General features: G+C 41.3%; 3 protein-coding genes and 2 pseudogenes across 11 annotated transcripts; 2 read left to right on the top strand and 3 right to left on the bottom strand.

Annotated features, from left to right (window-relative positions):
* Window positions 1–3,702: 3,702 nt before the first annotated feature.
* On the bottom strand, window positions 3,703–10,662 carry SRSF3 (serine and arginine rich splicing factor 3). Its single transcript, XM_019985779.2, has 6 exons — window positions 10,508–10,662; window positions 8,604–8,811; window positions 7,186–7,320; window positions 4,998–5,036; window positions 4,705–4,791; window positions 3,703–4,527 (listed from the first exon to the last, which is right to left on the bottom strand). Exons 2-6 carry the CDS (start codon window positions 8,807–8,809, stop codon window positions 4,500–4,502), a joined length of 495 nt encoding a protein of 164 aa, XP_019841338.1. The 5' UTR covers window positions 8,810–8,811; window positions 10,508–10,662; the 3' UTR covers window positions 3,703–4,499.
* On the top strand, window positions 10,623–20,147 carry LOC109576560 (protein transport protein Sec61 subunit beta pseudogene; annotated as a pseudogene).
* A 24,505-nt stretch (window positions 20,148–44,652) lies between these two features.
* LOC109576870 (large ribosomal subunit protein eL27-like) lies at window positions 44,653–45,087 on the bottom strand (annotated as a pseudogene).
* A 9,499-nt stretch (window positions 45,088–54,586) lies between these two features.
* STK38 (serine/threonine kinase 38) lies at window positions 54,587–96,176 on the top strand. Of its 5 annotated transcripts, none has more exons than XM_070777875.1 (15): window positions 54,589–54,886; window positions 57,386–57,820; window positions 59,347–59,479; window positions 72,149–72,200; window positions 73,105–73,227; window positions 74,773–74,856; window positions 78,424–78,547; window positions 80,857–81,011; window positions 84,338–84,440; window positions 85,512–85,573; window positions 91,155–91,272; window positions 92,272–92,395; window positions 92,607–92,702; window positions 93,633–93,727; window positions 94,166–96,176. In XM_070777875.1, exons 2-15 carry the CDS (start codon window positions 57,814–57,816, stop codon window positions 94,294–94,296), a joined length of 1,407 nt encoding a protein of 468 aa, XP_070633976.1. In that variant the 5' UTR covers window positions 54,589–54,886; window positions 57,386–57,813; the 3' UTR covers window positions 94,297–96,176. The 5 variants fall into 5 exon arrangements, with proteins under 5 accessions (XP_070633980.1, XP_070633976.1, XP_070633975.1 ...); XM_070777874.1 differs by having other exon boundaries at window positions 59,344–59,479; XM_070777879.1 differs by lacking the exon at window positions 92,607–92,702 and having other exon boundaries at window positions 54,587–54,886; window positions 59,344–59,479.
* A 4,197-nt stretch (window positions 96,177–100,373) lies between these two features.
* On the bottom strand, window positions 100,374–138,842 carry KCTD20 (potassium channel tetramerization domain containing 20). Of its 5 annotated transcripts, XM_070777880.1 has the most exons (10): window positions 136,421–136,561; window positions 118,010–118,063; window positions 116,707–116,934; window positions 114,968–115,173; window positions 111,067–111,340; window positions 108,648–108,750; window positions 108,165–108,285; window positions 106,700–106,897; window positions 105,203–105,313; window positions 100,374–103,904 (listed from the first exon to the last, which is right to left on the bottom strand). In XM_070777880.1, the coding sequence occupies exons 4-10, from the start codon at window positions 115,125–115,127 to the stop codon at window positions 103,612–103,614; spliced, it is 1,260 nt and encodes a 419-aa protein (XP_070633981.1). In that variant the 5' UTR covers window positions 115,128–115,173; window positions 116,707–116,934; window positions 118,010–118,063; window positions 136,421–136,561; the 3' UTR covers window positions 100,374–103,611. The 5 variants fall into 5 exon arrangements, with proteins under 5 accessions (XP_070633981.1, XP_019841491.1, XP_070633982.1 ...); XM_019985932.2 differs by lacking the exon at window positions 116,707–116,934; XM_070777881.1 differs by lacking the exons at window positions 116,707–116,934; window positions 136,421–136,561 and adding an exon at window positions 134,794–134,812.
* Between the last annotated feature and the right edge of the window lie 5,337 nt (window positions 138,843–144,179).

Here is a 144,179-nt window from a genome sequence, read left to right as displayed (position 1 = left end):
CTTCCACCATCCTCAGAGCTTTCTTAACCCTTTCCAAACTATCATTGTTCATCTACTCCTATTTTCAAAAGTGGGCAGCTTCTATGCATTGCCAACTGAAGACAACCAGGATTATCAGTTAAGTCAACTTCTTATCCCCACTAAAATTTTCATTAGAGCAGTAACACTCCCAACTTTTTAGCCTTTCCACCAGTACTAAAGCTACATAAGCTATCCTACATTACTTATTTAGCAATAGGGCTGAAACAAAATAAAAAATTAGATGGAAATTGGTCCAAGTTCAGTAAAACATGCACTCCACTGCTCCTGTCTTCTAACTTGTACTTTACGATTAAAGTTGTTTATACTCATTTCTTCACCTCAGATTCTTTACATTCACTTGTTTTCCACTACTGCTACGTAAGGGGCTTTTCAAAGCACCTGAAATGTTTGCCACCTCACTCAAGATCCAAGAGCCTCTCAGGACATTTAAAATCCCTACAACCAACATCTTAAATCATTCTAATCTACAAGAGAACTTATTACTATTTAGTTCAAGGTTTCAACATCCCAACATTGGACAAAAGTCAAGTATTACCTATGCTGTTTTGAGTCAGAGCTGGTGTTATTCCTTATCACCGCACCCCATTCCCCATTAAATGCCTGTCAGTCTGCCATGTGGGGAAAGTGTGACACAAAAAGGATTAAATGACAAATCAACACTCCATTTTGTATTTATTTACAAGATACTTTTGTTGAAAGTTAACATGGATGGTTTTTCCTAAACTAAAATTTTCTCATTACAAAAGAAATTCGGTTGCAGAGAGCCAGCTGGATTGAGTTAAAAGAAAGTGCCAGCTGCTTAAATTTAAAAGTATGTAGAAATTGTTTCCTGAGGGAGTTCTCTCAAAACTTAGAATGTTTTTTATGTTGGTCATTTCCATTTCCCTTTCCAAATGACCGATACAAACAGCAACCCTACAGCATTCACTAAGTAATTTTCTTCAGCAACTTTCCCCCTTTGCTCCAATTTGAGGTTTGGGGACTTAACAAAAAAAAAAAAAGGCCACTAAAAGGATACTAACTTGCCCCAAATAAAATCTGTGAGTTATATACTGAAACAAAAATGCCAATTCATAAATGAACTTCAAAAAGAGGGGGGAAGTCACCTACAGCCTACTTTTTCTGGAAGGTATAATTTTGCTCTGGAAATAAAGTGAAATATTCTCCATCTCATCTAGTCCCCAAACGATGACTAGCACAAGAAGGTAAGTATCAATGTTTCCAGAAATTTTCACTTCAAGACTAAGTACATATATGTACTAATAGATAAGGCACTAAATGGTCACAATGCTTTATGTAAGTCAGAGAACCAAGGAAAAACTAAAAAAAAAAAAAAAAAAGGTAACATTCTGCACAAGTACTTCATGTGTTAATCTGGGAAACATTTTGGCTGTTGTCTTGTGTTCCATCCAGGTAGTTAAAAGAACCGGGATACAAAATTATGAAAATACCATATTATGAATTTCTGCAGTCTCAATTAAACATTAAGTTGCATAACAAAATTAAGCAGTTAACTAGGTTTATCAAGACAAATTTTCAGTATCTCTTCTCAGAACCTTACAACTATTCTGTGTACAGCTGAATTCTTTTGAAGCAGCCAATTTAATAAAGTAAAATGAAGAGAATTTGTGTGGATATATAAAATTAAATCCAACAGCATCAGACTGTTTTGATAAAAATATACTCCAACCCAGTTTTTCTTCAGCTACTTTAATTATAAAGTCTTTCATGTTCTCAAAAAGAAAAGAAAACCAGAAGGCAACAGTCTAGTACAAAAATATACAACTGGAAGACATTGCCACCAACCAGATCTCACAACTAAATCATGTTGGGGATTCTGAAAATAAAAGCACATTGATACAAAGTACTAACCAGTGGTTCTTATATAACCCAGGGATGGAAAAATCAATCAGTAGGCCTGGAAAATACCATTCCTAATAAAGCACTGCAGAAATATGAAGCACGACGCTTCAATAAAAAGCAACCAGGACTTTCCATCCAAATACGGGTGAGTTTAACTAAAAAGGTGGTGATGCCATCTACTCATCACATTATCTTTTATGGAACTGTAAAAAAACATAGAAATAGTTGGTAAAAGGTATCTATATCTCTAAACTTCTCTTTCTGCTTAAGACATGGAGGTCAGATGTAACCCACAATAAATTGAGAACCACAGAATTAACTATTTCTGCAAAAATAAAAACTATACTCTTAGATATGTTCCTTAAATTATCACCAAGTGTTAACAGTGACCTCTAGTGAACACCTGTCATCATTACATCACAAGTCAAAGTCTGTGACTGCTTTCAGTATAATATTCAACTGAGAATCCAAGACACTGGCCAATAGGACTTGTAATTTCAGAAATTAGTTAACTACAGAGAACTTTTTCAAAGCCACAATGTAAATGTAAAATACAAAGTTTTAATAATTTCTGCCTTCCATATTTTTTAACAAGCCATAGAACTGTGCTAAGGCTTCTGGTTAAAGTGATTGTAAATTTGGATCCTAAGGATAAATCTGAGTTAACTTTATATTGGGTCTGTATTGGCCACTTTGTAGCTATAATTGTTCCTTTTTACAGAAGCCCAATTTAAGACTCTGCAAGTTGCATACTGTCAAAAACATCCATGTTCATTGTAAGAGCAGTGTAATAGTGATATACCACATTACTTCCAAGAATCAGTACCTATCTTGCCTTGCTTGATCCCAACAGTTTTTAAGCTCATTATGAAAGCCAGAAGGCCCAAAGCCTGAGCTCTCAGTAAATAAGGAGGCAGTTTTACAAATGTCTTCTGCCAAAAAGGATCATACTGAACTCCACTGACATCAGTTTTCCCCTGTGATAACCAGGACTCTTCTCCCTTGATACTTTTGTGAAAGGTTAAGAAGGACCACTGGAAATAAACTTGTTTAGGATGAATTTCTCATAAAACATCCTTATAGATTAACACAATGACTTGTCTTTCATGTTAAAGAAAAGTCAGTACAGCACAATCCAAAACTATCTTTAAATAGCACATTTAAGGAAACTAAGCCACAAGACTGTTGCATTATGATTTAATCTAATTGCACAGAAGTTTGAAATTACAACTCCTCTAGATATCTAAGAGGAAGATTATGCATGCCTCCATATTTCAATTCTGCACTGTTACATTTGAACCATGTAGTGAATTTCACATAATGATGGATCAATTTAGAATTCCCATGCAACACCTCAAATTATATAAAATGGAAGCAATTTTTAAAGCTCTGTGGAACATTTTCATGCTAGTGATAGAAGCTTTTTTTTTTTTTAACTGGCAACTTTGGATTATATATGTATCAGGTGGCTATACTTTAAAATGTTGGTCACTGAATATCATGGACTTTAAACTGGCTTCTGCTCCTAAAGACATATCACTTAGGTAGACACCAGAAAGTCCCTTCACTTCAAAAGCCTCAAATGTATTTCCTAAAAAATAAGATTTGTGTAACCAACTGCCTTCTGTGGGACAAGAACTATGGTAATAGTGGGTTCAACTATTACAATTATGCTTATATTTTATTTTCAAAAGCACTTTACAAGAAAATATAAGTATGGCTTCCAATAGGAATGTTACACCTGGACTTGGTACCAAGCTCAGATTTTAGTTTTGCAAGGAAAAACAGGCTTTCAGGTTAAACAACAATTTGTAACCAAAACTTTAATCCCAAGGATTCTCACAAAACATATTACAAATGACAGCATGAAAAAAGAATCTTGCACAGTAACTCAATTCAGCTCTACAATGTACCCTTAAACTGGCAGGACATTTGTTATCTTGAGTAGTCTCATATTTCCAAATAAAGAACGTTACAAAGAGCTATGTATTCATATATAGCAATCACAGAATGAACTTACAACCTAAAGCAAAGGTAAACTAACTTCCTTGAAACTTCTTAGACTCTACACCAACTGGACAACCTTTTGTCCAGTGTGAAGACTAGTGGGATTTTTTAAACCTCTAATCTAGTTTAAGGGTGCAGCTTTAATTTTTCCAGCTGGCTTTTGAGTTCACAGCAGCTTTAAAAAACTGCTTACTACAGCTGCATACCATATCCCAGGTATGTTGAAAAAAAAAATCTTCCAATTTTTGCCAGTTTTTATTTCCATCATGTTAAACATCGACTGGGCAGGAGTTAAGAGATTTATTATCAGCCTATGCAAGACTAAAATTCAAAGCAAATTAAATTTTGCTTAAGGGAACATTGTAAAGTAACAATTCTTGATATTACATGCCTCATATGATCCATTTCAAACCATAGAGAATTACACCTTTGTGTCACTGTTCCAACAGACAAACAAATGTGAACAGCTAAAACATTTTAAAAATGCACCAAGCTTATGAAGTCTCAAACAAAACTTGAATTTTCTGTACATACTCCTGTCAAATGAAGTTATTTCCTGTACATCACTCCTCTTGCAAACTGGTCTTCTATTTCCTTTCATTTGACCTAGATCGGCTGAAAAACAGAAACAAAAGTTACATCTGGTAACTCAGTTACAGGCAAAACTTCATCAAAAGATTTTTACAGTAAAGTTATAAAACATTTTGTCCTAGTAGCTTAAAAGACCTATTTCTGTTTTTAGTATATTATGTATGTAAGCTCTTAAATGGCTCAGGTCATTAAAGATCTTACCTACGAGACCTAGAGAAAGATCGGGACGGCTTGTGATTTCTCTCCCGGGACAGTGATCTCTCTCTTCTCCTATCTCTAGAAAGGGACCTAAAATAAGAGGAGAAAGAAAAACGGAGCCATTCAGGATTACACACAACAATGTCTAAGTTTTTGAAAGCTAAAAGTTCTATATGTTACTTGATTCATTACTAAAGTCAGTGTCTATTGCCATTAACTGAGTCATCTGGAAAACAGCTTAGAAATTTCACAAACACTCCCATTTCTGAGAATGTGGCCCCCCAAAGATACTTTACCTGCTCCGGCTGCGGGAGAAGCTTCTCCGTCTTGGAGATCTAAAAGCAGAAAACAGAAAAATTAGGCTAATTGTCAATTAGCATTTATGGCGTGAGGCATTTCCCAACTTTTCAATCTCACTGTTGGGCCCAGTGAATGTGCCGAAGAACTGGCACCCATCGTCCAAAAATAAAAATTTTTTAAAGGAAAACAAAACAAAAAAAGGGCACAGAAGGATTAAGGAACCAAAAGCTCAAGTGAAAAGCAGGTATTCCAATCATGGATTCACTTTAACAAAGAATGCTTCACAGCAGATCTGTCCAATGCAAAACTTCATGTCAAACTAACTTCACTACCCAAACACCACACCAAAATGTAGTCCCACAAGTAGTTCCAAAAACAGTACCATAAACCAGTATTTGGAACCCATGCAAACCTGTAAGTCCATGACAAGACTTAGGTACCAGGTGGATAGTGTAATTTTGTGAAAACGCGCTAGGTGTAAATATTGATGCCATTAAGTGCTACATTAGAACTGCATTTGTGATCGTCACATTTAAGAGTGTGTTTAGACTTATCAAAATTACCTTAGCTTGGCCCACTTCACCCCCAAAATTTAAAAATTTTGAAAACTGTTAGTAAAACCATTTAAAGGTGATAGGATTCAACAAATTTTTGCTAGAAAGGAAAGCTAAATCTGTTAGAGTTATTAAAATTTTTAGTTTGGCATCTCACACATGCAAATAAGTTTCACTTGAAGGTCTAGTTACATTATGAGTTCCCTATCACCCTTAAAAGTTTTATTCAAGCAATATATATGTACGTTACCATTCAATTATGCACAGCCAGCCTTTGATCCAGAAAAAAGAATTACTTTAAGCCGCTTACTCCTTATTTTAACCAGCAGTAAACTGTATAAGCAGGAAAAACTTACTAGTTTTTGGGTTTCAACAAGCTAGAAATGGTGAGGTGAGGCTGCCGGACTGACGGCCAGGAAGAATTTGCTGAAAAGGTTTTGCCAGATGTTGCGTTGGATTTAGTTGGTTGGCGAAGGGGGTGTTGTGGATTTTTCCTGCTTTTTTGTTAGCCGAAGGCTGCTGCTGTAGTTGTTGTGAAGACATTTGGTAAATAAACAGCTGAGCTGATTGGCCAGGAATGTGTGGGCGGTCGAGGTGGCTGCTGCCGATTTGGTTAAGGTTGGAGAGAAGGCTGAGAGAAAACAGCATGCTCGGGAACCAAAGGGCGGTGCAACCTGACGACTGGCCATGCCTGGGTCATGTGAAACGACACCAGCCAAGCTGAATGGGGCGCGCTGGTCACATGACGCTGAAAGGGCTAGTTGACTGGCTAATGCAGACTCAGAGGGTGGTGAGAAGAGACATGATGGTGACTCTGTAACGGGGTTCATTTTTATTAATAGATGGACCAAAAAGCACAAAAAAAAATGAAAAACAAGCCATCAGTACAACCATCTATTAGCTAACAAATACTCTTTATTATGATGGGCAACAGTGTGTTGTTTTGTTTTTCAAAACAGCAAAAGGGGCAAGATTTTGAACTCCTATCTCCTAGGACTTCACTCACCTGTAAGAGGTAAATTCAGTCCTATAGAAACTATTTTGGAGGTCTGAGGAGATGTGGAGTTAGCATCCAGACAATACTGCCTGGTCCAAGAATGATGCCATTTTCAATTATAAAAAAAACCTGCATTCTCTCCTATTTGGGTTTGAAGAACAGATGACTGGGATTACTTTAGCCCCCTTTATTGGTCAGTGACTTTAGTTTCAGAATGATTTCTACTTTACCAGTTTTAACAATAAAACAGCTGCCTGTTTGATAAATATTACAATCGTGCTAACAGTAGAAAACACATTTTTGTGAAGAGCTAGAGTTGAATGTAATGTTTGTCATTATGGAGTCAAGAAATGGAAAAAGGCCTAAACTGAAGTATAAGGGAAGACTTGGAAAGATGCAACTAGAAGATGAACTAGAAGACAGATCCAAGATAGAAGTTACTGACTACCAACATGAACAGTGACCTAAAGACAAAAGCCAACACTCAGCACAACTCACATATCCCAAACTACACCCAACAAACGCTTCGTAAAAACCTGATTCTTCAAAGTTAAAACCCACCAACAAACTTTAAGAGAGATACCTGTTCCTATTAGCTACACCAATACCTCTAAACACGCTCTCTCTAAGTACCTGCGTCGAGGTGGAGGACTCCTCCTCCGATAATCATCTCGAGGGCGACGACCCCAAGAAGGAGGTGGGCCACGATTACGACTTCTCTTTTCACCATTCGATAGTTCCACTCTTACTCGGCAGCCACAGAGTGTTCTAGGAGGGAAAGAAACAGTGAATTTAAAACAGCCAAACTAATTTTCTAGGAGATGTGCATTAAAAGCAAGGAAAAAACAAACACAAAGCCCCCTTTTATAGCTAGCTTCTTTGCAAAGAATCCAACTGTATGTCTGCAGAATCCTTAATACCAAAGCACGTTTTAGTTCCTTATCTTTTTTCTAGTAAAGAAAACCAACTTCCTTGTGTTTTATTGCTGTTAAGTCAGTCTGATCATTGGGCTCAATGTTAACAGTTACAATTTAAGTGTGAAAACCTAGATTCATCCTCCAAGGTAGTTAGTTCATTTGTACATCCTGTTTTGACTTCTTCCTTGGGAAGATGCAGCAACTGTTTACCAATCATAAATACTCCATTTGTTGGTCTCTCTCCTCCCCATCCCCTCTAAGCAAACATCAGTAAACAGGACAGAAGCATCCTGGACATTTTACATTTTCCTTTCCCTTCAATCATCACACAACAGTTTAAACATAAGAAACTGTAGCTGAGAACAATTAAAAAAAAAAAAAAAACCTTTATAGTCCACCTACTCATTGATCCACAATCACTAAGTTTAGATAAGCCACCATATGTGGACAGTGATTGGGAAGAGGTGGGGCCCTGGAAAAATGTTTCCGTAATCTGCTTAGATAAATGACCTTTTACATATCTTTATAGTCAACTCACAGATCCTTTAATTTTTGGATCTTAATTCTGTTCCTTGGTTTCATGAAACCCAAGTTTTCAAATGCCAAGAAGAAAGGCAACACCTGTTCACTGTTAAGACTCAGGTGTTAACTTACCAGCCAGCTAACAGAATATTGTAACGCAAAGGGAAACATTGTTATATGATCCACACTTCCTAAACAAATATTTCCAACAGGTATCAAAAAAAGATAATAGTACAATAAACCCATATAACCATATCCACTTACAATCTGTGGCCATTAAGAGGGATGATTGAGCCACAATTCTTTTAGACAAAATTCAAAGGTGACAACATGATTGATGCTTTGTGGTGGATTTAGATTAAAATGTTTCAACCACATGAAGCCACACACCCAAGCTGACCATTAAAATTATTTTCTCCAATGGCCAACTGAATAAAAAAACTTCCTAGGTATCTTCACAAATTGTTCATTTTGATTGCCAAAAAAAAGGTTTTATGTAAATTTCCAATAACATCAATTTCAGATAGCAAAGAAGCCATCTAAAAGTCACATATCCTAGAGATTTTGAATATTAAAACACAATAAACTATCATTAATTAATCAACAAATTACCTCCCATCTAGCTCTCGGACAGCATCAGCTGCGTCTCGGGGATCTTCAAATTCAACAAAAGCAAAGCCGGGAGGGTTTCTAGCAACCCACACACTTCGGAGTGGTCCATAATAGCCAAAAGCTCGTTCCAATTCAGTCTTGTTACCATTGTTTCCAAGATTACCTACATAAACTTTACAGTCCAATGGACAGGAATCACGATGCATTTCTGCAATAAAAAAAAAAATAATCCACAGTGAAAAATAGATTCAGGAAAGAATGCAATACTAAAACCCCAAAAACTAGGACTATCCCAATGGTTACCGGTAACTGCACAGAAGCCAGAACAAATTGTGAAAGAAGAGGGGGAAAAAAGCCTCCTTGAAAAGCGGGGGGAGGCGGGGCGGCGGGGAAGGTAACACACCAGAGGAGTGTTTACCAAAGTAGAAACTAAGGATTTTACCTATTTCAATTAATTTCACCTAGAAGAGTAGGATCACCTACTCAGAAGCAAATTCAAAAACATCAAACAACTCGCTGAAGACAATCACCAAGAAAACTGATACTAATGTGCCTTCACAGGTCAAGTTAACCAGCATCACTCCTCACAATGCAAGACAAATCTGTTTTTAAAAAATGTACCTTACTCTATTCTCAACAGCCCAAAAGTGTCAAGCCAAATATCCAGCAACAGGTACATAAACAAAATGTACTATCCAAATTATTCCGGAATCAAGTACCCATAAATGCTACAAATGTGTCAGAGCATACAGTTATAGATATCAGACACGAAATAGTGCACATATTACGATTCCAAGGATGTGAATTATCCAAAAAGGGCAAATCCAGAAACATTTTAGTAGGTACCAGGGGCTTGGGAGAGAGGACAGGGCAAAAGGTGAATGGATGCTTCGGTATACAGGTCACTTCGTTGGGTATAAAAGACGTTCCAACTAGTGAGGTGATAGCTGTACAACAATGTGAACATACTAAATACCTCTGAATTGGGCACTTTAAAATGAAGCTTATGTTAATTTCACCTCAGGAAAAAAAGCACTTGTTGCATAAAATTTAAGCCACCCAGGGGGCTTACATTTTTACAAACTTTAGATACTTATAGTCACTTAAGCAATGTCTAATCAACTTATAGGCCAGTTATCAACTGCATAAAAAAGCAGTCTGCCCATGAACTCAGCTCAAGAGCTTTACCATTCTTTTCTCACTCTGGGTTTATCCAATTAAAAAAAAAAACCAGTCCAGACACATCCTAATTGCGTGACCCCACCCTGCAACCAGTTCTGAGACCAAACCATTGCTGGGGAATGTGTTTTTTCCCTTTTCCAGAAACTTTACAGTGACCAGTTTCAGGCCCACGCATCAATAGGAAAAGTCACAAGAACAATTCAGCTCAAGGAAGGTCGGTTAAAAAAAAAAAAAGTTATTGGGTCCCGACTTTAAAAGTGAACTCAAGTTAAAAAAAATAAATAAATAAAAATGAAAATGAGCATCGAAATCAATCATTATGGTTCTAAAGGCTCAGTTTTGATTAGTGACCTGAAGGGAAAAAACGATGAGAAGCTACCCAAGGAAACGTGCTACCGAAAAAAAAAAAAAAGGCGCCATAAATTGAAAAGCCGCGGCCTAAAGTACAACCGACTACTGAGTCCCCCTTCGCCTCGACCCGGATAATCTCCCTTCCCGGCTCACGGCCTCTCCGTTCCCAGTGTAGGATTAAAAACATCTCCACTTTGAGGGCTGGGTATACCTCCGAGGGGCCAAAAGCCCCCGCCACAGCCCCTAGCTGAACGTCACAAAATGGCGGCACCGTCTCTTTGTCTCAGCCTACCGCCGCCATTGGCCTATCCCCACTTCGGCCCCTTTAGGACCCATTTCCCACCTCATTCTTTTAGTAGTCGTTCGCTTACCGAGATCTTGGGTTAGAAATGCGGAGGTTCAAATCCACAGAACCTAGGTTAGGTCTTCCCGGTCCACCTCCCGCCCGGCGTCCCCGGATGCTCTCGCACACCCGGCGTCCACGAAATGGCGGACCACCGCCGTCTCCTCGCCCTTATTTATATGACACACCAAAGTCACATGACTGGATGGGCTCGCCCAATGAGAGGCGGAGAACGCCGTGACGTAATGGCTACAAACGCTGCGAGAATCGCGGTTGCTGGGAGCGCGCTCAGGTCTTGGCGCCTTGTCTGTAGAGGCGGCTGAGGGGTGTCTCAGGTCCGGAGTTCCTTCAGGTGTAATTCCCTAGCTGCTGACTTCCAAGTTATCCTCAGTCCCGTCTCCCTCACCTCTAAATAGGCGGGGGTTTAAGAACACCTCGGCTGTTACTCTCACTGATAAAACGTTTTGCTCCTAATAAGATTAAAGTATTAAATACTTATTAAAGTATTCACTAATTACTTCATCCTCGTAAGCGGTTAGGGTGGAACTAAGACCATCACGTTTAGGAAAGTACTTCGGAATTGCTCCCAAGGTCAATGAGGCTTTGTGATCAAGCTGCCACCAGACTGTACCAACCGGGGTCCCACAGTTAGAGAAAAGCCCAAGCCTAGAAAGTCTGGAACTCTGGCTGGTATCTCACGTCTCACGCAAACTGCAGGATTTGACCGAGACGATGGTGCATTATCACGGACTCTTGAAAAGTTTAATAGCAACGCAAACGCAAATGAGACTGCGTTCCAGGCCATCTGGAAACTACCACATCTAGCAAATGAAAGTGGAAGTTCCTGAAGAAGATTGAACCTTTCTCCTAGCAAAGGCTGCTGTATTGGCCTGAGGGCAGGGCTGGGGTCCGTGGGTCACTCATACCTTCCTCTGTTTTCTACTTCCCCTAAAAAAAAAAAAAAAAACCCACGAGCCACAAGGTTAACTATTGGGAGAGAAATATAGCGACTGTGGCTTCCCAGGTGGCGCTAGTGGTAAAGAACGCGCCTGCTAATGCAGGAGATAAAAGAGAGGTGGGTTCGATCCCTGCGGGAGGGAAGATGCCCTGGAGGAGGACTTGGCAACCCAGGCAACTCCAGTGTTCTTGCCTGGGAAATCCCATGGACGGAGGATTCTTGCGGGTTACAGCCCAGAGTGGAACTGTAGCGACTTAGCACACGTGTCAGAAAAATCACCAAAAGCCCCTTCCTCACAATAGTGAGTTCAGTTAGGAAGTTTGCCTGGTGTTCCCTACCCGCTTTCACTGGAGTCTGTGTTGTTCAGTCGTGTCCGACTCTCTTGCTACCTCATGGAGCTCAGCAGGCTCCTCTGTCCATGGGATTTTCCAGGCAAGAATACTGGAGTGGGTTGCCATTTCCTCCTCCAAGGGATTTTCCCGACCTAAGGATCCACGCAGGTGTCCCGCATTGCAAGCAGATTCAGTGGGGTCTGACTTATGCTAAATCTGCTCTCAAGAGAAGCACTAACAACTTGTATTTTCCCACCGTTACCTGAAAGATATACCAATTATTGTTTTGTTTCTCTCAGGCGTTCTCTTACTGTGGCTCTGAGAGGTTTATCCATAGTGGGGGGAAAATACAAAGATTTAATAGCCCTGAGCCTTAGTTTTTACATCTGTAAAATGGGGCTTCCATACCAGCAAGGGAAGAGTTGCTGCTGCTGCTGCTGCTAACTCGCTTCAGTCGTATCCGACTCTGTGCGACCCCAGAGACGGCAGCCCACCAGGCCCCGCCTTCCCTGGGATTCTCCAGGCAAGAACACTGGAGTGGGTTGCCATTTCCTCCTCCAATACATGAAAGTGAAAAGTGAAAGTGAAGTCGCTCAGTCGTGTCCAACTTTTAGCGATTCCATGGACTGCAGCCCACCAGGCTCCTCCGTTCATGGGATTTTCCAGGCAAGAGTACTGGAGTGGGGGAAGAGTAGGGAAGGAGAAATGCAGTGGTCGAGGCAGACCCTGAGCTGGCCTTACCTTGGGTGTTTACCAGGTGAGGGATTCTAGCAAAACCTTTCTGTTTCTTACTTTTCTTTCCTTCTCTTATTGTTTTTCTTTTCTGGCTCACATAAATTTGCTTTGATTTGCTCCCCTCCTCCAAGGTAAATTTTTCTCCTCTTTTTATTTCCTTCTATTAAACCAAACCTTTTTAAAAAATTTTTTTATATTTTTTTCTTTTTGGCTGCACCCAGCAGCATGTGAGAACTTCATTACCCGGCTAGGGATTGAACCCAGGCCCTCTGCGGCGGAAACATAGAGGTTTAACCACTGGGCCGCAGCGGAAGTCCCAAAGCAGAGCCTTTTTTAAGTCAGACTATCCTGGATTTGGACCATAGCACTGCTGCTACTTAAAGTGTCTGCAGAAGAGTCCCTTACCCTCACTCAAGATTGCTTTCCTCTCCATAAAATGGAGTAATTATATCAATGCAGGGTTGTTTCGTCCTGTCTCCCCTCAGAAGAACTTCAGCTTTGGTCTCCTGTGGTCACTCCTGCATCCCCAGGGCCAGGAAACAAGCCTGATACACAGCAGGTGATCAAAACATACTTGGTTAAGTATTTAAAATAAATGATGTATGTCAATCAGCTGGCACAATCTTTGTTCAAAAAAATTGTTTTTTTTCACGTCTCATATCCCATTCTTTCCCACCATTTCCCCTATTTTTGTTGTTACTATGTGTGTGTGTAATGCTAGTCTAGCATGCATCTTTCAGTGGAGCACTCTTAATCCCTCCCACTGTATTTTCAAATACCTTCTGAACCTCCTCTTCTCATCATCCACACAGACTTTCCATCTTCTGGTAACCACAGCCCAGTGAATTATCCATTTAAATTATAGACTATTTTAATGTTTCTTTAAATTTATTCAACCACCAGCCACTCTTGTGTAGACCCTAGAATCATAGGAAGCTTCAAGGAAACATATCAGAAATTCTTGAATGGGGATCATGAGTTGTAGCAAACAAGTATCTTTTGACTTTCTCTGAGGAAGGATTCTCACAGTAGACCATGTTATTGACTAAAGTGTGGCTGGATCCTATACCCTATTTTTTTAGGGGTAGAGGCATGAGCACCCCTAGTTAATTAAATCATCCCCATTCTTAGTAGCCTCCTTGCCTTACCCCAATTAGTTCAGGAATGGATGAGTAATCCAATCAGACCTGTCAGCTAATGGGACTTGTAATTTGCAAAATTACAGTAATTTTAGAACTTTTAATAGCCACAATCTAAATGTAGAATGTAAGACTTTAGCAGTTTTCACATTCCATATTTTTTACAAGTCATGAAATTGTGCTTGGGCTCCTGGTTAAAGTGATTGCAAATTTGAACTCTAAGGATAACTTCCTGGGGTTATCTTTATATTATCAGGTTCTGTATTAGCTGCATTCTAGCCATAATCTATTATCCTTTATACAGAAACCGTTTCAATTTAAGACCCTGTGAGTTGTATACTGCCCCAAATGCCCACATAAATTTATAAGAGCAGTGTAGTTATTGATGTACAGTGTTGCTGTACATGAACTAGCTATCTTGTCAGCACTGCCACTAAGCCAACCAGAGAGAGAGGTATGTTCCTTTTCTCTGACTAGCAGGGTCTTGAGCCTGGCAGCCATCCTCTTTCTAGAAGGGAGGAAGCAGCCTGCAATAGATCCCCAACCAAAAGAGAGGGAGAGATGAGAAATGGGGACTAGACTCTTGTTTAAGAAACACTGAACCCAATTCCATTTTTGAGATTTCCAGTTGTGTGAACATACATGTTCCCTACCTCTGCCTCTCATTCTAAGTCACTTTCAGTTTTTTTTTTTCCTGTTACTTGCAAACAGAAGGATTCCAAATACAGAAATTACTCTGACACAGACTTCTCATTACCCTGTCTATAACCATGACTGTAAGCTATCTTGCAATTCTAAAATTTGCCTGCTACCAATTTGCTGCTGCTGCTGCTGCTAAGTCACTTGAGTCGCGTCCAACTCTGTGCGATCCCATAGATGGCTCCCCTGTCCCTGGGATTCTCCAGGCAAGAACACTGGAGTGGGTTGCCACTTCCTTCTCCAATACATTAAAGTGAAAAGTGAAAGTGAAGTTGCTCAGTCGTGTCCGACTCCTAGCAACCCCATGGACTGCAGCCTACCAGGCTCCTCCGTCCATGGGATTTGCCAGGCAATAGTACTGGAGTGGGTTGCCATTGCTTTCTCTGACCAATTTGCTAAGTGCTTTAAAAAAAATTTTTTTTAATTGAAGTATACTTCATTTACAATGTCATGTCAGTTTCAGGTGTACAGTAGAGCGATTAATATATATATATATATATCATATATATATTCTTTTTCAGATTCTTTCCCCTTATAGTTTATTACAAACTATTGAGTAGAGGGAATTCCCTGACAGTCCAGCAGTTAGGACTCAATGCTTTCATTGCTGTGGCCTGGATTCAAATCCTAATGGGGATCTCCTGCAAGTCCCTGCTAAGGCCAAAAAATAAAATTAAAAAAAAATTTTTTTTTAAGTATTGAGTATAGTTCTCTATGGTATACAGTAGGTTAAGTACCTTTTTTTTTTTTTTTTTTGAACACCAAGAGCCATTTATTAATAGGCTGGAAATATAATCTAATCAAAAGACAATGACAATTATAGACATGTAAGAATAAATGTATCAAAAACAGTAAAGAATATATTGTGCAGAAAATTACAAGATTTTAATGAAAAACAAGATATGTAGAAATGGAGATACATATTAGGTTCCTGGACAGAAAAAAAAATCTAATAAATACCACTCAGTCCTCATAAAACCAGTACATAAATTACATGAGTGAAGTGAATGAAGTCGCTCAGTCGTATCCGACCCCTTGAGACCCCGTGGACTGCAACCCACCAGGCTCCTCCATCCATGGGATTCTCCAGGCACGAATACTGGAGTGGATTGCCATTTCCTTCTCCACCTTTTTTTTTTTAATTAAAAAAATTATTGGGCTTCCTTGATGGTCCGGTGGTTAAGAATTCACCCTGCAATGCAGGGGATACCGATTCGATTGCTGGTCCCGGAAGATCCCACCTGCCTAGGGGCACCGAAGCCTGAGCACCACAACTACTGAAACCAGCGCCACCTAGAGTCTGTGCTCCGCAATAAGAGAACCCACCTCAATGAGAAGCTCAACTAGAGAATACCGCCCCCACCCCGGTCACGGGAAGTTCCCCTGGAGAAGGAAATGGCAACCCACTCCAGTATTCTTGCCTGGAAAATCCCATGGACGGAGGAGCCCGGTAGGCTACAGTCCGTGGGGTCGCAAAGAGTCAGACATGACTGAGCCACTTCACCACAACTAGAGAAAGCCTGCATGCAGACTCAGGGCAGCCAAAAATAAAATTTTTTTTAAAAGAAAAAAAAAATTACTGATGATCAGGCATTATTAGCATTATGTATAACAAATAGAACTTTTCAATAATGTGATTGATTTCAAGTATCCACGAACAAAAATCTGTTAAGAGTGTAGACCATAACAATAGTTTATTAACTGCTTGATGTAGTCAGTGTCCTCACAGGATGCAGATGGCATACCAAACAAAGGGTTAACTGAAGAGGTAATTATTTACAGAGGTTTGAGTTCAAGAAATCCACAGGGCAGTGGGGAACTCCCAGAGGCAACTCTTCTAAGCCCAATGGGGCAAGGAAGGGAGCAGGGTTACCAGAACCAGACAAACGCTGTAGCTATGAAGAGAGGCCCTTCGGTATAGGAAATGTGGCAGCCCAGTTCAGGCAGGGGTGGGGGTGGCCAGAAATGAAATAACCGAATTCTTTCTCTTTCTATACTCCCATCTTTTAATAGTGCCTTCTATTGCCCAAGGCTATCTGGAAATCTGAGGACAAGAGAGCTGAGTGATGCAAGCCCAGATCAACCTCCAAGGGCACAGAGGAGGACAGAGAAGACTGGAAACTGATCTAGGGTTATAGTGTCCAATACAACCACCACTAGGCTCATGCTTATTTGAGTCCGAATTGACATGTACTATAAATGTAAACATACTTTAAAAATACTTCCTGGATTTCAAAACCTTGGTATTCAAAAAGAAGGTGAAGATCTTATTAGTTTTTATACTGATTACATGTTGAAGTGATGATGTTTTTATGTATTGGGTTAAATCAACTATATTATTACAATAAAATTCATCTGTTTCTTTATACATTTTGACTGTGGCTACTAGAACACTTAAAATTAAGTGTGTGGCTCACATTGTATCTGTTGGATTGTATTGATCTACATGGACAAGTGGAAAATAACCCCACATGACAACAAATAATCATTTAAAAACTCAATTTAATTCTATGTCCTGGACAACTATATGAAAATAGTGTTTCTGCAAATCACATAGTTTAAAATTTTTTAAACCTAATTGCCTTGATCCTTTGACATATGGCCCTTCTATGTATTTTTATATTATTCCCTGAACCAGTTTTGTTTTTTTTTAGGTTACATCACACAGCATGTGGGATCTTAGTTGCTTGACTAGGGATTGAACCTGTACCCCCTGTATCTGAAGTGCAGATTCTTAACCACTGGACCACCAGGGAAGTCCCTGAAACAGTTCTTTGGCTCATATTGCATATTTAACACTCACTCATTCAGTCAAGAAGTGTTTGTTAGGTACCTTCTATTTTCCAAACACTGAGATGAATTTAGAGGGATAAGTCAAAACCCAAAACAGAGTCCTAGGCTCCCATCATGGGGCTGAGTTCCAAGATATAGGGGAATTAGAAAAAGAATCACATAACTGGTTGTGAAATTACTTATGTAGAAAATGGTCTGGAGAGAGAAATGGTGTCTTAAGACCATATCATAGGAAAGATTGGCCTGATTAGGTAAACCAAAGGAGGCTTCCTGGAGGAAGTGATGATTTAGCAGAAGCAGGAGATGTCTGGCAAAGTTTGTGAGAAGAAAGAAAGTTCCTGGAAGAGGGTACTGAATATATAAAGTTACTGTAGCAAGTTAGAAGAATTAAAGAAAAACAGGCCAGTGTGGTTGAAACACAAAGTGAGAAAGAGATTTGAAATTTTATGAATATGTAAAATGTTCATGTTATACTTGTATTTATTTGTATATCAAGTATTTCAGTTCAGTTCAGTTCAGTTCAGTCACTCAGTCGTGTCCGACTCTCTGTGACCCCATGAATCGCAACACACCAGGCCTCCCTATCCATTACCAACTCCCGGAGTTCACTCAGACTCACGTCCATCGAGTCAGTGATGCCATCCAACCATCTCATCCTCTGTCATCCCCTTCTCCTCCTGCCCCCAATCCCTCTCAGCATCAGGGTCTTTTCCAATGAGTCAACTCTTCGCATAAGGTGGCCAAAGTACTGGAATTTCAGCTGTAGCATCATTCCTTCCAAAGAAATCCCAGGGCTGATCTTCTTCACAATGGACTGGTTGGATCTCCTTGCAGTCCAAGGGACTCTCAAGAGTCTTCTCCAACACCACAGTTCAAAAGCATCAATTCTTCAGTGCTCAGCTTTCTTCACAGCCCAACTCTCACATCCATACATGACCACTGGAAAAACCATAGCCTTGACTAGATGGACCTTTGTTGGCAAAGTAATGTCTCTGCTTTTCAATATGCTATCTAGGTTGGTCATAGTATTTACCAAGCTACTAACTGCTTTCAGTGAAGCAAATCTAAATCTATCACTTTCAGTCAATAAACATTAATTGAATACTTATTATATTTCTCTCTGGAAGGCTTAGAGCTGCTACAGTGGTATGTTAGAAGTATGGAAAGTTCACCCAGGAGATTTTCCGCCCTCCACCGTGTGGAAGATTCCAGGTAACAGTTGGACTATTTATTTATTTGGCTGCAAGATCTTACTTCCCCAACCTGTGATCAAACAAACCCCTTGCCCCCTGCAGTTTGAAGTATGGAGTCCTAACCACTGGACTGCCAGGAAATTCCCTGGACATTTTATTTTCTGAGGAGGGTTCTTGTGCCTGGAAAAGAATAGTGATTGATTCTGGAGTTCTTTTTTTTTTTTTTTTTTGGAGTTCTGATTAATGTTAAATTTGACAAAGTTTCCAATTCTTTTTATTTATTTATTTAATTTGCCTACACCAAGTCTTAGTTTGGGTATGTGGGGTCTTTAGTTGCATGTGGGATCTAGTTCCCTGAGCAGGGAATGAACCCTAGATGGCTCCACTGGGAACTCAAAGTCTTAGCCACTGGACCACCAGAGAAGTCCCCAAAGTTTCAAATTCTTAAATCTGTTTCTTTCCGTATAGTTAAGCTAAACTTTGAATCATTGTTATTTTATTTTCTAAGAAACTAATTTTAAAAATAAGATCAATAATTCCCACCATCCTTAGATAAATCTTTAATAGACTCAAGGGACTTCCCTGTGATCCAGTGGTTAGGACCCACACTTCCAATGCCTGGGGACGAGGATCTGATTCCTGGTTGGGTAACTAACATCCTACATGCTGCATGGAGGGGCCAAAAAAAATCAGAAGTTAAACAGAATTTTCCTAAACAGTTAACATTATCTATGCACTTGACTGATTTAATTCCTTTAAATGTATCAAGTAACACTTGTATATTTAGTACATTTAATCCTCTGAACTATTTCAAAGGTCTCTCATAGCAGACTTAAAATTCTAACAAGCAAAATATCCCCTATTCATGGATTAAATGACTTAATAGTGTTAAAATGGCAATAATACCCAAAGCAAGCTACAGATTCAGTGCAATCCCTACCAAAATTCCTGAAGGGGAGGGTGGTCTTGTGAGACTGAGCTTTGTATCTGTGAAATCTCATTCCGTCTCCTGATAAACAGTTGATGTGGGATCTGAACACTGACTAAATGTTTGATGACATTAAAGAAAGATGATTAAATGATTTTTTAAGTCCTTACCTTTTTAGAGATAAATGCTGAGAGGCTCACATATGAAATGATATGTTCTGGGTTTGCTTCAAAGTAACATGGGGGCACTTCCCCGGTGGTCCAGTGGCTAAGACTCTGCACTCCCACGGCAGGGGTCCCAGGTTCAATCCTTGGTTGGGAAACCGGACTCCAGAGTTTGCAGACCTCAACTAATGTCGCAGCTGAAGATTCCATATGCCACAACTAAGACCCAGCACAATCAAACAAATAAATAAAAATAAACTTAAAAAAAAAAACCCACATGGGCTCCTCTGCAGTTCACTTCAGTTCCCTACCACCCTCCCATCTTCAACGTGCCTGGCCTGACCCGCTGTGGGCTAACTAACGTGGGCTCCTCAGGGCACTCTCTCAGCAAAGCAAAGCCCCGTCTGGAAGAGGAAGAATGCCAGCTGTGGAACAAAGCGCACAGGCCGTACGACCTCAGCGGGCACTGGGGGGATGTGGCAATTCTACACAGAGGATTCACCAGGGCTCAGAGAGGGCCCTGTTCCAATATCAGTTATGAGGCTTCCGTTCATCGTTTCTATATTTATGTTGCACATTTGGGGCAAGTACACTTGTTCATGGATTCCGCTACATCCATCTGTCTGTCATCTGAAGAAGAAAGGAAAAAATCCCAACATATCTTGGACCAAAAGCATAGTGATTTTCTGTTCATGAGGAAGAAATTTTCTGTAAGCTTATTGTTTTACAGGGAACTTAACAAGAATTAAAGAATCAATTTTTTTTATGGCTAATAAACTTTTTAATTCATTAACACACACACACACACACACACACACACACACACACACGGGGATGGGGGCTGTCAATTGAGTCTCCAGTCCTCAGCTGATAAAACAAGACTGAGCTCAGAATTGTTGAAGCTGGGTAATGAGTACACGGAATTTGTTATGCTCTATCTACTTTTGTTATGTGTTTGACATTTTCCCATAATTAAGAAGTCAGAAAGAAAAAAAGGAAAAGCAAAGGAGAAAGGCCACAAGAGGAGATCGAGAAAGAGACTAAGCTTGCTGGTGATGATATCATAATAGTGTAGCATTTTACAGAACATTTATGGAACATTTACATTCAGTATCCAGAAGAGACCTGATAGATCCTTGATTTTTCCTAAACCTCTTCCCAGCCACAAGATCCCTTCCTGTCTTGAGACGGAAGCCAGCCTGACACATGGAAGGTGACAAATGTTCACCAAACATGAGTATGAAAGGACTTTCTGGTGGTTAAGTTCGTTAAGAGTCCACCTTCCAATGCAGGGGACGCGAATTTGATCCCTGGTTGGGAAACTAACATCCCACATGCCCTGGAGCAACTAAGCCTGAGTGCTGCAACTAGAGAAGCCCGCAAGACCCAGCACAGCCAAAAAGGGGGGGAAAAAAGAGAGTGAAGCTCTCATTACCAGCCCTCCCCACACTTCCCAGAGACTCTGCTGCCATCTTTCCAGCCTTGATCTTAGAGCAAAGAGCAGTTGTGGTCCTCGTCTCTTTTCACCCTTCTCTTCTAGCATATCTTTTATTTTAATTATTTTTATTTTTGTTGAAGTATAGTTGATGTACATTCCCTAGTATGTCTTGATTGCTTGCCACATATTTCAGAATTTAAATTATACCCAGATAAAGCTTTATTTTATTTATTTATCCACAATAAACTGTGGAAAATTCTGAAAGAGATGGGAATACCAGACCACTTGACCTGCCTCTTGAGAAACCTGTATGCAGGTCAGGAAGCAACAGTTAGAACTGGACACAGAACAACAGACTGATTCCAAATAGGAAAAGGAGTATATTGTCACCCTGCTTATTTAACTTTTATGCAGAGTACATCATGAGAAACGCTGGGCTTGAAGAAGCACAAGCTGGAATCAAGATTGCCAGGAGAAATATCAATAACCTCAGATATGCAGATAACACCACCCTTATGGCAGAAGAGGAACTAAAAAGCCTTTTGATGAAAGTGAAAGAGGAGAGTGAAAAAGTTGGCTTAAAGCTCAATATTCAGAAAACGAAGATCATGGCATCTGGTCCCATCACTTCATGGCAAGTAGATGGGGAAACAGTGGAAACAGTGTCAGACTTTATTTTTTGGAGCTCCAAAATCACTGCAGATTGTGATTGCAGCCATGAAATTAAAAGACGCTTCCTCCTTGGAAGGAAAGTTATGACCAACCTAGATAGCATATTCAAAAGCAGAGACATTACTTTGCCAACAAAGGTCCATCTAGTCAAGGCTATGGTTTTTCCTGTGGTCATGTATGGATGTGAGAGTTGGACTGTGAAGAAAGTGAACGCCAAAGAATTGATGCTTTTGAACTGTGGTGTTGGAGAAGACTCTTGAGAGTCCCTTGGACTGCAAGGAGATCCAACCAGTCCATTCTGAAGGAGATCAGCCCTGGGTGTTCTTTGGAAGGAATGATGCTAAAGCTGAAACTCCAGTCCTTTGGCCACCTGATGCAAAGAGTTGACTCATTGGAAAAGACTCTGATGCTGGGAGGGATTGGGGGCAGGAGGAGAAGGGGACGACAGAGGATGAGATGGCTGGATGGCATCACTGACTCGATGGACGTGAGTTTGAGAGAACTCCGGGAGTTGGTGATGGACAGGGAGGCCTGGCGTGCTGCAATTCATGGGGTTGCAAAGAGTCGGACACGACTGAGCGACTGAACTGAACTGAAAGCTTTATTCTACAGGCAAAATTCTGTAGCTTGCTTCATGAGCTTTCATTGTTTTTGTTTTCAAGTTTAAGGGGCAGGGCCAGCGAATCAGGTTATAACCTGTTCTTTTATAAACTATTAATAAAACCTGTTCATTTCAGTTTGTAATTTGTAACTATTCAGGTTATACTTCCTCCCATTCACCATGTTGTATCCTCCTTATGTTTAGTCCTCTTAAAGTGTGTTACAGAATCAAACAGATTGGGAAACATTGAATCAATAAATAGAAATTTTCTGTGTAAGGAAACCGAGAAGGCTGATGGCCACTTAGTGGATTTTAAGAGGATTCAGAGCTATTCTTAACACCGCCCCCCCAAAAGGACCCCCACATAAACCCACACAGGTTATAGAACAATGCAGGGAGGATTTATTTTTCAAATATATGAGTATTATATATATATGTATGTATGTATATGTATGTCCATACACACACACACATATATATAGACACAGAGAAAAAAGCAGAAAAGTTTACATACAGAATAATAGCATTTAACCTATCATATAGCATAGGGAACTCTGCTCAATGGTATGTGGCAGGCTGGATGGGAGGGGAGTTTGGGGGAAGATGTATACATGTATATGTATAACTGAGTCCCTTTGCTATCTTCCTGAAACTGTCACAACATTGTTAATAAGCTATACTCCAATATAAAATAAAAAGCTAAAAAAAGAGAAAGAAAAAAGAATAATTAGCATTTACTTCTAGGTAAGATGAAGATTTCTCTTTTTTTGGCCATTTCTTATAATTACATCTAATGAAAATTCTTTTTACTGAAATAAAGAGCTGAAATAATGAGGGTTTAAAACTTTCTTTTTAAATTGATCCATGATTATTTTCCTTTTCACACTGCCCATGGGGTTCTAGAGGCAAGAATACTGGAGTGGTTTGCCATTCCCTCCCCCAGTGGACCACATGTTGTCAGAATTCATCACTATGACATGTCCATCTCGGTGGCCCTGCATGGCATGGCTTATAGCTTCAATGAGTTACTCAAGCCCTTTGCTATGACAAGGCTATGATCTATGTGCTGGAGAACTCTTGAGAGTCCCTTGGACTGCAAGGAGATCAAACCAGTCAATCCTAAAGGAAATCAACCCTGAATATTCATTGGAAGGACTGATGCTGAAGCTGAAGCTCTAATACTTTGGTCATCAAATGCGAAGAGTCAACTCATTGGAAAAACCCCTGATGCTGGGAAAGATTGATGGCAAAAGGAGAAGCGGGCAGCAGAGAATGAGCTGGTTAGAAAGCATCACCAACTCAATGGATGTGAATTTGAGCAAACTCTGAGAAAAGGACAGGGGAGCCTGGCATGCTGCAGTCCATGGGCTCGCAAAGGGTCAGACATGACATAGTGGCTGAACAATAGCAAATTATTTTCTGATAACCATCAGTTGATCATCTGAATTCCCCTAGTCTGGGGATGTGTCACGTGACAACTGAAGTTAGCTGAGAGCATTTGTGTTATTCTATTTCCCCGATACCACACCCGCCTGCAATATCTTTCTCTATATGCAGTAACTGCTCCCATAGCACACACAGTAATTATCACCCTGTGGTTTTCTCTGGAATTTACTTGATTTACAAAATGTAACTGTAGCACTTAAATGGAAACTGGGATACAGAGAGGTTAAGTAAGTTGCCCAAGGTCACACAGCTTGTAAAGAACAGAGGTGGGATTCAAACCCCAGATCTGACTCTGAAGCCTAGCGATAACTTGAGGAGTGAAAAGCAGCCAAGCTCATGAATTGTGACCATTTGGAAAAACTGCCTTGATGTCTCTGGGTGTGTGTTTGTTTCTTCAGTCCCCCACGTTCCTCCGGGAACCCCAGGGAACAACACGTCACGTGAACAGTGGTCTTCCTGGCTGCACCCAGCCCCCAGAGTCAGCTCTGTTCCTGAACTCCGGTTCAGATTTCAGCTCCACCCTCTCCCCGCCTCGCTGGTGCCTCAGTGTATTACCTTATTTGGCTCTCAGGCCCACAGAGAAGTCTGGAAAAGGATCCAGGCCAGAATAGGATTGCTTGTACAGTGAGGGGGTGAGAAGTCTTTAGTGACCTTGGCTCGCGCTCTGAAAGTCACAAATTTAGGGAAGTAAGTTTAGTCTCAAAAACAGCTACAAGAAGCAACTGAAGAGGGCAGAGTGGAGGTGCCGATGTCACAATTTTTCACGTGTGCTTATGTCTGTCTTTGTCTTTATTGTGCTCTCTTATGGCTGTCTTTCTTTCTTTCCTCTTTCCTGAGTTTCCAGAGTTTGTACCCCAATGCAAGGAAACTCAAGCCCAGAAAGTATAAAAAGTTTTAGGTAGCTGGTGCCATAGATATCATAGTTTAGCATATGCTTATATGGCTTATGAACAACGTTTAAAACCCAGTTCAGAGAGTCTCTCTTTCTCGTCTAATTTTTGAAACTCTCTCAGGTAGATATTCTATCTTCATTTTATGCTTAAAAAAAATTTTTTTTTTATTTATTTGGTTGTGCTGGAGCTTAGGATCTCTAGTTGGAGCATGCAAACTTTTAGTCTGGTCTAGTTCCCTGACCAGGGATTGAACCCGGGCTCCATGCATTGGGAGCATGGAGTCTTAGCCACTGAACCACCAGAGAAGTCCCTCCATTGGACTTTTTATGTTTTGTTGCTGTTGTTTGGTTGGTTTTGGTTTTTTTGTTTGTTTTTGGCCGTGGTGCTCGGCTTGCAGGATCTTAGTTCCCTGACCAGGGATTGAACTCAGGCCACGGCAGTGAAAGCTCAGAGTCCTAATCACTGGATTCCCAGGGAATTCCCAGTATTATCTCCATTTTATTGATAAGAAAACTGAGTCACAAGAGTCTAAGTCACTTGTCCAGAGCATTTGTGTAATTCTATTTCCCCGACACCACACCCGCCTGCAATATCTTTCTCTATATGTAGTAACTGCTCCTATAGCACACACAGTAATTATCACCCTGTGGTTTTCTCTGGAATTTACTTGATTTACAAAATGTCTAAGTCATTTTGTAATGACTTAGTTCAGAATGTAATGACGGAGTTCAGAATGACCAAAGCCAGGCTTGTGCCTACAGTCAGGATAGTAACCGTAGGCCCATGCTACTACTGAGACATCCCAGGCTTCTGGGGCCTTTGCCTTACTTGACCTGTTATTACATTTCAGCCTGTTGAGCCCTTACCCCTGCCTTTCTGTCTTCTCCCTTCCAGATTTGCAAGTTCCCCACTTTCTGGCTCAGTGCCCAGCAGAGTGCTTCTTCCTCCACTGCTCACTAATTCAAGGAGCCCTTAGGATTCCCTCCTGGTCTCTTCCTGACTCATGTATGTCTCTGTCCATGAGGAACCCTCCTGACTTTCAGGAATTAGGCTCATTGCTTTATCTTTGGTGGAGTGATTATTCTTCTATGCCCGAACCATACATCCAATACACATGCTTCTTTCTCAAGTCTCCCTTGTACTTCAGACCTCCAGTTCACTATCTTTCCATCCTGTACCCCACATCTGACTCTCACTGCTTCCCAGACACCCTTGACTGACCAGGAGTCTCACAGCTTTCATATTGGCCCTGCCTACCTCCTAGTCATCTTGTCTTTCCTTTCCAGAAACAAGCTGTGTACCTCTGTGTTCAGCCTCCTTTGTCTGGTATGTCCTAGCTTCGGTTTTTCAAACTTTTGATCCCAAGCCTAAGAAATACATGTGACATCATAACCCAGTATCCATGCATACATGACCCCAAGGGTAGGCAGAATCTAGGCTGTCTCAACAGTGGCTGACAACACCACGTTCATGTTCAAATTAGAATATAAGTGCCAGGTCACACCAGTGAGCACTCCAATCCAGTTTGTGTCCACACCCAGGCGGGCTGTTAAACACACTTAACCATAGTTCAGCCTGAACCCTAGATGATGAAGACAATCGTGGGAGGGTGAAAAGGGGAGACTGGGTGCTGTGATGGGAAGAAGACAGGGGTGTGGTGGGAGCGTCTCAGAGCAGCAGGTATTTACCAAAGGACACTGATGTTTTTGAATATTTTAGCAACTGCTACCGCTACCTTGGAAGGAAAGTTACAACCAACCTAGACAGCATATTGAAAAGCAGAGACATTACTTTGCCAACAAAGGTCCGTCTAGTCAAGGCTATGGTTTTTCCAGTGGTCATGTATGGATGTGAGAGTTGGACTGGGAAGAAAGCTGAGCGCCGAAGAATTGATGCTTTTGAACTGTGGTGTTGGAGAAGACTCTTGAGAGTCCCTTGGACTGCAAGGAGATCCAACCAGTCCATCCTAAAGGAGATTAGTCCTGGGTGTTCATTGGAATGACTGATGCTAAAGCTGAAACTCCAATACTTTGGCTACCTCACGCGGAGAGTTGACTCATTGGAAAAGACTCTGATGCTGGGAGGGATTGGGGGCAGGAGGAGAAGGGGACGACAGAGGATGAGATGGCTGGATGGCATCACTGACTCGATGGACGTGAGTTTGAGTGAACTCCGGGAGTTGGTGATGGACAGGGAGGCCTGGCGTGCTGCAATTCATGGGGTCGCAAAGAGTCGGACACAACTGAGCGACTGAACTGAACTGAACTGAACCTCTGTTTCAGAGCCTTCCAGCCGAACGTCACTCCATCCACTGCTTAGTTTCAGTGTCCCTTACTGACTCCACCATCCAAACCTGCTCTTCTGCCACTTGGGGAAAAAAAAAAAAAAAGCCTCATCCTTGCTTGGAAAAGAGCCCAGGAGGTCAGCCCTAATTAATTCTCATTTCTGAAAGAAAAGCAGTCTGCTCAAACAGAAGTCGGTGAAGGGTGTTTCATGGCAAAAGAAAGTGTTCCAGGCCTGTTGGGCCCAGTGTTTAGCTTCTGCCTCGCATCAGCAGGTACTGAGCAGGGCAACACACCAGTGAGACCCTATTGGTAATGACCCTGTTGCAGGGGAGGGAGTTAATGGTGGGGAGATGGGATGTTTCTCAATAACTCTGAGCACGGAACTAGGAAGCAGGCAGCCTTTCAGGCAGACTGTGACAAATCCTCAAAGAACCTTGGCAACCAACCAAGACTTTTATTTTAGAAGCAAACTCTTATCAGGGTTCTTGATTGTTGACTGAGATTGAGACCTTAAGCAATTTCCTTAAACTCTTTTGAATCTCATAGTCATATGTTTCATATTGCGAAATGGGAAAATAAGAATGACCTACTTGATCAAAAAGGTATGGAAGGAAAAAAAAAAAAGGCATGGAAGGATGAAAATAACTCTTTGTTTTGAAAACTGGCAATTACAGGGAAGGAGTTAAACATTTAATCTCTTTCTAATGGGAACTATATTTAGGATAGCTACATAATCTTAGTTTATGAAAGTTCTGTTTTACTGAAGAATGCCAGCTAATTAAAGTAGAAATAATAAATCAACATTTTTGTAAGCTCTAATGCATTTAATTCAAGCAAGTATTGTCAACTACTGTTAAAAATCATTAGGTAGGGAGTTACGTGGCTGCGCAGTGGTTAGGGCTCCACCCTTTCACTATCGAGGGCCCGAGTTCAATCCCTGGTTGAGGAACTAAGATCCTATAAGCCACACAACCGAAAAAAAAATTATTAGGTAACCCCTGCCCCTTTGAATGGCTAAAATTAAAAAGCCTATCCGTACTATATGTTGGTAAGAATATGAAAGAAGAATTCTACAGACAGGAAGCAGGCTGATAAAATGATTCAGCTGCAAACAGTTGCATCTTCATGAAAAAGGAAGGATGACTCAGAAAATAGAGCTTCAAATCCAGAGAAAAGAACTGAGAGCCATAAGGAATTATTCCCAGGCCTTAAAACCCAATGGAAGGACACCTCCCATGGTCCAGTGGCTAAGACTTCTCGATCCCAATGCGGAGAGGCCCTGGTTCTATCCCTTGTAGAGGAGCTAGATCCCAGATGGCGCAACTAAGAATTCAGGTGCCTCAATGCAACTGAAGATCCTGCGTGTTGCAACTTGCAATGCAGCCCAATAAATAAATACATAAACAAAGTAACAAAGTGAAACAAAGCAAAAAAAACACAAAAACTCAATGGAGTTTACAAGACTGGAGTTCAAAATTTCTTGGGAGATTTCTTTCCTTTTTCCTATTTTTTTTTCTTTTTTGTTGCTTCACAGGGCTTGTGGGATCTTAGTTCCCCGACCAGGGGTTGCACCTGGGCCCTCGGCAGTGGACGTGCAGAGTCTCAATCACTGGACTGCCAGGAAAGTCTCCCACCATTGTCTCTTGGGAGCCGGAGACTTACTTTCTAGTTTCATGGGCCCACAGATAGGGAAGAATTCTGTCCCAGGCTGAGTTACATCCAGAGTCTCCCCTATATCTAACTTAGATGATTTTAATGAGATTTAGGACTTTGAATGGAGAAGGCAATGGCACCCCACTCCAGTACTCTTGCCTAAAAAATCCCATGGACAGAGGAGCCTGGTGGGCTGCAATCCATGGAGTCGCTAAGAGTCAGACACGACTTCACTTTCACTTTTCACTTTTATGCATTGGAGAAGGAAATGGCAACCCACCCCAGTGTTCTTGCTTGGAGAATCCCAGGGATGGGGGAGCCTGGTGGGCTGCCGTCTATGGGGTCACACAGATATATAACACACCATATAACAACATCCAGCTGAAGACTAGCAGGGGGGTACTCGTTCTGCCCCTTTCTGATGCCTATGTCAGAAGCTTTCTTTGTCTCCTCTATACTTTAATAAAACTTTATTACACACACACAAAAATACCACACCAGTTCAGTTTTAATCTCACACCTGGGGTGAGGTGGATGTGATGGTGTAGTGGGAGAATCTGTCATTCCCCTAAGACTGGTTGATTCAGTGATGAATCTAAACTTTCTGATGAAATAATATGAACACACAACACTACTTAAGCTGCTGTCTAGCCAGAATGGTTAAAGTGAGTCTCTTACACCTTTAACTATAACTTTTCAAAGTTTATCTATTTATTGACTTTTGGCTGCACTGGGTCTTCGTTGCTGCTCACGGCTTTTTCTAGTCACCGTGTGCAGGTCTCTCCCTGCAGTGGCCTCTCTTTTTGAGGAGCACAGGTCCTAGAGCACCGGGGGTATTAGTGCTGCACAGGCTTAGTTACGCCACGGCTTGTGGGACTTTCTCAGACCAGGTATGGAACCCTACGTGTCCCCTGCATTGGCAGGTGGATTCTTAACCACTGGCTCACCAGGGAAGTCCCTAAATATAGCTTTTAATTTACAGTAAATGCAGGGCGCAAGATAAACACTGCCACAAGGAAGTAGACAGACAAATCAGCAAATGGAACATTCTACAGTTGGCCTGGTTTCTCTCGAAGTCATGACAAAAGGATCAGAAGGCACGAAGGGCTGCTAGAGCCAGATCAATGAACAGTTCTGCACCAATACTGCTTGCAATGAATTTGCTAAGAAGTACATTTTGGAGGGAAATTTGAATACGGTCTGGATAGTGGATAAAATGAAAATATATGAGAGTGGAAAGCAAAAAATTGTTGACTGAAAAAAAGGAAAATACAAAGGATATAATTTTGAGTTTAAAAGTGTGTGTGTTGGAAAAGATCCAAATGGATATTCACTCTTAACAGTGGTCATCTCCAGTAATGGGATTATAATATTTTATTAAAATAAAATATTCTATAAAAATATTTATTTTTGCCTACTTGGATTTTTTTTGCGGGGGTGAGGGTGGGGGTGCATTCCACATGACATGTAGAATGTTAGTTCCATGACCAGGGATTGAACTTGTGCCCTCTGCAGTGGAAATGTGGGGTCTTAACCACTGGATCACCAGGGAAATCCCCCTACCTGGATTTTCTAGCTTTCTACTCTACATATGCATGGTTTTGTAGTAATAAATTATTTTATGATAAAGAATATTAGAATTATGTGAGACAACAGATAAATATAGCATTTGAAGTATATTAAGCACAATTGTGGCTATTCCACAAGGTTTAGGGCTGTGATGACAACTAATATTTACTGAGGGTTCACAAGCTGCCCGGGGCTTTTCAGTGGCTCTAGTGGTAAAGAACCCGCCTGCCAACGCAGGTGACATAAGAGACACAGGTTCGATCCCTGTATCAGAAAGATCCCCTGGAGGAGGGCATGGCAACCCACTCCAGTATTCTTGCCTGGAGAATCCCATGGACAGAGGAGCCTGGTGGGCTACAGGCCATAGGGTTGCAAAGATTCAGACACGACTGAAGTGACTTAGCATGCACGCACGCAGGAGCTGCCCCATATATTTCTAACTGCTTTGGCTGTAGTCACTCAGGTTTTCAAACCTTTAGGGTGGTGACTCACCATAAGACATATATTTTACAGAGCAATGCCACACACTCAGGGGCTCTCAGGTGGCTCAGTGATAAAGAATCCACCTCCAGTGCAAGAGACACAGGAGACTCGGGTTTGATCCCTGGGTCAGGAAGATCCCCTGGAGGAGGGCATGACAACTCACTCCCGTATTCTTGCCTGGAGATTCCCATGGACAGAGGCACCTGGTGGGCTACAGGCCATAGGGTTGCAAAGAGTCAGACACAACTGCAGCGACTGAGCACACACACAGCATTCATACATATCCAATGGAGACTAAAAATTTCAGAAGACAATTACCTATCCTGACTGTGGGCAGTGCATTCTGATATGCTGTGTTAGATTATATTCTGGTTCTATTTCATTTTTTAAAAATACGGTTAACCCATTAAGTTGATTTCGTGACTCATTGACGAGTCTTGACCTACAGTTTGGAAACCCTTTTGGTTCATTTAATACATGTACACCCAGGCACATACAAACTCCTCTGAGGTAAAAGCTGTTCTTGTATCCATTTTTTTCAGCAGAGAAAATTCTGGCACAGAGAGGTTTGATAACTCACCTAAGCACACTCAGCTAGGGATAAAGTGGGAGAATCCAGATTCTAACCCAGGTTGCCAGCTTCAAAGACAATCCTCTGAACTACTCTCTTACAGGGCCTCTCTCACCCCGCCTGCCACATGGTGGTAAGTATCTGCTGATAGAAGTCTCTGCTCCTCCAAAGGAATGATTCAAGTTATATTTGAACAGAGTGTTCTGTTAAGATTATTGGAGCATTCAAGGTTACAGCAGATTTAGGGAGCAGCAGTTGTATTTTCTGACTCATATGTCACAATGAACAGTAGCTCTGTGTGAAGAGCATAGACTTCCCAGGCACATAATTCTGGGTTCACATACCTACTCCACACCAGGGACAGATCCAGACTTTCGGGGGCCGAAAAGTGAAAGTGAAAGTCGCTCAGTTGTGTCCTACTCTTTGCGACCCCATGGACTCTACTAGTCCATGGAATTCTCCAGGCCAGAATACTGGAGTGGGTAGCCATTCCCTTCTCCAGGAGATCTTCCCAACCTAGGGATCGAACCCAGGTCTCCCGCATTGCAGGAGAATTCTCTCCCAGTGGGGACCAAAGCTTTGTGCAATTTTGAAAGCTCTTCCTAAGGAGAAGAATAGAGCTTATGGATTCAGAATTAAGAGCAGTACTTTGAAAGGGGCCCGTGCAGGAGAGAGCTCTGGGGCTTAAGCTTCCTTAGCTTCCTGTTTATTCGCCTCTGTCTGCCCTTTATCAGCCCCTTGTTTCTTACAGTCAGTTTTATAGTCTCTGAGATAGGAGTAAGGATTCCTATTTCTCTTGGATGCCAGATTGTCAGCTGAAAAAACCCAGCTGAAGAACCTAGTACAATATTCACTGATCAGGTACCCAAAAAGTACTTGTTAATAGTAATAATAATAATAAAAATTAAAAGAATACTTCATTTAGAAACCAGTTTTTAAGCAAAGTTTCAAAATAAAAACATGATTTGGAGAAAAATTATTTTCTTGATTCATTTAAGCCTCAGCTCTGCAGCTCAGCTCTCCCTAGAGTCCAATTATTTTGGTTTTTCCAAAGCTCTCTCTCCAAAGAGAGATGTAAGTGAAAATAAGAAAGCAGAGGATCCAAAAAACAAAGGCAGAAATAGAGAACGGTATCAAGGGAGAAAGTCAGCAGCAGGGGTCCCTGAAGGCCAGATTTCCAAGGCATGGGTGTCAATAAGAAGAAAAATTATTTAACTGTTTAAAGTCTTTCTCAATAATCCAGGACTTCCCTGGCGGTCCTGTGGTTAAGGCTGTAGGCTTCCACTGCAGGGGGTGCAGGTTTGATCCCTGGTCAAGGAACTAAGATCCTGTATGCTTTGCAACTTGGCAAAAACCAATTTTTTAAAAAAATCTTTCTCAATAAACAAAAAAGGGAAGATTTCAAGATGCATTTTGGTATTGAGAGAGCAGGCAGCTGGACACATTCTGTGCTGGCAGAGTCAAGTTTTCGTCACCTGTATTCAGACACTTTATGCTTGTTCTGCTGTGTCCTGAGGGATTATCAAAAAGCAAGAGGCCTCTGGAGTCAGCTTCCTGCCCTTAGAGAACCAACAGTATTTGCAGAAAAGCATGAGGTCACTCTGCCTTCCACTTACATCTTTTCTTCTTCTTTCAGAGTTTCAGATTCTAAAAAAAGGAGGTATGTTAACATAGAGTTACAAGAAAATATAACGGGAGTCTTTCTCAAATATGTGGCTTCTCTTGGCAACCTGTGTAGGGTTTTTTTTGTTTAGGTGACTGTTGGTCATTTGGGTAATAACTAATAAGGGGGGGATGTGTGGGAAGAGAAAAGTCAAAAGATGGTAGGAGGTAATTAGATTAATTAGGTAATTAAGGGGAGATATGTGGGTGATTACTAAGTTTCTGGCTAGCTACATTTAGGCATTAAGCACGTTTTATTTTTCTTAATAGTTACAATGACATACCCTTTGTGATTCAACCATCATGAACTCTTCACACTTCCCCCCAAAAATTCCTCTGTGTAACACTGAAGATGAAACAGCCCCTTTCCTACTCGCTCGCAAAATGATTTCTTTCCTATTGTCATGTCTCAAAGTGTTAGTCACTCAGTCATGTCCGACTCCCTGTGACCCCATGGACAGTAAGCCCACCAGGCTCCTCTATCCAAGGAATTCCCCAGACAAGAAGACTGGAGTGGGTTGCCATTTTCTTCTCCAGGGGATCTTCCCGACCCAGGGATCAAACCTCAGTCTCCCACACTGCGGGCAGAGTCTTTCCCACCTGAGCCACCACGTCTATTTAACTACTAAAGGCATCAGGCAGTTCTGGATTCATCTATTGCCTCCAAATCCCTGTTTCCCTTGACTCTCATCCACAGGACCTATGTCAGGAGGCTGCTTTGCAGTATTAACTGGTGGCTTTTGTCCCCAGCATCTTCTTTTCCCCCCATTTGGTAAACTAAGTGTTTGTTGTCTCAACTCAGGGAAGGGTATACCTCACTGAAAGAGGAGTCTTTTCCTGGCTTTGAGAAACAGAAAGGACTCCTCTGCAGAGGCAACATGGAAGGTTGGCCAGAGTTGACTTGACCTCTGGATAAGCTCAAAGTCCCCAGACTGAGGAGAGGGTGACTGGGAAACTCAGGAGCTAGTGCATTCCACACAAGGCCCAGTGCTGTGCCCACATTACCAGACCAGGCCTTCTGGGGTGGACTTAGAAATGCGATGAGAAGAACTCCCTGATAACTGTTTTGGCGTCTTCAGTGGTTGCTAGGCAAAATTTCACACAAAGAGGCTGTGTGGCCACTATCAGGGTACCCTGCTGCTGTAATCATTCCCAATGATCGCTTTGGACAAAGTCCGGAAAAACATAGCGGGGGAAAAGTGTAAATACATGAGGAGGATGAAGGGAAACATTCAGATCCCTTTAAAAACTAGGATTCACAAGGACCATGAACCCTCAGTATATTTCAGCCTAGCCAGCATCACAGGTGATATTCAGGAGCAGAAAGTCACTCTCCCCTGTGTCTTGTCACTACAGGAGTCCCTGGAAATTAGATATGACTCAGGGGAAAAGCCACTGGTGTAGAATGACCCTACGCATCTAATTGCAATCTGTGATAATTGCTACTCTGGCAAAGCACAGGAAGCCCTGCGGACTGGTCTCGGGGGACAGGGAAAGACGCCCTGAGCTGAGACCTGAAGGGCGAGTTAGAGTTAGCTGTTTGTGAAGGTAGAAAGGCAATTAAGTCCCTCGACTGGCAATTACCAGGTGAGCCACCCAGAACTACTTATGAAAGAGTGTCATGAGGAAAACAGCAAAGAAAGGAAGATCAAGGACTGGTCAATAGTGGCAAATGCTTCAGAGAGGTCAAAGCAACATGAGGACTGTTGGGTTAAATACAGGAGATTTTGTGTTGCCTTTGTCAAGAGTAGTTTCAGCAGATTGAGGGAAGAAAGAAAAGTTGTGGGAGGCTGAGATGTGGGAGGTGTAGAAATAAAGATGATAGAAAGAGACAGATTTTCATAAAACTAGGCTGTGAAGAGAATGCTAAAAGGGCAGTAGTGGGAGCTAGATAGGAGGTCAAAGGAGAGGCTTTCAGGTTGGGGAACTTTAACAGACATTGATAGGAAGCCCTAGTCGAGAGAGCAGGTAACGGAGAGAGGATGGAAGCGGGGGCGGGCCTTCATTAGCAAATGGGAGGTAGGAAGTGACACAAGCCGAAGCCCATGTAGAAGACTGGCCTAAATAGGTGGAGAAAAGGCTGGACAAGTGTGTCTAGTGGCTAACTGGGGTTGGTCAGTGGGTGGGAAGGGTTAGTGAAATCAAAGAATTGGAGAAAGCAGATCTGAAACAGCCAGGAGAATCGGTACGAGTTCCAGACGCACAAGCAAAGCCTTCTGTCTCTGTACCTGTATTTCTGTTTTGAGCTCTGATTCCTCTAGGTGGCAGAGGCTTCATCTCAGTCAGTTCAAGAAGAGATGGCAGGGAGGCTGTTGGGTTTAGGAGCCCAGAACTCAGAGAAGAGATAGGGGCTGTAAACATCCCTTTGGGGTTGATCAGAACACAGGGCTCGTCTCTGGGGCCCCAGAAGTCATGGACATGCCTCAAGGACAGCAAAGAGGACAAAGCATGACACTTGGGGGAAAGACGTGGTAGAGGAAGAAGAATCAGCAAAGGAAACTGAGAAGGTAGGAAGAGAAGCAGGAGAATGTCATGTCACAGAACTAAGGGAAGTGAATAAGTGAAATAAGAGGTCAACCAGGATTAGGATTATAAAATATTCGTGGGTATCATGTCTTCTTTCTTTGGGCTGGGACACTAAAGACAGAAGATATAATCATAGTGTGTGTACATGTGTGTTAATTGCTCAGTCGTGTCTGACTCTTTGCAACCCCATAGACTGTAGCCCCCAGGCCCCTCTGTCCATGGGATTCTCCAGGCAAGAATACTGGAGTGGGTTGCCATTTCCTTCTCCAAAAGGAACTACAGAAAGAAAAAAAAATGAAGTCACTCAGTTGTGTCTGACTCTTTGCAACCCCATGGACTGTAGCCTACCAGGTTCCTTCATCCATGGAATTTTCCAGGCAGGAGTACTGGAGTGGGTTGCCATTTCCTTCTCCAATAATCATAGTACCTACTATTAATAGAGTACATAGTGCCTGATTACGTCATTCAACTAACCAATCATATATTAACTGAGTACGACTGGAGAGGAGTTTTATTCTTACGAGGGCAGAGCTGGGGACCACCCAGAGAAGCACTGCTAGTGGTTACAGAGTCTCAGAGAAGGAGGCAGATGTCAAAAGCTCAGTGCTTAAAAAAAGTGCTATACTAGTTTGTTCAGCTTCAGTAATGAGGAACAGGTGGAGAGGCAGCGAGCGAGAAAGCAGCTTATTCCAAAAAGTATGAAGATTAAGCTTTGAGAGGAGTTCCTGGGCAGTCCAGGCTTCATCCTTCCACTGCAGGGGGCACAGTTTCAATCCCTGGTCTGGGAACTAGGATCCCATATGTGACATGGCACAGCCAAAGGGGGAAAAAAAGATTAAGATCTGAGGGTCTTGAAGCAGTGTGAGATTCAATCTTAAGATTTAGGAGGTGAGGACTCTGTTCATCACCTGTCTCACAAGACACTCAGGATGAGCAATTCCTGGCCAAAAAACAAAAGCAGAGTCATCCCAGTCGGCAGTGGATTTGGCTAAAAACTGAGTTAGAACTCCCAGAGGAGAGCAAGCTGGGTCTGTAAGGAATCGCACAAGGAGATGGACACATGTTTATTCTGTATCAGGTTACTTGTTTTCTACCATATCATCAGTGTCGGGAAAGCTAGATGTGTTTTCTTGAGAAAATGATTTTTCTCTTAGTTGATTGACTCAGTAATAAATATGTGAGAAGTTTTGTCAATTAAAAAAAGATTTAGGAGGTGAAAACTGTGAGTTTCTGATTGGAACAAGTTCACCTACAGGCGGGGCTTCCATAGGTGGTGCAGTGGTCAAGCATCCGCCTGCTGCTAATACAGGAGACTCAAGAGACGCAGGTACAACCCCTGGGGTTGGAAGATGCCCTGGAGTAGGAAATGGTGACCAACTTCAACATTCCTGCTTGGAAAATTCCATGGATTGAGGAACATGGCAGGCTACAATCCATGGGGGTCACAGAGAGTTGGACTCAACTGAGCAGGAACTCACGGACCTCCATAGGCAGTGATGCCTGTTCTGATGTGCAGAAAGGGAAGCACCCTGAGAGAATCTCCTTTCTGTAACAAGAGTGCAACTGAAAACAGGATGTTAGGGATTAAATCAGATTATCCATGGAGGAATGGAATTCACTGTTAAACAAGAAAGACCCCTTTCATTATTCTTTTCTTTTTTTTCTTGATCATGCTGTGCAGTTTGTGGGATCTTAGTTCCTCCACCAGGAATTGAACCTGGGCCCCGAAATGAAAGTGCCCAGGCCTAACCACTGAACCTCCAGGGAATTCCCAAATGACCCATTTTAGATTAATTTATTTTGGTATATCTACCATTGAAAAACTATACAATGAGGCAGTTCCACTTGTCCATATGTGGAAGGATTTTTAGATATCTTTTTCAGTGAAAAATACAAAGGTACAAAGCAGTGTGCTTGGCGTGCTCGTATCAGAAAAGGATCTATACGGATGTGTTTTGCGTAATAAAGAATATGGAAAAAACAAGGAACTGGTGACAAAGGTGGCCTGTGGGGAGGGAGCTTGGTGACCTGGGATCAAGGCAGAAAGTTTCCATTGTATATTTTCCTGAATGTTGTACGAAGTACTATTTATTTAATAAGCAAATACATGTAAACATGTAAAAGATGCCTTTGGTGAATCATTTGGCAAGTTTCGTTTTTAATACAACCAGCCACTCCCTAATTTGCTTTGGAAATGTTGACATTTGTGTATTGGATTTTCTTAAATACCAGAGTCTGCAAGACACACCCTGAATGCCCTAAATTTGAGGTCACCAACAAAACCAGCCATGCAAGTGTGATTTTCCAAAAGGCCAAACAGCGTCAAGCAGCAGGGGGCTTAAAGCATTCCCAGCCTCTGAGAATGTCAGAGAGAAGGGCCCCTGGAGAGAATTGGTACAATCCTTTTTTTTCTGAAGAGGCTGAAGGGGAAGAGTCTTGCCTAACAAAGACAAAATGCCATTTTGTGGCTTTATAAATATGGGAGAAAAAAAAAACATCTCTCTGTCCATTTCTGAACTCAAAAAGGATACAGAGAACACTAATAGCAGCAGCTAACTATGTGGAGAGGGAAGGTGAGGAATGGAAGGGTAGCAGACAGGTAGGAATGAGATTTTTCACTTTGAACCTTTTATAATCCTTGAGCTATTTTTTGAACAACACAAACCTTTTTAAAAGCTGTATAAGGACATCCCATGTGGTCTAGTGGTTAGGGCTCCACAGTTCCTCTGCAGGTGTCATGGGTTCCATCCCTGGTCAGGGAAATAATGGCCAAACTAATAAAAAAAATTTTTTTAATTAAAAAAATAAACATGGCCAAAACTAATAAAAAAATTTTTTTAATTAAAAAAAGAAACATGGCCAAAACTAATAAAAAAATTTTTTTTAATTAACAAAATAAAAGCTTTGTAAAGAGAGATGGGGGCTTTCCTGGTGGTTCATATGGTAAAGAATCTGCCTGCAATGCCAAAGACCCAGGTTGGATCCCTGGGTCAGGAAGACCCCCTGGAGGAGGAAATGGCAACTCACTCCAGTATTCTTGCCTGGAGAATTCCATGGACAGAGGAGCCTACAGTCCATGGCGTCGCAAAAAGTTGGATTAGACTGAGCAACTAACACTTTCAAAGACAGATGGACCATGATATCTATCTGACTTACAATTCAGTTTTCAAAGAAGACATCCTGAGGCAATGGGCTCAGAGATAAATGAAGAATCTGGTGTTGAAATCACATGTCAAATCCTGCTGCTTCAAATGCCCGTGGCAGTAGGACTTATTTTGCCATATTGAGATTTGTTTGAAATAACATGGGCCATCAGCTTGGCTTAGATCTCGTTTTTGATAATAGCCAGATTTGTCAAAACCGTGCAGTAGCAGCTCCTTACTAGTCTGGATTCACTCTCATGGAGACCCACCGCAGGGCAGGACAAAGATCAATAAACAGGAAGTCAGCAAAGATGGGTCTAACTGAACTTTGCAGTTTAATTCACCTATGACTTCAGGCAACTCTCCTTAGGCCAGTTTTCACATCTGTAACCGGGAAGGATTAGATGAAATGATCTCTAGCTCTGATAAGACTGAAGTCTGAAATAGCTGTTAGCAATTTAGAACAAAGGGGGAATTTATGAGAACTTTGTTCCTTTGACTTGATGCTGCAAGAATGAGCAAATGATCCTCTTGGCCCTTTTCTCCTACACCGGCCCGCCCCCGCCCCCACATGATCAGTAGTTAGATCTGTGTTCTTCACTATTCAATAAACATTTCTGATGGAGAGTCACAATGATATTTAAGGACCTAAGAAGTCCTGCAATAAAGAAACTCATATAGGGAATTCCCTGGCGGTCCAGTGGGTAGGGGGACTTCCCAGGTGGCTCTAGTGGTAAAGAACCCACTTGCCAGTGCGGGAGACATAAGAGACGAAGGTTCGATCCCTGGGTTGGGAAGATCTCCTGGAGGAGGGCATGGCAACCCACTCCAGTACTCTTGCCTGGAGAATCCCATTGGACAGAGGAGCTGGGTGGGCTACAGTTCATAGGGTTGCATAGAGTTGGACGTGACTGAAATGACTTAGCACACATGCCCGCCAGTGGGTAGCACCTGGTGCTTTCACTGCTGTGGCACAGGTTCAATCCCTGGCTGGGCACCTGAAATCCCACAAGCTGTGTGGCGTGCCCCCTCCCCCAAATAAATAAATAAAAGAAAAAGTGGAAAAAAGAAACTCACATAATTTTACTTAACCCAGCATTTTCCAAACTTACGTATATGGAACACTTTAGTGTGTCCTATTACTTCTATTTAGAACGACTGGGATTCACATGCCTCTATTTTTAGGGAATACATGAGATCAGCTATTATCTGGCAGTTAGGACAGTTCTGGGGCTTCTGCAAACATGGGAAGACTGAGCACATTCCTAAGGGAGCCTGAGAGTCTCGTGATTCACTGAGCTCTCCAGCCCACCAACTGAAAGAAAATCTTTCAACAATGGGAGCCTCAGAAACTCACTCACTTTATAGGAAGGTTCCCATCTAAGTACAAAGAGATCAGTGGACATCTTCTCCTATTCACTTCTGACTTTCAGATTTATTTTTTCTTTGGGGAACTTGCTTCTGTCACCCATTTTGTTCAGAAATTATAGTTCTCTTTCTCTCCTTGCTGCAAAAGGTTTAATTCTCTCCCTCCGAATGTTTTCACTCTCAAACAGACAGGTAGGAAAAGTGTATGCACTGTGCCACACTTCACATCCTGCATTTGTTTTTGAGATTTTTTTTCCCCTCAATTCCCAAAGAAACACTGACTCATAATCACACACACACACACAGTCATTTGGAAAAAATTAATTTAAAATCTGTTTTTCTTAAGACTTTCAATTATTTCGGCCCCATCACTAAGCATTCAGTTTAAAGAAAATAAAAACTCTAGGCAGGCGAAATCATGACCAAAGCTATCATTGTACAGCATATTGATGGCATATCTAGAAGTCTGAAACCGAGAAGCAATATGAAAAGTTACTTTTGCATTTAGTGCTCTTTTTTTTTTAGTTTTCAGGTTTGTAGCCTAAGCATTAAGATAAAAATGACCAGGTGGCAGGGCCAGCTGATTATACTAAGGCTTCCCTGAAGAACTGCAGCTGCAAGTAAATTCTTTTCTGACCAGCCTTTATTACTGGCAGTTATCACATAGTATATGCTGTCCCCCTGTGCTCTCCTGGGACAGTGGGAAAGACATGGAAATGAGAAGGCAGTTGGATGAGGGTGGAAGAGATACCCTCTGACTCTCCCACTCTATCTTAGCACCAGTTGTTTGATGGGTTGTCATTTATTTATTTGGCTGCGTTGGGTCTCAGTTGCAGCACGTGAGATCTTTGTTGTATCATGTGGCTCAGTAATTGGATGCATGGGGTTCGTTGCTCGTAGACTCTTAGTTCCCTGACCAAGAATCAAACCCATATCCCCTGCATTGCAAGGAGGATTCTTTTTTTTTTAATATGCATATAATTTTATTAATTATTTTCTGCTGTGCTGGGTCTTCATTGCTGGCTAGTTGCAGTGAGCAGGGTCTACTCTACTTGCGGTACGTGGGCTCCTCATTGCAGCAGCTTCTCCTGATGCAGAGCACAGGCTCTAGGTGCTCGGGCTTCAGAAGTTGCAATATGTGGGCTCAGTAGTTGTGGCTCTTAGGCTCTAGAGCACAGTCTCAGTAGTTGTGGCACACAGGCTTAGCTGTCCCGCAGCATGTGGGATCTTCCTGGATCAGGGATCGAACTTGTGTCTCCTGCACTGGCAGGAGGATTCTTTACCACTGAGCCACGAGGGAAGCTCAGCAAGGTGGATCCTTAACCACTGGACCACCAGGAAAGTCTCTTTGGTGGGTTGTCTTAATTCACCTGGGACAGATTTACTGAAAGATGTGGTTGAATTTTAAAGAGAAGGCCATGAAATTAACTGGGAGGGAAATACCAAAAAAGAAAAAAAGTAAACATAATGGGAAAAAGATTACTTAGGATAATGGAGGGTGTGGTGGTTAATTTTATGGGTCAGCTTGCTTAGTTTATGGTCCCTTGTTTGGTCAAACATTCCAGATATTGCTGTGAAGGTATATTTTAGAATCATTAACACATATAATCACTTGACTGTTAAATTGAGCAGACTGCCCTTCATAATGTGGGTGGGCCTCATCCATTCAGTTGAAAGCCTTAGAGCAAAGGCTGAGGTCTGCCAAGGGAGAAGGAATTTTGCCTCAAGATGATAGAAATCCTGCCTGAGTTTCCAGCTTACTTGCCTACCCTATGGATTTCAGACTTAAGACTGCAAACCCTTGCCTGAGTTTCCAGCCTGTCCTACAGATTTAGAATTTGCTGGCTCTCCCCAACTCGGAGAAGGCAACGGCACCCAACTCCAGTACTCTTGCCTGGAGAATCTCATGGACGGAGGAGCCTGGTATGCTGCAGTCCATGGGGTCTCGAAGAGTCGGGCATGACTGAACGACTTCACTTTCACTTTTCACTTTCATGCATTGGAGAAGGAACTGGCAACCCACTCCAGTGTTCTTGCCTGGAGAATCCCAGGGATCAGGGAACCTGTTGGGCTGCCGTCTATGGGGTCGCACAGAGTTGAACACGACTGAAGCAACTTAGCAGCAGCAGCCCCAACTCTGATGTTTAAAACAAATCTGTTTCTCTCTCTATTGCCCGTTTCTCTGGAGAACACTGGTTAACACAGAGAACTCTAGGAAGGATGATCCTACAGGAAAAAAAAAGAGCTGTTTGATCATAATCTGATAAAAGCTATCCAGTTTGACAGAGAACTTGCTGATAAATCAGTGACAGATATCTTAGACCTATGCAAGGGAAAAGCCTGAAGCAATTGTTAACTTCCAGGAAAACAAAAACATGGCTTAAAAAGATAGGGTAATAGGACTTCCCTGGTGGTCCAGTGGTTAAGACTCAGCACTCTCAATGCCAGGGGCCTGGGTTCGATCCCTGTCCAGGGAACTAGATCCCACATGCCGAAACTAAGAGTTTGCACGCTGTAATTAAAAGATACTGCATATCACAACTAAGACTCCTGCATGCTGCAACAAAGATCTAAGATCCTGAGTGCCTCAACTAAGACCCAGTGGAGCCAAATAAATAAATAAATGTTAAAAAAAAAGACAGGGTAATTATAATGCCTCATTTGGTTCAGTTATAAACACTGAATTAAAAATCTTTTATAATTGAAGTACAGTTGATTAACAATGTTGTGTTAGTTTCAAGTGTACAGCAGTGATTCAGCTTTACATATATGTAAGAAATACACATAAATTCTTTTCCAGATTATTTTCCATTATAGATTATTACAAGATATTGAATATACTTGGCTGTGTTATACACTAGCTCCTTGTTTTATCTATTTTTTCTATAGTAGTATGCATCTGGTAATCTCAAGCTCCTAATTGATTCCTCTCCTTTCCTCTGTGGTAACCATAAATTGGTTTTCTATGTCTGTGAGTCTGCTTCTGTTTTGTAAATAAGTTCACTTATATCATTTTGTTAAACTCCACATATAAGCAATATCACATGATATTTATCTTGCTCTGATTTACTTCACTTAGTATGGTAATCTCTAGGTCTATCCACGATGTTGAAAATGGCATTATTTCTTTTCATGGCTGAGTAATATTCCGCGATATGTATGTACCACATCTTCTTTATCCATTCCTCTGTCAGTGGACACTCAGGTTGCTTCCATGTCTTGGCTATTGTAAATAGTGCTGCTATGAAATTGGGGTTTTCATAGCAAAAAGATATGCATATGTTTTTGAACTAGAGTTTCTGTTTTTTTCCAGATATGTACCAGGGAGTGTGACTGCTGGATCATGTGGTAACTCTAGTTTTAGTTTTTTAAGGGACCTCCATGCTGTTCTCCATGGTGGCTGCACCGATTTACATTCCCATCAACAGTGTAGGAGAGTCCCCTTTTCTCCATACCCTCTCCAGCATCTATTATTCGTAGACTTTTAGAAGATGGCCATCCTGAGTGGTGTGAGGTGATACCGTATTGTAGTTTTGATTTACATTTCTTTAATAATTAGCAAAGTTGGGCATCTTTTCACATGCTGTTAGCTATCTGTATGTCTTCTTTGGAAAATAAAATATTGATTTAAGGAAAATCATGGTGGTGGAAGAAGTTACATGGAAGTTGTGGTGCAAATAAGTAAAATCATCTTCACTGAAGAAGTTAAAAAATATCTAAAATTAAAAAAAAAATCTAAAATTGGAAATTTAAGAAAAAGCAATGTTATTTAGAAACAAGGTGATAAATAACAGAAGAAACAACTAAAAGCATTGAAAGCAGCTGCTTGCTGATTAACTCCAGTGGCAGTGGGTGGGGCAAGAAACTGCTATTTATCCTTATAATATTGTAGATAATTTTGTGTTTTTCAAGCCCATACTATTTCGATAAAAATAAAAACGAAATTAAAAGTTACATGAGTCCAATGTGAAAAATTTGGAAAGTATAGGAAAATATAAGAAAGAAATAAAAAAAAAAAAGAAAGAAAGAAATAATAACCACTCATAATCCTTCCAACTCAGAGAAAGTAACTATGTACATATTTGAGGAATAGGATCATTAAATGAATTTGATATTAAGCTTTTAAATTTGAGGATTTAATCTGAGGGTTTTAAACTATCATAAATTAGATATAAATGGACAAATACTATAATGAAAGTACAATACTGGAGACTTCCCTGGTGGTCCGGTGGCTAAGGCTCCCAATGTAGGGGGCTTGAGTTCAACCTTTGGTCAGGGGATTTAGACCCAAAGATCCCACAGGCCACAACGAAGATGGAAGACCCTACATGCTGCAACTAAGATTCAGAGAGGCCAAATAAAGAAATAAATATTTTTAAAAAGAGTATAATACTGTATGTAAAATATTGCAGGTATAATTACATATAGTATAATCATATACAGTATTATCCCATTTGTGTTTATGAGTGTATTAGAAAGTAATCTGTACACCTGAAACTGATATAAAGAAAAAGGAAAATTGCTAACCACTTGGCAGTTAATTTATTCTAATGAAATTTGTGATTCCCAATACACTACTACGGTTCCCTGGTGGCTCAGAGGTTAAAGCGTCTGCCTGCAATGCAGGAGACCTGGGTTCGATCCCTGGGTCAGGAAGATCCCCTGGAGAAGGAAATGGCAACCCACTCCAGTATTCTTTCCTGGAGAATCCCATGGACAGAGGAGCCTGGTGGGCTACAGTCCATGGGGTCACAAAGAGTCGGACATGACGGAGCGACTTCACTTCTCTTCACTTCAATACACTACTCAACGTAACAATAAACATTATTATCTGCAATGATAACTTTCAGCCAGTTGAGGACATCTAGTTGCTTAAAAGTTCATTAAAATAAATAAAACATAATTGGGGGGGAGGCGGTTATTTTTAGGGACCGAAACAAGACAGACCTAAAACTGCAGCTTTTGGGAGAACCATCTGTTCTTGCCAGTCTTGTATCTCTCCTCAGACTTGAACTTGGCCTCTCGTTTGGCCTTGCGTTTGACAACAGGTTCTCTGAAGATGTCCTCATTGACCACAGCTTTGTCCAAGGGGTTATCCACAGAGTAGTTTGTGGGCCTGAGTTGATTGGAATGATAAACTTTCTCAGAAGACTTGATCTTTGACTTCTTGGCAGTTTTCTTCTTGCCTATGGCACTTGTCACTTTGCAGGAATAGCAATCAATTCCAGCCACCAGAACATGGTTGTAGATTCGGCCTGAGGTGCCATCATCAATGTTCTTCATGATGACTGTTTTGCGTTCGGAGTAGTGACCAGCCAAGACCAGCATCACATTCTGGGTATCATGAACTTGCCCATTTTGGCAGCAATCTCTCAGGGCTACAGCAGAAAGCACAAAATATTAGAAGGAAAGAAAAGAAAAGGGAAGGAGGGAAGGAAGGAAGTAGTCTGAAGGAATACCTACCAAAATGTTGCTTGGCAGTGACTGGGGCTGGGATTGAAAGTAGGGTGGGCAAGTGAGGTGTTAGGACTCACAGTGTAAGGAAACACGCTCGAAGGATCAAGAGCATGCGAGTGCAGGGGCCTTCAGTGCTGCAGAGACATCCCTAGATGCCTCCCTTGCCTCTGTCTTTGCCCTGATGAGGACCAAGAGCTGCTGGATTGTGGGAATTTTCTCCTTCTTTTTCATTCAGATATATGTTTAAATTCCTTATTACTCCAAGGTATGTGGGCCAGTGGCATTAGAACCACCTGGGAACTTGTTTGAAATTCAGAATCTTAGCTCTGCCCCAGGCTTTCTGAATCAGAAACTGCATTTTATTTTATTTTTTCCTTTCTGGCTGTACCACGAAGCACGCTGAACTTCCCTGACCAGGGAGAGAACCCCTGGCCCCTCCAGTGGAAGCCAGAAGTCTTAACCACTGGACCACCAGGGAAGTCCAGAATCTGCATTTTAACTGAATCGAAGGGGATTTGTTTGCACATTGAAGTCTGAGAAACACTGGGCTAGCAGGCACCACGCACGGTTCCTGCCCTCAACTGGAGGGAATACTCAGAGGCAGTTGAAGTCACGGCCACCAGAGGGTCGGACACACACTGCCAGGGATAAGAAGCCTATTCCCTAAGGAACTGTGGTCTTTGCCAAGAGGCTGAGTTTCAGTTGGTGATACAATCACAGGTCCCCTTGACAGAGGAAGAGCAGGTATTACCTTTGGGACAAAGAACAATTCAGAGCAATGTTTAAAGAGAAGGAAAGGGTTAATGGGTGTGAAACTGGGGAAAGGAGCAAGACAGAAAAAAAGAAAGGTGCTAATATTCGAACCAAGTAATTCAAGTCCCACAGAGATGAAGAATGACAGTATACTATAAGCTTGTTTATCCAAGAGTTTTTTAGAGAAAACTGTTATAAAACAGAAACTTGGATTTGGTGAGTTATATCAAAATTATAAAAAGGCAGAGATAATATAGAATAGAAAATACAAAGGAAATGACTCTGTTCAGTGTTCCCATTAACCAAAAGTCAATTAATAAGGGTCCTGCTATATGTCTGTCCTCCATTTGATGGTTTAGTCTCTAAGGCCTGTCCGACTCTTGCAGTCCCACGGACTGTAGCCTACCAGGTTCCTCTGTCCAGGGGATTCTCCAGGCAAGAATACTGGAGTGGGTTGCCATTTCCTTCTCCAGGGGATCTTCTTGAAGCAGAAATCAAACCCAGGTCTCCTGCATTGTAGGCAGTTTCTTTTCTGACTGAGATACGAGGGAAGTCTGTTTCTCCATTTAGATTAGTAAAATAGATTAAAAGAGAAGAGCAAAGAAATATATACTGCCAGGGCAAATATTATTGGCTGTATGAGCCAATATTCATTTCTCACTAACCTCTTTTTTCTTTTTTTTTAACCTCTTTTTTCTTTGCCTGCCTCTCTAGAAGATCATAAAAAGCTGAGTTTGCTTTCCCAGGAAGAATGACCATGTGATACAATTCTGGCCAATGAGACCTCTGTGGATGTCCCTAGAAATTACATGGAGCCATCACCACTCTTACCAGAATGGATTCAGAATGATCGTTCCAGGGCCTGAAGTCGGGTTAAGGTGAGGTGAGCAAGACATTCACCTTGGCATAAGATTTATAAGGGTGGCAAAAAATCAGTAATCAAAGTAATATTTCAATGCAATATTTTAAAAAAATACCAGTTAATGCAAAAAAAATTCATAATGAATGAAATAACATTTGAAATAAAGGCCAGATCTGACAACACCAGAGTTTCAGAGTGAGGCAAATGAAGCTCAGTATTATAAGAGTAGGATCAGATCACCCTAATTTCCAACTCACAGGTGAGGGCAGGGTGGGGGGTCGAGGGTGGGGATCAAGGTGAATAAGTGATTGGTGGCACTTAGGTTTTGTGCCTACTCTCTAGCTGTAGGAGCCTAAAAAAAAAGAGGTTATCTGCAATTTTCAGTTTTGAGAGGAAGAAGTGGGAAATACAGGAAAGGATTCAGGAGCATGATGGTCAAAAAGAATGACGTGTCCACTACACTTACTGGAGTCATGGTAAAGTGCCACCATTTGGCCACTCCAGTATTCTTGCCTGGAGAATCCCAGAGACAGAGGAGCCTAGTGGGCTGCTGTCTCTGGGGTCGCAGAGTCGGAGACGACTAGCAGCAGCAGCAGCAGGGCTAGATCAGCAATCAGGTTTCTCAGGAGGCAGGTAATGTGGTCTAGTAGTCCCATCTTTTTAGTGTAGTCAATGAAGCAAAAGTAGATGTCTTTCTGGAATTCCCTTGCTTTTTCTATGATCTGGTGGATGTTGGCAATTTGATCTCTGGTTCCTCTGTCTTTTCTAAATCCAGCTTGTACATCTAGAAGCTCATATACTGTTGAAGCCTAGCTTGAAGTGTTGCAGGAAGGAGGACCCTTTCCAGGGCCCGAAACTGGGCTCTTGTCTAACACTCGGAAATGAATTGTCTGAGGAGACACATGTGCTGACAAAGTAAGAGATTTTATTGGGAAAGAGCACCCTGGTGGAGAGAGCAGCAGGGTAAGGGAACCCGGGAGAACAGCTCTGCAGAACTGGCTTGCAGTCTTGGGTTTTATGGAGATGGGATTAGTTTCTGGGTTGTCTTTAGCCAATCATTCTGACTCAGAGTTCTTCCTGGTGGTGCACGCCTTGTTCAGCCAAGATAGATGCCAGCGAAAAGGATTCTGGGAGGCGGTCAGACATGCGGTGTCTCCTTTTGACCTTTCCCGAACTCTTCCAGTTGGTGGTTGCTTATTAGTTCTGTGTTCCTTAACAGGACCTCCTGTCATTAGCAACTCATGCAAATAGTTACTATGGTGCCTGGCCAGGGTGGGAAGTTTCAATCAGTGTGCTTCCCCTAACAACTCTCCCCTGAAAGACTTCATACTCAAGATACTTCTTGGGAATTGGAGCAGAGGTCTTTCTTCTGTAACTTCTTCCTGCTGTGCATGGGTGTAGGCCTGCCTAGCAGAGCAGAAGTCTCTCTCTACCTGATTTAAGCCAAGTTATTTTTTGCTTGAAACCAGCATTCACCCTTGTAAATAACAGCAATTTAGTTCGAAACTGTTGGCTCCTCTCAGAGATGAAATAGACAGGGGCCAAACAGGAGACCCACCAGGATGGTCATTACTGGTCCCCAGAAACAGGAGGCAACATTTGGGGTGAGGGCTGCAGGGTTTGTGACTTTGTTTTTTTTTTTTTAATTGGTTGGTTGTGAGGCAACAGAGCTATGCTCCAGGAATCTTGTATTTAGTCCTCCACCTGGGTCAGGGCTCCAATTCTGTAGAAGAACTCAAAGACATTGTTATGCATATTTCTTTGAGAAGGAACCAGGACCATGTCTGGAGGCTGTACCAACCTTTGATTGTTTCTCCTCTCTTTCGGTATCCCCTCCCTTTCCTGATTAGCAATTGTTTGAATCCACCCTTTAGAACTCAGGGGAGGTCAAGGAGGCTGAATGAAGCCTATATCCTACCGACAAGAAATGGAGAACACAGAACAGATCTGTACTCCAGGGCCCCACAGAGTTCTGCTCAGTTTTAATTTAGGGAACTAGGCAACTATGACTGTCATAACTTCCTGTCAAAATGGAGCATAGGACTGCCTCAGCTTGGAGTATAGACACTGAATTGGAAGTATTCCTGAGTTCCAAGTTCTAGATCTGAGTCTTGTATGATTAAAATCTCAATTCCTTGGTCTGCCATTTTGGTGTAACATACCCAATTAGAAGTAATTGGAGGAATGATAACTGGAATTTTAATAGACAAAATAAATCTCGTTTCTTTTTAGAAGAATAGGCCTGAAACCCAGTCTGGACCTGGCACTTCAGGGAGACTTGTAGCCAGGTAGCCAGTTGCCTAGCTTTATAAAAAGTAAGGTTGCAGTTACTAGCTTCAGCAGACATTGTTTTGAGAATGGTGGCATCCAAGCCTGACACGACTCAGAAAACTCAAGTGTTTAGCAATACAAGGTCTAATCTGAAAGTACACCCAGAGCATTGCCTAGTTATTTCCCAGGATATCTGAACCATAGCTACTCTATTTTGACTTTTAATTGTAAAATTTTCCTTAATAGCCAAAGCAGATGTTACCATTAATGATGTCAATGTTTCTCTAGGTATGAAAAGATGCAAGAATTGGGACTCATAAAATCTTCTCCTAAAAAGATCTAACTATCTGAAGACCTGTTCTGCCAGTTTTTCCCAGAGCACAGAGGGCCTCATTTCCGATTTTCACCCTGAACTCCTTTCAGGGGAGTTGAAGGTCAGCTGTTGCAGTGGCCATGATTTAATCTTTGTGGATATAGATGGCAAGTGTCAGTTTTCAGTTGGCAGAGCCCCTTTTCACTCCTAAATTTGACCATGATTCTGAGGGGGGCATTTCATGACCATTTTATCCCATGGTGCTGAGAATCTCCATTCTCAGGTTTGGCAAAGATTTTGCTGACAGGCCACTCAACGTTCTAGGCCATAAAACAGTATCCAAAATTCTCTGGAACACCTGTCTTACTAGCCTCTTAGTCCAGGAAAACATTCCGTTTTGTTGCTTCTTCCCATATCTAGAGTTACACTGTTACCATCATCGATCTCACATGCAACTATATATTATTTTATCAGAGGCCTCAGTCACACATTTGGCAGTGTAAGAAACAGCAATTTTATAAAACAGATGAAATACAAATAACATAGCTAGCAGTATTAGTAAAGTCATAAGTAAAACTTAAGTTAAGAACTGCCATTAGATGTAGCCCAGTATATCCCAGGTCATCTGACTTAGTCTACTCTGTATGAATCTTTATCTTCCAGGGAAATTATATAGTGGCACTGTCTGTAAGGCACATAGCCCAGTTATCTGTTGTTAAAAAACAAAAATTCCACTAAGTAAACCCTTAAGTTGTAATTGACTTTGTTCAGTCTTTGTGAATCAGGCAGTATCCCAGCTAGCACAGAGAAAGGTGCTTGCAGACCTTGTGCAGAATGGATGGTTTTTACAGGCAGGAGTAAGGTGGGCAAGGAAGCAATTAGCAAATGAAAGGAAAGGATTGTTTTAGGCCAGATCACCTTATGTGGGGAAAGGATGAGTTTGAGTCATGCAGATTCCATCTTCTTCCTTTGTAGGGGTTGTGGAGGGTGGGATGGAGAGGGTCCAAATGACAGATTACCTTGTTGGTGCTCGTCAGAAAATTCCAGGATGAATGACTGAGACTACATTCCCAGGGAAAGTAAAAACTGCAATTAGATGAGGTATTAAATCTAAGTTTGTTATATTGGGCTTCAGCATAAATGATGCCGTTTTGGGCCTATGGTTTCCTTTTTAACACTACAAACACCCTTTGTAACCAAAAAGGCCCAACTGTACAGTACAAGGAACTCTGCTCAATATTCTATAATAATCTAAGCGGGAAAAGAATTTTAAAAAGAATAGATATATTTATATGTATAAATGAATCACTTTGCTGTATACCTGAAACTAACACAACATTGTAAATCAATTATAGTCCACTATAAAGAGAGAACGGAGAAGGAAATGGCAGCCCACTCTCCAGTGTTCTTGCCTGGAGAGTCCCGGGGACAGGGGAGCCTGGTGGGCTGCCGTCTCTGGGGTCGCACAGAGTCGGACACGACTGAAGTGACTTAGCAGCAGCAGCATAAAGAGAGAAGGCAATGGCACCCCACTCCAGTACTCTTGCCTGGAGAATCCCATGGATGGAGGAGCCTGGAGGGCTGCAGTCCATGGGGTAGGTGAGAGTCGGACACGACTGAGCGACTTCACTTTCACTTTTCACTTTCGTGCATTGGAGAAGGAAATGGCAACCCACTCCAGTGTTCTTGCCTGGAACACTGTTCTTGCTCTCCCAGGGACGGGGGAGCCTGGTGGGCTGCCGTGTATGGGGTCGCACAGAGTTGGACACGACTGAAGTGACTTAGCAGCAGCATAAAATAAAAGTTAAAAAGTAAATGTTAAAAAATAAAAATAAAGGGCAAGACCTTGATCTTGAAAAGTAAAACAACAGCAGCTTAACCTTTGTGACTTGCCAAAGAGACGTGACGGTCAGAATGGCTGTTTTCTAAAAGATAATAAGATGTGGAGAGAAGGCAATCCTCACGCACTATTGGTGGGAATGGAAATTGGTGCAACTACTATGATAAAAAATTAAAAATAGAACCACTGTTTGATTCAGCTTCTACTCTTGAGTATTTATCCAAAGAAAACAAGAACACTAACTAGAAAAGATACATGCATTCCTATGTTCATTGCAGCATTACTTGAAATAACCAGGTTATGAAAGCAACCTAAGCACCCAACAATAGATGAATGAATAAAGATGTAATATATAAATATATACATATAATATTCATATATGGATATTAATCAGCCATGAAAAAGAACAAAATCTTGCCATTTGCGACAACATGGATGGACCTAGAGGTCCATATTACGCTAAGTGAAGTTAGATGGAGAAAGACAAATGCCATATGATTTCACTTATATGTAGAATGAACAAACATAAAGCAGAAACAGTTATAGATACAAAGAACAAATTGGTGGTTGCTAGAGGGGAGGCAGGTAAGAATGGTGGGGGAAAAAGGTAAGAGAGATTAAAAGTACAAGCTTCTAGTTACAAAATGAATGAGTCATAGGTCTGAAATGTACAGTGTGGAGAATTTAGTCAATAACTATGTAATATCTTTGTATGGTGACACTAGTAAATAGACTTACATCATTTTGAAATGTGGGCTTCCCCGGTGGCTCAGTGGTAAAGAACCCACCTGCAATGCAGGAGACACAGGTTTGATCCCTGGTTTGGGAAGATCTCCTAGAGGAGGGTATGGCAACTCATTCCAGGATTCTTGTCTGGAGAATCCCATGGACAGAGGAGCCTGGCAGGCTATAGTCCATAGGGTCGAAAAGAGTCAGACATGACTGAACACGCATGCACACACACAGGCATTTTGAGATATATAGAAATATTGAGACAGTATGTTGTAGAACAGGAACTAAAGTTGTAGATAAATTATACATCAAAAACAAATAAATGAACTCAACTTATAGAAAAGGGTATCAAATTTGTGATTACCAGAGCAGGGAGGGGAAGTTGAATGAAGGTGGTCAAAAGGCACAAACTTCCAGATTTAAGTACTAGGAATGTAATGGACACTATGATAAATATAATTAACACTGCTGTATACTATATATGAAAGTTTTGTTTCTTTTTAAAAAAAATTTATCTTATTTTGCAAGACAAGGGAGACTAACTTGACTTGGTCACTTCTTGCTTATGCCTCTGGAAATCATGGGCAGAACTTAAACTCTTCGCCAATATTTTTATGAGGTAACCACTAACCAATTCCCTATCATTTAAGAAAAGTCTAATATTGTAACCAATCACTGTGAAGAATAAGCAGTCACTGGGGTCGCTAAGAGTCAGGCACAACTGAGCGACTTCACTTTCACTTTTCACTTTCATGCATTGGAGAAGGAAATGGCAACCCACTCCAGTGTTCTTGCCTGGAGAATCCCAGGGACGGGGGAGCCTGGTGGGCTGCCGTCTATGAGGTCGCACAGAGTCGGACATGATTGAAGTGACTTAGCAGCAGCAGCAGCCTCCTCACTAATGTTGTTATTGTTTAGTTGCTAAGTTGTGACTGACTCTTGTGATCCCATAGACTGTAGCGCTCCAGGCTCCTAAGACCATGGGATTTCCCAGGCAAGAATACTGAAGTGGGTTGCTGTTTCCTTCCCCAGGGGATCTTCCCGACCCAGGGATTGAACTTGTGTCTCCTGCATTACAGGTGGATTCTTTACCAGTTGAGCCACAAGGGAAGCCCTAAAGTTTTGTTTCTTTAGCTTTGTATTTATATGAGATGATGGATGTTTACTAAGCTTATTGTCATAGTCATTTCATGAGATAGGTCAAATTATTATTTTGGACACCTTAAATTTATACAGTGCTATATGTCAATTATACCTCAATAATTATGGAAGAAGAAAAAAATAAAAGAGTTGTGAGGATCACATGAGATTAAGTTCTTGCATGTGGTTCATAAACTGAAAAGTGCTATGCAAAAGTCTGGAACTGTAACTAAGTCGTTAAGGATAGGGAAGACTTTAACAAAAGGCACTGGGGAAGAAGGGCCTCTGGGCAGGGAGAATGAAAAGCAAAGTGGTTTTTTTGTGCTGAGACTAAAGGAAACTGGGCTTTGAAGTCTAGCAAGATGAAAGCAGTCAAGGAAAGCCTATGTTTTTAAGACCATTAAGTAAACAAAGGACCCCAAGCTTAAAGGATTAAAACCAAGCCTTATGGTCTTACACAGATACACAAGAGCCTGGGGGCACATAATACCACAAAACAGTAATGAATGACTTGCACACATGCTTCTTTCGCTGCCTAGATGGCCTCTGTTGAAGGCAGGCAGGGGCATTGTCATCTTTGTTTCCAGGAGCCTGATAATTTCTGCTCAAGGGCACTGCGCTCCATTCTCAAGGAACCAGTGGGCGTCCAAAAGTCTTGGGTCCTCGCTAACCCAAGGGATGGGACAGACTCCGCAGCTGGGTAGCCTTGAAAAGCAGGTTCTGTGCACACTGGGGTGCCCTCCCCGTATCCGGTATCAGATGTCCAAACCTATGAGAGCTCACCCCATCCAAGGCAGAGTATGCTAATCCTTACTTTAAGGGAGTGTAGATGGGCGTGGGGGTGGGGGTGGGGAGGGCTAGGGGGTGGGGTGGGTGGGGACCGATTTATGATGGAAATCAAGAGTTGGTTGGGGACCATGACTACAACAAGTGAAAAAACTTAATGGAACTACGCAGATGGGCGCGAGTACGCGCGCACACGCAAAAATGAGTGCAAGCCTGAGTGGTTAAATCTGAGGTTTGTCATCTAGTTAATTGCTTCGGTCTAGTCCATTGGACAGGACAGGACAGGGAGGCCTGGCGTGCTGCGATTCATGGGGTCGCAAAGAGTCGGACACGACTGAGCGACTGATCTGATCTGAGTCCACTGTACTCCGCCGATATTAATTTCCTGGTTTTGATAACGCAGTGTAGTTATGTAAGGTGTTGAGAGAAGCTGGATGGGTGATGGGTAAGAGGGACCTTTTTGTACTAATTCTGTCACTTTGGGGGAGAGTTTATAATTATTTCAAAATGAAAAACAAAAAAAACAAAAGGACTCTCACGGCAAGCCTAGCCCGGTCCCGCCCACCCCGAAAAGGACCCACCCCTCAAGCTTCTTCGCTCAACTCGGCCTCTCCTGCCCGGAGGAGGCGAGGAGGGGCGGGGCGGGGAGGGGGGCGCATGCGCAGACCCGGAACTCGCGCCGCGGCTCCGGGAAGTCACGCTTGCGCAGTCTGTCACCCTGGTAGGCGCGCCAGCCTGTCTCCGCGGTGGGAGACTGGGCAGCCTCGGCCCCTGCGCTTGCCGTCTTTTCCGGCAGTTGGGGCTCTTCCTGTCGTCTTCACACCCGCAACCGCCCCGCGGCCCCCTACTTCAGAGTCCCTGACGCGTCCCCACCCCTCCTCCGGTCGGCTGGCAGCTGCTGCGGGGGTTTCGCCTTGCCTCACTTCGAGACCGCTGGCCCGGCTGGCGTCTGCGGCTGTTCGCCGCCCCCAGCCCTGCCTCTCCCCTCAGCCCGGGGCTCCGGTGAGTGTCTTGCTGCCGTTGTCTTCCGTCCATCCCGGCCTTTTCCTTTCTCTCCTCTTTCCCTGACTCTTTTTTGGGGTTTTCCCTTTCCCGCCGGCGTCTTCTTTCCAGCCCTGCCCTTTCGGCCCCTGCTGTCAGTGCTTTTCCTCCCGGCTTCCAGAGGCTCCTGGCCGGTCCTCCACATGGTTTCCCAGGCTCCGCACCCCGTCCTTTCTGTCTTCGAGTGCTGTTGGGGCGGGGTGCCAGGCTCTCTTCTTTCCATGTCGCTTGCTTTGTCTCCTCGCTGCCACCGCTCAGTCCCCTCCAGGATGTCTGTCGGTCGTTACCAATTTTCACGTCCTTTTCTTTTTTTCTGGAGTCTTAAGAATCTGAGGGGTGTTGTCTGAGGCGGTTGTCGAAAACCACCCCCCTCCCCCACCTTGGGGGGCGGCGGTTACCTTTGCGTCTGCCCCCTTCCCTATGGTTAATCTTAGGGTACCGGGCTTCAGATAATCCAACTGAAAACCACAGGAAAATGTAGTGAAGCCGTCTTTAAAGAAGAGAGTGGAGAAGGAAAGTAAGGACTTGGGGCAGAGTCTGTGCAAAAAGACTTCAAGTGTGCAGAATGGCAGGTAGAGTGACCCAGAGCTCCCACTAGACGAACAGACCCAAAGATAATCTTGTTCTTTTTGAAGTGTACAGGGGAAGACTGGAGTGGAGACCACTGCCTTTCTTCTCCCTTTCAGCGCACTTTGGCTCCGAGTTGGAATTAGCCAGGCAGTGGATGTGGTTTCCCTAAGCGTAAAACAACCGCCACCACAATAACAGGCTCCAGTCTCCCCCAGGCAAGAGATGGCAGCTTCCTCTTAAGGGGATGAGGTCAACTCTATTCCGCTTGGTATAGAAAACCATTCCATGTCCTAACCCCACCCCCGTCATACATACATATTTTCGGCTCCTAGTAATGGGCATAAGAAACCAATTTTTCCTAGCTAATCTTTTATAAGATACTCAACTAAGTGCATAGCATTGTACCCGATATGGGGAAAAATATTAAAAGCATTATAAGACAGGGTGCTTGCTTTCCAGTGAGTTAGAGTTCCAGGAGGAAAAATTAGATATGTGACTATTAAGGAATAGTCTCAGCTCCAGTGTTGAATTGTCCAAATGAAAGATACTAGGTTGTCAGTCACAAAGAAAGAAAGAATTGGTGAGGAAAGGGGATATTTATGGAGTTCACAGGGTACTTTTGTAAAGTCAGTCAGTTAACCATGCATAACTCTCTAGATACAATGATAGTTTTCATTTGATCTTCTTTTAATGTTTGCCCCGACTTGTGAAGATCACATTCTTCTGTTAGATTTCTTTTTTAACTTTTAAGAGTCCTTGCTTACCTATCATTTCTTAATTCTGAGCTGGAGAATGAAAGAAATAGGGCAAGGGCCTCCAGTGGCCTATAGGTCAGGACAAGAAGGCTTGAGTTGTCAAAGCTTGAGGGAGAGTCGTCTTATGGAAAGTACTTGATTGACCCAGAAAACCTATAAATTGCTATAGGGCAATAGTAACTTTTGATGAAAGGTTATTAGAATTATCAATTATGAATTTATGAGCAGAGGAAAAGGATGGGGGGGAGGGTTTGAAGACAGGCCGAAGGGAAGGACAGTGTAACCTTAGCCATTGCATTAGAGACTGAATGAAGGTTGAAAACCATTCTGTTACAACATTATTGGCCTTTTATAGGAGTAACTTTGAGTGCACTTAATCTCCTGTTGATCTTCTACAAAGTTTAGGAAGACATGCTAGCAACTTAAATGGGTCAAAATTTTGTTCTCCAGTTTTTATATACCCATTAATATAAATGTAATTTTGTTCTTTAACTTTGTTGACAACTGAAAATCATTAATTTGCTCAATTTATGTTTACTAACTGCCTGTTATATGGAAGGCATTGTTTTCTTAGCTTAAACACTCTTTAGTTGTGTTTTTATGTGGAAATAATTTCATTTGTTAAAATGTGTATGTATATGTATAGAGACAGACAAGAACATTCTCCGGAAATTTTCAGACAGGGGAGGAGTACTAAGCACTCTCTTGCTTCAGACTTGTTTTTAAATCTGGTTTTAAAATTTCCTCACCAAACTTAGAGAGCATGTGGTTTTCATTGTGGGTGGAGGGGGTACAGGCTGACAAATAAGGAACCACACCCAAGCTTCATAAACCAGACAGAGGTTTAAAAAGAATTCTGATATCCTAAAAACATTTGAGTTTGCTTTGATGTTAGCAGAAACTTCCCCATAAAAAATAACATTTTATAGTAAGATTGAGACGAGTTCAGTGTCTTGAATTTGTGATTACTGATCATTTTAGCACATCGTGAATGACTGAAGTAGAGCCTTGATTTTGAATCTCTTCTCTGAAAAAATTATTCTTTATGTGATTCCCCCCCCAGTATCTTTTTGTAAAATTGCTTAATGTTAAGTCTTTTTTCTTAGTAATAATGTGTTTACACATTTCTTAAAAGGCTACATTTAATCTCCGAAACAATTTTAAAAGCTGCTAATTATCAAGAGGAGAACCTTAAGAAAACTTTTGTAATTAAAAGATGCTTGCTCCTTGGAAGGAAAGCTATGACAAACCTAGACAGTGTATTAAAAAGCAGAGATACCACTTTGCCAAACAAAGGCCTATATAGCAAAGCTAGGGTTTTTCTAGTAGTCATGTACTAATGTGAGAGTTGAACCATAAGGAAGGCTGAATGCCAAAGAATTGATGCTTTTGAATTGTGGTGCTGGATGGAGGAGACTCTTGAGAATCCCTTGGACTGCAAGGAGATCAAACCAGTCAATCCTAAAGGAAATCAACCCTGAATATTCATTGGAAGGACTGATGCTGAAGCTCCCATACTTTGGCTACCTGGTGTGAAGAGCTGAGTCATTGGAAAAGACCTTGATGCTGGGTAAGATTGAGGGCAGGCGGAGGAAGGGTCAACAGAAGATAAGATGGTTGGATGGCATCCTCGATTCAATGGACATGAGTTTGAGCAAACTCTGGGAGATGGTGAAGGCAGGGAAGCCTGGCATGCTGCAGTCCATGGGGGTCACAAAGAGGCGGACACAACTGAGTGACTAAGTAACAACAAAGCTATTTAAACCTCATTGGTATCAGTTTTCAAATATGTAAAACTAGGAAGTTCGGGCCTCTTGTTTTTAAGGTATCTTTCATCACTAAAGTTATGACTCAGGTTTTTTTCTTTTGTAGTATTGTTTCCATCATAGGTCTTTGTTTTAACTTGTCAACTCAAATAGATAGCAGACATCTGTCGAATACCATAAGCCATGTCACAGTACATTTATACCTATAGGTGAAGATTTTAGTCATAGATTTTTTTTTAAATTATAGAAATTTTAAATTTAAAAGTTCTTGGTAACTTAGTACACACTCATTGAAGAAAATGTGGAAAAACACAAACAAGAAGATGATCTGTTGTATTCTCACTGCCTAGAGTTAGACCACTAATAATATTTTTCCCCACTGGTAACATTTTTATATATGTTTCTAATAATTCTGTGCATATACAGTAAACACATAAAAGTGAAATGGTATATGTTCTGTTTTATAACATTATTTTCAATTAGATTGGAAATATTTTTCCTGAAAAATGTTTTTTGTCTTATTCTTTAAAGGCTTGCCTGACAAACATTTAAAGATATTTTAATTGTCTGCATGTTATTTCATTGTAGGACTTTCCCATGATTTAATCAGTTCTGTTCTTGGTTATTCAAGTTACTTGTAGTTTTTCTTTGTCATTACAATGTTGCATTGAATCCCCTTGTGTGTGAATCCTTGTGGGTCTTTGATTCCTTCGAGGTAGATTCCTAGATGGCAAAGAGTGGTACTGTCTGTGTTACATGTTCTTAATATATGTGTCTGGTATTGTGGTCTTGTTCCCTTCTTTCTGAAAAATGCAACGCTCTTCCTTAAGGATATATTCATGTCGCTTTTGCTATATGGTAATTTCTTTGTATGTTTCCACAGCATTTTACTTGTTGATTTGCTTACTGAATTGCTTCTAGTTTCTCCTAACACAGTTGATGGCATAAGGACCATCTTCTATAGTACACATCTTGTTCATGTTCCCTTAAGAGCCTGTGTGGAGTGGGGAAGTCCCTGGCAGTCTGGTGGTTTCGTCTCTGCGCTTCCACTGCAGGGAGCATGGGTTCCATTGGCACAAGAAAAATAAAAAAGGAACCTGTGTGATAGTTTCTCTAGGCCTTATACCTAGGCATGGTAGTTCTGTGTCAAAAAACTTTAATGTATACTTGTTTTCACCAAGTATTCTGTTTGTCTGGGTTTTGTTTTATACTGTTTGTATTCCAGAAAACTTAGGTCAATTTACATTCCTACTAGTAGGGTAGGAGAGTACAGAACTGGTGGATTCCATCTCCAAAACTAATACCTCTTTTTTTTCATTGTTTCTAGCAGCCATGGCAATGACAGGCTCAACACCTTGCTCGTCCATGAGTAGTCACACAAAGGAAAGGGTGACGATGACCAAAGTGACACTGGAGAATTTTTATAGCAACCTTATTGCTCAACATGAAGAACGAGAAATGAGGTAAAGAATTTTGAGAAAATCGAGTCATGGTTTTGGGATCCTTCTCTTGTATCATGAATCACATTTGTAATATGATTGAAAGAAGACAAGAGTAGCAGCAACCATGTTCTAACCAGTTCCATTACAGTGGAGTAACAGTGTCGTTGATTTCCAAGGTCCTTGCTAATAACCCACTTATTTCTATTTCTGTTTACTGGTCAAGAACGTAAAATTCCATGGTACTATAAGAAGTTAATTGGACCAAAACCTTGCAGTTCATCGTTAAGGCACTGTGATATAATGGAAAGAGCAGCATTATGGAGCCAGATCTGGGTTTAGAATCCTGCCTTTACCATCTGGTCGATGTATGAGGTTAGAACAGATTTTTAGTCTTTCTGCACATCAGTTCTCCTATCTGGAAAATGAGGAGAGTACTACTTGCCTTTCAGCATTGCTGTAGGTATTGAATGTAACACATATGAGTACCCACCAAAGTGCGTCACACCTAGTAATCACGTGAGTGGTGGTAGTAGTAGCGTTACTGAGTCGAAGCTCATGCTGCTCGCTGCACTGACAGACCAGTAAATTGAGAGATGAGTTGTTGGGGCAAGGAATAGTGACTTTATTCTGAAAGTGAGAAAACTGAGAAGATGGTGGACTCATAGCTCTAAAGAACCACCTTGCCTAAGGCTTTTCTTCCACTAACTGGAGAGGGAGTAAAGTCAGACATTTCCTGGTTCTAGTCAGCCTCCAGAGGAGTTGTTTTAATTTCTTCCTCCCTGCAATCATTCACAGGTAGGCCTGGTCATGATTGTTCTATGAGTTAAACAAAGGCCTTTTAGCTTAATGCTCATTACTTGAGAGGCAGGGTTACCAGAGATGGGTCATTACATATAATTTAAGCTTATAAGGTGAAATGGCAACCCACTCCAGTGTTCTTGCCTGGAGAATCCGAGGGACAGGGGAGCCTGGTGGGCTGCCGTCTATGGGGTCGCACAGAGTTGGACACGACTGCCTCGACTTAGCAGCAGCAGCAGCAAAGGGTCTTCCCTATTAGAGTGGCAGGTATTGTTACTGATCTAGTGTGTACTATCCATGAAGTAACTCATTTAAAATTTTTTTCCATTATTTTATTAAGAAAATATTCAGAAGCACAGAAAAGTTGAAAGAATTGTTTTCAATAAATACCCATACAGACATCATATAGATTCTACATTTATCATTTATCACATATTGATCTGTCTATCCCTTAATACATTCATTAATTCATCTTAATCTTTTTGCTTGTACTTCAAAGTATGTTGCGGATGTCTGTATGTTTTATCTCTGAATATTTCTGCTTGTATAATGAGTTTGATATATATATTTCTTAAGGGAGTTTAAAGTTTGCATACAATGAAATGTACCACCTTAAGGGTACATTTTGATGAATTTTGACAAAAATATATACCTGTGTAACTTAAATCTTCGGAGAAGGCAATGGCACCCCCCACTCCAGTACTCTTGCCTGGAAAATCCCATGGACGGAGGAGCCTGGTGGGCTGCAGTCCATGGGGTCTCGGAGAGTCAGACACGACTGAGCGACTTCACTTTCACTTTCATGCATTGGAGAAGGAAATGGCAACCTACTCCAGTGTTCTTGCCTGGAGAATCCCAGGGACGGGGGAGCCTGGTGGGCTGCTGTCTATGGGGTCACACAGAGTTGGACACGACTAAAGCGACTTAGCAGCAACTTAAACCTTTCTCAAGACAGACTGTTACCATTACCCCCGAAGGGTCTTTCCTGGAGATTCTTCTTCAACCCCTGGCCACTGCTGTTGTGGTTTTGTTTCTACCATAGATTAATATTGTCTGTTCCATACAAATGGAACATGTAAATGGATTCATTTGAATAAAGCATCTTGCACTCAGCCTAATGTTTTAAAAGTTCATCCATTTTGCTATTGTGTCCATAGTTTGTTCCTTTATATTCCTGAATACCATTCTGTTTTCTGATTATACCATAGTTTGTATGTTCTTTTATTGATAAAAAATTAGGCTTTTTAAAGTTTTTGGCTGTTCTGAGTAAGTTGCTCTGAACATTTATGTATAGATCTTTTTGCGAACATTTGTTTTCAGTTCTTAGGTAAATATTTAGAAATGAAATAGCTGGCTCTTGGCTCATAAATATACATAAATATGTGTTTAGTTTTATGAGAAGTTGCTAGACATTTTTCTAAAATATTTCCAATGATGTATGAGAGTTGTAGTTGCTTTATATATATATTTTTTAAACATTGGTATTGTCAGTCTTTTAACTAGCTGCTTTTGTGGATGCTCAGTGTTATTTGATTGTTTTTTTAATTTGCATTTCCCTAATGATTAAATGATGTTCAACATTTTTATTTATATGCCTTTTGGCCATATTTTCCTTTGTGAAGTGTTTGTTCAATTTTTTTTTTGTTGTTGTTCAAATTTTTTAACTATTGAGTTTTAGAATTTCTTTATACATCTTAGATAGTGATCCTTTGCTGTAGATGTGTTTTGCAAAGTTTCTACCAGTCCGTGGCTTTCCTGTTCATCTAATTTGGCTTTTTTTTTTTTCTTTTGTGGTTATTGCATCCTGTGACCTGTAAGAAACCTTTGCCTACTCCTCAGTCATGAAGATAATTCTATTATGTTTTCTTCTGGAAGTTTTATAGGCTTAGTTTTTATATTTATGTGATCAATCTTGAATTGATAAGTGTGTGGGGTATGAGATGGGGTTTGAAATTTATTTTCCATATGGATATCCAGTTATTTTAGTACTCTTTATTGCAAACTTTCTTTTCCCCATTAAATTGCTTTGGCACTTTTGAAAATCAAATGCCATATAATTGTGAATCTGTCTGGGCTCTTTGTTCTATTTCATTTATCTATCTGTCTGTATGCCAGTATCAGATTGTCTTGATTATCAGAGCTTTGTAGTAAGTTTTGAAGTCAGTATAAGCCTTCAACTTGGTGGTGGTTCTTGTCTTTTTCAAGGTTACTTTGGATATTCTTGGTTTTTTGAATTTACATATACATTTTAAAATCAGCTTATCAGTTTCTGCAGAAAAGCCTGGTGGAATTATGGTTGTAGTTGTATTGAGTCTGTGGATCAGTTTGAGGGAGGGTTGACATCTTTACAATATTGACTTTTTGATGCGTATCAATCTATTTTTGTTCGGTTTTTAATATTTCTTAGCAATAGTTTGTAGTTTTAGGGTGGAGGCATTTCATGTCTTTTGTTTGTCTATTAGTAATATTTTTGGATTTTTTTTATGCTATTGTAAGTGGGTATTTGAAAGTTCATTTTCCACTTTTTTGTTGCTAGCATATAGAACTATAACTGAATTTTGCATATTGACCTTAAACCTTACAACTTGCTAATTTACTTTCATAGTAGCCTTTTTGTAGATTCCTTAGAATTTTCTTTGTAAAGAATCATACCCAGATAGAGTTCTACATCTTCCTTTCCAGTCTGTACACATTTTCTTTCTTTTTACCTTTTCACATTGACTAGGATTTCGGGTGCAGTGTGGAATGTAAGTGATGGGAGTAGACACCTTTTGTTCCCGTTTACAGGGGAAAGCACTGTTTCTCTGTTAGTTATGATGTTAAGGTAGGTTTTTCAAAGATGCTCTTCATTGATTGGGAAAGTTTCCTTATGTTCCTGTTTGAGAATTTTTATCATGAGTGGGTGTTGAATTTTGTCAAATGCTTTTTCTGCATCTTTGAGATGATCGCCTTGTGTTTTCTTTATTCTTCCACTATAGTGAATTACATGGACTGGGTTTTGAATGTTAGACTCACCTTCCATTCTTAGGGTAAAACCCTCTTAGTCAAAATGCATTATTCTCTTTATATATTGCTGGATTCGGTGTGCTAAGGTATGGATAAGGATTTTTGCAATCATTTTCTTCAGGAGGGTAGAAATCATAATTTACATGGGATATATGATTTGATTTTAAATATGCAGCTCTGTATGCAGAATAGCAAGATACTTTATACGGGTGGTGGCTAGCTTTGTTCACTGGGACAAATAAGAGCCTGTACAGTGCTCTTTGTTAGGATCATGGGGCATTCAAAAATAAATTTGTATGCTCTAGGCATGTAAAACCTGTTGGGGATGGTTATTTTCAAATACAACTGCTCTGTTGAAATCAGAGCTTCTGGTGTTACAGTTACAAAGAAATGTTTATGAGTTCTGATTAAGTTACTTATTTTATTTGATAATAGTCAGTTGGTACTTGTTACCTGTTTTATTTACAGTAGTGTGTATATGTTAATCCCAGTCTCCTAATTTATCACTTCTTTCCATGTTTCCCCTTTGGTAACTGTAAGTTTGATTTCAAGATCTGTGAGTCTATTTCTGTTTTTGTAAATAAGTTCATTTGTATCATTTTTTAATTAGATTCCACATGTGAAAGTCAGTCAGTTGTGTCTGACTCTTTGTGACCCCATGGACTATATACAGTCCATGGAATTCTCCAGGCTAGAATACTGGAGCGGGTAGCCTTTCCCTTCTCCGAGGGATCTTCCCAACCCAGGGATCGAACCCAGGTCTCCCACATTGCACACAGATTCTTTACCAGCTGAGCCACAAGGGAAACAGATTCCACATATAAGTGATACCATATGATTTGCCTTTCTCTAACTGATTTACATCACTTAGAATGATAATCTCCAGGTCCATCCATGTTGCTACAAATGGCATTGTTTTCAGCTTTTTTATGTCTGAGTCATATTCCATTGCATGTATGTATCACATCTTTTTTGTTTGTTTCTCTGTTGATGGAGATTTAGGTTGCTTCCATGTCTTGGCTATTGTAAATACCGCTTCAGTGAACATTGGGGTGCATGGATCTTTTTGAATTACGATTTTCTCCAGGTACAAGCCCAGGAGTGAGATTGCTGGGTAATATGGTAGTTCTGTGTTTAGTTTTTTAAGGAAGCTCCATACTTTTCTCCATAATGGTTGTACCAGTTTACATTCCTACCAACAGTGTAGGAGGGTTCCCTTTTCTCCGTAGCCTCTCCAGCATTTATTGTTTGTAGACTTTTTGATGAGGGCCATTTTGAACAGTGTGAGGTGATACCTTATTCTGGTTTTTACATTTCCTTAGTGTCCTCGTTTTTGGACATGAGTTGATATTTGGTCTTAAGTTTGTTGATACAGTTTGGTAGGACTGTTTTATTTTGGGTTTTATCACTCCAAGAAAATTTTAAAAAAAGCAGTATATAAATAGCTCATATAACTCAACATCGGAAAATCAAACAATGCGATTGAAAACTGGGCAGAAGAGCTGAATAGACATTTTCCCATAGAGGAAACACAGATGGCCAGCAGCCACATGAAAAGACGCTCAGCCTCACTAATCATCAGGGGAATGCAATTCAAAGCCACAATATCACCTCACACCTATCAGAGTGGCTGTCACCAAAAAGAACATAACAATTGTTGGCAAGGATGTAGAGAAAAGAGAACCCTCCTGCATGGTCAGTGTGAATGTAAATTGATGCAGCTACTGAGGAAAACAGTATGGAGGTTTCTCAAGAAACTAAAAATAGAGTTACCATATGATCCAGCAATTCTATTCCTGGGTATATATTAGAAAAAACCAGAATCACTAGTTCAGGAAGCTGTGTACCCCAGTGTTCATAGTAGCATTATTTACAGTTGACAAGATATGGAAGCAGCCTAAATGTCCATCAATAGAGGATTGCGTAAAGAAGATTTGTAATGTGTGTGCACACACACACACAAAATGGAATATCACTAAGCCATAAAAAAGAATGAAATTTTTACCATTTCAGCAACGTGAATGGACATCCAGGGCATTATCACTAAATGAAGTAAGTCAGACAGAGAAAGACAAATACTGTGTGATATCATTTGTGTGTAGAATTTAAAACATACTACAAACCAGTAAATATAACAAAGAAAGAAGCAGAGTCACAGATATAGAGAACAAACTAGTGGTTACCAGTAAAGGGGAGGGGTCATAAAGGGGTAGTGGAGTGGGAGGTACAAACTATTGGATGTAAGAAAGGCTACAAGGATGGATTGTACAACATAGGAAATATAGCCAGTATTTTGTATTTGTAAATGGATTGTAACCTTTAAAAACTATGAAAATTTGAAAAATTAAATACAGTGATTGGCAGGAGCTACTACAATAGTAAGTAAACTCAAATTGGAACTGTCAGAGATTTTCAAGAGTTTTGATGTTATGGGGGCAACATCACAGAACCTTGACAAATAAGCAGAGTTTTAATGATATGAGACAAATGATGGTTAAGAAACATTTAATTATGAATATGTGGCTAACGTGATGCTGCTACTGCTGCGCTAAGTCGCTTCAGTCGTGTCCGACTCTGTGCGACCCCATAGATAGCCTCCCACCAGGCTCTGCCATCCTTGGGATTCTCCAGGCAAGAACACTGGAGTGGGTTGCCATTTCCTTCTCCAGTGCATGAAAGTGAAAAGTGAAATTGAAGTCACTCAGTCGTGCCCAACTTTTAGTGACCCCATGGACTGCAGCCCACCAGGCTCCTTTGCCCATGGGATTTTCCAGGCAACAGTACTGGAGTAGGTTGCCATTGCCTTCTCCAACATATGATGAGCAGTTTGAAATAATAAGTATTGGGCTGGTAAATTTGGGGGCTAATAAAAGAGATCAGGTTGTAATACAAATATTTGTTTGTATATGTCTTGTTGTCTTTAAAATCTCTAGTTTTTCCTCCCGTTTATATGCAACTTCTGTGCCATTCTGTAGTAGAGCACTGGGTTATATTTGCAACTTTTTATTTATTTATGGCTGCGCTGGGTCTCCAGTGCTGCATATGGGCTTTCTCTAGTTGCGGCAAGTGTGGGGCTTCTCATTGTGGTGGCTTCTCTTGCAGAGCTAGGCATGTGGCCTCAGTAGTTGTGGTGCATGGGCTTAGTTGCTCCTCCGCATGTGGGATCTTCCCAGACCAGGGATGGAACCTATGTCCCCTGCATTGGCAGGTGGATTCTTAACCACTGGACCACCAGGGAAGTCCAACATTGGTTATATTTGAACAAAGGGTTTACTGCAGAAGATAAAAGCAGAAGGAAAAATGAAAATCATTTGGAAATTGTCTCCTGTGTAAAAGTAGAATATGAGAACATTGGGTTATTTCATAGAAACACTACAGTAATCCTACATATTGGTTTAAACAATTAAATTCCCTAAGTCTAGTGTGGCAGAATGCTTATTGAAGCTCCTTATAGGTGGCAAACTGAATACATCCAATAATGCAAATTTCATATTTTTTTAATCTGTCTTTTGCCTTTCCTGGCCTCTGTGTTAAGCTTCTCTAGCAATAGCAGTTCTCCTATTCTCTCATGTGATCCTAGGTGTCCATAAAGAGAGATAGGTATTAATAATCGCCTAGTTGTTCATAGAAAATTAGAAATTTGTAGATTATCCATAGAAAATGGATAATTTGTAGCAGTTTGAAATGAAAACTGAGGCAACTGGCATTTCTTTTTACAAAATGATCTGTGTTGTTTCTGTTCTTTATAAATATTATTTTGGAGGATTAATTAAAGCCACAAAAGCCTAATTTAATAGGCAATAATTTTGTGCTTTCCCCTTTCTTCCCCCTAAATCATTTAAGAATTCTTGTACATTTTACCCTCTGAGAACCAGGATCTGCTGCTACTTCTCTTCCATATTCTTACTCAGGTTTTTCTGTTTGCTTTTAGTCTGATCTGATAATGAGTTTTGCAATGTGTGGTTATTACAGTGAGCAAGTACAATGTTTGATTATTACTAGTGAGCAAGTGTCAGTTTTATTTGGGCCCCAGGAATGGGTGAGTCTAGACTTACATATTAAGAAGAGGTGGCAAGAATACACAGAAGAACTGTACAAAAAAGATCTTCATGACTCAGATAACCACAATGGTGTGATCACTCACCTAGAGCCAGGCATCTTGGAGTGCCAAGTCAAGTGGACCTTACAAAGCATCACTACAAAGTTAGTGGAGGTGATGGAATTCCAGTTGAGCTATTTCAAGTCCTAAAAGATGATGTTGTGAAAGTGCTGCACACAATATGCCAGCAAATCTGGAAAACTCAGCAGTGGCCACAGGACTGGAAAAGGTCAGTTTTCATCCCAATCCCAAAGAAGGGCAATGCCAAAGAATGTTCAGACTACCTCACAATTGCACTCATCTCACACGCTAGCAAAGTAATACTCAAAATTCTCCAAGCCAGGCTTCAACAGTACATGAACCATGAACTTCGAGATGTTCAAGCTGGATTTAGAAAAGGTAGAAGAGCCAGAGATCAACTTGCCAACATCCGTTGGATCATAGAAAAAGCAAGAGAATTTCAGAAAAACATCTACTTCTGCCTTATTGACTACGCCAGAGCTTTTGACTGTGTAGATCACAACAAACTGTGGAAAATTCTTCAAGAGATGGGAATACTAGACCACCTTACCTGCTTCCTGAGAAATCTGTATGCAGGTCAAGAAGCAACAGTTAGAACCAGACATGGAACAACAGACTGGTTCCAAATTGGGAAAGGAGTACGTCAAGGCTGTGTATTGTCACCCTGCTTATTTAACTTATATGCAGAGTACATCATGTGAAATGCCAGGCTAGATGAAGCACAAGCTGAAATCAAGATTGCTGGGAGAAATATCAACAACCTCAGATATGCAGATGACACCACCCTTATGGCAGAAAGTGAAGAACTAAATAGCATCTTGATGAAAGTGAAAGAGGAGAGTGAAAAAGCTGACTTAAAACCCAGCATTCAGAAAACTAAGATCATGGCATCCAGTCCCATCAATCCATGGCAAATAGATGGAGAAACAATAGAAACAGTGACAGACTTTATTTTCTTGGGCTCCAAAATCACTGCAGATGGTGACTGCAGCCACGAAATTAAAAGACACTCACTCCTTGGAAGAAAAGCTGTGACCAACCTAGGCAGCATATTAAAAAGCAGAGACATTACTTTGCCAACAAAGGTCCGTCTAGTTAAAGCTATGGTTTTTCCAGTAATCATGTATGGGTGTGAGAGTTGGACTGTAAAGAAAGCTGAGCATTGAAGAATTGATGCTTTTGAACTCTGGTGTTGGAGAAGACTCTTAAGAGTCCCTTGGACTGCAAGGAGATCCAACCAGTCCATCCTAAAGGAAATCAGTCCTGAATATTCATTGGAAGGAGTGATGCTGAAGCTGAAACTCCAATACTTTGGCCACTTGATGCGAAGAACTGACTCATTGAAAAGACCCTGATGCTGGGAAAGATTGAAGGTGGGAGGAGAAGGGGATGACAGAGGATGAGATGGTTGGATGGCATCACGGACTGGATGGACATGAGTTTGAGCAAGCTCCAGGAGTTGATGATGGACAGGGAAGCCTGGCATGCAGCACTGCCTGGGGTCGCAAAGAGTTGGACACGACTGAGTGACTGAACTGAACTGACTAGATAAGTCAAACTAATTTGTTGAGATTTTTAAAGATTTGTGTAATATTCATTTTTAGGGTAATTCTGGAGAATTCTCAGTTTTGATCATGGAGATACCCACTGTTTATTTCTATACCATTTTCCCTGGTTTTAAGTGACTCATCTGCAGAAATTAGCAATATTGTCCACTCAACTCGCTTGTAGAGTAGACTAGCCTTTCCTCCCATCCCTGTTGCCTCTGAATCGAGCTGTGTTGGAGGCGAGTCTAAATTAGGTGTAGTAAAGGGGGCTGATTACAAGTAATCATGAATGTGTGCGTACATTGTGACACTTTTTTTTTTTTTTTTTAATTTAGTAAATACATCTTAGGCTCTCCTGGTGGCTCAGAGTGTAGAATCTGCCTGCAATGCAGGAGACCTGAGTTTAATTCCTGGGTTGGGAAGATCCCCTGGAGAAGGAAATGGCAACCCACTCCTATATTCTTTGCTGGAAAAGTTCATGGGCTGGTGGACTACAGTCCATGGGGTCGCAAAGAGTTGGACACGACTAAGCGATTAACAACAGACATCTTAAAAAAATTGCTGTGTACAAAGCACTATTCTTAGTGGAAAAGGAGGATTCAGATGTGGTCCTTGTCTTCAAAAGAACTTACTGTCTCATGTGGGAAATGGGTCTCACACCCTAATAAAGGGAGCTCATGGAAGCCTTGCTGGGTGGGGTTGGGTGTGGCCTCTATGTGTGGAAGTGCCTGTCCCCCTCAGGGTCCTGGTTTGGAACATTGGAGCTGAGCTGGAGTGACCTCATCAGAAGCTGGGGTGTTAAGCTACCTGGCCCTGCAGTCAGAGACGTGTAGTGGAGGAGCCTGCCTTTGTTCATACAGTCAGCCCCTATTCCATTTTATGTTTTCTTGCTATTGTGTTTTAAAGCAAATTTGAAACATCTGTCTTTTTAGTCCTGTCTGCTTCAATATGCATCTCCAAAAGCATGGGCATTTTCTTGTCATCACAATGCCAACATGAGTCTAACAAGTTAGTAACTCTGTGGTATTGTCTCACAGAGGATGTGATTCATAAGCCTTTTGTAAGATGTCACTGTGTTATGCCATTTTTGGTGTCTTCAAGATCTTTGACTTGGTCCCAGTGAATCATTACCATGGATCATTTTGGATGGTAGGTTTTTTCTGGATATTTTCTCTAATAAAAAAATCTGAGGGAAATTCCTTGGCCATCCAGTTTTAGGACTCCGAGCTCTCACTGCCTGAGGGCCCAAAAGTTTGATCCCTGGTTGGGGAACTAAGATTTCATATTTCACAAATTGAACGCAGTGGCCAGAAAAGAAAAGAAGCTGGTTGTGTTCAAGATGTTGATGCTGCTGAATACTTTACTCTCAGGCAGATTATCTACTGAGACCAGTTTAATTACACTTGCAGCGGCAGTGTAGAATACTTTACAGTTTGAATTTAGATTTAAAATTCAGAAGGTGCAGTCTCTGTAACACACATTGTGTGATAGCATGTTAAGACTGCTGTCACCGTCTGGTGTGATCATTCAGAGAACATGTAGTCAGAAAGTATGATGGTGTTTGATATTCAGGGCCCAGAAGTAGCTGACCAGGGTTGAGTTCTTATAGTTCTTACCATGAGTTTACTCTTTTTGTGTGTGTGTTTACTCTTACTCTTCCCAACTTCAACTGTTTAACCACAAAAATGGAATTAATTTTCACTCTGGAAGTTACCAGTGGTGCAGCCTTCTCTCTCTGATGTGTATGCACACATAGATGCATATCCCCAGACATTCTGGGAACTAGGAGAAGAGGAGTGGGCAGACTGGGAGTCATGCAAATGCTTTCTTCTTCCTTCAGAGTTGCAGTAGATCTTTTCACTTCCTGGGAGTTTGGACGCAAATTCTTATTTATCATCTGAGCCTGTGGATTTGTACTGTAATATGATTTCTGATAGTAAATAAATATAATTAAATAAAAATATTCATTTTCACTAAATACTGGTATTGCAGTAAATATTCATTGACTAAAACTCATTATCGTCCCATGTTCCTCTCTGTGTGTTCCCTGTTGTAGTTAGTGGCATCATTATCCTCTCACTCAAGAAATTCTAAGACTGTTCGCTTGACTCTTCCTGTCAACTGGTCATATTTGCAGTGACTCTGTTCACATCATTTTGAGTTTCCAGCCCTAGCTCCAGGTCTTTATTGTCCATCTGACTCATGATAGCTTTTTTTGTTCCAGAGTCCCTTCCCACTTCTGTCTCCTGTCTCCTTTCTCCTCTGCCTGTTGCTTTTCCTGATAGTCCATCAGCTCACTACAGGCTGCCATTCTCAAAGAGAAACACCATTCCGTTGTGTACAAGCCTCTAGTAGCTCCTAGTTGTGTACAGACTGAGAGTCAACCATCCTTGTGTGACGTCGAAGTACAGGGTGCCTCAGCTGGCCTAAACCACATGATGGTGCTTCGTGTAGCCTATATGTCTGTTCTTCCCTGCCCTGCTCAGCTGGTCTGTTATCTGGGATCCTGACAGGGACAGAGGAGATTCCAGCGCCTGTGCTTTCATTTATTATGCAGAATAAATAACAGGAAATTTTACTTGTTTCTCTTAGTTTTATCAAATCAGTATGAGAGTATAGGTCAAAAATATTCTTGGATGCAGTTTCTAAGGTATCCTACTCCAAGGATTTAAAATGTCAAGGTTTTTTTTTTTTTTTGGTGCTTTTTTGGTATTGTTTTGTAATTGTTTGTTTTGGCTGTTCCATGTGGCTTTGTGTCTTTTATTAGTGCCGCTCATCACCTTTTTTGAACATCACCCCCCTTAAATCTCCAAATTCTGTGTTTACCTTGGTTACTTCTGTGCTTGTGGCAGGGAGGAGGAGGAAGATGTGAAAACAAAAGAAGTAGATTTCAGTCTGGGGCAGGGAGAGAAACACCCTGATAGAAGAGGTTATCAGACACCAGCTGTTGGTTTGTTAAGGAAGAACTACCACACCCAAAGAGAGAGAACTTTACATTTTGAAATTAGATTCTTTGTTGCATTAACATCTTAAACAATTTTTGTCAAAATGTAGAGCTAACAAAGGATGAGAATCTTTTCACTTGCCTTAGTAACTGTAATTTGTTGATTTAATGAAGCATTTTGAGTTTGACCTGTTTCTATCAGTAAAAAAAAAATTGTACATAGATTAACAGAAAGTTATCATTCAAATGTTAATTTCATATGTCTTTATTTTTAGACAAAAGAAGTTAGAAAAAGTGATGGAAGAAGAAGGCCTCAAAGATGAAGAGGTAATTAATATTGGAAAATTTCCTTGAAACCAAGCCTGGCAGATCATGTCTTGTGTAGCAGGTTGTTAGCATTGGCGCATGGAGGAAGGGTTTTGACTTGTAACAGGAAATTATGAGGGCTGGTGTGCTTCTGGATTTAGGTACTTATGCAGAGGGAGAAGTTAATTATTAAATACCAAGAAGGATGACTTCTAGGCTCTGTAGTAGTAAATTAATTAGTTTTAGAATTCCAAGGAAAGGAAGACATGAAATAAAATGAAAATTTTAAAAAGCAAATTAGCATTTTTTTAAAATTAGCATTTTTAATTCACTGAAAATGCTCCATAGAAGTGGAGCAAATTTCTGAAATTTTTGTCAAGGTGAAATACCTCTCGAATCAGCCTTTCCCCCCAATGCCCACAGATGTGGCAGAAAATATAATAAATAAGAAACTGTGAAAAGAACTGAAATGGCTGTGGAAGTGTTCTCAAAAGGAGAAATGAATCATAGAACCCAGGAAAATGGTGAAAAATACCCAAGACTTGTAGGAACAATAGAAAGTTAATGCATAAAATGAACCATAATGTGTAAAAATTCCAGAGAGAAATTTAAAAACCATACTTGTATATAAGAAAAGTTAAAGAAAAATGTTGAAAGTTTATCCTTCCAGTTTAGGAACATTAGAGTAACAGGCTGTGAAGCAGGTTCATCCACGTCCACAGAGGAGGCGTCCTCTGTTCAGTGTGGTTATGGTGTCTGAGGGCTGGGAGGCAGGGCTGACCTCCTAAGGGTCCTTCTGTGGTGCTTTCCTGTGTGAACAGATGGTGCTTAGTCTGGCGGGGCCCTGCTTTCAGGGTGGGCTAAACCACAAATAAGACTTGTTGCAGAGTCCCTTCCCACCTCTCTCCCTCTGTTTAAACATTAGAAACGACTCCGGAGATCAGCGCATGCTCGGAAGGAAACAGAGTTTCTTCGTTTGAAGAGAACAAGACTTGGACTGGAAGATTTTGAGTCCTTAAAAGTAATAGGCAGAGGAGCCTTTGGTGAGGTAAAAACACCACAGATACTTATCAAATACAGGAATCCCACAGCACATCGAAGCTTCTAACGTAACGTGAGCTTGTGATGGCTGTTAGAACTGCAGCATGGAGTGGGTGGGCCCGGCTTTGAGCCGCGCGTCTTACCTGCTCTCTGTCCTCTTTTTCTTGCCCTCTCACTGTCCCAGGGATCTGCTTGTTCTTCTCTGTTTTGCTAGAGATGATGTTGATGCTTTAAGTATTCATCTAGAGGGAGAGTTGATAGGTAGAAAGAAATCAATATTGATTGCTTAGTGAGTGCTTCTTTCCGAGAATCATGACTAATATGTTATACATGATGTGGTTAAGCCTGAGGGGATATATAATGTTCCAGTGTCACACATCCATTGGGCAGTGGTACCAAAGCTGGGCCAAGGTCTTCCTGATCTCAAAGCTGTTGCTTTTCCCATTACACTGCCTTTCCAAGAGCAAACTTGCAGCATATTTCCACCCTTTATTTCTTCCTGCCAGATTGGTACAGCTCTGAAAAGATAGCCCTGGGAAACAATTTATAGAAATAAGTTAATGTGGGTGGTGGTAGAGAATGAAAGCATTTGCAGCTTTGTCCCAGCTGGTTGTCCAAGTGCATCCTGCTTGGTCACAAGGGCAGTCTGCTGGGGAGGGTTTGAATGAGCCTGTGCAAGATCCTTCCCATTTGTGGAAAGCACCCGAAGTGAACAACCTACTGATGCAATAGTTTCACTATCGTTGTGAATACAAAAGGAGCAGCACATTATTAAAAACCAGCACCTAGGGGAAATGTGAGTACATATTCAAAGGCACAGGTGAGAGATTAAATTGATCCCTCAGTGTTCAGAATCCCTGTTGGCCTCTTGAGAGAGGAAAAGGTACAGGACCACATCTAAAAGAGCTTTATGTTCAACGAGGAGGGGACCTGGGACTCAAGGAAAATAATGTTTCAGGGAGAAGAAAACATACTTGTCTTGGGGGAGGAGGAGGGAATGTGCAGGGACTTGCCGAGGAGTTGTATTTGGGTTTGCAGACCATTTCTTTTCATCATAAATTATCTGTTCTCTCTCTCTAAAAAAAAAAAAAAAGGAAAATAAAAAAGAGAAAGGAGAGCTGCAGAAAACTCTATTTCCCTAATTATACATTTTAGTTCCTCCCCCATTGCCAGGCGTTTTTTTTCCTGTGCCTTAGCTTTTGCTGTTGTTTTAGACATTGTTGTAAACATTTCCTTAGGTTTTTTTGAGCTGACTGGATGACATGTGTCATGGGTTTAATGAGTCCAAAGTGAGGGTTTTGAATTAGCTTGATCTGTTCAGCTAGGGATCCAGAGCTATTCAGAGGTGGAGATAGATATCTGAGGGTGTTTCGGCACTGACCTCACTGTGTATAATATATCCATTTTGAAACATTGAAAAGCATTTTCTTCTGCTTTGTTATTGCTTATATAAAAATTGCAGTACTTTTTCAGTTTAAATATGATTTCTTGTTACACATGAAAGCGTTAGTTTGGCATCGTGAACTCTTGGCGTTTCTCTTATAATATTTAGGTGCGGCTTGTTCAGAAGAAAGATACGGGCCATGTGTATGCAATGAAAATACTTCGTAAAGCAGATATGCTTGAAAAAGAGCAGGTAAAGCACAATTGTAGCAGTGATTTTAGTTACCTGACGAATTTTTGTCTTCTAAAACTGTTTTTTGCTTAATTGAAGTGTATATTCCTCTCTTAGTTTTCTTTAGCCCTGTCATATAATATTGCTTTTCTTTCTCGCCTCCCCCCCAGTAGAAGCAGTTACATATATTTTAGGTACAAATAATGCCTAAGACATTATGTGCAGTCTTTTTAAAGTTGAAAGTCTACTAGAGAAACATCTGCTATTTGTGTTTCACAGTTGATCGCAAGCTGTCCTTGTCATTAGGAGCAGTTTTCTGAGGTTGTACTTACTGTGGTAGCTTGTTCCTTACAGAATGTTGAGGAAAGTTGTGTATTGTACCTTGGAACTGAGACTTAGGAACTAGAATTTGGAGTTTGATCTAAAATAGGTCTTAACATGCTTCATTCTGTAAATTCACGCAAACCCAGTTTGGATCTTCTGAGTGGCTTATCACTACGTGAGAGAGGCCAGTCTTCTTTGGGAATGAATTTGAAAAAATATAATGAAGGTGGCACAGCAGTGCAGACTCATTTAATGATTAAGAATATTTTCTAAAACTTCAAATCTACTTTGCAAATAGATGTATAAGCTGCATCCAGTATTTTATGCAGAATAAGTATGATTTTAAGTATTAGACAGTATATATTAAAAGTGAGAAGGCAGATTTTCTATAAATCTGATTTAATTTAGCAGAACAGATTGTAGTGGGCGATGCCTGCAAATATTCTGTAAAATACCAGTTGCTACAGGAGGGCAGAGAGACCCCCCTGGAAAGGAGAGCTCCAGATACAGAACCACAGAGCCAGGATGGAGGTTGGCCCCACACCCGATCCTTCCAGCCGCTTGAGAGGAGCTATAATCACCAGGGCTTTTCTGCCCTTCATTTCAGTGCTAGCTCAAAATTTGGGATTTTAATTTTTTCTTTAATTTTCCTATGTTACCCAGAAGCTTTAGACTCCCAGGGATTTTGGTCAGAAGTAGCAAATACCCTGGCAGTAGATGTTCAGACATTATATGTTAACACCAACCTTATTCAAAATGCACACCAGCCCTCTTAATGTATCTAAAAATCAGTGCGATAAGGGTATTGACACTGTAGGAGCTTCAGTTAATCTTGAAAAGGAGAATGTGAAGCTGTATTGATTACTCCGTATAGTTTGTATGTCACAAGTAAATTTTATTTTTACAAGATATATTTCCTGTAGTTTTAATCAAGACTCACAGTATTTCTTTATCAAATGAATAGTAGGGTAAAATTGTAAAGAGAAGTGCACGTCATAACTTCCACTTACTAATCCTTCATAGAGGTAACAGGTGGTAACAGAGGATGATCCAAACATGTTGTTTAAAGACATTCTGTCAAGTACTGTACCTTCTTCAAAATTAGTTTCTAAAGACTTTCTACATGAAGATAAAGGAAATGTCTGTTCAAATTAGGATTTTAAATGAATTAACTTAAATTGTTAGCGCCATTGTTGCTGATGGACTCAGCTCCCTAGGGTTGATCTCAGCATGGTCCAGTTAGTTTCCGGCCACAGACATGACCTGGGGCAGCTGTCTTGAGGAAGCAGGCAGCAGCTTTGTGGGGCAAATCCATCACTTCTGAGTGGGGCTGACAAAGTACAGATTGAGAGCCTGACTTCTTGTAGGTATAGGTGCCCTCTCCAGAGAAAAAATTCTTATTTGCTTTTATGAAACTGAGCAGGAATTACAGCTACCCATTTAGAGTTCTGGTTGTTATTCTGTCTCACAAGATGGAAGTTTCTGCTACCTGGAAAATGAATTTTAGAGCATAAGAGACCAGTGTTGAGCTAGTCTCTTCCCATTTCTCTTCCTGTGCGAAAGGACAGCCTCTGGTTGTGATGCCCGTGTAGAGGTAGGATGGACCCAAAGACTGTTCCCTCTGCTCTCCTAGTGCCCTGGGTCACAGCTGGCACATAATCCCCACCCCACGCAGTGTTTATGGAGCAGAGGAAAGGGAATCCAGAGCCCACCCTCCTGTAAAGTCGCCTGACTCCACCCCTAGACCTTGAGTTCTTGACTTGCTGTCTCAGCCCCAGGAGAAAAGGGCAGGGTGTGGCCACCGTACCTGCAGCTTTCCCTGTGACAAACCAGGAATGTTGCAGTCACGGTCCTGCCTTCTAAGGTGAGTGACAGGCAGCAGTGGTCACACCTGTCCTTTCCGTGTGTCCCTGCAGTAGGCAGAGGCCTTCACAGGAGCCACGGAACAGGTTGGGGAAGTCAGCTTCGTGCAGTCTTTGTGTGGTAACTGACTGGGGCAGAGCCAGCAAGTGCCGTGAGCATTTCCTCAGATCTTCACTGGGCTTCATCCTAGTTTTATGGCACCATTCCTTATCACCGTTACCTTCTTCCATTTTTCCCACCCTCATGCCATAAGTAGAGATGTAAAAATGTAAAATTTCTAAAACACTGAAGTTACTTAAAAATTTCCTTGAAAACAGTTTTGGTAGAAACTGAAAACTCAGTAGGAGTTTTAGGCCCATAGGAGTGAGCACGGAAAGATGAGGCAGGTTAGGTGTAAGACAGGAGAGAAGGCTCTGGGGTCTGTGTCCGAATGGAATAGAGCGCGCCTGGCTTTGCTGAAGACATTCCATTAAGGCAAGCATGCAGAACATCCTATCAAACAAAACAACCACCAGGGGCTGAGTTTGCCAGTAGAAGTGCCAGTTTGTGAACTTGGTATATCTTCACCTCCAAACATTGTAGGAGGTCCCACCCTGGAGCACATGTTGAGATAAAAACTTCTACTCAAGGATCAGCCTGAGTCGTAATAAATTTACATCTGATTCAACCCCGTCGTGCAACTTAACAGCACTTATACAAGAAGAAAAGGGGTGTGACTTGGTGATATGCAGCAGTGTTTTGATTATTATTATATATTTAAAGTAGATGAAGTCAACTTGATAATAATAAATTAATAAAGTAATCCTCCCAAATCTTTGGCCTAGCTTGGTCTCCTTAGCTAAATGTTTCAGTACAAATAGAAAACTGGCAGTGTCATAAATGAATCTACAACTCTTCTTAGCTGTTGTCATGTTTCAGTTCAGTCAGAACTGAGTGCCTCCTGTGTGCACAGCTGTGACCATGTACTGTGGCATCACAGCATCTGGGACTGTCAAGGTGCCGTCTTCACAGATGTCTCTGAAGACCTGAGACAGGATTTGCTTAGAGTCTCATCTTGGGGACTTACTTTGATCAAAAAAGAATTATTAGAACAAAAAGATATGAAAAGAATGGTAATTTTAACTAATCAAGAGGTTCACTTTATAGCACTGTTAAAGTTTCCATTTGCATTAAAGCCGTTGATTTTTGCCATTTTCAAGCCTTTCATCACTCAGGTTTTCATCACCGAATACCTTCAAGTCAAATGTTGTCAATTTTGAATTCGTAGGTTTGCCTAAGCATAAGCTGTATCTTTTGCATCATCACAATTTAATACTCAACAGTATTTAAATTGTTTAAGCAAATATGCAGTCTGATAAAGCAGAGCAAGGCTTGTCATTAATCCAATGCATGTACCTCCAGGTTGGCCACATTCGTGCGGAGCGTGACATTCTAGTGGAGGCAGACAGTTTGTGGGTTGTGAAAATGTTCTATAGTTTTCAGGATAAGCTAAACCTCTACCTAATCATGGAGTTCCTGCCTGGAGGTAATTACTTGATGATGAAAGGTCATTTTTCCTTTTTGTTTTGTGGTTTCTCTCTTACATGGATTAACCCTCCTTTCTACTTTTAACCGTGCTCACAAAGTTGCTTTCTGTATCTTTTTAGGTTTGTAAAGGAGGTCAGTAATCTGTCTGTGCTGAGTACCTTTCTACAGCTTTAGGGCCATAAAAGTAACCTTCTCATTCTCAGGATTTCAGACGGATATTTATTTTCTTTTTAAATATATAGAAATAAACTAGGAGCTTTGCCTGTCCTGTCAGTCTGTTTACCCAAGTGACAAGATTGAAGCTATTACATTCTTTGCTTCAACTTTTTTCCCCCCTGTAACTTATAAAGAGTGAATTTCTCATTACATATATTAGTAGTCACAATCTGTTTCTTATTTCTGAAATTTAAAGTTTTTGGTAACTTGGCATGTGCATCTTGTAAGACAGCTTCAAAGTAAACCCAGAATAGAACATACGTCTGTTCTGGGGAACACAGTCTGTTTCCCAGTGAGCAGATAAACTGTGAGCACACTGGTAGAAAAAAAAAAGAAAACTTTCTCTTTTTTTGCTTTTATACCAAAGCTAATCTAATTGTGGCATAATATTTGATCTGGTGACAACCTTTAGTTAGATCTAGGGTCATCAGTACTTTTTATTAACAGCTGATGAAGGTTAGAAAAGAATCTATATGACAGAATGAGGAGAAACTTTTTAACATTTAGATGTCAGTTGTTATAAATAGGAGTAAGAACCAGCTCAGGAACCAGCCAGCCCCTTGACGTGCGTCTCCACAAGCCTTACGTGCGTCGTCTTCCGTAGCTTTCCGTGTCCCCTGGACCCTGCCCTTTGCACTCGGTGGGGCTGGCCTGCACAGCCCAGATCCTCTGGCCTGAGCGCTCTGATCATGTGGGCACGCTCACACAGGTGAGGCCCCTGGCTGCTCTCCTGGGCCACTGAGCTGCGGCCACTCAGGTACCTCAGAGCTGGCCCCACTGATGTGCCTCCAGATTAAATGTGTGGCTGCCAGGAGTGATTAGGAAATCATGTTTTTCAAGTTTTGGGAGCATCTTAATAAGTGCCTTAATTTTTGCCCAAGGGTAAAAGTTAGAAATAAGCAGCATGACACACTATTAAAATCTGAGGTTTCTGTCTCTTTTCCATTTTCTAACATAAATGGCTTTCTGTGCAATGTGAACTGAATCTTTCCTGTTTCTTTTACCTTTAAACTGCTTATTCATATTTGCTTTGCTTTCGTCTGACTGTTGAATTGGATCAGAATCTTTTTTCACCATTGTATGTTGATGGTATTAAGCAGAAATACTTAAATTTTGACTTTGCAGAAAACTAACAAAGTTACTTTACTGCTAAAATACTGACATTGTGTTGTAAAAGTTGCATAAAGCATTTTGTACCCACAAATAAGCACTGGAGAAAAAACCCCACTGGTCTTGGGAGGTGTTCATCATGCATGTTTGGGAGGCAGTTATTACACATCCTAGTCTGTAGCATTTACTGTTCATATTTACAACAGCTTTTGTTGACTAACACTTTGCTACCTAAATCCTACTTTTTTATATATGTTCTAGTGTTCTGTGAATAGACAGTGGAAAGCTTGTTTACAGCCTCCCCAGATTTTTACATTTTTGTTTAGGCTTCCTTGATAGCTCAGTTGGTAAAGAATCCACCTGCAATGCAGGAGACCCTGGTTAGATTCCTGGGTTGGGAAGATCCCCCTGGAGAAGGGAAAGGCTACCCACTCCAGTATTCTGGCCTAGAGAATTCCATGGACTGTAAGAGTCGGACACGACTGAGTGACTTTGACTTCACTCAGCCTGTTTAATAACTGTAGTACAGCCATTGTTAGAATGTGGAAATGCCTTAGAGAAGTTTGTAGGTATTTGTGCCAAGTGAAAAATAAAGTAGCTCTTTCCCCAGTCCAAAAAATTGTCTGAAGCAAATTTATTGATTGATTGGTTTATTATTTTAGTGTGGGAGAAATTTCCTTTCTCTCTCCAAAGTTAAGTGGAAATCATTGCTCAGGGGTCAGCATCAGTTAGCTTAGTGAAAGTGTTTTGCCATCTGTGGCTGTAAATTTTATCTTTTAAGTGTTAGAAACTGCTTACCATTTCTGCTCATGTTGGGCATTTCCGCCCATAGTAGGTCATCTCTGGGACACAGCAGAGGCCTATTTAGCACCGCCTTATGGTGGCAGGTAGGGAGGACATATCTGAAAACTGGCTGTTACTCATATTGTTTTGTGTGTTTGTGTGTGTACGTGTGTGTACTTTGTACCTTCTTGTTTCCAGGGGACATGATGACCCTGTTGATGAAAAAAGACACGCTGACAGAAGAGGAAACTCAGTTTTATATAGCAGAAACAGTATTAGCCATAGACTCTATTCACCAACTTGGCTTCATCCACAGAGACATCAAACCAGACAACCTTCTCCTGGACAGCAAGGTACTGTGAGGTGTGCAGGCTGACCAGCGTGTCTCTACCTGTCTGAGCAGCCTCTGCCTTAACCCCTGCGCGACTTGTCGTAATCACAGTAGGGGAGCTGTGAGCTCCCTGGTGTATTTTCTTCTTTTTTTTTAAGGTAAGAAAGGCTTATGAATTCCATAATTTGAATTTTCCTCTTAAAGAACATTTTGAAAAATTATTAAGCATAAAATTGATTTAAGTTATTTTGTAGTGAAGCCAAAGATGATCATCTTCTCATATGATTAACTACACTAACGCATCCCCTGTCAAGAACCCCTCTGCTGAGGTATCCCAGCCTAGAACTAGGAATTACAGCGACAGCAACAGAAAGCTGTCACAAAGCTCAGCTTCCAGACCCTGTGCCCTGCACTTAAAGCGGAGTCCTGCTCAGCCTCCCTGATGGCCTCTTTGTAGTTAGCTTTGGACATGCACGTGAACTGAGTTGCCTGATTCTTAAACTCTCAGCAAATCAGAAGAGAATCCCTGTGCTGCTGTGTTGTTGATGCTGCTTGACAAGTTACTCCACCGTCTGGACCTGACTCATCTATGAAGTGAATATATGGATTGGGAAACGCTCCAAAGTTCCTTCCAGCTTTAAAATTCTAGATTGTTGTGTTCTGGTACATAGAATTGTTTTCTAGATTGAATTCTTTTAAGTAGGAAAGTAAATTTAATTCATAGGGTATTTTCCTTTCTTACTGTCTTTTGATAACAGTCTTTGGAAAAAATCTGAAGTTTTAGTCTACTTTCTTTGAAAACCTTAATCTTTCTGTTTCGAGAGTAGATTTGTCTAGTAATTTCTTCTGGTTAATAGTTTTTTCCTTCATTATAAGAATAATATACAAACATAGTAGAAAATTTGAATAATACAGAGAGCTATAAAGAAGAAAAATGTAATGTCATTGTTCAAAATATTTTTTTATTATTATTTTTTATTTAAATAAATAGAGTACTTTTGGCCGTGCCGGGTGCTCGGGCTTTCTCTAATTGCCGCGAGTGGAGTCTGTTCGCCACTTGGGCTGTGTGGGCATCTCCCTGTGGTGGCTCCTCTTACGGAGCCTGTGGGATGTGTGGCGTCTCCCCTTGCGGAGCGCAGGCTCCATGCGGGCGGGCTTCAGCAGCTGCAGCTTGCAGGCCTAGCAGCTGTGGCACACGGGCTTAGCTGCGCCGTGACGTGTGGAATCCTCCCTGACCAGGGATCGAGCTCGTGTCCCCTGCGTTAGTAGGCAGACTCTTAACCACTGGACCACCAGGGGAGTCCCAGTAACAACTGTTTTAGTGTAATAGCTTCAGTAGCTTTCTCTCTGTGCCAGTTTATGTACAGTTAGTGTCCTCAAAGTGAATAGTAAAATGGTAACATGTATGAGATTATTTTTCTGTCCTTAAGCTCAGATATATTTTAATAAAGTAGCAGCTCTGCTCTGTGTTGTCTTGGGTTCAGATGCCTTGGTCCTGTACCCAGTGCCTTAGTGTTGGCTTCACTGGAGGCTAAGTCTGTGTTCAAGGCCAGCAAACATACTGAAGGCCAAGAGCTGGGGACTCAATCTAGCTGAAGAGGACTGGGGACACCTGTTTGGTGCAGACATGCTCTCTACAATATGTCAGCCCAGACTTGTAGAAGAGGGCTCATTTATGTGTTTAGCCATATTGGTTGTAAAAGTGAAAATGTAGACATTTTGAGTTCCTGCTGTATACTGAGAAGTGCTACAGAGTTCTCTGAAAATCTAGGTTTGAACAGCATTTGCTCCAGGCACTGTTTTTTAAGACTGTTCTGGAGTTGTCTAGGTAAAACATGTAATTAAAACTGTGAAACACTTCCTTGGCTTGTAGAACAGGTTATTTGCAAATCTAAAAGGGAACTAGCAGGTTAGTAGGCTCAAAGCCATCTTTGGTAGTTTACCTTTTATGCTTGTGCTTGCGTGTGTATACACATACACACACACACACACACACACACAGCCAAACGTAATGAGATTGAAAAAACCAAAGCAACACAGAAAGCTACTCTTAAGCAAGGCTTCTGTACCCTGGGATGTTTATATGTTAGGGACCAAAGACCACAGATGGGGAGGTCACCAGGGCTCAGTCCTTGGCCACATCACTTCTGATTGTGTGACCTTGAGCAGTATAGAGTTGCTCCCAGCAGCAAGAGTTGCTCCCCTAGTTTTGGTTTTACCTCCTTATCTACCTAAAATTTTGGTAGGTGGACATTTGGTCCTGACTGTGGCCATTTGGTTCATGACAAAAGTTCCTTGAAATTTGGTCCAATCCAAAACATCCATTTTAGACAGAACTAAATACCAAGGACTTTTTGGTGTGGACCAAATGTCCCGCAATGGAAAATCTCACCACCCCTAGAACACCCTCTTCTACCTTAGAGAACCAGGAAAGGAGCCTTACAAGCCTTAATTCTCACCATTCATGCCAGGAAGATACCATGATACGCATTTTCTAGATGAGATCAGGGGTTGGAGAGGGGTTAAATAATCCTGGTCTGGAGAGAAAGAGCTTTGACTTCTGGCTTTGGTGCTGCCATTTCACCAGCAAGTCGTTTAATGACTCTGAGTCTATGAAAGGTGGCTTAAGAATTATAAATGAGACAACACATTTAAAGGCATGGTGCCTGGCTCATAGGAGGTGTGAGTTTTCTTTGAAGAGAATGATGAAGTCAAAGACTTAACGATTGGAATACAGTATGGCAACACTTATCAAGAACTGTACAATGAAGTTGATTCCCTTTGTCTTTGGAATAGTTTACTCCTTGGAATTTATCCCAGTGAAATAATTCAAGTGGAGAAAAAGCTATGTGAATAAAGACTTGCTCAAACAGCCTTTTATAAAGACCATCCTCTGTATCATGCCTGACTAGGGTTGGGAACACGGGCCCTCTCTGGCACTGCGATGCTTATTGTAATCCACATGACTTGAGATTGGATTAAGTAGCATTGTGGGGATAGGTAGACAATGATGTACTGAGTCATTTGATTATTATATAGATGTTAAAAACAATTTTGAAGAAACATAGAATATTGATTGAGGTAGTTCAAGAGGTAAAATTAGATGCTGTGGTTCAAGAGGTAAAATTAGATGCTGTGGATACACCCAAAACATATAATATTTGTATAATAGGATTTGGAGTGATCTTTAATTCATTTGCTAGTATATATTTCTCCCCATAATAAAAGCAGCAGCAGCATCCTTTGGTTGTGGAGCCGTAATGGGTAATGCACGGAGCTGGAGAGGATAATGTTCTCTTCCACATCCGTGAACGTTCATCTGTTCTTTCCCTTGTTTCCTCTCCATAGGGCCATGTGAAGCTTTCTGACTTTGGCCTTTGCACAGGACTGAAAAAAGCACACAGGACGGAATTTTATAGAAATCTGAACCACAGCCTCCCCAGTGATTTCAGTAAGTGTTAACAGTGATGGTAGCCTTTTTATCCCTGGAAGAGCTATTCCCCCTGGTAACCAGAATATGCAGGATGGAGTAGGAGATTCTCATAGTTAAAGTCTTTCGAGAATAAAAATACCTCCCCAGGTTTGCCTGTGATTTGTACTGTGTGGTGAGAGAAGATGAAGGCCACCAAATGTGTTAAGGCAGATGTCCCAACAAGCATTCTTTGGAGCTCTCCTGAGAAGGTTACAAGGGATGAACAAGGAGCAGGCAAACAAAAGTAGTAGAGGAAAAAATCCTGGGAACAACTCCAGGTTAGATTTACCATTGGTGCTTCTTTCTGCAGTGACAGAGCGAGTTACTTTCGCTCTGTCAGACTGTTGAAAAGTCAAAGTGAAAGGGTTAGTCGCTCAGTCGTGTCCAACTCTCTGTGACCCCATCGACTGTAACCTACCAGGCTCCCGTGTTCATGGACTTCTCCAGACAAGAATACTGGAGTGGGTTGCCATTCCCTTCTTCAGGGGATCTTCCTGACCCGGGGATTGAACCCAGGTCTCCTGCATTGCGGGCAGATTCTTTACCATCTGAGCCACCAGGGAAACCCCCAAACCATTGAAACTATGTAGTAAAATTACAGTTCATCCTTGGGAAGCTATGTCTGTAGTGTATAATATATACAGAAGTCTCTAATTATGTAAGAGTTACTACTCTTGGAAATTTGATAGTAATTTGAAAAGTTGTGCATGTTTTAGGTCTACTTGAGGACCGTCGCCTCTCTCTGATGAGACTGAATTCCCCGTAATTCTGATTCAGTTCCTTGTAATTCTGTTTAAGGCCTGTCCTCCTCTCTGGTCATATTATCTCCAGAGAAGTGTGGCTTAAAACTCTCTGCATGATGCTTTGAATCAATGCTTTAGCGCCTCTGACTGGGGCTTACGGATTTGGTGGGAAATGTATCATGCAGAGTTCTTGGTGTGTGGGGAGAAAAGCGAGACTTGAGGGTCTCCTGTGGCTTGAACCAGAGCCTAAAAAAGTAGTAAACATTGCTGAACTTTTCTTATTAGAACTTGTTTTCTCTACTTTTAGCTTTTCAGAACATGAATTCCAAAAGGAAAGCAGAAACCTGGAAAAGAAATAGACGTCAGCTAGTAAGTAATATCTGTGGCTTCTTAAATGCTACACACCAAGTATGAATCAGTTTAGAAATATGCACATAAATTTGCATTTGATAAATGTTTGCAGCTTACTATTCCTTGTTTTAAATTACCTTAAGGGAGGCCTGTCACATTGGGAGCACCAAAAGTTGTATTTTGAAGGAGGGCAGATATAAAATGAGGTTGTTTTGGTCATGACATTTTCAGTGGATGACCTCATTCTGACCTTTTACATTAGTGACAGCTGCTTTCCTTCCTCTTCTACCTTTTCCCTCTGTTTATGGTGGTAAAAGGTTATATTTGAGGTGGAGTTCTCTCAAACTGAAACTAAGTACAAATATCTACCGGGAACTTCAAGGCTGTGGTTCTCAAACTTGTGATTCACTTAGTTCGCCTGCCCCACCCTTTCCTATGTTATTGCAGAAAGAAGAACTTGGTCATTAAAAACTGGAGAGAAATTTAAGAGAAATGCTTACTTTAATAATTCGTGTATATACACATAAAATTATGCCCCATAAGCTTAAAAATAAATAACATTATTGCATTATCTCAGTAACATGGTGGAACTTATTTAAATAGTGCAAATTTACCACTGAAATGTTCTGTCTAGGCAAACTTTTATTCTGATCCATTGGTTCATAAATTACAATGCACATATCCCATTGTCTAGTTATTGGAAAATTATTGACCAGATGTAATAGGACTGTATATCCCTACATATTAGGCTTTGCAAGAAACCCAATAGCAAGTTGAAAATAGTAAAGCTAAACTGGCAGTGGGTCATTAGAAAGCAAGAATGGCAAGGATGGAAAACTGGGACTAACTTGGAATGAGGATCATGCATGTGTGTTTCTAGAAATTGTGGCATTTATGCTTGTTGGTGTACACAGTTGTAACTTGGCAGGTTTGCCAAATACTATGTTTTGGCCAGAGTCCTTAGTAAAACACTGAATTAGGGTTCTCTGTGGTATTTCTAATAATTCATTTAATAGGTTGCTAGTAAGTACCTGTTAGTCATATGTGAAAGTTGGAAGCCTTAGGATTAAGAAAGAATCAAAGGAAAGGCTTGCATTTTTTGGATTCATTTGAGGTCCATTCAAGACCATGTTTTGAATATTATGATTTTTATGTTAAACCCAGGCCCTGGGAGAGGCATTAACCTAAACCAAACATTTTTGGAAATATAGTAAATGAGACTAATGTTTGATATCTTTTCTAACATTAATTTGGGGATACTAAAGTTTGGTATACCTAATCACATCATAGCCTTCTTAGGAACTCTGATACTCTTTAAATGTTTAAATTTTATAGGTGGTTGAAGCACCGTTTACATAGGTTGTTAAGGATTAGGGAACATTGGGAACAAATCTTTTCAGATGCCTCTATTGTCTGTCACAGAGCGGTAGGTCTTAGCCTTGGCTGCTCACCAGAATCACCTGGGAAACTTCAGAGCATACTGATGTCTGGCCTGGGTCCCACCCCAGGAGATTATGATGCAGTTGGTTTGGGGTATGTAGTCTGGGTACCTGGTTTTTTAAAAGGGCTCTGGGTGATTCTGCTGTGCAAAGTTGAGACCCTCTACCTAAGAAACTGTTTCTTAGACAGTGGCTCCTCCATTACTGGGAGACTGATATTTATCTGTGTTTTGGAAGGTAACAAAAGGTAAGGAATCTTCTGTGATTAAAAAGCAGTTTTTAAGGCAAACTAAGATTAAATCTTTGGCCACTTTTATTTTGGGGGTAATTAATCTTAAATACCTTAAATTATCCTCATACTCTGAGAAGCTTTATGCCCTTTGACATAAACCAGAGAGTCATGTCAAACTTATTAGGAATGCCTTATAGGTCTATAAGGAAGGAGGTTCCACAAGTTCTACATTTGGAGTTAAATGACCTTTAATATTTACTGTTCTTTAATTTGAATAAACTTAGGTTCTCATGCTCTGGTTAAGGTTCTTGCCTTTTTATCTACAGCAGAAGTGGTCATCCTCATATTACCTCCTTTGATAACTTGGAAATAAAGCTACCGTTACTCAGTCTTCAAAAGGTCATTTAACCCTGTGCTTTTTTGACCTTTCGTAAGTGATCCCATTCTGCTAGTGGAAGGTTAATATAAGGTAATGCTTAGTATAAATTTATTGCTCTAGGGTAAGCCTAACATATGTAGTTGTTCACCCAGCCTGTTACTTTTCAGCCTGTTACTTTTCAGTCTGTTGAAAATCACAGAAAACAAGTGGAGGCTTTACCTTCATCTTTGGCTGCTTAAATTCCGTTCTAATATTTGTAGTGCCAGCATGGTCCTGGGTGATTGTTAGGCCAGTAACCGATTAGGACGTAGGTATGAGTGAAAGTCTCTCAGTTGTGTCCGTACAGTCCATGGAATTCTCCAGGCCAGAACACTGGAGTGGGTAGCCTTTCCCTTCTCCAGGGGCTCTTCCCAACCCAGGGATCAAACCCAGGGCTCCCGTATTGCAGGTGGAGTCTTTACCAACTGAGCCACAAGGTATGAGTCAACCTTAATTTATTTATTAAACAGAGGTAAAAGTTGAAGTACATCTATGCGTCTAATCTTTGTCAGTTAATTTTTTAAAGTGTAAAATTTACAGAAGTGATTAAGAAAGAAATTAAATCGCTATTTCCCCTAAAATCCTAAATGAAATAGTAAGTTGCAACACATCTGAAATTACTCTTAACAGTGAACAAAACTTTTTAGCACAGCTGCAATTGACACTGTAAACAACACTTAGACAACAAAAGGAAAAAAAATAGTACAGATTTTAGGTATTAAGAGCTTGAAATTGGAGGACACGTCCGCGTGGAAAGCAGAGGTTTGGGCAGGGGCCGGTCCCTGCTTACCTGCACTTACAGGTGGGGCAGTGAGCATGGGCTCCCAGGGAGGGGCTCTGGCTCCCAGGTGAGCACGTTACAGCAGTTTGGAACCTGCTGTTGCCCGCATCCTGTAACTCCAGGATTTTTTTTTTATACCTTAGTATCTTGAAGTTCTTTTTTTTGTAGCAAGAGATCTCAGTTTTATAATGGAAATCTTCGGACAAATAGGATTTACTTAACATCCAGCTTTGCTGGAATATATTTAGTCTAATTTGAAGAGGTTTCTATAGTTTCTTAACTTTTATAATTAGAATTAAAATGCTAACATTTCTTGGGGAAAGCCCAATCCATATTTCAAACTTGAAAGATTAAAAAAGTGGCATTTATGTTATTTAACATGCATATTTGAAAGAAAACAATGTACAATTATTCATATGGAAAAAATGAATTCATACCTTACAATATACACAAAAAAATTATAGATGGAAAATAAAATTTTACAAATTTTAGAAGAAAATACAAGGCAATATGTGTATGACTTCAGTAAGGAAGAGTTTCTTAAATAACATACTGAGAAATAATGCAGGTAATTAAGTATAAATTGTGAAGGAATAAGTGTATTTTACTACTTTAAAGAAGAATAATTTGTATATTGAAAAATATAAGCAAAATAAGAGGCAAGCCACATGGTCCAAACTCCTTTGGAATCATCTTCCAGTTCATGTGCGTACTTACCCTTAGTCAGATGCCCTGGAGAAACTCTTGCACCTCTGAACCAGGAGATATGCATAAGAATTTTTATTGCATTTTCATAATAGCAGAAAACTAGAAATAACCATGTCCATCAACAGGAAAATGGTTACATTCTGGAATAGAATATTGTTTAGCAGTGAAAATAATTGAACAACGGCCACATGTGACAACATGGTTCAAATTTAAAAACAAAATAGAGGAAAAATCAAGTAGCAAGAGAAGACTGCATGTAGAATGATACCATTTTTACAAAGCTCAAAAACAAAACTAAGATCTCAGTTTGAGAGACTTGTGGCAAAATTACTTTTTAAAATCAGAGGAATGGAATTCCATGTCGGTTCAGTGGTTAGGATTCTGAGCTTTCACTGCCAGGCTGAGTTCAATCCCTGGTCGGGGAACTAAGATTCCACAAACTGTGAGGCCTAAAAAGGTTTTGTTTTTTTTTAAGTTAAAAAAGAATTCCAATGAATCAATGATAAAAAGTGATGCAACTGGGAAAAAAGCTAATAGTCAAAGGATCTGAACAATAATTCACTGAAAAAAAAAGAAAACTGAATGTCTGATTAACAGATGAATATGCACTCAGCCTTACTAGAGATCTTGCAAATGAAAACAGCAAGATCCTATTTCATATTCATCAGATAGGTAAAAAAATGGAAGTCTGGCAAAGCCAAGTGTTGGTGAAAGTGGATCGCTAAGAGCTATCCCCACTGGGCATGTTTAAAGAGGAGGACAACTTGTCCACCTTGGAGGACAACTGAAAGATGTCTCATTGAGTTGAAGATGCTCATAATGGAAGACCCAGCAATACTCCCAGTGCCCAGGAGGTGTTACAGGAATGTTTATTCAGGTGTTACTTGTTAGAATGAAACACTGGAAGCAGCATAAGTGTCCATTTACAGAAGAATGGATAAAACCATTGTGACGCTTGTATAATGTCACAGCAGTGCACAGCAGTGAAATGGGTGAACTAAGAGCCGCATGAGTAAATCTCAAAGTCATAATGTGGAAGAGAAAAAGCAAGTTGTAGTATTGTAGAATAATACAGCACAGTATGAAACCCCTTATTAAGAGTTGAAATATGCAAGGAGTAATTTGTCATTTATGCAAATTTCTATACAGTCATAACACAGCAACTTCAGGTTGTTATGACTTCAGTGAAGAGGGAAGGAGTCTCACTTTTCTTGTTTACATAGTTTCTTTTAAAAAGACAGACGACCCAAGAGAAAAATACCACAGGTTATTAACTTTTCTTTAATATAGGTAATGGGTACATGGATGTTGTATTCTCTGTGCTTTTTTTTTTTCTATACATTTGCACTGTTTGATAATATTTTTTAAAACACCACACAGCTGTGGCTTTTAACTTTACAAGTTGTATAACATGGAAAGCACTTAGATCTGAGCTTTCCCCACTGGGAAGCCCTCAAACGCTGAGCACAGGAAGGCTGTGACTGCACTTTGCCTGGTATTGCAGTCCTGGTGTGAGAGAGTAGATTATTTGAATTTAGAAAGTAACCGCCTAAGAACTATTACATACATGTTTCAGTTTGGTAAGTAGATATTTATAAACTTTTGACCAATAGTTTATAATTTTATCTTTAATTTCCATACGGGGGTCTACCACCTGACTAGTTCTGAGGCCTTAGGCAAAGCCGTTTTGGGCGTCAGAGTTTTATCTACAAAGTCCTCTTTGCTGAGTTTTGTCATAGGCTCGTAAGCATAAAAGTATCAGAGCCTGGCACACACTGGGTACTCAGTCTGTTATGGTACTATTATACTTGACAGATCCCCTTGACCTCTGCCTTTGAGTGAATGGCCTCTCACTTCACTGACAAGGCTTTATTTTCATTTTGGAAGTGCTGTGGAGAGGCCTTCCTGCTTATTTAGTCTGTGGGTAGCTCCAGGAGGTCTCATAGCCTCTGGTCTCTAGGACAGAACTCTGGGCGTCCGCCTTCCTGCCAGGCCTCCCTGACATGTGGTGCGTGTTTCAGGCCTTCTCCACAGTAGGCACTCCTGACTACATTGCTCCTGAGGTGTTCATGCAGACCGGGTACAACAAGCTCTGTGATTGGTGGTCGCTGGGGGTGATCATGTATGAAATGCTCATTGGTAAGTCGCGTGCTTTCAGGGAATTTTTCTTTGGGGTCAGGAAGGAGCCGTGCGTTGATAAGGCTGTTTCAGTTGGGGTACCTAAGTGAGCACTTCTCCCCCCATGTCATTCACTATGAAGTTTCCTGGGTAGAAAACTCTGGGTCATCGAATGAATCCCACTGTATTTGGGCTCACGGGCACCCTGTCGTGGCTTTGCTGATCATTTATCATGGTTTTCTCTGACTTTTCCATCCTCTCCATCTGGCAGCTCTTTCATTCACTGGCATTTATTAAACACCCACTGTATTCAGAGAGCCTTCACTGGGCAGTATTAGAAGCACTCTTACTTGCTGTCCCCCTTCTCTCTCAAAGCCTTCAAAGCATGGACTGCTCTGACCCCTCTCCCTCTTGCTTGGTGTATCTGTGTATTTAGGGGACGCGTCTGGGGGGGTGCCGTATGCCTGAGCACTAGGAGAGCCCCGTCTGTGGTGGCCCAGAGCGAGTCCGTGTAAATGACGGTGTGGGTGTGGCAGCGTCTGGCTGCTGTCTCTGGAGCGTGGGATGGGTGCGTGTGGAGGCGGATGTGATCCGTGCGGGGGGCACGTGGAGCGACACGCTGTGACTGCCCTCTCCCCTGCAGTTCTCAGGCGTGGAGTCACTTTTCCCAGATAAGGATGTTCCTGGAAGGGGTTATTCCTTAGTGCCGCATCCTTTTTTTTCCCCTCTTGGGGCCCAGGGAGCCCCGTGTCCACAGCTCGACTTCTGTCCTTCCTCTTGAGCCCCAGCTAGTAGCTGGCTCCCTAGTGGTGTCAGAAGCACAACTTCACTTTGGATTTGGGGGAAATGAAGAATTGGTTTAGTTGTTTCCTGGGATGAGTGGGAATCCTGTCCATGTCACATAGGAAAGGACACCATAGGATCATTAAAATTCTTTTAGAATCAAATTAAGTGGAATAATCTCACTCAGATTCAAGAGTTCTGGGATGTGAAAGCTCCGAAGTTCCCTTTTCATTACAGGCTACCCACCTTTCTGTTCTGAGACCCCTCAAGAGACATATAAGAAGGTGATGAACTGGAAAGAAACTTTGACTTTTCCTCCAGAAGTTCCTATTTCTGAGAAAGCCAAGGATCTAATTTTGAGGTATCAGAGAACATTTCCCCTGTCCCCCACCTAGGCCTTTTGAGATGAATGAATCCTTTTTTTTTTTTTTTTTTTAAGAAATTTCATCATTTCTTAGGTCTGCCCTCTGCTTCCTCCCATTTCTCTCTTTTTTTTAAAAAAGGGGAAGGTTATTCCTTTTCTTTTTCTGAGGAGACTGCTTGAGGTGTGCTGAAAAGCCTCTCTTTTCCAGATTCTGCTGTGAATGGGAACATAGAATTGGAGCCCCTGGAGTTGAGGAAATCAAAAATAATTCTTTTTTTGAAGGTGTTGACTGGGAACATATCAGGTATATCCATATAAAAGCTTTTAGGATAATTTGAGTCTATAGCTTGCTTAATAGTAATTTAGAAGCCATTACTGGCATGCCAAGTATGGGAAGAGAGCTTCTTAGAAATTCAGGGTCTTGTCCTGATTTTCATTCCTGTTAAGGATTGGGAGTTGGGACTTCCTGTCGGCCATGTGCCACAGGATTTGTTGAAGCCAGCAGTTGTTTGCAAAGTGAAACACCTTTGGATTCCATGGTGAAAGGACCGCCTGAGCATCGTGTTTCACTTGCTTCTTACCTCGGACACACCAGTCTCTCTAGTGTTGGGGGCCACCAGCCGGACAGTCTGTGCCCACAGGTGGAGGCTGTTATTGGGGGGTAGAGAAGGAAGAAAGGAGTTGAGGGGGAGGCAGGGGAGCATGAAATTGTCGTGGGAGTGGGTCGTAGAGTGCTGTCAGTGTTCTGCCCACACCGCTGTAGCCAGCATTCCCTGATTGCTAAACAGAAGATGAAGTTGTATCTGTTTCATAATTGTCCCTAATTTGCATGTTTGTGATTTGTAACCTTTACCTTTTAGCCTCTCTACTCGGTGGCACTTCTGGTAGAAGAGGGCAGAGCCCTGCACGAAGGGACATGTAGAGGTTGAGTTTCCCTTTTCAGCAGACAGGGCACGCTGTCAGGAATATGCTAACTTTGAATTTTAATTTCACCTTATTTTTCTTGTCTTTCTTCCTAGCTATGGATAATTGTTACATTTTTTTCATCACAGTTTCGTTTGGATTTAGTCAGCTAGTGTGATTGTCAGTGGTCATAGCTTTTCAAAGGAAATAAAGGCTGCCTGTCAGTGGACAGAGTTTCCCTGTCAGTCAGATCAGGGGTCTTTCCCAGACTTTAGTTGTGACCCATATGATTACTAACCATAGTAATTTTTGGAATGTCTGTTCTTGGCAGAGAGAGACCTGCTGCAATATCTATTGAAATCAAAAGCATTGATGATACCTCAAACTTCGATGAGTTTCCAGAATCTGATATTCTTAAGCCAACAGGTAATACCACCACCACCTCAGGCTGCCTTATCAGTGCATTATGTCCCCCAAATTTGGGTGTGATGTTTACAAATCAGGGTAGAGAACACGGAGAGGAACTTCAGTTCTTCAGGCTCTTTGTAAGTATATGTCCAGTGTTAATGCTGGGCAGCAAGTGAGACCTTGCCAAATGGAAAGTGAATACAAACGCCCACATTCAGACGGCTCAACCACAAAGATTTGCTCTCTTGTTTATTAAATTAAAGGTTAGGTAACCTGAAATGACAGAAGTTGGAAAATAAAACTTTAAAAATATTGTGAAAAATATGAGGTTCAAGGAACATAGGCAAGCAAATGTAGAAAATCTGCAGAATGTTCTCCAGAATGTTACGTCTTCAGTACTGAGTAGTCCATCAGGGTAAGGCTGTGAATCAACTCTGACATCTGTTTCTTTCCCAGTGGCAACAAGTAATCACCCTGACACAGACTACAAGAACAAAGACTGGGTCTTCATCAATTACACCTACAAGCGCTTTGAGGGCCTAACTGCACGGGGGGCGATACCTTCCTACATGAAAGCAGCAAAATAGTTTTCCTTGAAAAGGGATCCTAAATCGAGCAGAGTTCTTTGTACAACATCATGGTTTTCTTCTCACATACTCTTTTGAAAGAGTTTCCAGAAAGTTTATGGAACCCACCAACATGGTGACCATGGTGATAGTGAGTGGATTCTTTTCCATAACATCTGATGACCAGTGGAACAAAGACAACTGTTTCTACTGTGTTGGCCATGAATGGCTGTCCTGTTCTTTAGAAGTATCATGAGCCAATCTGATGTTTTTAAAAAACCTCAAATTTTCCTAAGTTCATCAGAACGAAGGGGGAAAAACAGCCATCATCCAACTTTGAGACTGTAACATAAACTTATTATCAGCCAGTTCTGGGTTTTTGTGACATGCTTCCTGTCAAGCCCACCAAGTATTTTTTTTCTTTACGGCTAAAAGTTTATAGTACTAAAGGAAATAAAGCAATAAAGAGCGTCAGCAGCCAGCATGCTGGCTGAAGGAAATGATCCGCCATTCTGAATGGGTGGTTATGGTGGTTTCTCCCCAGACCTCAGCCTCTGGCAAGTGGCTTTTTATAGCCTCAGTCATGGTGCACTTTATTTATGGTACTAGGATAAAGACTCTCAGTCCATTTTGATTTATTTGCTCCTGCCCATCTAAAATACTCCTGCTGCTTTTCTGAGTGTTGATGGAGGAGGCCAGCTTGATCCATCTTTGTTCTTAGAAGGCCCAAAGGCTGCTGGGCATCACCAAGGAGGCTCAGATCACGTGGAAAATCCTCACCTTCTCTTCACGACTGTATCAGAAAATCCCCTTGGATATTGCCATGGACCAGCAGTACCCACAAGTGCTGCCAACAGGACCTAAGCGCCTTCCTGAGAACACAGCAGGGGGAGCCTGGGCAGAGCAGGAGGCTGGGAACCCTCTTGGCTAAGGTGCTGCTCCTGTTGTGTCTCTAGGACCTCCTGGAGCGGGGAGGGAGCCAGCCCAGTACACAGTGCAGAGCCCGCCTGCAGACGCTTGTACAGCTCACGCCTCTCAGTCCCTGGTGCGGCCGTATTTGTATTCTCAGTGTTTCTCCTCTCCCAACTTCAAGTAACCATCTTGCCTTGGAATCATGATTACAAATTTTTCCTTTGCAGATGCCTTCCTGGGGGATGGTCCTCTCCACCCTAAAGGGTCACCTGCGGGCCTGGGCTGACCAGGCCTCTCTGCTGGGGTGGTCTCTGAAGAGAGACCCTCTGAATTTTAGCACGAAGTGCCTTTTCTTTCACAGCTGCCACCACCTTTAGAGAACTTCTGCTGCATCAGAAAAATGTGGAGGCTCCATATTAATGCATTACTGCTTTAAAACTTTTTGATGACTCTTAAAGCGTCATTTGCACCTATGTGATAACTTTGCATATTGCAGAGTGTCGTAGCCAAGTCACAACTGGGAGACTGCTTCCTGCCAGTCTTGAGGTTGTAAACATCAGCTATGAAAGGAAAGTATGTCCTAGCTTAGCCATTCAGGAAAAAAAAAAAATTATCAAAGTGACAGTAGTAAGTGAAACCTCTGGGTTTTAATGACTTAGAGGAAGGAAAAAGAATTTTAGGGAAATATTAACTCTGGATGAAGATCATGTGTTTGCCCCTTATTCTTTCATTCATGGTTTGCTGGTGAAAAGGAAGTGAGAGTCTTTTGTGTAACTATGTAGTTTCTTTGGATTACCAAATAGTTGGGGTCTTGACCCCCATGTGTTTTGCAAGAGTGTGTAAGCATGGGTAATGAGAACAGGAGGGTGATAGTCTGTATGTTGGAAAGTGGCATGGGATGATTTTTCTTGGCAGGGTGGGGGTTGGGGGGATGCCCACATTTTAACTTCTAAACTTCTGAATAAAGTGTGTGAAAACAGTTGCATAAATTTGTGTGTTTTAAAGCAAATGTGGCTTGTAATACCAAGAGGCAGAGTGCTGGTGGCTTCTTCTAAACCCCTTTGTCTGCAAAGCATTGCAACAGCGAACGCCATCTTTAGGCAGAATGCTTTACTGTCTCAGGGAAGATGGGAGCCCGCCCTTCTGAACCAGAGTTCGTGTGAAGAGACGTCTTCTGTCGGCCCCATGCCCCTGCTCCTTGCACCTGGCTCAGTCTCAGGGCAGCGGGCGCTCCTGCAGTTCAGTGCAGTGAGGCCCAGGGGAGACCTGCTGGTGAAAGTGCTGTCAGCTGGTGGGCCCTTTGTACAACTCAGCCCCATTTTCCCCACAAGCTGCCAAGATGGACACCTCAGCTCCTGATGTCCACCAGAGCAGGGCTCTGCTCGGGACACGTATGTGAGGAGCCTTCTCTGGGTCCAGGAAAGGAGCCTCAGGCAAAGACCAAGCAGGGTGGGAATCTGTTTAAATTGAGGCATCTGTTTAAATGCAGCTTAAACAGAACGTGTTGTCTTCCCGTGGCTCATGAGTTTCAAGAAATGTCGGGAACCATTGTCTCTGGGTTCTGTCTCTTAGCGGGGAGTTAGAAAATAATAGAACTTAACTGTACCACGTACTAAAGTGAAACTGAATACTGATGCATTCAGTCTCCTTGATTCAGGAGTACATCAGGATTTTCTTCAGTACCTATTTAAGAATTACTTTTAAAAGAGGCAAATTCCTTTGGGATTATAGGCACTGACTAGCAGATGGCTAATTTTAGTGCTCATCTATATAACATAAGAATCCTCTGCCACTGATTGCTAATACTCCTTCTCTGAATCATTTCCTTGGAAAATACATTTCCTGGATCACCTTCTGTTACTCTCTCCTGGGCCTCTGTGTGTTACCCAAATGGTGTTTTTAATTGAATGCAAAAAGGATTCAGTGAATGGTGTTTTTTCCTTTCCTAGTTAGCAAACATTTCCCTGGAATTGTCTTATCAAAGCCAACACTGACTTAAAAACAAGGCTCTGTGATGCTTTTCAGGCATATTTTCAGAGACAAACCTCTTGCCCACATAATACTTAAGCATCCATAAAACACAGAGCTCAATCCCAGGCACTCGAGGGAGCAGTAGGGAGCCCACTGTGGTTCTGAACCACAGATCGGTGTGAGGAAAGAGTTCCCAGCCAGCAAGTTGGCTTAACAGAATTGTGGCATCAACTATAAAGTTACTACTATATTAGTGTTGCTGTAACAGTACTGTTAAGCCAACCCTGAGTTCCTGGGAAGGTTGAGGACACTTCTCAGAGATGTTTACAAGTAGCAGTGATTTAACAGAGGGGAAAGTGCAGGCCAGGATTTGGGAGGCTGGTAGGTATGCTCCCCTCGGAGAAGGCAATGGCACCCCACTCCAGTACTCTTGCCTGGAAAATCCCATGGATGGAGGAGCCTGGTGGGCTGCAGTCCATGGGGTCGCTAAGAGTCGGACACGACTGAGCGACTTCACTTTCACTTTTCACTTTCATGCATTGGAGAAGGAAATGGCAACCCACTCCAGTATTCTTGCCTGGAGAATCCCAGGGACGGGGGAGCCTGGTGGGCTGCAGTCCATGGGGTCGCACAGAGTCGGACATGACTGAAGTGACTTAGCAGCAGCAGCAGGTACGTTCCCCTGCAGTGACGGAGGCATGGAGCTACGAATAAGTATTACTTTCTAAAGAACACTTCTCAGTGTTAACTCCATTTCCCTCTTCTGGCTTCTTCCAGTTGTATGAAATGTGTTAGTATTAATTAACCCATGTGCAAAACATGCTACTGATTTTTTTAAGCATTCCTCTGGTCACTGGTGTCCTAACTGCCATGTCCACTGGCTTCTCTTCAGCCCCCATTTACCTGACCACTCTGCGGCACTCTCACTGCTGACTTACAAACAACTGCTCCACCTCTTTGACTTCCCGTTTGTAGTTCTGCTGCTGCCTAAGTGCTGGGGCTCCTCAGAACAGTGCCTTTGCCTTCTTTTCACTTCTATGACTTCTCTCATACTGTGACTTCAACTGCCATTTTTGTGGCGAGATCTTCAAAATGACCATCCTGCCCAGAATATCTCCCCAGAACTCTAGATCCCACATAACAAGTGCTTATCAGAAACTACCACCCGGAAGGCCTCTTACCAGCACAAACTGTTTAGGGAGCTTCTCTTGCTTCCACTGCCTTCTTTCTAGCTCATTCTTCCTGCCATCCAAGCCAGAAATTTCTTACACAACTCCCATCAGTGAACATGTATAATTCTTGGGTGTGCTCGTCCGTCCTGCCAGTCTTCATCATTCCTTGCTGAATCCATTGTTGTGGTCTCTTTGCTGGCCTCTTTGTTCCTATTCCTTCCCCTTTCAAGTCTGTTGTTCTCCCTGCTGCCAAGGAAATTCTTTAAAATTTCAGATCTGGTCATGTCATTTTCCTGCATAAAACCTGTTGTTGTTCACTCACTCACTGTTGTCCAACTCTTTTCGACCCCACGGACAGCAGCATGCCAGGCTCCCTGTCCATCAACTCCAGAGCTTGCTCAATCTCAGGTCCATCCAGTCAGTGATGCCAACCGTCTCATCCTCTGTCGTCCCCTTCTCCTCCTGCCTTCAATCTTTCCCAGCATCAGGGTCTTTTCCAATGAGTTGGCTCTTCACATCAGATGGCCAAAGTATTGGAGCTTCAGCTTCAGTCCTTCCAGTGAATATTCAGGATTGATTCCTTTTAGGATTGACTGGTTTGACCTTACAGTCCAAGGGGACTCTCAAGAGTCTTCTCCAACACCACAGTTCAAAACCACTAATTCTTCAGTGCTCAGCCTTCTTTATGGTCCATGTCTCACATCCATACATGACTACTGGAAAAACCATACAGACCTATGTTGGCAAAGTAATGTCTCTGCTTTTTAATATGCTGTCTGGGTTTGTCGTAGCTTTTCTTCCTAGGAGCATCTTTTAATTTCATGGCTGCAGTCACCATCTGCAGTGATTTTGGAGCCCAAGAAAATAAACTCTGTCACTGATTCCATTGTTTCCCCATCTATTTGCCATGAAATGGTAGGACCAGACACCATGATGTTAGGTTTTTGAATGTTGAGTTTTAAGCCAGCTTTTCACTCCTCTTTCACTTTCATCAAAGAAGGCTCTTTAGTTCCTCTTCACTTTCTTCCTTAAGGGTGGTGTCATCTGCCTATCTGAGGTTATTGATAAAACCCTTAAGGCTCCCAATAGCTTATGCAGTGAGACCAAACACCTTGTCTGAGATACAGGAGTCCTTACTCTGGCCTTACTTCTGCATGCCCCCATCCTCTTCCCTCATGACAGTAGGCAACTGTTTCACCTTCGCATCTTTGATTATACAGTTGAACTGGTTTGGAATATCTTCCATTTAGATTCATGGATCCAAAAGTACTGTTTGTTTTTAACAGTTCGGTTCATGTGTCATGTATAGAATCCTCTCATGAACTCTCCTCTAATCCTCACAGGAACTGGCTACTCTACCCTTTTGGGATTCCCAAGTGACCTCAACTATTTATGGATCTGTCTTCTCCAGGCAATTATAAAAGCCCTCTGAGGGAGGGAATTGCATCCTAGGCAGCGTGTCCCCATGATTAAGCAGTTCGGCCTTGAACATCCTCAACAGGCCATGTCTTCAGAGCATGTTCTTAACCTCTGTGCTGTTAAGGGCAGGCCTGCCAGGGAGGCCGGCTTGTTTAGCACCCTTGAAGTTGTATCACGAATAAGCTCCCAGGCGAAGTGAGCGGAGGGAGTCCAGGAGGACCCGAGTAGAGGCCGAGACAGAGCAGAGGAGGAGCGAGGTGTCCTTTCCAGGGACCCACCTTCTCACCTGCCTTTCACTCCTGCCATGTTTCCTCACTTGCTCTAAACCAAAACTAGTTCATAAGACATATGAGCTGTCCTACCTTATTTTACATTTGGCTTTGTAGGGTCCTACTTAGTTGGATTTGAGGGTTCAAGAGGTCTTGAATGCAAGTTAACCAGACACTTGAGAAGGCAGACCCTTAGGGCTCTGGAACCTGGGAATCACAAGGAGCCGCAGGGCGGGGAAAGCGCACATGGACTCCAGGTAAGCTCCCAGCTGTGTGGGAAGGAAGAGACCCTCGGACAGCCTGTGTGCCGCCCTGGCTCCAAACCTACTCTAAAACCAGCAACAACAAAACAACATGGACACAAATGGTAACATTTTATTATAGAAAAAGCATCCCAAATGTAAGGACTTGGTAAACACTGGTAGGTGAACAAATGGAACTTTAAAGGTAAATACAAAGTAAAGAGGCAAAACCTACAAGCCTTTTGCCTTAAAGAGGAAATGTCATGTTCTCCTGCAGATGGTATCCCGCCAGAGCACGAACGGCTCCATCTCCCACAAAGGCCTCAGGTCTGCTTTCTGAACTATGCCCAGTTTAACAGTTTCAAAAATGATGGCAAGAAGTGGCACTGAGTGAATCACCAAGACTGACTCTTAACCTTCTATTGACTATTACTCAGTTAAGGCTCCCAGCACACTCTGGCTGTGTTTCCTCCGAGGAGGACCAGCTGGAACACTATCCATCCTTCCTGGGCTTATTCCACAGTGTTTCCACAGACCTGCATATGTTAGGTTACCACACGGAATTTAGTTCACAACAGCATTGGCTATTGCATATTGTGCAATAAATTAAGCTACTTTCTAGCGTCCTTACCCTTTTTTCTGTCATTCTTTTAATTCTTTTTCTCCACTTTGGAGAAACCATTAAGTCATCTCAGACACATTTTAACACTGTCTCCATGCCTGCATCCAGTTCCTTAATGGCAACTGTTTCCTCATCAGCTATCTATGACCTGATGCATACACAGACTCAGATCCTAAACCTCAATTCAGGTTTATCTGCTTGCCGACACAGATACCTCTGAATAAGACAGTCTGGGCAAAACCATTTTCTTATGAAAATGTTTCTGTACAAACAGCCTGGCTTTCTTATTTAGGCACTTAGGAAAAAAACACCAAACCTGAGTGCTACCTTTTTCATGAGAAACACCTCTTGCCCAGCTGGCCAGTAGCTGACTCCTGATGGGAGTGACTGTAACCCAGCTCTTGGCCCTGCGAGAACTGTGGAATGTCCTGGCCCTGGGGACAGCAGCTGTGGCTGAGAGGAGCCACCAAATTAGAGCGATGCTTCACTCCAGGCCAGAGGGGAGGGGCCGCCGAAGACACACCTCTCCACCAGAGGGAGCCTGCAGGCCCTGCTCGCCCCCCAGCCCCCAGCGCCTGGTGACACCTCCATGCATTTCCAGCACACTCAAACCCGAGCGCTGGGTCCAAAAGCACGTCAGCCCAATTCTGGGGGGAAAAAAGACCTAGTTTGTGAAAGCCTGAGGAAGTTAAATTATTTACACAGAACAGAGTACAAGCCATACTTTCATACCTAGCTTTGTACCTAAGCAAGGACTAATTGTGTTAGCTAAGACACGTTTACCCCTAAATGTTAATATATAAGCTATAAAACAGAAATTATACATACTTACTACAGACTACACAAAAGTTTGACTCCAGTTTCCTTTGTGATGGCATGGAAGTCAACTGAAAAGTGTAAAGGAAGCACCGTTAAACAATCTGGGCTGGTCAACTACTCATGGGTGTAAATGTAGTACCAGTAAGGTCAAAGCCAAACCTGACCTCAAATATGAGCCCGTTCTTTTCACAGAATTAAAACTACCCTCTGGGCTACAAAATAACACTAACCCTCAACGGCAACCCTGGCCATCAGCCATACAAATGGATGCCAGTGTTCATCAGAGTAACTCTGTAGCTGGGGGTTGGCTCAGTTTAACCCCTTGCTCCTAATTTTTCTGAATAAGAACAGAGCATTGACGTGCCTTGGGACACTGGTCCTGGTCACATGTGCAGAACACACGCCTTAAGAACACTCTTGTTCATCAAGCCTGGAAAATAGCTGTCAGCACACTCCTGACTTTCCCTTTGGAGGACTGTGACTAGGGCAGTCATAAAATGGCACTGAGTAGCTTCCCTATAGTATCTTATGGAAATATGGGACACGGTATCATATGGAATTTAAGAAAACCAGGCCTCTTCTTAAAGAACTTGAAGGAAACTGTGTCCCTTCTTCAATGCTCAGGCTCGGTGACTGGAAGGCCAACCTCTACCACAAAACGGGAGAAAGTCTCAAGACGCATCTAGCTATAAGCTCTGAAGTGAGCTCTGCTGTTCACAGCCACAGGGACATCAGTATAGACAGGAGTGACCCCACGGCGATGCAATCACTAAGCTGGATCCCTTCTGCCCTTTCTTCTTTTGGGGTTGATCTTAGTACAGTTTTCTTACCTAGTGTGTGAGCAACTGATAGGTTATTTAAAAATCAAAATACCCTGATACCTAAAGTATTCCATAGTATGAAATGAACCTACAACGAAAAATCCTACACTGGGACAAAGCCTAACCACTGACGCTTCCCCACTCAGATCCACCCCCCGTCCTTCTTCCCGAGCTCTTACTGGTCTTTCTACTGAGAAACTGAGTACTTTTGGAAACTTACTGCTCACATCTTAAAAGCCTGTTACACCATATCTGAGGTCTCCCAGACACACCCAGACAACATGCTAGCCTAGGGTGAAGACTACAGCTTCACGCCAGATTCCGAGCCAGGAGAATCAAAGTGGCCTGATCTGGAGAGCTTCTTCAACTTGGGTGTGAATTTCATTCCAAAGGAATAATAATCTGTTTAGGCTCAAAAACCTTGCAGCTAAAAAGGTTTCATAAACACTGTTACGCATTATCCTTCCTGTCAAAGAATCCGTGAGGTTTTAGATTGTTCACTGCAATAATGAAAAACAAAACTGAACTGAAGCTCTTAAAATTTCCTTTTGGACATTTTGAATAAGAGCCTATTTCTTCCCAGAGGCAGCCTGGGCACAGATGCCACCAGGATGGTACCTTCACTAACCTCTAATGAGCATCCCACCACTGTTTGCTTGTAGAAGGTACAGATTGTCTCCTTTTAAGTTTGGTCCCTTTGCTGCTAAGTAATGTGCCTGGTATAAAACAATCAACAACAACCAAGAACAGAGTGCGAAGGATGAGAACTGCTTTGCCGAATATGAGGCAACAGGAGTCCTGACTTCCTTCTCTGCTTCCACAGTTATGCAGACCTGGTGAACAGCACCAGACCCCAAATTTTCAAGTTTCCAGGGCTGCTGCAAAGCTGGTAGTTTAATTACCAGCGAGTGCTTTTTCATCCCCTGCTGGAAGCACAGGCTTCCTGAAAAGGATACAGATTAATTATGGGAGAAGAGGAAAGGACGGGGGAGAAGCATGTCTCCTGCTCAGTGAGACAAACCAGGGGAGGACTGGCTGGGCATCCCACACAGAGACAAGGCCTGCAGAGGGACAGACCCACAGCCGGCCCTAATCCTGAAAGTCATTAGAAGCCATCTGAGAAAGTGGGGCATTCAGCCGGTCAAGTTCATCCACTTGGGGTGGATGGTGCATTAATATTTCTTGGTCCTCCAAGACATCTTCTCCAGCAGCGACTAGATTTGTGAGGGACTTGCTTCTGACACACTGGAAATCCACATGGCGACTCTTCCCTTCTTCTTTTTCCCAGGACATCTGGATAAAGGGGCGCTGCACATAATTATAGATTACTTCTGACCGGCCGCCAGGTCTCCTCTTAATTTTTTCTTTACAGGTAGGGTAACCTGAAACGGGGAAAAAAGGCCATCATAACCCCAGAAAATCGATCACTCGGGTTCCCATACTTCCTTCTTTATAACCGCATCAGTTTCCTCCCAAATCGCCAAGACTGTGTGAAACCACAGGGAGGAGACCATGTTCTCCAGCCCCCGGTGCCCACGGCCTGCTGCCCTCCTGCCCAGGTTAGTAGGTCTTGTCCCTGAAAGGGAAATAACAAAAAAGTGTATTCCTTCTAATGGAAGGGGGAGAAGCCTCTTACTAATTTCACAGGTCTGTCTTTTACTGGCTTCAGCACTACAGGACACAAATCCTATTGTGGCCCTCTAATTCTGTTGCCTACAGGGCATCCTGTATGAATAGGTAAGGAAATGTGAAATGTTTAAGCCTAAAGGAAAAACTGGGATGCTGCCTACAGTATCTAAAAGGCTGTCACACGGAAATGGGAGAAATCTTATTCACCTTCGCAGACTAGAACTGGAACGAAGACGGAAGAGGGAGGAGGTCATCTACCAACTGTGGAAGAATGTTCTCATGGTAGGACAGTCTGATGGGCTACTCTGCGAAATGGAGTGACCCCTCTCCCTCTGTCCCTATGGTTATCAAAGAGATAAAGGAGGACATAATAGAAAGAGGTTTAATAGATGATCTCAAAAATCTCTTCCAAGTTTAAGTTCCAACCTAAGTCAGACACAGTAACAGGTTCTGTGGGCAACACCGAGACAGCTACAGCAGCAAAACGCAGGTGTCAAAAGGCCTGCGGAGGGGAGACCAGGATGGCTTCCGCACTCTCCCGACAGTCAGTCTCCAGTACGCTTCCATGGAGATCACAGGTTGGGAGCCCCTGCTCAAATCATTTAAAGCAGTTCTGTCAATACACCCAGACATTCCTCAGAGATATGCAGGGAATAAAACGAGTCTCCAAGGTAGTTGTCAGAAGGACCCTTCCAGATCCCAGAAAGGTCCTCACCAGGACAGCTGACTAAACAGATGGCCCTCCCACGTGGCGAGCCCACGAGCCCTGCATTTCCCTCCAGTGTCCTTCGCCCTGACTGCTCTGTATCCTGAGGCAGTTAACTGGAACTTATTCCTACAGCTGCTTTAAAGCATTTTCAACTGGAAATGAAAAGAAAACATACGGGCAAAACAAAAACTGGAATTTCAAACTTGGGTAGGAATGTAGCTTCCATGTGGGTCTCTATTCTCTAGGCCCTCAGCAACCAGGTTTTAAGGACATAAGATATGGCCACAGCTCCAACTATACCCACAGGCCATGCGAGCTGGATACTGACGGGTTGTTCTTTACCTTCAATCCCAATGCGAATGTTTTTCAGGCCCCGTTCCTTTAACACTGTTTTAGCAACATCCCGATTCTCAATGTATTTGAAAAATCTGTAGAGCTTAGAGCTATAAAGAACTGGAAAAGAAAAAATAAGTCTGGGGTTAGTCATGGAGTGAATACCTTTGTAAGAGAAAGGAGATGAGCTAACAGATTCAGACTAATGAATGACCTGAGCCCTGATGCCAAAAAATTGATATGGATCACAGAGTAAATGTTAAATAATAAATCAACCATAAGAAACCATGTTAAGAAATTTTCATAGTCTCAGAGTAGGGAAGGCTTTCTGGATATGACATAAAACCTAGACGTCATAAAGGAAAAACTAAAACATCTCTGCTTACCCAAAACCAAACAAAGCTAAGAAGACAAGGAACTGAGAAAAATACCTGCCACTCTTATTACAAAGGGCTAGTTTCCTTGATATCTATGGAGAGTAGTCACAAAGAGAGCTTTTGCAAACCACTAAGTAAAAGACTAACGATCCAACTTTGTAATGGGCAAAGGCATGACTACAGTTAACAGAAAAGGAAATTAAAACGGCTTTTAAAAAGATGTTCAGTCTCATTCATGGAATAAGAAATGCAAATTAAAACTCCAGCAAGATGCCGTTTTTCACCTACCAGAGTGGCAAATATAAAATTTCAGTAAAACTGTGTCTTGGTGAAAAATGGGAAATAAACTCATCATATACTGTTTTGTGAGTTATAAACTGGCTCAACCTTTAGAGAAGATAATTTGGCAAATTTTATTAGAATCATAAAAGCACAAAGGTTTTGACACAGAAATTCCATTTCTAGGGATATTATTCTACAGAGATATACGTGTGTGAAAAGACTTTCTTTAAAAAGATAATTCACTGGAGCATCAGCCATAATTCATAGCTTAAATGGTAACCAAAAGGGCTGGTTAAATCAATTATGGCAGTCATGCAATGGAATACTATACAGGTATTAAAAAGATGGTGGGAGCTTTTAATGTTAAGACATGATATAGAACAGCCTCTACAATATGGTATCATTTGGGGAAAAAAACATGTACATAATTGCTTATGTATGTGCACTGAATAAATCTGGAAGAATATAAAAGAAACTGAAGAGGAAAACTAGGTAGATGAGGCAGGTGTGGGAAGAAAACTTTTCGATGTATATCCTTTTGTATTTTCTGAATTTTGAATTACTACCAATTCAAAAGGGTTTAAAAATGAAACAGATGGAGAAAGGAATGAAAGCACCTCTTCACGTGTGGCCGGTGCTGACCTAGCAGGGATGCCAGGGGCAGGCGTGGGAAGCAGGCACGCTCACGGTAGGCCCCAGCATGAAAGACCTGCATCACCAGACTGATCATCCAGGTGAGTGTGCTGCTCACCAGCTCACCAGCGACAGCCCACTGGTTCTAAGGTCTAGCTACGACTGGGCAGCACGTTTCTTGCTGAAAACATCTACATCGTGCCGGGGCTCCTACTTTGAGAATACTCCTCTCCCATGGGTGGGGGGTGGTCTTCGTCCCAGTCCACAGAATCCTCATCCGTCAGCACGACAATGTGGCACTCTCTCTCCCCTTTCTTGGCACAGCCCACCATGATGGGCAGGATCAGCTCTTCGAGGTAGTGATCAAACTGCTTGTGAGCGCCGTCGTTGGACAGTTCATGCAGTAAAGCACCTGGGAGACAAATGCAAGAGAACACCCTCTGCTCAAACGCAGGCGCTACCGGAGTGAAATGATGAGGTAAATGGCTGTCATCATTGGTAAGGTCCAGAAACGTGGCTCACTTCAGGGCAGAGAATGTTTCCTGCTCTGAGGTGATAATTAAGCTGAATTTGTTACATGCTTTACACATTCTACCAATCTCCTGTTTAATAAACCCCGAGCATTCTGATCAGTTGAGGTTTTTTCAACATGCAATATCAGAACACAAACATTAATTTATGTTAATGGTTAACCATTATTTGGGGATGACTCTTTATAGCACCTCTTCTGAAGATGCTCTGGACTGCAATTTAGAGTACCACAGGAGAGGAATAATCTAAGGTTTGGAGACACCAAGGGACTTTCTCTAAGTGGGTACTAGACTCAGTGGAGAAACCACACATCCAGAGAACGTCATGGAACATGAAAGAAAATGTATCATGAACTTTAAAGAATTTTAAAATCATTTCACAAAGCTTAGGTAATAAGAGCATGGAGTCTGTATTCAGAAATCAGTTATCCCAGCTTTAAAGTTTAGAGCTTTGAACAAGCCAATTTCTCCATCTTTTCATTTGTTAAGTGAGATTATCACCCATCTTTCAAGGGTTAATTGTGAAAATTAATGCAAGTTTCTATAAGGGCTTCCCTGGTGGCTCAGAGGTTAAAGCGTCTGCCTGGAATGTGGGAGACCTGGGTTCGAACCTTGGGTCGGGAAGATCCCCTGGAGAAGGCAATGGCACCCCACTCCAGTACTCTTGCCTGGAGAATCCCATGGAGGGAAGAGCCTGGTGGGCTACAGTCCATGGGGTCGCAAAGAGTCGGACACGACTGAGCGACTTCACTTTCACATCTATAAAGCACTTAACAAACACTAAGTTAATGATAAATGTAAGAAGTACCCAGCCAATTTATGTCCTGTGACTATTACTGAACCTTACGTCGTATCTGAGGATCAGTATCCTTATCTGTTAAAGAGCTGAGATCCCAAGAGAGGAAGCAGTTAGCCTGGTGACTCATGGGGTCAAGCCAGCCTTAGAGCCCGCTCACGTTCCTGTGTTTACTCTACTTCCTCACAGAGTTTTGAAGCAAAAGAGGGAATGGTTAGTACCATGTCTCTTCTCTGCAGATGATCTTCAACCCACACTGAAAATGCTTTCTGTTTAGTAATAAAAATGTTAATTCTAAGCAAATTCAAAGTTTAGCTGCTCAAATGCAATTTGGCAGCTTCTCCTGTACTCACTCAGATCTTGACATCGGATAGTGTTGAAGTCAAAGTTAATGCAGAGATAATCACATGTATCTCTAAGGTCTGGTATAGAGATGCCATCAGGACAATTGATGATACCAGTTTTGTAATAATCCTATAAAGAGATTGAAAAGAGGAAATGTAGTCAAAGAACAAGATGAAAACGTCCCTCTTCAACCTTGACTCATTCATTCCTGGTTCAGGTAAAGTGCTGGGTTACTAGAACTATCACCAAGTTGGTGATTCATTAGACAGCAAAGTGACTCCTGGCCATCTTGACATGTTTAATCACAACCTGATACCTGACTGAGCTCACACAAGCAAGAAGGACTTAAGAATTACAGGAAGAGAAAATAAAGCAGGAAAGGCAATAACTAGAAATGACAAACCCTGAAGTCAGAGCAGTCTGAGGAACTCTGAAGGCTTCTGACTACGCTTGCCCCCAGGAAGAGGATGGAACATGAGGGCACTACGCACCAGCACCGTTCGGAACACAGTTGCACTGATCCCTTCTGCAATCTCATACTCGCCCTTCTCGTTGGGACGCGTGAAGTTGTACTCTCTTCCTGGTCCAAACATCCTGAAAGATACCCAGGCAACAGTGTTACCCTCTCCAGCAGGATTCTCCACAGATGAAACTTCTCTCCCTTCTTTACCTTATCCTGGAAGACTCCATTCCCCTCTTACAATATAATTTTAAACAGAGCACCAGGACTCAACCCCTATAAGACACACTTAAGTCTTAGGAAACTCCCTTCAGACAGAAAAAGGCGGCAGCAATTGCTTCCAGTGTTTGAGTGCAACAAGGAACAAAGCAGCCTCCCCAGGTCACCGGCAGTGAGCTTCTGTGGCGCACAGCGGCACTTGCAAAGTCTCTGGAGCACTGGCATCCTGGGTGACAGTGTCTCCCCCTGAGCCTTCCTGTTCCTCCCCCTCACCCATCAGCATGTACCCATCCAGCACGCCATCCTCGATGTTTCTGAGTTTTGCTTTTCAACATCTGATAGACAAATCTGAACTAGTTCGTGCAGATGTTAGTGCTTTCCCTTTCCTGGTACATTTTACAGCCGAGCTCTGGAAAAAATGCCCTTCTTCAATTCAGGGAGTAACTAATGATGGGAATTTCAGGTCAAGCCAAAAAAGAGAGGAAGAACTAGATCATCAACAGTTTGACATATTTCAGAGAGGCAGGCCTGCTCTGGGCTGACTTCAGAGGTCATGAAAGCACAGGGAGGAAACCTTGTTTTTATACTCATCCATTCTCATCCCTCCTCCCTCTCTCAGATCCCTTCCAGAAAAACTGGCCCCATGACTCCTACTACCCCTGCTGCATGTCTGTGCAGGAGCTGTGGAAGGAGAAGCCAGCACGAAGGACAGGGCAGGCGGTATCGTCAGTCAGCCCGACGGGGACTCACTGCCTTTTCCTTTCTTAACCTGTTGGGAAACCCTGCTGTCCAGCTGTTCAAAACTGTTATGCTCCACCCTGAACTGGGTGCTTTCCAAGGTCTGAAAAAAAGTCACATGCTCTCCAAATCTGCACTGTACATAAAAAATCCATCTGATAAAAGTAGTCTTCAAAGAATGCTGACTTTTTTCTGGAATGTTTTGGGTGAAGTGTAGCTTACTAGCAATGAATCAAAATAGTGAACAACAGGCCATAAACATAACCCCACCTCAGAGCCATTCATCCAGGAGTGGCGTGGATCTGCACTAATCATTCTGTTTCTCAGCTTGTCCTCTGTGACTAGTGGCCCACATCTGTATGCTCAGTGGCCAGGGATATGAATAGTTTATGTAGCCACAGGACAGAACAAACCCAAGAAACTCTCAGAATTCATGACCTCGGCTGACTCACTGATGAACCACCTAGATAAAGGGGTCTATTACCCAGAAAACGCTTGCCTTTCTTTTCTTGAGCACTACTTTCAGAGACAGCTTACTTCAGACAGATAGCCTATCCTAAGAAGCACCTTCTTTGGGGGACCTGGGGAAAAGTGGTGGTGAAGATACCAAGACTGAAGACATGAAGTCAAGTCTGAAACAGGACCAATTTAGAAAATGTTTTAATGTTCTAGCTTAATCTTAAGTCATATGTTTAAGAAATATATAGGTTTGGCTTCAGTTAAAACTGGCTGGTTCATCAGCCAGTTCATCATTTGTATATATGTAAGTAGACACATATTTGAATAGCTTAGATTTCACTTAGCCTAAAATTCAGCAAATGGTGTGGTCCATTCTGTTTTCTAATTCAGTTAAAATCAGTTCAAAGTCTGGAGAGAGGTTAAATCTTTAGATAAGATCCACTCTTAAGTACTAGATGAAAAGCCAAATGTTTGTGTGTGTATACACTCAAATTATTTTACTCTTATCCCAGTCTGCTCTACACATTAAGGTGTGTACAGCTGGCTAGAAGGAGAGCTCCTCACTCCCAGCCCAGGCTCTAAGAATACTTCTGGGACGGTAATCCTCCTCAACAGATGCTTTCCTTTTCCTAAACTCGAGTCATAAAAAGCTGGAGGCAGGAGATGCTGAGGGGAGAATAAGACTATATTCTGAATGAAGCAGCACAGAGAATGGAACATGAAGAACAGAGAGAGCCATCATCATACAAAACAGCCAGTTACAAAGATCTAGTTTCAGAAAGCTTGATTAGTGATGGAGGTCTTAGAAATTGATGCCACCTGGACCTTTTGCACTCCCCTTTGTGGGGGCTCAAAAGTACCTACCCCCCAAAATCACCAACACATGTAAGGTTTTTATGCTGTTTCACAAAAGTATCAAGGTAGAAAAGTAAGCGATTCAATGTTTTCATTCTCACATCTAATGCAAGGCAAACAGCAGGTATTTCTATTCATAGAGAAGAGAGTTAATTTGGAAGGAAATTATCATCAATTACCTGCCCAACATGGTATCCGGATGAGCAGTGAAAATCTGTGGGTTGACAACAAAACGTGTACCGTCCACAAGAAGTGTCACTTTCTCTGGCGCCTGAGAGTGAACGTTACAGCCAAAGCCCACAGCGCTGTTTCCAAATCGCTCTGGAGCAATGAAAGGTTCATGACTCCGTTTATTCCCACTTGGGAAGCAAGAGCCTTTGACATCTTCAGGAAGTGACATCATGTGAGGGAACGGAAGATTTGCTGGCTGAGAGGCAGAGTCAAGTGGAAGGTCTAAAAGATCATACGATACAAACAAACCAAAATAACTTGACGGCAAAAAGCCTCGGGAGAAAAATAAACCTTGTCCTTTTAAAAAAACAAGAACAAAAAACATTAAACAAGAAAATGCCCAAGCTTTAGGTATCCAAAGGCAAAAACTCTTGTCCAGAGCACATAAAGAAAAAACAAACTAGAGACCCATACTGGATGCCCAGGAGCTTTTCCTTCTGCGTTGTGTATGTTTTTGTGTGCTGGGAGAGGGCAATGAAGGCAGTAATGCCCGCATTCTAAAAATATAACTATCAGGGAATTTCCTGGAGGTCCAGTGGTTAGGACTCACTGCTTCCACTGCTGGGGGCCCAAGTTTGATCCCCGTTCAGGGAAGGAAGTCTCGCAAGCCATGGGGCATGGCCAAAAAATAAAATGATTGAACACTGGAGAAGAATTTCTATGGAAAACAAGCAACTCTCTGCCATATTTTCAAACCTCCCCTAGTCTTGTTTCACAGGCACTTTATTTTCATTTTCACTTCTATCTCTAAATACTGACCAAATTTCCTGCATTTTATTTAAGAAACTTGATAAATTCATTAGCCAACACTATTCGTTTTCCACATTCTTAAAAAACATTTCTAAATTTTATTTTCCAAAAAGGATAGTGATAGTCTCTTAATTGCCCCACTTTTCCTAGAAATTCATTGAAAAATGCATTTTCATTACGCACAGGGGAATCCTAACATTACCAACACCATTTTCTGAACAGACAGGTCTTGCTCTCAACGGAAAAGTTCTAATGCAAATGGTCTTGGATTAGAATTCATTCATGGAATCAAAATTTTTGTTTTAGTATCACCAAAGAGCCATTTCCTTAAAGAATCTGACATTTCTAAACCTGATTCATTATCTGTAAAGTGAAAATAACGTTCACTCCACCTACCTCACAGGATTGGTTTAACTATCAACTGAAATAACAGTTAAAACAGCACTTAAAAATGTATAATACCACCTCATGTAAATAGGCTGAAAACCAGATATCTGAAATCTGGCTGTATACAGAAGATGATACGGAAAAAATATTTTCAAAAGGATTACCAGAAGATTGTTTTTAAAATTTTTTTGGCCACACCATGCAGCATTGGGATCTTAGTTTCCTGACCAGGTATCAAACCCGCATCCCCTGCAGTGGGGGTGTGGATGGCTTGGGAAGTCCCAGAAGATTCTTTTAATTAGGGACCTCTCCTAGTATATTTTATGTTAATGCAAAAGAATGTGTTTTTTTTAATGAAAAATTTCAAATATATCAAAGCCTAGAGTTAATACAGTATGTGTACATCACCTGGATTTGGTTAACATTTTCCTAAATTTTCTTCACACTTTTTTAGAAAGAAATGAAATAGGTACAATTTAATGTCTCACTCCCACCCTTCATGTCTCTCCCACTCTTCACGTCTTTTAAATTCGTTTACAATAATTCATGAACAGGATTACTGTCCATGACCTCTGAGAAATTAGTTTTATTTCAGGCACTTAAGATAATCAAAAAAACTGTTAGCTAGAGTATACTTGATTTTTCCCCATTTGCTTCTGCTGCTGCTGCTGCTGCTGCTAAGTCACTTCAGTCATGTCCGACTCTGTGCGACCCCATAGACGGCAGCCCACTAGGCTCCACCGTCCCTGGGATTCTCCAGGCAAGAACACTGGAGTGGGTTGCCATTTCCTTCTCCAATGCATGCACGCATGCTAAGTCGCTTCAGTCGTGTCTGACTCTGTGCGACCCTATGGACACCAGGCTCCTCTGTCCACGGGATTCTCTAGGTAAGAATACTGGAGTGGGTTGCCATTTCCTTCTCTACATTTGCTTCTAGAGGAAAGGAAACCAAAATTTAGACCAAAAACCTGTTTAGGGTTCACATCCTATAGCCTCTGGTAAATTTTCAATGTGGCTCTCTGTTTGGATACCAAGAGCTAAGTTTCTACAAATCCTTGGGCAAGCTTGTAGCAAGAAAAACTTTAATCACCAAGCCAGGCTTTCAACACTGTAAGTGCTGTTTTTAAAAATGAAACTAGGTACCTAATTTATTACCTCAGTTCTGCAGAATACTTGAATTTTCCCCCAGCAAAGAGGCAATTAAATTGGGCTGATTCCTGAAGGACGCCTCAGGTTCCATCCTACTTAAATGGGTGAGCAGGACGAGATTCGCTGCATAAATTCTCTGTAATGGGCACTCTAGGGTGGCAGGTACACTCTGCTTTTCTGTCAGCAAAGGCTGGCCAGAAAGACACAGGTTTAAATCCCAGTCCCCCACCTCTTAGCAGTGTGAACCTGAGCAAGTTACTAATAACCTTTGAAGCCTCAGCTTCCCCATCTGTAAAAAGATTAATCTAAGCAGGGATCAGCAAACTTTCTGTGAAGAGCTAAAAAGTAATTATGTTTGGCTTTGTGGGTCACAGTCTCTGCCACAGTGCAGGAAAGTAGCCATAGACAGTATGTAAATGAATGGGCATGATGGCTGTGTTTCAAGTTTTTATTTATAAAAACAGGTAGTGGTTCAGAGTTGATCAGTCTGCCACCCTTGATTTAAAAAAAATAAACTTTTAGCACAGTGAGTGCTCAATAAATGGTAACTGCTATTATTTTTGTTGCTACTGTTTTTATTAAAAGTTAAAAAGAACCTAACAATTTATCAAGAGCCTTGACATCCATTAACTCAGTATCTTCCAGCCTTGTGAGGTAAGGAGAATATTAACATCCTTGCTGTCTAGATTAAGCAAGCAGGGCTCAGAAAGAGTAAGGCGCTCATTCATGGTTACAGCTAGAATGTGAATCTCCAAACCCAAGACTATTTTTCTTATACTATTATCACCAAGTTAGATGTACTAAACTGATTAAGTAAATGGAGATTTTAAAGCAACTGTACTGTGAGAACTGGACTGTGAAGAAGGCTGAGCGCCGAAGAATTGATGCTTTTGAACTGTGGTGTTGGAGAAGACTCTTGAGAGTCCCTTGGACTGCAAGGAGATCCAACCAGTCCATTCTGAAGGAGATCAGCCCTGGGATTTCTTTGGAAGGAGTGATGCTAAAGCTGAAACTCCAGTACTTTGGCCACCTGATGCAAAGAGTTGACTCATTGGAAAAGACTCTGATGCTGGGAGGGATTGGGGGCAGGAGGAGAAGGGGACAACAGAGGATGAGATGTCTGGATGGCATCACTGACTCGATGGACATGAGTCTGAGTGAACTCCGGGAGTTGGTGATGGACAGGGAGGCCTGGCGTGCTGTGATTCATGGGGTCGCAAAGAGTCGGACACGACTGAGCGACTGATCTGATCTGATACTCTAATTTAAAAAAGGACTTCTCTAACTGTCCAGGGGTTACGACTCCATGCTTCCAATCCAGGGGTCACAGGTTCCATTCCTGGTTAGGAAACTAAGATTCCATGTGCCACATGGCACAGCCAAAAAAATAATTTTTTTTTAAAGTGGAGATTTTTTGGTGATAGCTTTATATAATTGTGATATGTAAGCTAAGCCAATTAACTGGACATATTATTTAGAGTAAGAACATTTATGCCTTCTGGGAGAATAGGTGCTCAGGTGTCAGAAAGCCCTCCAGACTAAAGCAAGAGCTAATCATCATACCATCATTCCTGGGACCTAGAGGATAAGTAAGATTTTGAAGACCAGAAGAAGCTGGACTGTTTGCTTCTTTTTCTTGAGCTGCAGCTGAAGCTTCATCCATCAGGCAGCTGGCCTCCTGCTGCAGTAGCCTGTCGCTCTCAGTGCCGCGGCGAACACTCATCCTTGGACTGTGTGTCCTGAACTGTCTGCTTGATCACAGGGAAATCCTGGAAGACAGCAATATGCACGATTTAGAACTAACTAGAGAACTCTCAGAGAGTTCTTATTCTTGTTTTGAGAAGAAATGACATCGTAAACATTTCTGTGATTTTATACTGAGAGGAATTGGGCTGACTTGAGTTGTATTTACCAAATCACAAAGAACACTGATAAACTTGTTACTAGGGAATAATTTCAAACTTTATTTATAAACAGACATCAAATCCACTGACTTCGCCCATATTCACATTCAATTCTGCATATTAACTGGTGGTAAAATAACTTGGTGGTGTTTATACCACAGATTCACATAAGGGACAGAGAGTTCAAATTGTCAATTAAAGAAAACCAGCCCATATGTCTCAAAAACTTGAGAGATACATTCCCGCAACAGTTGAGCACTAGGAAATGAGAATCACAACTACAGTGCGAGCGTGACAGTTGAAACCGGAAGTCATGGGCACTAAAAATAATTTTTTTTAAATAATAAATTTACGTATGGTGCTCAAGTTCTCCTTTATAAGTTCTCTCTTTCACTTTCTGTACCTTTTGCTTGACCCCTATCTCAAAATTACAGCAAGATGTCACTGGTTATAAGCCTAACTCTCTCCAGCAGTGCACAGCCGTGGTGAACACCACCTCCCGAGGGATGCCGTGTGCCGCGCAGCCGCTGCTTGGGCAGAATGGCCGCCTCGCACCTCTCTTCTGGGTGACCACCCTGCCCCGCAGAATGGCCGCCTCGCACCTCTCTTCTGGGTGACCACCCTGCCCCGCAGCCTTTCCACCCTCTGGGGCTGCCCAGCTGCCGCAAACATCCCTGAAAGTCATCCTACTTAGCACGTTCCCAGTTATACTCTACTAGGTTCCACTAGGTGTTCTGATAGAAGAGGCATATTACTAGCAATGTTTATGCCTAAGGATTGCATGAAAACAATACAGGAGGAAGAAGTTATGCTTTAGGAAGAAGTTTCATCACTAAGATCAGGAACATGTTTTAATAATAACTCTGAATTTCCTGACATGCAAGCACGTAGAGGTGCCAATAAACACTTTAAACTGCATTCGATTTTGAATAACTTCATAATCTATATTAGTACATTTTTGAGCATAACGATTGATCATTTAGCCCTGTTTTAACTTGCACAAAATATCAATATAATAATGAGCCCTTTTTAAGAAAGGAGCCAGTACAGATGCCTGAAAGCAAATAATTTTAAAGAGACACTTTCACAGTTGATGAAATCTTAAATTCTCAGATAATAGCTCTTACAACGTAAGGCACACAGAGGAGATAAAGTGAATGTTCTGTTGGAAAACCTGACATATGGCTACAGCTTTTTCCAGATTACCCTTTCTTAAAGAAAAACGTATTTATGTATTTACACAAAACATGTGGCCCCTTAAAATTGATCCCTAGCAACTGGTAAAGTCAAATAGAATCACCACTGCCTTCAAGTTTGACTCAGAAGATGTCAAAATGAAAATCAAGACTAGAGAATAAGATAAAGAAGATCCATGAAACTGGACAAAGCATTACTAACACGGAAGGACCAAAAGGCGGTCTGCTTCTGTCAGCTTAACTGGGTTTGAACCACGTTCCACTCTGTGTACTTGAGCTGCTTAACTCTTCACTAGCTGCTCCAGAACCGAGTTCAAACTTCTTTTTGTTGCTCTCCAAAATATCTCTTGGAACAAAACAACTTTGAATAAACAGATTTCTTGAGAATCCGCACAGACGAGACCATTATATAAGTTACTTCATTTATTCCCTACAATGTGTGAAAGAGTTTCATTATAATAGACTATAATGAAAACATTTTCTTCCTAGTCTATGAATAATACCAGGGCTCAAAATTCAGTTTAACTTACAACAATGAATTAATAAACAGAAAGACATGCTTGAAAATTAGCAGGGGCAGGTATCTCCAATGAAGAAAAAGAAAGTAACCTGCTGAGCACTTGACAAGCATTTTATTTGTATTTAGTTAATTTTTATTATAAATAAAACATGAAAATTCTCCCTCTCAGGAGCCTGGTAGGCTGCAGTCCATGGTATCGCAAAGAGTCAGACACGACTAAGCGACTTCACTTTGACTTTTCACTTTCATGCGCTGGAGAAGGAAATGGCAACCCACTCCAGTGTTCTTGCCTGGAGAATCCCAGGGACGGTGGAGCCTGGTGGGCTGCCATCTATGGGGTCACACAGAGTCAGACACGACTGAAGCGACTTAGCAGCAGCAGCAAAAGAATTCAAGCGTTATACAGGTATACTATAAAAGCATATCATTTGTAAAAAAACATACAAACTATACATTCTCACTGGGTAATATGCTTTTTTTTTTTTTTTGAAATTAACATTCTAAAACCACCCATGTTAGAAGACACATCTATCTAGTTCACTCATTTTTAACTGCTGTGTAATATTCTATGATTCTGCTTTCCTATCTATGAATTAAGTTGTTTCTAACTATTACAATGTTTCAATAAATAGGATCAAAGTGTACCATGAAATTCCAAGACAGGACCCAATTTGCAGTTTCTCCAAAAGAATTTGGCCTCAAAACATTTTTTTTCCCCAAGAAACCATCTCAGGATTAATGCTTAGTGGCACACACTTTAAGAAACCACCATCATTTCTCAAAGTCCCCTATAAACTAATTCTTCTATAATCCTAGAATGATAGAAGAAAACCCTCTTGATCTATGAAACCTAAGAAGCAAACTGACAGACACTGAATTCTTCAACAAATAACAAAGCAATGAGTTTCAACATTATGGTAAGGGTCTGCTCCCCTTCCAGGATGGATGTTTCATTCAACTTTGAATGTATATTTTTATTGCCTACCATGGCTCATTTCTGTAACCATCCCCCAAATGCATCTTGGTCCTCAGAATAGATCTAAGAAAAAAAGAAAAGAAAGAAAGAAATAAGCAAAGCACTTGAATATAGTTCTCCATTGCTACAAAACTGTCTGTGGCCAACACAGACCTAAGTCATAGCAGTATACAACGACAAGCACCAAAGGATCGTGCACACCCCTGGTACACCTAACAGTAACTGAAGAGACTGCTTCAGAAAAGAACTAGGAATTACAGACACATAAATAATGGAACTCTGACTGTAGAGCTGTGAAACAAAACAAACATCCAGCGAGCCAGCTCAAGCATCACTTCCACACAGAATGTGAAACCATGTTTTAAACAGTCTAAAGAGCTACACAAATACATATATCTATTATCTATTATTTATCTATTCTATATTATTTATCTATTTCATAGGCCTCCTGTGAAGGCCCCTATTTTGTTAAAGAGTTGCTCTAGCTGACCCGGAACGGCAAAACCTTTACTATAATCTCCCCACCTTGGAAAATTTGTGTATAATCTTTGATAGTGGAATTTGCTCCATATAGTCTTTGCACCTAAAAAAAATGACATGTTGGTTTCTCCCTAGAACATAGTCCCTCTCAAGTATTAATCCATAATGAGTCTATGTATTTTCTTCTTTTTACTTACAATTCCCTCTAATCATTTATGAAGAAAACAAGATTATGGAAACGTGATTTGTGTAACTGAGTTCAGATCTTGCAACTGAACTATTCAGATTTTGAAAATGTAGTTGGGGGACTTCCCCTGCTGGTCCAGTGGTTAACACTTCACCTTCCAATGCAGAGGGTGCAGGTTCGATCCCTGGTCTGGGAGCTAAGATCCCATATGCCCTATGGCCAAGAAACCAGGACATAAACAACATAAGCAATATTGTAACAAATTCAATAAAGAATTAAAAAAAAAAAAAGAAAATGTAGTTGGAATGCCTATGGGGCCAAACTTCACATGGACAGATCTCAAAAGCATAATGCTTTCAGACTGCTAATGATACGAGGAGTTATAGTCATAATCCAAGAATCCTGTGATAGAATAATTGTATTTTTCCATATATAAAATAGCATCAGTGTTTTACTGCTTATAAAAGCAATCTATGCTCAAAAAAAAAAGTCAATATAGAAAGATATAAATACTTCAAAAATCAAAGCTGTGGTAAAATACATGCACATGTATCTTTGGGCACATATTCCATTATATCCTTGGAATAAACGCCTAGAGATACAATCACTATAGAAAAACGTAAATAAGTTTTGATGTATACTGCCAGACTGTCCTTTATAAACATACCAATTTATACTCCTTCTGGCAGCACAGAACATCCATTCTCCAGAACTCTGGCTAACAGCATATCAACCTTCCTCATCTTTGCTAGTGAGATAGTGTGAAATATGACAGCTCATAGTGTGGTCATTGAAAAGTCATTCACTCTTTTTAAAATTTTTAATTGGAAGATAATTGCTTTACAATATTGTGCTGGCTTCTGCCATACATCAACATAAATCAGCCAGAGGTACACATATATCCCCTCCCTCTTGGACTTTCTTCCCTCCCACCTCCCACCCCATCCCACCCCTCTAGGTTGTCACAAAGCAAAAAGTCATTCATTTTCATCAACACTTGGAAAATTTCACCTTTAAGAGCCTTAAAAGATTTCAGTAGGCAGGGAAAAAAAATCCCATGCTGGGTAAACATTGGGTAATAGCAGTGATATTCACGTCAAGTTTGTCCGGCTTGACGAGAATCACTGGATGTTTCCATGGCTTGCTCTCATCTCCCTAGAAGTATAAATGACAAGGTATGATGACAAGACCACCCACTGCTGCTGCTAAGTCGCTTCAGTCGTGTCTGACTCCGTGCGACCCCAGAGACGGCAGCCCACCAGGCTCTGCTGTTCCTGGGATTCTCCAGGCAAGAATACTGGAGTGGGTTGCCATTTCCTTCTCCAATGCATGAACGTGAAAGTGAAGTCGCTCAGTCGTGTCCGACTCTTCGCGACCCCATGGACTGCAGCCTAGCAGGCTCCTCCGTCCATGGGATTTTCCAGGCAAGAGTACTGGAGTGGGGGCCATTGCCTTCTCCGAAGACCACCCACTAGACTGAGGCAAAGCAGTTTCTGGCTTTGGCGTTGTTACTATTGATAATTAAGCCTCACCACCAAGAAAACGTTCTTTAAGCATCAGTGTTTTCATCCATAAAAATAGGATGATATCAGCCACTACAAAGCCAGATAGTCCTTTCTCAATTAAGATGTATGGGAAAAAAAGCATGAAGTGCTATACAAAAGCAAGAGACACATCTGTTATATGAATCTCCCTTATACAACTGCTTAGTTACCATTTATTGGGCTCTTGAAGCGCGTCATCCTCCACTTTTGAATATACTTTCTATGTTCTATTGTATGGTTCTACTGATTTCAGCTACATCTCTTTCTGATTTCAGCAAAATGACACATGGTACTGCCTTTAGGGCTTCCCCAGGGGCTCAGGAGAAAGAATTCACCTGCAACACAGGAGATGTGGGCTTGATCCCCAGGTTGGGAAGATCCCCAAGGGAAGAAAATAGCAACCCATTCTAGTATTCTTGCCTGGGAAATCCCATGGACAGAGGAGGAGCCTGGCAGTCTATAGCCCATGGAGTCGCAAGAGTTGGACAGGACAGAGGTTAAACAACTACTACTTTTAGAATTCTCTGAATTATTTTTTGCCTCAGTTGCCTAACTTGCCCTTTGAACCTGACCTTTTGTGTCTTTCCACTTTTCCCTCAGGAATTTGTTATTGTTTAGTTGCTAAGTCCTGTCCAACTCTTTGTGACCCCATGGACTGTAGCCCACCAGGCTCCGCTGTCCATGGGATTTCCCAAGCAAGAATACTGGAGTGGGTTGCCATTTCCTTCTCCAGGGGATCTCCTCGACCCAGGGATCCAACTGTTGTCTCCCACCACTGGCAGGCTGAGCCAGCAGGGAAGCCCAGTTAGCACAGATCTAACAAAATCCAAATGGCTAACCAACTAACTGCCTTAATATATTCTCAAGAGTCTGTTTTTTCCCCACACTGATTTGAGATGGCACTTTAATCAAACACTAACATAATTTATGCTTGGTCTGGTTTTTAAACTCTGTTCCACGGATTAATCTTATTTGTCAATACAACTGTCCAATTTAACAATCTTGACATCATTTTTCTGTCATTTATCTAGAACTTCTAGAATGGTTTTTAAGTTGTCAACAGGGAAATTTTTTCTTTTAATCTTTAAAATTATATCTTAACCACTCACTTTTTTTCTGCAGTGATTGCTAGTTTAGAATTATTAAGTTTCATAAAGCATTAAATTTAATGGAGATGGCAGCTGCACGCATACCAGTTTATTACTCAGAATGTAGCTTTGTTTGCTCTCTTACTATATGGAAGTAAAAATTTGCTTTACCCAAAAATATTACTGCCATAATTCATTCCAATGAAATATTTTTTAAATGTGTGGATAATTAGATGTATTAATACTAGAGCATTTTTACTATTTATAAGAGTGTTTAGTCAAGTTTTTAATTCAAAGTAAAAATGTTTATTTCAGCTATTTTAATACACATAAATACATTATTTACAAGTTAGGTTACTATTGCAGCTATACTAGAATACTTTTCTGTGCAAGATTTTGCTTTTCTTGAATACTGGTCAAGGTTCATACACCTGCCTTTTTTATATACTCTTCCTGTGGGTCTAAGCAACTATATAATTAATCCCTGGTAAAGATCAATTCCCTTCCCCTAACTCTTTTTTTTTTTTCTTTTCAAAGAACTAATGCTATGAAATGTTCTCCCATTTCCCATACCATTTCCTCATTAAGTCTCAAATTAAGGGAACTGACAAAGCAATCTATGGCATGTGTAAACACTAAAAAAAAAAAAAAAGTTAGCTATTATTACTTTTTATATACTCAAAACCAGCTTCAAGCCTATAAAAATCTTCAAAGACCTTATTTTTTAAATCTCTAATTGTTTCTTCTTTCCTGCATTAACACCTAACCTCAACTTTCATTCATTATCTCAATTTCAATACCAAAACCTCTCAATTATCCGATTAAAAAAAATCATCTTAGCATTAAAAAAAAAGGTACACATTTCAAGTTATAAGATAAATAAGTGCTGGAGATGTACAACATGATACAGATAATTAACACTGCTTTCTTTACCTCACCTATGAAGGTTGCTAAGGGAGTAAATCCTAAGAGTTCTTATCACAAGGGAAAAAGGAATCTTTTTTTCTATTTGTCATGTTTCTATATGAGATTTATGTTCCCTAAACCTACTGTCATATCATTACATAAGTAAGTCAAATTATGTTGTACATCTTAGACATATACAGTGCCACGTGTCAATCACATCAATAAGTGTAGAAGGGAGAAAACTATCTCTGGGTATCTGTGTTTTCATAGAGATCAAGTACTAGAGTCCTTATATATCCATTTGCAGAGGCAATAAAACTCAACTATGATACCACTGTTAACTCTTAATTCCAAACATTTGCTGGTAACAAACATGTTATTTCTATAAACCAAACCTGTAGTTTTAGAACTAAAAACTATACATCTTTCTATTGGACCTTTTGTACTGACTAAGTGCTTTTATCAGCTAGGTTTCTTTTTTTTTTAATCTCTCAAAACCATGGAGAAGTTTCTGGTAGTCTCTTCAGATTATCAACAAATTAGTCCCAACATATATATTATAGCCAGCACTTATTTACCAAACCCCTACTGTGTGGAAGGCACACTGTGTGCCAGCACGGAGCAACACAAAGGACTGAGCAATGCTCTCAAGGGTTGGCCCCAAGCTCCCACTGAGGAGGTGGGGCTATATGAAAAAGACAAGCAACTTTAGGTAATAAAACAGAACAGGTGGTTCAAACCAGCGGTTCCAGATTCTCGGGCCTATTCTTACAATGAGTCTGGAATTTGTGATTAAAAATTAAACAGTCAGCTTCTTAGGCAGCTCTTATGTGGCACTCAGGTTCGGGGATTATAAAATAAACACCGAAGTTGGAGCGAAAATCACCTCTAGACAGTGTGGTTGGGAAAGGAAGTCTTCATATGAGATAAGATCTGAGCTGGGCTCGGAAGCAAAGATTTTCTCCTCAACATTATTTTTTTGAAACTTTTCAAATCTACAGAAAATTGAAAAAGTTATTATAACCAGTAAAATCTTATATATCCTTCAGATTTACCAATGATCATCTGCTCCCCCACCACACAAGTTTTTCTGAATCACTTAAAAGTTAACATTACAACACTTCACCCAAGTTGCTTCAGCAAGCACATTCTAAGCATGAGAGCATTCTCTTAAAAACACGCAGCAGCACTGCTCTCATGTCTAAGAAAAGGAACATCTGCATAATCTAACATATAACCAATAAGCAAATTTACTCAACTGGCCTAGTATTTTCTTGCATCATCTTTTTTGGGATCCATAAGTCAATCAAGGCTCATCCCTTACATTTGGCTGTTCTGAATCTTTCATATTCTGCATCCTCTGTCCCTACCACCGCAATTTGGGGGACAGCTGTTTTACATGAAATTGACTTTTTAAAAAAAGTCTAGGTCAGAGAAGGAACCCTCCTACACTGTTGGTGGGAATATAAATTAGCGCAGCCAACTACAAAAAACAGTATGGAGTTTCCTTAAACTAAAAATAGAGGCATCATATGATCTAGCAATCCCACTCCTGAGCACATATCCAGAAAAGACAAAAACACTAGTTCAAAAACATACACGTACCCCAGTGTTCACAGCAGCACTATGTACAACAGCAAAGACATGAAAACAACCCAAGGGACCATCAACAGATGACTGGCTTAAGAAAATGTGATATATAGATACAGATGCGTGTGCGCGTGTATGCACGCGCATACACACACACACACACACACACACACAGGAATACTCCTCAGCCATAAAAAAGAATGAAATATTGCCATCTGCAGCAACATGGAGGATAGACCTAAAGAATTTCATACTAAGTCAGAGAAAGACAATTATGATACCACTTACATGTGAAATCTGAAAAATAATACAAATGAATCTATATACAAAACAGACAGACTGCCAGACATGGAAAACAAACTTTGGTTATCGAAGCAGAAAGAGGAGGGGTGACAAATTAGGAGAACAGGATTAACAAATACAAACTACTACATATAAAATAGATACACAACAAGGATTCACCATCTAACACATAACTACATTCAGTAGCTGATAATAATTACAGTGGAAAATAATCTGAAAAAATATATAAGTGAATCACTTTGCTGTGCTAATAAAATATTATAAATCTATTATACTTCAATAAAAATTATTTTAAATTAAAAAGTGTAGGTCAGTTCTAACATCCATCTCATTGTTTCCATGTGATGTGATACAAGTTAAATTTTTTTTAAACAAGAATACAGTTGTACCCTTCTAACTGCCATCACATCAGAGTCACGTAATGCCAGGCTGCCCCACTACAGGGAATGTCTGATTATGTGGATGAAGTGGTGGCAACAGCTCTTTCTGTTGTAAAGAGATCTGATATCCTATCTCCCAGTAACTTTTCACCCAGGGGTTTCAGCATCTATTGATGATTCTTGCCCAAACCAATTATTAATACATTTACGTTTGGGACTACAAAATGATGACTTTCTAATTTTATCATTCTTCCTACATTTACTGTCTAGCATTCTTCTGTGAAGTAGAACTACTACTTCACTCTCCCTGTATCTTCCTTTTAAAATTTAATTATGAACTCAAAGATCTGTTTTAATATAATGCATTAAAATGATCCATTACCATCTTTTTTTTTAACTTCTCCAGTTATTGGTTCAAATTGTCCCAGGTATGGCTAGTGGGATTCCCTTCAAGCCTTCATCTGTCATTTAAACACAATTCTATTGGTTTTTGGAGAAGGCGATGGCACCCCACTCCAGTACTCTTGCCTGGAAAATCCCATGGACGGAGGAGCCTGCTAGGCTGCAGTCCATGGGGTCGCTAAGCGTCAGACAAGACTGAGCAACTTCACTCTCACTTTTCGCTTTCATGCATTGGAGAAGGCAATGGCAACCCACTCCAGTGTTCTTGCCTGGAGAATCCCAGGGACGGGGGGAGCCTGGTGGGCTGCTGTCTATGGGGTCGCAGAGAGTCGGACACGACTGAAGCGACTTAGCAGCAGCAGCAGACATTGGTTTTTTGAGGCTACTTCCTATATAAGTTTTCTAAGCTCACCTTTCACCATCTCTGACCCTGACTTACAGTCAGCCAATTCTCCAGAAGACTTTCTTCTTTTTAATGGACAAAAGCATTTATAAATCAAGATGTGAACACCAGGTGTCTTATCTATTGGGGTGTCACAGTCTACTGAAATGGTTTAGAAGCAAACCTGGAGATTTTTTAAAACACAAACAGAGTTTATACTGATATTTTCACCTCAAATTTGACATTATGGTTTTTCTTTACTTATTTTATATTAGTACTATATCTTTTCTCTCACAATGAAAATCTTGGTTCATAATTCAGTTTTAAAACTATAACATTAATGTTACTAACATTTAAACCCACTAAGTTTAATTGTCTTTTGGGGGCTAATTCTTTTTGTCCTTGAATTACATTTCACTAGGGATGTATCGTCAGCATGCTATGTTTATTTTATTTTTAGTTATACTATTTTATTCTGTATGTCCTGTAATTTAGGTTCATTTTTGTTTTTTAATCACTCAATTATAGCTTATTTTTCATTATTTTTTGATTATGTAAAACATTTATATGGTTCAAAAGTTAGTGTTACAAAAAAGGAATGCTCAGAGATATCTCTCCCTTCCCCTCCAGTATTTTCCTATCTATTCCCTGCACATAACTAGTTTTATTAATTTGTTTATCCTTCATGTTTCTCTTTATAGATAATATGTGTATATACATATAAATTCTTAATTCTTCTGTTTCTCATGCAAAAGATGGAATACCATATCCAGTTCTGTACTTTGCTATTTTTCTTAACACCGTATCTCAAAATTCACCCCGCAGGAGTGACTGGAAATCTTCCTCATTCTTTTAATGGCTGTTTAATACTCCACTCTTAGATGTGGAGAACTTTGGTTCTTAGATGTAGAACTTTGGTTCTACCTATTAAAGAAAAGAAAGGGCATAAAACAGGGTTAATGATGTATAACAGGTAGAAAAGTAAGAGTGAAAAGGTGCTTTATTATTATAAGAAAGGAGTGGAGGGGTAGACCAGCCAGGTCAGAGTGAAGGATTAATACAAAAGGGTGGCAGAAAACAGAGTAACCATCATACCATACAACTTCAGGGAACCCCACGCACACCACCATTTAAGGAGCTACACAACACACGACTTAGATGGCTGTACAGAACAGCCCTAGGAGAACACAGGTTGAAAAATAAGTTGCAGCTAGTTTACAGAGGCCTTGAATTATAAAGTAAAATAGAGTTAAGGACTTTGTCTTGTAGGTGAAGTTTTTATATAGAGAAGTTTCATATTCAACATGTTGCTTTAAAATAAATATAACCACAGATGGACAAGGAGAGTAAGAGGTTACTGGAACTGTCTAGACGAGACAGGATCTCAGTGGGGTGACAGAAAGAAGGGTAGCAGCTGGGAGATGCAGGGGAGAAAGGCAGCGTGCCCGCCGGCCTTCATTTCCGCGTATGAGCTGCTGGCAGAGGCCAGGCTGGCAGATAAAAGCACAAGGACGGCAGTGGTGAGATTGTAACTGCTTGGATACACTTCCCTGTCTCCTTTACTTGACGCTCCTAACTTACTGCTGATAGCCTTTCTGCCAATAAACTTAGGTCCAAAAACAGCTTTTGTGCCAGAAGACTGTATTACAGTTACCTGAATTTAAGACTTAAAGACCTTACATTCAATTAGTAATTGTCTAAAGGCCTTTAAACAATTTCCTTTACAACTTTATCAAATCACCTAATTAAAAGAACTATTAAACAAAAGGATTTAGAGCATAACTTTTTTACTCACTAATAAGACAAAAAAGAGACAAATATAGTTGAATCCCCAGTATCCTAAGTTTGATATTTCATTTTTAATGATACTTATAATCTTTTAGGGAGAAGGCAATGGCACCCCACTCCAGTACTGTTTCCCGGAAAATCCCATGGATGGAGGAGCCTGGTGGGCTGCAGTCCATGGGGTCGCTAAGAGTCACACACGACTGAGCGACTTCACTTTCACTTTCCACTTTCATGCATTGGAGAAGGAAATGGCAACCCACTCCAGTGTTATTGCCTGGAGAATCCCAGGGATGGGGGAGCCTGTTGGGCTGCCGTCTATGGGGTCGCACAGAATCGGACACGACTGAAGCGACTTAGCAGCATAATCTTTTAACATGCTCTTTTTGCGTTTTAGTACTTCAACTGCCTATCAAGCCAGTCTTAAAGTACTCAAAAAACCTTCAGTAAATCCTTAAACTTAGATTCATTAATTTATCTGAAGAAGTTTTTAAATACTGCAACCCCTTTCAAGATGCAAAGTTTTCTTACATCCTTAAATGACCAAATCTAAACCCAATTACTCAAGAACACATTCTACATTAGAATCACTAATTAATCAGTTGAGATTCAATATGCCAAATTACCACAAACAGTCCATCTTAAGTCTAGATGGACTAACCTTTGTTGATTTTAACATATATCATTTGCTACATGTTATTCTAAGTACTTTATAAATGTTATTTAACTTAATACTAACAAAAACAACAAAAAACCTTTATGAAGTAGCTGCTATTATTATCCTCATTTACAGATGAGGAAACTGAGTAATAAAGAAGTTAAGAAAAGTTCTCACAGTCGCACAGCTAATAAATAGTACAGCCAGGCTTCAAACATAGGCTTCTGGCTTCAGAGTCAAACACATGGTACCCTTAAGCTGTGCTATCTCTGCCTATTGGAGATTTACTTCTGATTTACTTCATGAAGTCTATGTTAAGTTTCCCAAGTTTGGAGATATGATCTCAAGCCAAAGATCTGGAGCCAAGACATATGACCTTTCCGTGCCAGTAATGAACACCCCTAGCACCTTTTCTGTTTAAATAGTTGCTTTGAAACAACCTCTAAATCAATTAACTCCAGATAGCAGATGATTTTACAATCTTGAGTTCCGAGTTCAATTTAAGACCTTACTTAATTCTGCTATAACTCTCAACTTTATTACCTAAAAACAGAGTAGATCAAATTCTGTAATTTCCACACAGGGTGCTTCTATCTTTTAATGGATTCAACTAGTTATGCTCATTCTAATGACAACTTTAAGCTAGGAACAATCCAAGGTATATAACAGGAAGAGACACTGAAGTTAAGATTACTTAATGGCAAATTTCCAGGAAATTTCCAAGATCTATACTATTAGCAATAATGTCTTAAACAGTACAAGGGTGTACAATTTTTTAAATTTTAAATGTATTATTCAATATAGTAGGCCATTTGATAAGAAAGGCTGAGTTCTTGTATGGCAAGATCTGAAGGTCTTAGGGGACAGATCTATGAAGCAGTACTGTAGCAATAGAACAAATGTTGAAAATTCTGGAGACAATCTACAGTCACTGTGTCAGAAGATGATTCAAGGACCAGTATTAATCAGTGTCAAAAGTTTTCACTGACATAGCAAAAATGAGGGCAACGGAGATAATGTAATGCATGCATACAAACATAATTATTATCCCAATTCTAAGACAACTGACATTGACTAAGACATCAATCTAAGAACAGTGTTTCAAGAAAGTGCTATCATATTACATACATGATTTTAAGACACAGCCTGATTTAAAAAATATTAAAATGTGAACTAAAGAATTGTGGCAGATGTTAGTTTAATGCTTTCTTGGTACCTAAACTAAGTTTTACTTCATTTTTTTATATTAAATGTCTTTTCTTTTATAAAATAATGGTGACAGAAAATGATAGGTGTTTTGTTTTTTTTTAAATGCTGGTCACCTGATGATGATGGGCTCCCAATTTTACCCCCACAATCATAAATCTCAAAAAGATCTGGGGTCCAAATCACCTTCCATCTAGGACTACAAAAACACTATTAGTTCAGCCCAGTCTAACTAAAAATATTCCAAAATAAAGAATCTCTTGCTTATTATTAGCTCATCCTATTGTCGGCCACTAATGCTTGGGGGGGGGGATTTTTTTTTCCTTTGTGCCAAGTTGAAGTCTGCCTTCCTCCCTGCTCCCACCATGACTTCCATGCATTGGTAAGTCCTATCCCCTAGAATAATGCATCCATCAGAATGGGATGGGTGAAACCAAAAAAGAAAACAAAAACAAAAAAACCCCACATCTGTTTGAAGGCATCAGACAACTAGCAAGAGAGCCAAGACTGTGGAGGAGCTGTGATGGTCAGTTTTAGATGTCAGCCCAGGAGCTACAGTCCCAGTTATTCAATCAAATGCTAATCTAGGTGTTACTATAAAGTTTTTTGGTAGATGTGATTAAAGTATTTAATCATTTTAGGTTAAATAAGGAAGATTATCCTAGATAATGTGCGTGAGCCTGATCCAACCAATTCCAAGGCTTTAAGAGCAGAACTGAGGTTCTCTGAGGAAGAAAAAATTTGTCCTAGTCCAATCTCCACATGGTATACACTAACACCCTTCAACAAATAACTTAATATATATGTGCCTGTATTTATATACAAATAGATGATATATATTATTTTGATGGTATATAAATAGTACATAGAACCATAATCCACAATTAAAACCATCCTTTAGAGAAAATTCCAGGACCAAGTGGCTTGACTAGCAAATTCTTCCACATCTTTAAAGGAAGAAATTGTATCAAACTTATCAATATAAACTCTTCCAGAGAACAGGAAAACAGGGCATACATCCCAATTCATTTTCTGAGGCCTGCATATAACACTGACTCAAAACTTCACTAGGACATTACCAAAAAGCATTATGGATGACTTTTTCTCATAAGCACAAAAATCCTATACCAATTATTTAAAAAAAAAACAAACCCAGATACATAAAAAAGGATAATACAAAGGTTGGCTTAACATTCTAAAAATTAATATAATTCATCACATGAAAAGACTAAAAATGTTTTATAATAACTAAAATAGCATCAAATAGTACTGATACACTAGATTTTAAAAAGGCAAGTTGAAACAATCTAGTCATAGAAAAAGATTAAAAATATTAATATTCTACCTTAACTACAGGCTTATCATATGTGATTTTTAAAAAACTGTTTTATTGACTATGCCAAAGTCTCTAAAATGAATGTGTTAACTACTTTTAAAATGAGAAAAATAAAAGGAAAATGTACCTCTAAAAACAGGGAACTCTTTGAGAAAATGATGGAAGTTTTTAAAAAATCTTAGAATACTTTAAATTTTTTAAAGTTTAAGAGGAAAATGACATACCACTACTTAAGAGATCTTGACATTTTTTCCATCTAGATTCAAGAAGAAATATTAGGAATACCAGACAAATTAGGAATTTAGGTTAAATACATGAAATAGTTTCTCAAGCAGATTACTCAATAGGATGACAGAATAATCTTGATAGCTTTAAATCCAACACAAGGACTTAAGGTGGAGGCGTGATGTGCTTCTTAGGGGACTCAACAGCAAGCTCTAAGGAACAGGTGGAAGGCAGGACATGTGGGCAGGCACAGGATAAAGCATGATCCTCAAGTCCCAAGGTGGAGAACGTTCAGATTGTGTTAGTTGCTCAGCCGTATCCAACTCTTTGTGACCCCATAGACTGCAGCCCACCAGCTTCCTCTGGAATTCTCCACGGAATTCTCCAGGCAAGAATACTGGAGTGCGTTGCCATTCGCTTCTCCAGGGGATCTCCCCCACCCAGGGATCAAACCCAGGTCTCCTGCACTGCAGGCAGATTCTTTACTGACTGAGCCACCAGGGACAGATTACCTGGCATTTAATTCCCTAAACAGACTGCTATGAGCTAAATTAAATTGTGTTTCCTTCAGAATTCATATGTTGAAGTCTGTTACCCTAAATCCTCAGAATGTGGCCTTTAAAGAGGTGGTGGCTCTTTAAAAGAGTGGACATGACTGAGTGACTTAACACTCACTTTTCAAGATTAAATGAAGTCATTAGTGGGCCCTAATCCAATACAACTGGTGTCCTTTTAAGCAGAGATGAGGACAAGAGAGGCACAGAGGGAAGACCGACCATGTGAAGACACGGAGAAAGCAGCCACCCACAGGCAAAGGAGCAAGTCCTAAGAAGAAACCAACCCCAGCAACACCTTGAACTTGGGCTTCCAGCCTCCGGAAACTCTACTGTTTAAACCACACAGTTTGTGGTACTTTGTTATGGCAGTCCCAGCAAACAAATACATAGATATAACTGCAAAAATTAAAATTTTATCCTTTCCCACCAAAAGAGTTTTAAGGCCAATACACTGAAGGAATCTTACATGGTTTTAAGGTATATACTGTGGCCCTCCTATAGAAGTATAGATCATTAGTTGTTTTATTCTAAGAAAGGTGAACTTTCTCTAGTAACCTTAACCAAATCATGTCACAGATCTTTGTACTACACCCCAGTGCTTTCCAAAATTTTAGTAAGCCCTGCCTCCCCCATGTTACAGTAAGAAAGTTTAATTTATATCTACACTATAAAAGCCTTAACATTTCAACACTTGAAAGGACAATCTAAATCTAAAGAAAATATCAACAGTATCGTAAATTATTTTAAAAAAACCAATTAACAATCAGCATCTCCTGAGAACTCACAATAGTCAGGTGTAGATCAAAGCATTTTACATGAATTAACTCAATCCCAATAACCCTCTGATGTAGCTACTATTACAACCTCTATTTCAGAGAAAGAAACTGATGAATGTCCAAGCTAGTAAATGAAAGAGCTAGGATTTAAACCCAGGAAAAACTGGCTCCAAAGCCCACATTCTTAACCACTGCCCAGTGAAGAATAAGGAGGGCACTACTGAGCATAAGTATTAATTGATGGAGTCGGTCTAAGCTTGAACGCTGGCTCAGCCACTGACAGGTGTATGACTTTGGGCAAACTTAAGCTCTTTATGTCTTAGGTTCGTTGGCTATAAAATGGAGGAAATTAAATGAGAAATGTAGACACATTGAGTGAAGAGTCTGGTACAAAACAATGTCTACTAATCAGTCTGGTACATAATAATGTCTACTAATTAATAAGTCCTTATTATTTCTTTTTTCGGCCACACCCTGGTGCAAGCTGAACCTTAAGTTTCCCCACCAAGGATGAAACCCTCACTCCCTGCTGGGGAAGTGAAGAGTCTTAACCAGTGGACCGCCAGGAAAGTTCCAAATCCTTACTATTTCTAATTCTACCTTCCTGAATATACAAGAACAATCCAAAAACATCTACTGTGGGGACTCTAAGAAAAATAGCATGGGGTTCTCTTCTTTCATCTGTACTTCTTTCTTTCCTACTATTCCAGAAATGCATATACTATTCCAAAAATCTCATTTCTCATAAGAGGTATATGGAATCAGATTAGCAGTTAGATCAGTCTTACTTTCTGTCTCCAACAGAGATACCTAATAATTTGGGTAAGGACAACAGTATAGTTACATGGCAAGTTCAAAAAATTCTGGACTTTGCTCAAACATCCAACATTTAATAAAAATTCAATGTACTTAACCTTTACTGAATTAAAAAAAATACCAACTTCATAACATTTCTTGGGATTACAAGAGAACTATTTGCTCATTATTTCAAGGTTCAGAATTCCTTATTTTAGTATTCCTACTCTTCCTGGTTTATGTGGTTAGAACACACTCTCCTTCCATCTCCATTTTTCCAAATATTGCTTTTGTATTCATGTGAAAGTCTCAGTTTTCTTCATCTACTTATAACTGAATTTCTCTAAACCGTTTCCATTTTTGAAGCATTTTTCTTGAGATGATTTAGTGGGAAGAACACTGGGCTAGGAGCCAGGGGTCCTCACTCTGCCATCTCATCTCTTAGATTCCTCATCTTAAAAGGCAAGAGGCGGGGGGAAAAAAAGCAAGAGGACTGCACCGTATAAATTTGTAATAGGTTCCCTTATATCTCTAAGCCTCACAGTTCCATGACTCTGGGTCTTCCAACTAGAAATCATTCAGCATTCCAACAATTTCCCTACACTTTTTACTCCAGTTAGCCAAGGAGGAGTAGGCATGTACAGATTCAGGGGCAGCTGCTGCTGCTGCTAAGTCGCTTCAGTCGTGTCCGACTCTGTGCGACCCATAGATGGCAGCCCAATAGCCTCCCCCATCCCTGAGGAAGACGCCATAATCAAGAAGCCCAGGTTATAGAAGGAAAGACAACACTATTTTGTGAATCAACAGAAATAGGTTAGGAACAAAAGTGAGACACTAAGGAGAAACCAAAGACCAAAAAAAAAAAAAAAAAAGTCAGAAAACACATAGCCTAACTCTAAGCTCATCCCTACACATCTATTAATATCTGAAGGACTAAGAAACAGAAAAAGCTTTCGGCAGCAGAGGTTATCCAGCCTTCACATTTGCCTCAAGGGAGCAATGCAACCCTGTGACATCTTTGTAATGTTGTTGCTAAAATGGCCTACTACAAAATAGGTATTACTGGGGTATCTGATGACTGAATTAATGTTCAGATAAACTGAAAGCCCTTGTAAATGCTACTGGTACTGCTACATAACAGGAAATCTGAGTTCAAGGCCAGATGAGAATTACACAGCATTAGCTGTCCTGGTTCTAAAGGGAAGAAGACTGAAATTAGTTGGGAGGGGGGAGATTTAGCCTAATGGCATTTCTAATGAGCTGATGATACTGGAAGCACGCCCCTGAAAGATAAAAGGACAGATTAACAGGCACAGACTATCTCCAAGGCAGGCTTCCAATGTGGGGCTAGTGGTAAAGAACCTACCTGCCAATGCAAGACATGTCAGAGAGGCAGGTTCGATCCCTGGGTTGGGAAGATACCCTGGAGGGCAAAGCAACCCATTCCAGTATTCTTGCCTGGAGAATCCCATGAACAAGAGGAGCCTGGCGGGTTACAGCCCGTCGGGTCACAAAGAGTTGGACATGACTGAAGCAACTTAGTACACAGTAATCTCTAAGGCATTAGAATATGTATTTCCTACCCCAATATCCTGGTAGCTCAAACGGTAAAAAAAAACTGCCTGAAATTCGGGAGAACTGGGTGTGATCCCTGGGTTGGAAAGATCCCCTGGAGAAGGGAACCGCTTCCCACTCCAGTATTCTGGCCTGGAGAATTTCATGGACTGTATAGTCCATGGGGTCTCAAAGAGTCAGATGACTGAGTGACTTTCACTCACTCACCCTGATGGCAGAGTCCAAGAAAGCACTCTTTAGTTTCCTTCTAAAGACTCAGACCTTCTTGGCTTATGATTGGCTAGGGGACAAAGGAGAATAAAAATCAACAAAAGGATAAGGAAGTTGGCCAGTTCTAAAAATTCTCAGGCCAGTCTATTTTGCTGTTTCTCTAAGTGTGGTCCCTGGATCACCAATAACAGACCCAGAAAGGGGGTGCTTGCTTAACATGCAGACTCAGGACCCATCACTGATTTCCAGAATCAAATTTCTGAGAGTAGTACAAATAAAAACCACATGAGTTATCACCGCACACTTCTCAGAACGGCTGGCATCAAAAAGAACACAAATGCTGGCAAGGATGTGGAGAAAAGAGAATCATCTTACACTATTGGTCAGAATGTAAATTTGTGCACTCACTATGGGAAACAGTACGGAAGTTTTTCAAAAACTAAAATGAGATCTATGTGACCCAGCAATTCCACTCCTGGTGATACATCTGAAAAAAAACAAAAGCACTAATTGGAAAAGATACACGTACCCTAATGTTCATAGCAGCATTATTTACAATTGCTAAGATACGGAAGGAACCTAAATGTCAATCAACAGATGTATGGATAAAGAGGTAATAAATATATGCCATGGACTAATACTCAACTAAAAATGAAAAACAAAATTTGCCCATCTGCAACAACATGGATGGACTCGGACGGCAGTATGCTAAGTGAAAAGTCTGACAGAGAAAGATAAATGCTGTATGGTATCACTGATACGTGGAATGTAAAAAAAAATACAACCAATATGTAACAAAAAAGAAGCCAATTCACAGATATAGAGGAAAAACTAGTGATCACAGGGTGGCAGCGGGGTAACAAAGGTGTGGGGAGTGGGAAGCGAGAACTACCAGGTATAAGACAGGTTCAAGGATGTTATTGTACAACACAGGGAATATAGCCAATATTTTGTAATAACTGCAAGTGGAAAGTAATCTTTAAAATTATATAAACAATTTTAATATATACAAAAAATTGGGAGACGGGTATTTACATTTTGGGGGGGGGTATTTACATTTTCAAGGCGCAAATTCATGTTTAAGAACTGTCCCAGATGTGCAGGGAGGGTGAGAATAAGTTGAGGATGAAGTTCTTTTGACTGGATTAATCAAATTCAGCTATGATAACAGCACTGTTTGGGGACCATTAAAAACTCTTAATTTCTCAGGTAACAGCTGCTCCTAGTTGTTTAACAGCTAAGAGGGGGACAATTAAAGGGCCTGAAAAATGCATTTTCATAACCGGGTTTAACAGTTCCTTGCCGCCTGTTATCTTGCTAGTTTATTCACTGGTTTCTCCTTTAAAAATAAATCGGATCAATCCCGGAATTTTCAGAAAGAATCACAAACTCCAAAAGAGAAGAGATTTTTTGAATAGTGCAGAACTGAAGACACTCAACGCTATAAAAAGTAAGGTTTTATTTAAAAGAAAATTACCAGTTCAGTCTCCCCCAGCTCTTCAGCACCGATGAAAGCTGGTAATTTGTGGGTGGCAGAGAAGGAAGATTTTGAAGAAGGGGTGCAAAGAGCGAGAAGTCCGACCCAACTACCTAATTTTTAGTGAATTCAATGAATTGCCAGAAAACAAAAACAAAAACACGCAGGCAAGTGTTTTATCTATAAACACTCCCGAGCTCTCACTATTTCTCCTCCTTTAGGATAAAAACACCAAAGGCCTGCAGGAAAGTCAAGTTATACTTCAGCTGTCCCCCGAATGTGTAGACCTATGTCCACGCAAAGCGATCCCCTCTTCTTCCCCGGATTACCAGGCTTTACCCTCAGCACGAAAACCGGCGCCTGGAACCCGTTTGCCAACGTTTTTCCTCGAGATGATAGCACCGCCGCGGCCTTTCGATGGGGGTACGACCCGGAGGGCTGCCGCCCGAGCGCCGTCCTGAGGAGCGGGTCCCCTTACCCCCCCGACACAAAGGCATTTCCCGGGGCCAGGCCCGCCGCCGCACTCACCCTGCCGGCTCTTCGCGTCGGACCACTTACCTGACGCTCCCGCCGCGCTCCGGAGGCCGGGGCCCGAATCCGCCTGGGAGGCGCGCGCGCTCACGGCGCCGCCAGCAGCCGCCGCGGGGACCGGCCGTGCCGCAGCGGCGCGCGCCCCGAACCTCCCTGCCCCAGCTCGCGCGGCCACGCGGCTGAGTCACCCGGCGCTTCACGTTAAGAGTCCCCCTCGCCGCGCGGGGCACGCCGGGAAGGCCGGGCTCAGGCCCGCCCCCTGGGCCGCAGGCCACGGAGTGTCCCCTTTCCTTCCCGACACGCCCCACGGCGCCACGGAGGGCGCTGCCCCACGGCGCCGGGGAGGGCGCTCCCCATCTTGCACAGCCGCGAGAGGTCAATTTCTGAGCTGCGGATGCCCTGTTTCAATTATTTAAAGTCTGAAACGGAAAAGTTAGTAGTTATATCTGAATGGCGAAATAAGCGCGCGCAGCCCCGGGACAGCCAATGCGTGAGTGACTGTGAAAGTCGCGCGGTCGTGTCCGACTCTTTGTGACCCCTCGGACTATACTGTCCCTGGGATTCTCCGGACCTGAATACTGGAGTGGGCAGCCGGTCCCTTCCCCAGGGGACCTTCCCAACCCGGGGATCGAACCCAGGACAGCCAACACTTTTAGAAAATTGTGAAGCCCGGATCTTTACATAATATCTGGAAGGAGAAGTTTATAAGAATAATGGAGTTCTTTAAACACGTTTTGCTTGGAAATCCCTATACTGGATATGCATTCTGACCGAAAGGAGGGTGAAAAGCTCCACGTTTTTCTCAAATCTTGAGTTTAATGATGGCAAACAAAGCTGAATTTTCAACAAATTTTTATTCACCCTAAAGCAAATTATTGGAAAATTGTGTTATGAGTAAAATACTTCAACACTCAAAAAAATCTATGTATACTCCATGACCTATAAAGCATATAAAAGGACAGAAATAGCCAGTCCTTTCTGTCGTGCCTCCTACTGAGTGCATGCTGTGTGCTGAGTCGCTTAAGTCATGTCCGACTCTGTGACGCCATGGACTGTAGCCCGCCAGGCTCCTCTGACCATGGGATTCTGCAGGCAAGAAAAGTGTAGTGGGTTCCAATGCTCTACACTTTTAAAAGTTAATAAAAGTTATACTGATTATGCAAAGTATTATTTTAAAATTGTCAGAAACCAATTAAGTTAATAATAGTACAATTTCTTAAATTTTGAGTGCACTTTTTTGTTACTTAAGAGTCTAAGAACTAGTTTTAGGGCTGCTGGTTAGGATTAGAGTTGCAATGGAAGGAATAAGAGAAAATATCTTATTCTAGTAGCTTGCAGTGGTAGCTGGATACTTATATAGCAAAACTGCCTCATTAAGGGCAACAACTTTAAAAAATTGAAGCTATAGTTTGTTCATTATAATTTTATCTTAGAGTGTAGAGAGGATCATTACTGAATTCTGTTCTTTCACTTCACTTATAATGACGGTAAAGCATCCAGCGTTGTGTTTGACATTCAAAAAACTAAGATCATGGCATCCAGTTCCATCACTTCATGGCAAATAGAAGGGGGAAACGTAGAAGCAGTGACAGATTTTATTTTCTTGGGCTTCAAAATCACTGCGGAGGGTGAGTGTAGCCGTGAAATTAAAAGATGTTTGCTCCTTAGAAGGAAAGCTAGACAAACCTAGACAGCATGTTAAAAAGCAGAGACTAGATTGCGACAGCAACCATGTCTGGTCGTGGGAAGGGTGGCAAAGGCCTCGGCAAGGGGGGTGCTAAGCGCCACCGCAAAGTCTTGCGGGACAACATTCAGGGTATTACTAAGCCAGCTATCCGGCGTCAAAAAAAAAAAAAAAAAGCAGAGACTATACTTTGCTGACAAAGGTCCATCTAGTCAAAGCTATGGTTTTTCCAGTAGTCATATACAGATGTGAGAGTTGGACCATAAAGAAGGCTGAGCACCATAGAACTGATGCTTTTGAATTGTGGTGTTGCTTGAGAATCGCTTGGACAACAAGGAGACCAAACCAGTCAATCCTAAAGGAAATCAACCCTGAAAATTCACTGGAAGGACTGATGCTGAAGCTGAAGCTCCAATACTTTGGCCACCTGATGCGAAGAGCCAACTCATTGGAAAAGACCTTGATGCTGGGAGTGATTGAAGGCAAAAGGAGAAGAGGGTGGCAGAGAATGAGGTGGTTAGATAGTATCACCAACTCGGTGGACATGAATTTGAGCAAACTCCGGGAGATAGTGAAGGACAGAGGAGCCTGGCATGCTGCAGTCCCCTGGCATGGGGTCGCAAAGAGTTGGGCACGACTTAGCAACTGAACAACACCTGTGTTTGAATCAGGATGGGCTAGGTTATATATAGTACTGCACTAGTCACCTGTAGGTCAGGTGACTCTCCAGGGCAGCTCACCTCCACGTGGTGACTCAGCATTTCCAGCTGCTTCCGTCTCTGGCTCTGCCAACCCAATGTGAGGTTCCACATCAGAGACGGCAGAAGAGCTACACTGGAGGATTCTGCAAAGGCTTTTCTTTGCCTCCTCCGGTTATGGACCTTTCATTTCTGCTGACCTTTCATTGGCCTGAGCTAGTCACATGGCCAAACCTGACTGACTCCCAGAAGGCTGGGAGGTACAACTTCCTGTGTGCTGGGGAAAAGGAACAAGAAAAAAAGATTTGGTAAACACAGCATTGTCTCTCTCACAGTGTTCAATAGTAAAGATAAATATAAACCAATCTGAAAGTGTTACAGGATCCAAGCTTTACAACCAGAGTTAACATAGAGAACTGTTCAAACTAAAGCCTTTATTTCCATTTCTATATAGTACAGTGTTATGTCTGTTGACTTAAAAAAAAAATTCACAACCTAAAAGTTGAGAGTTATGTTTTATTTGGTGGGAAGTTTTAGGACTTCAAACCCAGGAGACAGCAAGCATCTCAAGTAACCCTGAGATGTTAGGGTTACTGCTGAGCGAGGAGGTGAGGGAGAGGAGCCAGGTTATACCATTTTGCAACAAAGGGCAGGCAGTCTGAACATCAAATGATTATTGTTAAAGAAAACCAAATATTCCAAGTTAAGGAATTTAGCGCTTTTCTCTGTATGGAAAGATTCAAGAGTCTGGGCTCACTGAAATCATTCCTTTCGTACGCACCTCAGCATCTGGAGCCAGTATCCAAGGTCTACACGTCTTGAGCTTCCTTTCCTCAGGGCTCATTGTGGGAAGTGGCCATTGTCTGATGGCGGCTAGATAGCAGGTATTCTTCTCCTTCCTGAGGGTCCTCAAAGCTCACTGGCTTACACTGGAGGGCTGCAATTGCTGATAACTGTGACATCCTTGTTTAATGATATGGCAGGAAATATTTCACTTCTCTTGTCCTTTGAGTGAAAAGAAAGAAAAAACTTTTCTGATGTTCACGTAAGGCAGTTCCTGAAACAAATTCTCACTTTATGGAAAGGTTTCTTTCAGCAAATTTGTAATATATTACAAAACTCTGGACCCAACATTGGAGAATTAGGCTAACTATTGTGTCTTTTAATTAGGAGTTAAGAGTAAATTATTCTATTTTTGCTTCTAATTTCATAAACTGTTAATGAGCGTCCATGGGGTCACGAAGAGTCGGACACGACTGAGCGAGTAAACAACAAAAACAAATTTCATATAATGAATAGCGTATCAGATCTGATATTTTGGGGGTAGACATTAAGGAGATGGATTATGAAAACTGTATGGTCATAGAAAGCTGATTTTTATCAATTTATTTCTAATTTAATGAATCTCCGAAACCTGAATCTCTCAGATGTGTTTGTATCTGGAGTTGAAACGTTTTTAATGTCAAATTGGCAGACCAGAAATTTTCGATTGTCACAATGGCCAGTTCAAAAGGCAATATAGTTCATTTGATTGTGTTATTTAAGTTCCTTAAATATAACATCTGCTGCTGCTGCTGCTAAGTCCCTTCAGTCAGTGGCTGACTCTGTGCAACCCCATAGACGGCAGCCCACCAGGCTTCTCCGTCCCTGGGATTCTCCAGGCAAGAACACTGGAGTGGGTTGCCATTTCCTTCTCCAATGCAGGAAAGTGAAAAGTGAAAGTGAAGTTGCTCAGTCGTGTCCGACTCTTCACGACCCCATGGACTGCAGCCTACCAGGCTCCTCCGTCCATGGGATTTTCCAGGCAAGGTTACTGGAGTGAGTTGCCTTTGCCTTCTCCAAAATATAACATGTACTACTAGTAAATATTACAAAGCACTTTCCACAGTATTTCTCATGACAACTTCTCAAAAGCCTTGTGTGAAAGAAAAAATGAAGCTGGTATTGCCAAGACAGCTCTCTAAAATGGAGCCAGGAGGCCACTGAGGAAATGTGACTTATGCATGCTCAGTCTGGATGGAATCTGACCTTTTGATCTGATGAAGTAATCCAGAACATTTGCCAGAGACTGCTGACAGTCTATCTACCTATTGGACTCTCACCCTAAAAAACTCATGATTCCTTAAAGACAAGTATTTTTCTGACTTGCATTGGAGTTAATCACCATTTTTTGCCAGACAACTTTTAACAACCTCATGGCTTTTTGTGTTTATAAGCCTCTGACGCTGGGAGGGATTGGGGGCAGGAGGAGAAGGGGACGACAGAGGGTGAGATGGCTGGATGGCATCGCTGACTCGATGGATGTGAATCTCAGTGAACTCCGGGAGTTGGTGATGGACAGGGAGGCCTGGTGTGCTGCGATTCATGGGGTCGAAAAGAGTCGGACACAACTGAGCGACTGATCTGATCTGATGTGATCTGATTCTTTTTCTTACCAGGAACCCTCCTTCAGGGTTACCCAAATCTATGTGTCCCCAGTTAGAGTTCTAAGTAAACTTTTCTTATTTGTAGCCTCCTGCGTAATTTTTTGGTTGACACCTGGGAGATAGATTTTACTACTCAAATTCACAAACAAGAAAAACAAGACATAAACAAGTAAAGTATCTAAGGTCATTTAACTACTCAGTTGTTCTGGTGGGCTGAAAACTCAGACCAGCTGACCCCAAAGTTCTTGCTTGACATTCCTTGAGTGAGTGGCAGCTCCACCTGCTTCCAGGTGAACTCCTGAGCACTTCTAGACAGCACCCTAAATGCCTTCAACTGTTAAAACCAAGTAAATTACGGTTGACTCAATCTTAGAATGAAAATATTTTAAAGTAATAGCTATTATCAATCATATAAGAAACTAATTATCCTTTCTACATACTACATTGTATGTAGTAAATATAAAAACAAACCCCCAAATGCCAAGATTTTTTAACTCACTCAAAAGAATTACATTTGCAAAAACAATTTCTTTAAATGCTTTAGGTTGTATAATCTCTAGACCTGCAGACATATCAAATGAAACTTTATCAAAGAATAATCACTTATGTTTGGGAGTCCAAAATTGGGCTCAAATATAGATGCAAATGACTATTTCTGACTTTTTAGCAGGGGCCAGAACTCTGCATATTGACCCAAAGTAGATTCACAAGAATCTTTTGTACTTCACTTTCATCTGTTCACCTTCAGTAGCAATCTCTTCATGAAAGTCACAAAGGCTTATGACCAGCAGGAAACAGACTGGACCTTAAGTACATAATCAACCAGAGAAGCAAGAATTTTAAGTTCCTAGTGACTAGAATTTGCTACTAAATCGTTATTAATGTACATATGCTTTACATACAACTTCAGTATGCCATTTAGTCTCATTTATAGGACTATGTTTCATCTGCAAAATCAATAAACATACAACCATAGTCCAAAGGTGTAGGACCCCAAGAGAATTACAAAGATGATAACCACAGGGTCTTTCCTCTAAGGGAACTTTAAAAAGTTAAGTTTGGTTATTTTGGTAACCAAATAGGAGATAAAGGGAAGTGAATCCACATCAGAATATTCCACTATGAAGTAAAAAAAGAAATGATAGAATATCCTAATTTTGCTGTCCCGTGTGAATTAATAGATATAGGTATTATGCATCAATAGGTCCTAAGATTATAAAAAGAGAGAATTCGATATTACATGCCTCCCGAGGGAAGACCACCCCACCACCTAAAATGCTGCTAGACGGATGGAACCTAAAGTGGGTCTAGACTTGAGATATAGTTGCCAATTTAAAGGAAACAGAGAACAGAGGGACATGTTGAACTGCACCGTGAATCACACAATCTGTGAAGTCCTGACCACAGAGGACTACAGGTCAAAAGGCCTCATTTCTTCAAGAGAAAACTTGTAAAGTTAAAAAAAAAAAAGACTTAAAAGTTCAATTTTTTCAAACGTGCATGTATGTGTGTAGGGGAAAACCTATACTGTCTAGGGGAGAACACTTGTGTGGTCAAACCATTTTTAAAAAGGAAGTGAAAGTGGTTACTGTAATGGTTACTTGTTTGTTGGTGGTGAAACGGTTGTGATTGGGAAGCAATAGACAGAAGGGACTCCTAATAGGTATTGAAGTTCTGTTTCTTAACTCAATGGTGATTACAAAAGTATTTGCCTTCCAGTTCCAGTTCAGTCGCTCAGTCGTGTCTGACTCTTTGCGACCCCAAGAACCACAGCATGCCAGGCCTCCCTGTCCATCACCAACTCCCGGAGTTCACCCAAACCTATGTCCATTGAGTCAGTGATGCCATCCAACCATCTCATCCTCTGTTGTCCTCTTCTCCTCCTGCCCTCAATCTTTCCCAGCCTCCGGGTCTTTTCAAATGAGTCAGCTCTTCGCATCAGGTGGCCAAAGTATTGCAGTTTCACCTTCAGCATCAGTCCTTCCAATGAATATTCAGGACTAATTTGCTTTAGGATGGACTGGTTGGATCTCCTTGCAGTCCAAGGGACTCTCAAGAGTCTTCTCCAACACCACAGTTCAAAAGCATCAATTCTTCAGTGCTCAGCTTTCTTTATAGTCCAACTCTCACATCCACACATGACCACTGGAAAAACCATAGCCTTGATGAGATGGACCTTTGTTGACAAAGTAATGTCTCTGCTTTTCAATACGCTGTCTAGGTTGGTCATAACTTTCCTTCCAAGAAGTAAGCGTCTTTTGATTTCATGGCTGCAATCACCATCTGCAGTGATTTTGGAGCCCAGAAAAATAAAGTCAGCCACTGTTTCCATTGTTTCCCCATCTATTTCCCATGAAGTGATGGGACCAGATGCCATGATCTTTGTTTTCTGAATGTTGAGCTTTAAGCCAACTTTTTCACTCTCCTCTTTCACTTTTGTCAAGAGGCTCTTTATTTCTTCTTCACTTTCTGCCATAAGGGTGGTGTCATCTGCATATCTGAGGTTATTGATATTTCTCCCCACAATCTTGATTCCAGCCTGTGCTTCCTCCAGCCCAGAGTTTCTCATGATGTACTCTGCATATAAATTAAATAAGCAGAGTGACAATATACAGCCTTGATGTACTCCTTTTCCTATTTGGAACCAGTCTGTTGTTCCATGTCCAGTTCTAACTGTTGCTTCCTGACCTGCATACAGGTTTCTCAAGAGGCAGGTCAAGTGGTCTGGTATTCCCATCTCTTTCAGAATTTTCCACAGTTTATTGTGATCCACACAGTCAAAGGCTTTGGCATAGTCAGTAAAGCAGAAATAGATGTTTTTCTGGAACTCTCTTGCTTTTTCCATGATCCAGGGGCTGTTGGCAATTTGATCTCTGGTTCCTCTGCCTTTTCTAAAACCAGCTTGAACATCAGGAAGTTCACAGTTCACATATTGCTGAAGCCTGGCTTGGAGAATTTTAAGTATTACTTTACTAGCG

The sequence above is a fragment of the Bos indicus genome, chromosome 23 (assembly GCF_029378745.1).
Source record: "Bos indicus isolate NIAB-ARS_2022 breed Sahiwal x Tharparkar chromosome 23, NIAB-ARS_B.indTharparkar_mat_pri_1.0, whole genome shotgun sequence".
NCBI lineage: Eukaryota > Metazoa > Chordata > Mammalia > Artiodactyla > Bovidae > Bos > Bos indicus.
Note: the sequence above shows the minus strand (reverse complement) of the source record. Positions and strands in the feature narration are given on the sequence as shown.

Excerpts from the sequence above, each read along its gene's own strand:
- SRSF3 (XM_019985779.2), bottom strand. The coding sequence starts at position 8,809 with ATGCATCGTGATTCCTGTCCATTGGACTGTAAAGTTTATGTAGGTAAT. Across the intron at positions 7,321-8,603 it reads GTCCGAGAGCTAGATGGGAG|AACACTCTGTGGCTGCCGAG; the intron begins GTAATTTGTTGA and ends TTTCCCTCCTAG. Across the intron at positions 4,792-4,997 it reads TTCTCCCGCAGCCGGAGCAG|GTCCCTTTCTAGAGATAGGA; the intron begins GTAAAGTATCTT and ends CTCTTATTTTAG.
- STK38 (XM_070777874.1), top strand. Across the intron at positions 81,012-84,337 it reads ACCTTCTCCTGGACAGCAAG|GGCCATGTGAAGCTTTCTGA; the intron begins GTACTGTGAGGT and ends TCCTCTCCATAG. Across the intron at positions 92,396-92,606 it reads GCCAAGGATCTAATTTTGAG|ATTCTGCTGTGAATGGGAAC; the intron begins GTATCAGAGAAC and ends TCTCTTTTCCAG.
- KCTD20 (XM_070777882.1), bottom strand. The coding sequence starts at position 115,127 with ATGAGTGTTCGCCGCGGCACTGAGAGCGACAGGCTACTGCAGCAGGAG. Across the intron at positions 108,751-111,066 it reads CCGGATACCATGTTGGGCAG|GATGTTTGGACCAGGAAGAG; the intron begins GTAATTGATGAT and ends GGTATCTTTCAG. Across the intron at positions 106,898-108,164 it reads TATCCGATGTCAAGATCTGA|GTGCTTTACTGCATGAACTG; the intron begins GTGAGTACAGGA and ends TTTGTCTCCCAG.